The sequence below is a fragment of the Cetorhinus maximus genome, chromosome 10 (assembly GCF_964194155.1).
Source record: "Cetorhinus maximus chromosome 10, sCetMax3.hap1.1, whole genome shotgun sequence".
Classification (NCBI taxonomy): domain Eukaryota; kingdom Metazoa; phylum Chordata; class Chondrichthyes; order Lamniformes; family Cetorhinidae; genus Cetorhinus; species Cetorhinus maximus.
In genome coordinates, this window is record NC_135888.1 from 131,088,318 (window position 1) to 131,190,435 (window position 102,118).

Here is a 102,118-nt window from a genome sequence, read left to right on the forward strand (position 1 = left end):
TCTGGAAATTTGAAGTTATAAGGAGAACGACATGAGTTTCTTCAGTCTTCCCACGTAACTACATGCTTTTAAGTGAAGCAGCACTTCACTTGTACTTCCCTCAATTTAGTCTACTGCATTCGCTGCTCCCAATGCGGTCTCCTCTACATTGGAGAGACCAAACGCAGACTGGGTGACTGCTTTGCGGAACATCTCCAGTCTGTCCGCAAGCATAACCCAGACCTCCCTGTCGCTTGCCATTTCAACACTCCACCCTGCTCTCATTCCCACATGTCCGTCCTTGGCCTGCTGCAATGTTCCAGTGAAGCTCGATGCAAATTGGAGGAACAGCACCTCATCTTCCGACTAGGCACTTTACAGCCTGCTGGACTTAACGTTGAGTTCAACAACTTCAGATCATGAACTCTCCTCCATCCTCACCACCTTTTTGATCCCCTTTTTTCTAATGATTTTTAAAAATATATTCTTTTCCCACCTATTTCTATTTTAAAAATGTATTTCCATCCATTGTTTCACCTCCACCTTTCAGCCTATTTCGATCCCTTCCCCCAACTCTCTTACAACCCCCCACCCCCCAGGGCCATCTGTCACTTCCTCATCCTGCTTTCTACCCTTAATGTCACCATTAGCACATTCTTTAGCCAGTATCGCCACCATCAACACCCCTTCGACCTTTTGTCTATGACATCTTTGGCAATCTCTCCTTTGCCTCCACCTACCACTGGCCCTCTATCCAGCTCCACCTGTCCCAACCCACTTAAACAGCACCACATTTCTATTTCTCTTTGGTTCTGATGAAGAATCATACGGACTTGAAACGTTAACTCTGTCTTCCTCTCCACAGATGCTGTCAGACCTGCTGAGTTTTTCCAGCAAAAATACCTGGAAAAACTCAGCAAGTCTGGCAGCATCTGCGGAGAGGAACACAGTTAACGTTTCGAGACTGAATGACCCTTCAACAGAACTAAGTAAAAATAGAAGAGAGGTGAAATATAAGCTGGTTTAAGGGGGGGGGAGGTGGGACAAGTAGAGCCAGTGATAGGTGGAGATAACCAAAAGATGTCATAGACAACAGGACAAAGAGGTGTTGAAGGTGGTGATTTTATCTAAGGAATGTGCTAATTAAGGGTAGAAAGCAGGACAAGCAAGGTACAGATAGCCCTAGTGGGGGTGGGGTGAAGGAATTGAAAAAGACTAAAAGGTAGAGATAAAACAATGGATGGAAATACATTTAAAAATAATGGAAACAGGTGGGAAAAGAAAAATCTATATAAATTATTGGAAAAAAGGGGGGGATTGGAAAGGGGGTGGGGATGGAGGAGAGAGTTCATGATCTAAACTTGTTGAACTCAATATTCAGTCCGTAAGGCTGTAAAGTGCCTAGTCGGAAGATGAGGTGTTGTTCCTCCACACTGAATATTGAGTTCAACAATTTTAGATCATGAACTCTCTCCTCCATCCCCACCCCCTTTCCGATTCTCCCCGGCTTTTTTCCAATAATTTATATCGATTTTTCTTTTCCCACCTACTTCCATTATTTTTAAATGTATTTCCAGCCATTGTTTTATCTCTACCTTTTAGCCTTTTTCGATTCCTTCACCCCACCCCACCCCCACTAGGGCTATCTGTACCTTGCTTGTCCTGCTTTCTACCCTTAATTAGCACATTCCTTAGATAAAATCACCACCTTCAACACCTCTTTGTCCTTCTTGGTTATCTCAACCTATCACTGGCTCTACTTGTCCCCCCGCCCCCCCCAAACCAGCTTATATTTCACCTCCCCTATTTTTACTTAGTTCTGTTGAAGGGTCATTTGGACTTGAAACGTTAACTGTGTTCCTCTCCGCAGATGCTGCCAGACCTGCTGAGTTTTTCCAGGTATTTTTGTTTTTGTTTTGGATTTCCAGCATCTGCAGTTTTTTGCTTTTAACTGCACATGTGCTGTGGGGGTGGGTGGTGGGGAAATAAACTACACTTCCCAGGATGCAACGGAGGCTGGGGCAACAGCCACAGGGTGTGGTCAGGGGAGCTGTCACTCAACGACGTCAGAGTGACCGCCTAGTTTATTTGTCGAAAATGAAGTCGTCAGCATTTTATTTAGGCGGAGGCAGGTTAAAACTTGATTACAAGCATTGTTTAAAAATTAAGACTGCGTTTGCTCCAGTTATTATAAACAGTAATTTAACCCACGTTCCCGCCCACTGCATATGATTGGATATTTCTAAGGCGAATTCCAATGCTGATTGGGTAAGCATCGATGTCTGTCAAATGACGCCACCGCTACTGCCACCAAAAAATGGTTTAATAGCCAGTTGGAAACGGAAAGTTTTATGTTTCTAATTAATTTTATGACGGATATTTAATATTATTAAATCAAGTAGAGAGGATAAATGATAAAAGATGAACCACGTCGTGCAATCTGTAACTTACAGTCGGAATTGACGTACAAAGCACGCGCCTAGCCGATATGATTGGACACTGATCGATTTGAATTTAAGGAATCTTTCATCTGATTGGTCCGATTGTCCGTCAATCAATGCCGGCCGTAGCTAAGAATGGGTGACGATCACGTAGCCGCCCATCCAGCCCAAGTTGATTGGTCCATACCGCTCCGGTTCTATCTGAGTGGTCAAATATACCGTCAATCGAATTACGTCAGAAGAAGGAACAGGAGCCCGCCCCCTCGCTGTCTCTGATTGGTCGGAACCTGCCGTCTCTCTAATCCGATTGAACAGGCATCATGCGGTCAATCACCGTCGGGAATGCCCGACGATTGGGCCGAGTGGCCGTCAATCAGGAGCGGCGCCGCCTTAATCCCGACCGTGATTGGCCGAGCGGGGCTGTCGATCACCGTCGCGGTCGGTTGTCCGTCCGTCGATGATGGTGTGAGGTAAAACAAAATAGAAAAATGGAGAAAAGTCCGAGTGAAGAGTTTTCCCGCTGACTTGGTGGTTTTCTTTTATACATTTGACGGCGGCCGGTTGATGAGCGACCCGCCTTCCCCTCCTCCTCCCTCCGGCTGCCTGAGGGGGAGAGAGGGGTAAAAGCCGAAATTAAAAGCCCCCCCAACCAACCCCCCACCCCACTAACCAACCAACCCCCACGACCCCGGCCGCTTTCGCCATGGCCGAGTTCGTGCTGCCGCGGCACAGCGCCGTGGTGGAGCGGCTCCGCAAGCGTATCGAGCTGTGCCGCCGGCACCACACGGCCTGCGAGGCGCGCTACCAGCGGGCCTCGGCCGAGCGCCTGGAGATGGAGCGCCAGCACAGCCTGGCCCTGCACCAGCGCTGCCTGCAGGCCAAGAGCAAGCGGGCCGGCAAGCAGCGGCCTCCCCAGCCTCAGCCCCAGCCCCAGCCCCAGCCTCCTGCCCTCCCTCCAGCCGCACAGCAGGACTCGCAGGCCGGCTTCAGGAACAACAACAACAACAACCCCGGGGCCGCAGCCAGCAGCGCCGACTCTCCTCCAAGAGCTGGGAGCGGGGATCAGAGCAGGACAAGCACGCTGCAGGCGGTAAGGATACACCCCGGCACTCCGCTCACTCTCGATAACTTGCCCCCGTCAAACTTAACGTCTTTATATAACTTGTTCAAACTTAACGTGCTGAGAACTGCCTATCGATCCCTAATGTCTTTGTCACCCAAAAGATCAAGTCTTTAGAACTTACTTCAATCCTAATGTGTTTATAACTTCGTTAGTCAAACTTAATTAACTTTGTAACTTGATCAAACTTAATATCTTTGTGATTTGCTCAGATCTAACGTCCGGAAAACTAGTTATGTAAACCAGCCTTTTGTAACTCGTTGGTCATCCTTTGTGCCTTTGTAACTTTGCTCATCCAACTTAAGACTTGTATAACTTGTTATTCAAACTTGATCTGGTCAGACTTATTAACATCCTTAACTTACTATTGAAACCTTTAATAAAGGGGGGAGGCGGTGTTTTATTGTCACTGGACTATTAGTATTCCAGAGACCCAGAGTAATGCCCTGGGTGCCCGGGTTCGAATCTCATCACGGTGGGGGTGGGGTGGTGAAATTTGAATCCAATAAAAATCTGGAATTAAAAATTTTGACGATGACCACGAAACCATCGTCGATTGTCGTTTAAAAAAAACCCCATCTGGTTCACGAATCTGGAAATCTGCTGTCCTTCCCTGATCTGGCCTACATGTGACTCCAGCCCAATGGCAATGTGGTTGACTCTTAAAACGCCCGCTGAATAAGGGCAGTTCGGGATAGGCAATAAATGCTATCACTAGCCAGTGATGCCCACATCCCATGAACGAATAAAATAACTTGTTAGTTAAAGTTCGTGTCTTTAAGTTTGAACAACTTGGTTAAATGCGTATTGTTCAAACTTAATAGACTTTTCAAATACAAACAGACAAATTAGGAGCAGGAGTAGGCCACTTGGCCCCTCGAGCCTGCTCCACCATTCAATAAGATCTGATTGTCACTCAGCCCCACATTCCTACCTACCCCCGATAACCTTTCACCCCCTTGTTAATCAAGAATCTATCCAGCTCTGCCTTTAAAAAATTCAAGGACTCTGCTTGCACTGTGCTTTGAGGAAGAAAGTTCCAAAGACTCTCAACCCTCTGAGAGAAAAAATTTCTCCTCATCTCGGTCTTAACTGAGCAACCTCTTATTTTCAAACAGTGATCCCTAGTTCTAGATTCTCGCACAGAAGGAAACATCCTCTCCACATCCACCCTGTCAAGACCCCTCAGGATCTTAGGTTTCAACCAAATTGCCTCTTACTCTTCAAAATTCCAGTGGATACAAGCCTGAGATGTCCAGCCTTTCCTCATAAGACAACCAGCCCATTCCTGCTATTAGTCTAGTAAACCTTTTATAAATCTCAAACTTAATGTTCCTAACTCATGTAAATCGTTTAACTTATTCAAATTTCATAGACTTTATAACTTGCTGTTTAAACTTATAAACTTCAAACTTAATAGACTTGTTGAAACTGTGTAAATTATTGTATGAACTTTTCTGAGGGGCAATGTGAGCCAAATCCTGTCAGAATCCCCCAGCACAGAAAGGGAGGCCATTCAGCCCATCATGCTTGTGCCAGCTCTTTGAGCTCTCCAGCCTGGCCCTGTTTCCCCACTCCCACTCTTTTCCCAGAGCCCTGCAGATGCTTCCCCTTAAGGGGGAATCCAATTCCCTTTTGAAAGTTACAGGTACTATTGATTTGCTACCACCCTTTCAGGGACTGCACCCCAGATCATAACTTGCTGTGTTTTTACAACAAACACCTAATTTCCCCTCCCCTGCTGTGATTTGATTCTATACCACAATCCTTTGTCATACAGGAACCACTTTGTCCTTATTTAATGATTTGACCATGTTTGACGGAGGCTCGTGTGGAACAGAGACACTGTCAAGGAGTTACTGGGCCACGTGGCTGTTTTCTGTGCTGAAAGTACTTTGTCACTTTGCATCACCACTCATTAAATATTCCCTTAGCCTCTTCTGCTGGAAGGATAAGTGTAGTGTATCGTGATAGGATTTGAGGGATTTTGGTGGCATAGTTAGGGAGGAATTGTTTCTACTGACAGAAGAGTCAGTTAGTTACTAGATGTTAGATGTTTAAGGTAATTAGTAGAAGAACCAGAGGGAGAGATGAGAATTTTATTCAGAGTATTACAATCTGGGATATACACTACCTGAAAGGGTAGTGTTATGGCACAGCTGATGGTAAATGCTGAGTTGTTCAAATCCCAAAGGGAAACTTGAAACAACTGCCATAACTTGTTTTGCAATTTGTATAAATTTTGAGATGCATGGCTTAAATTCAGTAGTAATAAGACCACCAAGTCTTATAGATTTTTACAAAACTAAATTAAACATTAATAAGAGAAATTATTTTCAGCAAACACATATGTCTACAAATTACTACTGTAATAACTTCTAAATCCCCTACTTAGTCTGACTCCTAGTTACACTTTTGTTAAGGCAACAGTAAGACGCACAGATTTTAAAAGACCCAAACAAGGTGACGCACAATGCCCTGAACCAGTCGGATTCAAAGTCAGTTTCCTTAACTTCAGTTCTTGAAGATTGCAACCTGAGGCATAGATGCCGAAGGTACTTCACAGTTGTTAGATCTTAAAATGCCTACCCTTACACACAGCCTTCACTCCTTTATACATATTTTCCCCATTGAATGCAAATTCCCATTGTTTCACTATGTCTTTGGACTTTACCTTTCTAATAATAAAAATTTCTCATAGTATTAAGTTTTACTAGTAATCTTTGGGAAAAATAAACACACTGTTTCTAAACTTCACCTGGCTAGGTGACACATTTCACCCCTCCTTTGAGAACAATCTAGTCTGGCTTATTTTAAAATGCAATGTCCTTTTACACTTTACATTCTAAACTTGCCCCATGTTTACATCAAAGCCTTCAGACCAGCTACCTTTAATCCAATTAAGACACACACACACACCACTATTTTACAATAAATTCCAACAACACTATTATATCTTCCTGTCAGAAGCAGATTCAATTGTAAAAAGTTGGGTGAAAAGAAGAGAAAATGATAGAGCTGTGGGCAAAGGGGAGGGGAGTGGAACTAATTGGATTGTTCTTTCAAAGAAATGGCACAGGCATGATCGATTGAATTATGTGCTTTGATTCTATCATAACCCTGCTTCCACTGATTTCTCCAATCTTACCCCAATTAACTCGATAAAAATCTTCAATAATTTTGAAAAGCTCTTGTTAAATTTCCGTTTTTCCTTCTTGCTGCAATGGCAATAGTCCAAGTATCTAAAGTCTCTCTTTAAAACTATAATTCCCACCCATGACATCATCCTGGTGCATCCACACTGTCCGTCCTCTAATGCTTCAAATTCCTTTCGATTTGAAGTGCCTAAAACTTCCAGCTGTAGCCTAACTAGTCCTTTGTGTAGTATGCTGCAAACAGCAATGAGATAAATTACTACTTTAATCTGTTTTTCTTGATGATTGAGGGATAAATGTTGGGCAGGACAATGGGAAAACTCCTGCATTTTGTTTTTATAGTGCTATGTTATCTTTCACATCCACCTGAGGGGTAGACATGACCTCAATTTTAACATCTCACCCGAAAGGCAGCAGCTCTGGCACTGTGGCACTCTCAGAACTGCCCCTCTGGTGGTCGTAAGAGCAAGAGTAGGTCATTTGGCCTATTTAGCTTGCTCTGTCATTTGATAAGATCATGGCTGATCTGATTGCGGCCATAGCTCCACTTTCCTGCTTGTCCCCATAACCCTTGACTCCCTTTGCCGATCAAGAACCTGTCTAACCCAGCCTTGAATATATTCAGTTACCGTGCCTCCACTGCTCTCTAGAGAGGAGAATTCCACAGACTATCAATCCTCTGAGAGAAGAAATTCCTCCTCATCTCTGTCTCGAATAGGAGACCCCTTATTTTTTAAAAGTGCTCGCCAGTTCTAGATTCCTCTTGAGGTGCTGGGACATGCGCTCAGCGCTGCTCCTCCATTACCCCAGCGCTCCCTCAGTGCTACATCGAGTATGTCAGCCTAGATTTTGTACTCAATTCTTTGGGGTGGGGCTTGAACTTATGACCTTCCGATAGAGAGACAAGACTGTTAACTGCTGAGCCATGGCTGGCAGTTTGTTAATTAATTGTTTTATCATGGTGGAAATCAAGAGAACAAAAATCCTCTTGGCTGAAAAGTTAAGTTTGCTGTTTTAGTTCATTGAGTATATTATTCTGTCCCAAGAATGAGAGTCAGCAGCAGTGTTTTCGTCCTTTTAAATTGCTTGTTGGATAAGGCTGGAGTTTTACTGCATTTCTGTTCGCTCAAAGCAGTGTGAGATGCTTATCGAAAAGAGTAGTTGCTTTTCAAAGTTTTGGTGCACTCGGTGCCTACCAGCTTTGCACTGATGTTTTCACAAAAGCCACAACTGATTTTGAAAGTTGGTACTATAACAAATTTCACCTTTGAAACTCCAGTGTTTGCCAGGTGTTGTTATAGTGATAGAAATCATTGTAGGATTGCCCCGCTCATCCACAAGAAGTAACTGGTTAACTCATGTCTTAAAACCCAAATTTTGAAAAGTGAATTTGCGTCATTGTGGTGATTGGCCTTGCTTGATATGGCCTTGTCCGACAGACCACCCTTGAGCCAGTGGTGCTGCTCAGTATCGTGACTGAGTGACATCATACCAGATTCTCTGTGACCTTGAATCAAAGCTAGATGTGAGTGGGTGATAACTGCATCTACCTAAAGATGCAGATTAGGAAAATGTTTTTAGTTAGACTACATATGTTTCTTTAAAGTGACCCAGTTAGATTTTTCTTCCAGAATGACTGGCTTAGTTGAAGGGATTACCTGAGAGATTACATACATAAACTTTTGGTACCAGGACTAGTTAATAAGATTGTTTATTAAAAAGCAATAGCATCTTTGCTTTATCAATAAAGGCATAGAGTAAAAAATGCAAATAAGTTATGCTAAACCTTTATAAATCACTGGTTAGGCCCTAGTTTGAGTAATGTCTAATTCTGGACATCACACATTAGGAAGGATGACTAGGGTTTGTAGAGGGGGCAGAAGGTATTTACTAGAATGTCATCAGAGGTGAGTTATGTTGCAAGACTGGAAAAACTGGGACTGTTCCAGTCTGGAAATTTTTAATAGAGGTGTTCACCATTGTGAGGGAGTAGATAGGGAAAAACTGTTTCCAATGGCAGAAGAATTGGTAACCAGATTCAGGGTAATTGGTAAAAGAACAAGAGGGGAGATGAGATTTTTTATGAAACAAGTTATGATCTGAAAGGTATTGCTCGAAAGGGATGTTGGAAGCAGATTAAGTGGTGACTTTCAAAAGGGAGATGGATAAATATTTGAAAAGGAAAATTTTGCAGGGCTATGGAGTGGGGCGAATTGAATAGCACTTTCAAAGAGCTGGCCCAGGTACAGTGGGCCAGATTGCTTTCTTCTGGACTGTATGGTCCTGTGATTCATACAAAATATCTTTGCTTTTCAAAAATTAGTTTTGGGGAAAAAAATGCAGATTGAATATGTTATAGTATATGTTATGTAGATTGTTGCAAATATTTTCACAAGAAAGAACTTGATGAACTTGTTTTATTATACTTTCATGCATGGCCACCTGGGTCTTTATTACTGTGTGACAAAGCATTTGCATTGATTTAACTTGTGTAATTAAAGGGCAGGTGCAATATCCTTGTAAATAGGACCCATGTAGTAATTTCCTGATGGCAAACAATTTGATATTTCACCCCATGCACTATTACGATCCCCATAGAGACCAATAACTTTAAAAAAAAATTTGAACTTCCAGTGACTGACTGACTGAAAGTCTCACACAAAGAGTTCAAGTTTTAAGACATTTACTGTAATAAACGAATTAAAAACTATTCAGTAGGCAATTTATAACTACAGAGAAGATCCCCCTTTTAAACTTTTAAAATGACTGAAAATCCCACTCCATGGTTAGACTTTGCATGGTCTCTTAAGTGGACATTTCGCTCTCCAGGAACTAGTCCAGAGTGAGTCTTAGTTCCTGCGGGCTTGCTTTCGTGCTGAGGGACAAATTGGAGGTTCTTCCTTCTGGCAAGCTAGGCGAATCTTCCAGTATCATCTAAATCCTCATGAGCTCAGTCTCATTAACCTGAGCATGTGCTCCCATTTGGGCTTTGAGTGGTGATTGACAGGGTCAGCATTTTCTTATCTTAATGTGCAGGACTGGCCTCTCTCTCTCTCTCTCTCTCTCTCTCTCTCTGGAATGACCCCCTTCATTTCTCCATTTTACCCTAAATTAAAGAGACAGCCCCAAAACATAACGAATCTTACAAACTTCATATTTGTAACAGCTAAATTATCAATGGATTACAAGAGACCTGTGTTAGAAACATTCTATTAAAATCATACTGTGACAGTCATTTATGCTAATTAAGGATGTTTTGCATCTTGTTTAGAACATACCTGCTTGACGCAAGTCTTGTCATAAAATCAGATTCTAATAGAATTGTGCCTTCTCTCAATGTATTTATGTCCACATGCCCATATGCCTGTTTATATTCCTGTCGTTCACACCTAAGTAGTTGATGATTTGGAGTCGTGAGGTAATCCAGGTCATTGGGAATTGACTGCATTGTAAATAGGATAATTACCTGGTAAAGCCAATACACTTGAGTTGAAGTATAGTTTATCTTAATAGAACAAGCTTGGAAGGCCAGTGAAAAGGATATCACCAATAGAATATTCTACTGATTGGATAACTTATTACCAGGCATTTTTAGTTTTTGATTTGGCATGTTTTGCTGGGGTAATTTTGTGTAATGAATGAAAGTGACTACTATATAAAAGGGAACATTCAGCAGCAGTTTATGCTGTGCAGATTCAACATGGAACTTAAAATAAGTATAACGCAGTAGGCTTGTACTGCTAATGTTGAGATGACCAGGAAGGGTTAAAAGGGGCACATGCAAATGTTTTAGCAATCTATTTTCATTTATGAATGTATGCAGTACAAATCATGTTAATGTTTCATAACTTAAAAATGATGATAGTGTTGCCACTAGGATTTCAGTACAGTGTGACAAGGATAATGTGGAACTTCTGTACTGTGGCAACTCCACTTCTGCTGTAAAAATAAAACGCCTAACAAATGTAGATTTCATCCTTCCAAGCTTGTACTGTGTTTGGAGAGAGCATTTTGAGCTGTGTAACTCAGTTGAAGTACTGTATACAGTTACCGAGGATTGCAGTTGGGAAGATTTGAGCAGATGAATTAAGCAAACAATACAAGAAGTTAATGTATTTTAGCTCCAGCTATGATATTATAGATCTTGTCCTTCTATCCTTGGGATTGTATGTAAAGAGGATGTTTAAATAGTTTAACAGGGTGAAACACTGTCGCTGGCAGTTATGTGATCAAATTGAGGTAAATGAATTATGAGCATCATCCAAAAAATGTATTGGCTTAAAGTGTGACTTTTCCATTATGCTAAGTAAGATGACTAGTAGCATTGTGCTTGTGATCCCTTTCAGATTATTTTCTATGATTCTGAAGAAATACATTGTATTTGTAGAATGCTTTATCAATGGACACGGCATGAACCAGGGCTCTTTGAACATAATGAATTACTTCTGAAATGTAGTTAGTGCGGATCAAGGGTGTTGATCAAAATATGTAAATGTTGGTTCATTTAAAAATATATCTGTTGAGAGAGAATCTTCTGTGTTTTTTTTTGTGATTGCAGTTCACGGTTATTCTTCGTATCAGGTCAGAAATACAAGTGCTGCAAAACTGTAAATGGAATGGGTTAATGATAGTATTGAGTGAACAAATCTTTCCACTCTCCAGCTGCGCTTTGCTTTTGGATCAGTTGCTCTGAAGTGGAGGGGGGTTTGTTTCATTGGAGGATGTTCATTTAGAGTCATAGTCATTTACAGCACAGAAGGAGGCAATTTGGCCAATTGAGTCTATGCCAACTCTCAGTGGAGCAATGCAGTCAGTCCCATTCCACCGCTGCATCCCAGTAGCTTTGAGAGTTCATTTCCTTCAAATACACATCCAATTTCCTTTTGAAATCATTGGTCATCTCTGCTTCCGTGACCCTCATGGGCAGGGAGTTCCAGGTCATTGCCACTTGCTGCATTAAAAAAAGCTCTTCCTCATGTTCCCCTGCATCTCTCTCCCAAAATCACCATCAGCTAATAGGAAAAGTTTTTCTTTTGTCCGCCTTATCTAAATCTGTCATAATCTTTTACATCCTGTGAAACCTCCCCTCAATCTCCTTTGTCCAATGAGAACAAACCCAGCTTCTCCAACCCAACTTTGTAGTTAAAACCCCAAATCCCTGGAAATATTCTGGTGAATCTTCTATGCACCCTCTCAAGGACCCTCACATCCTTCCTAAAGTTTGGTGACCAGAACTGCATGCAATACTCTAGTTGTGGCCTAACCAGAACTTCATAGAGGTTCAGCAAAGCCTCCCTGCTTTTGTACTCAGTGCCTCTAATATGAAGCCCAAGATCCCAAAAGCTTGACCAGCCACACTCAATATGCTATCTTCAAAGAACTATGCATATGCACCCTCAGGTCCCTCTGTCCCTCTACATTTTTTAGAACTGTGCTATTGAGTTTGTGTTGTCTCTTCTGCCAAAATGAATCACCTCACACTTCTCTGTATTGAGTTCCATCTGCCTTGTGTCTCTCCATTCTGCAGTCAAATAGTATCATCCTCACTGTTTACCACTCCTCCAAGTTTAGTTTCATTGAAAATTGGAATACAAAGTATTTTATATACCTTTGGGGAAAAAATATAGATCAGTTGAAATGATTTAACACTTGTTTGATCCCTACTAATTTACTGAACTGATATTCTTTTACTGAACTACTGGAGTGAGCCAATAAATTGAATAATTCCTACTTTTTGATTTGAAATTGTGCCAAATGATGGGAAGTCTTGTACAAGCAGTTTAAGAATGTTGGGACAGGAGGGGACCATTCAGCAAACCCCAGCTTGTTCTTCTATTCTATCAGACCTTGTTGATCTGTATCTGAACTCTATTTACCTGCCTTTTGAGCCATATCCCTTGATATTCTTGCCTAATAAATTGGTCAGTCTCAGCCTTGGAGATTTCAATTGGTCCTTGTCTCCCATAGCCTTGTGAAGGGGGTGATTTCCATCTGCCTTTGTGTGGTAAAAGTACTTCATGATTTGATTCCTGAACAGCCTAAGTCTGTACCCCTTGTTTAAGATATTTCCAGCAGTTTCAAGATCTTGGCTTTCATTGCAAACTTTGATACTTTTTGAAACATAATTATCACAAAAATAATTTGTCACCCTTTTTAATTAAATTATAGCTCAATGCTCAGTTTGCTAAGTAATTGAATAGCTCAGTTTTCATGCCAACATAAAATCTGATGGGATATTTTGTTATACCCATTCATAAATGTGGACTAATTTTAGACATTCTAAGAAAGCAGCAGTGCATGGGCCTCAAGATGCTTTTGATGATCACAAAGTCTGTTCATTTATAGAAAAGCAGAGTTCTTAACATGCCAGTTAAATCACTTATTAATGTGACCAACAAAAGATTCAGTGAAGCATGGGGATTGCCAAGTTTGGATACACTACAGGCGTTTCTTATGCATGAGATTTTAATCTGAGTAAGATTATATTCAAATTGATCATACATGTGTACTACTGCAACTGCCTGAGTGTGGTGAAGGCTTTTTCTCTTAAATATACATGCCTTCTGTCAAAAAGCTGTACCGGCAGAAAATGTTTCAACACTTGCATAATTTTTAACAGCATTTGTGTTTCCCTGTAAATCAGTATCTTGCCATTGTTATGGTAGTTCACCATTTTAACTTTTTTTGTATTCAGTCATGGGATGTGGGCATCGCTGGCTGCACCAGCATTTATTGCCCATCCCTAATTGCCCTTGAGAGATGGTGTTGAGCTGCCTTTTTGAACCACCGCAGTTCATGTGTTGTTAGGCAGGGAGTTCCAGGATTTTGACCTGACCCAGCAGCAGTAAACGAACAGCAATATATTTTCAAGTCAGGATGGTGAGTGATTTGGAGAGGGATCCCAGGAGGTGGTGTTCCCATTTGTCTGCTGCCCTTGTCCTTCTAGATGGTAGAGGTTGTGGATTTGGAAGGTACTGTCTAAGGAGCCTTGCTGAGTTCCTGTAGTGCATCTTGGAGATGGTAGACACAGTTGCCACTGTGCGTCAGTGGTGGAGCGAGTGAGTATTTGTGAATGGGGTGCTAATCAAGTGGGCTGTTTTGTCCTGGATGGTATTAAGCTTCTTGAGTGTTGTTGGAGCTGTACTCCTGGCAAGTGGAGAGTATTTCATCACATGCCTTATAGATGGTGGACAGGCTTTGGGGCGTCAGGAGGTGAGTTACTCATCGCAGGATTTCTAGCCTCTGGCCTGCTCTTGTAGCCACAGTATTTATATGGCTAGTCCAGTTCAGTTTCTGGTCAGTGTAACCCCCCAGGGTGTTGATAGGGGATTCAGTGATGGTAATGCCATTGAATGTCAAGGGCAATGGTTAGATTCTCTCTTGTTGGAGATGGCCATTGCCTGGCGCTTGTTCGGCCTGAATGTAACTTGCCACTTTTCAGCCCAAGTCTGGATATTGTCCAGGTCTTGCTGCATTTGAACATGGACTGCTTCAATATCGGAGGAGTCATGAATGGTGCTGAACGTTGTGCAATCATCAGCGAACATCCCCACTTCTGACCTCATAATGGAAAGAAGATCGTTGATGAAACAGCTGAAGATGTTTGGGCCTAGGACACTATCTTGAGGAACTCCTGCAGTGATGTCCTGGAGCTGAGATGATTGACTTCCAACAACCACAACCATCTTCCTTTGTGCTAAGTATGACTCCAACCAGTGGAGAGTTTACCCCCTGATTCCCATTGACTCCAGTTTTGCTAGGGCTCCTTGATGCCACACTCAGTGAAATGTGGCCTTGATGTCAAGAGCAGTCACTCGCCTCCCCTCTGGGGTTCAGCTTTATTGTCCATGTTTGAACCAAGGCTGTATTGAGGCCAGGAGCTGAGTGACCCTGGCAAAGTCCAAACTGAGCGTCAGTGAGCAGGCTATTTCTAAGCAAGTGCTGCTTGATAGCATTGTTGATGATCCCTTCCATCACTTTACTGAAGATTGAGTGTAGACTGATGGGATGGTAATTGGCCGGATTGGATTTGTCCTGCTTTTGTGTACAGGACATACATGGGCAATTTTCCACATTGCCGGGTAGATGCCAGTGTTGTAGCTGTACTGGAACAGCTTGGCTAGGGGTGTGGCAAGTCTTCAGTACTATTGCTGGAATATTGTCAGGGCCCGTAGCCTTTGCAGTATCCAGTGCCTTCAGCTTTTTCTTGATATCATGCGGACTGAATCAAATTGGTTGAAGACTGGCATCTATGATGCTGGAACCTCCAGAGGAATCTGCGATGAATCATCTGCTCGGCACTTCTGGCTGAAGATTGTTACACGTGCTTCAGCCTTATCTTTTGTGCTGCTGTGCTGGGATCCCCCATCATTGAAGATGGGATATTTGTGGAGCCGCCTCCTCCAGTGAGTTGTCTAATTGTCCACCACCTTTCACAACTGGATGTGGCAGGACTGCAGTGCTTAGATCTGATCTGTTGGTTGTGTAATCGCTTAGCTCTGTCCATCACTTGTTGCTTAGCTGTTTGGCACGCAAGTGGTTCTGTGTTGTAGGTTGGCACCTCATTTTTCAGTTTGCCTAGTACTGCTCCTGGCATGCACTCTAGCACTCTTCATTGAACCAGAGTTGATCCCCTGGCTTTGTGGTAATGGTAGATTGGGGGATATGCCAGGCCATGAGGTTACAGATTGTGCTGGAGTATAGTTCTGCTGCTGCTGTTGGCCCACTGTGCCTCATGGCTGCCCAGCCTTGAGTTGTTAGATCTGTTCAAAATCTATGCTGTTTAGCATCTGGCAGTGCCACACAACATGATGGAGGGTGTCCTCAATGTGAAGGCGGGGCTTCACCTCCACGACAACTGTGCGGTGGTCACTTCTACCAATACTGTCATAGACAGATGTATCAGCGGCAGGTTGGTGAGGATGAGGTCAAGTATGTTTTTCCCTCTTGTTGGTTCCCTCACCACCTGCCCAGTCCAGCAGCTATGTCTTTTAGGATCCAGCCAGCTCAGTCTGTAATGGTGCTACCAAGCCACTCTTGGTGATGGACATTGAAATTCCCCCATCCAGAGTACATTCTGAGTTGTTGCCACCCTCAGTACTTTCTCCAAGTGGTGTCCAACTTGGAGTACTGACTCATCAGCAGAGGCGGAGCAGAACATGGTAATCTTTGGCCATGTTCATGCGGCCTGGAGATGATGTTGAGGACTCCCAGGACAACTGCCTCTTGACTGTATACCACTGTGCCGTCACCTCTGCTGGGTCTGCCCTGCTGGTGGGACAGGCCATACCCAGGGATGGTGGTGTGTGAGACATTATCTGTAAGGTACGATTCCATGAACATGACTACCGTTGCTTGACTGTCTGTGAGACAGCATTCCCAATTTTGGATGTTAGTAAGTAAGACTTTGCAGGGTCGATGGGGCTGAGTTTGCCGTTGTCATTTCTGGTGCCTGGGTCGATGCTGGGTGGTCTGTCCAGTTTCATTCGTTTTACACTTAGTAGCAGTTCAGTGCAACTGAGTGGCTTGCTGAGCCTTTTCAGAGGGCATTTAAGAGTCAGCCACATCTGGAGTCACATGTAGGCCAGACCAGGTAAGGTCAGCAGATTTCCTTCCCAGAAGTGAACCAGATGGGTTTTTTGACAATCGACAATGGTTTCATGGTCATCATTTTCCAGCACTAGGCCCATAGCCTTGTATGCCATGGCATCGCAAGTGCACATCCAAACACTTCTTAAATGTGAGGATTTCTGCCTCTACCACCCTTTCAGGCAGTGAGTTCCAGATTCCCACTGCCCTCTGGGTGAAAAAATTCTTCCTCACATCCCCTCTAAACCTCCTGCCCCTTACCTTTTAATTCCAGATTTTTATTGGATTCAAATTTTACCACCTGCCTAGGTGGGATTCGAACCCTGGCTCCCAGATCAGGGTTTCTATATTACTAAAACAAAACAAAAACAGAATTACCTGGAAAAACTCAGCAAGTCTGGCAGCATCGGCGGAGAAGAAATCAGTTAACGTTTCGAGCCTCCATGGCCCTTCGGCAGAACTGCAGCATAGTTTCAACAAGGGAGAAATATAAATTGGTTTAAGGTGGGGCGGGGGGGGTGAAGAGACACATTGAGGGTGTGGTGTGAGCAGATAATCCAAAGATGTCACAGACAAAAGGGTCAAAGAGGTGTTGAAGGTGGTGGTCTTTGTCTGAGAAAAGTGCTAATTAAGAATGGAAAACAGGATATTCAAAGTACAGCTCTAGTGGGTGTGGGGTGGATCATGTCCCCCCTCAATCTCCTCTGCTCCAGGAAAAATAACCCCAGTCTATCCAATCTCTCCTCATAACTAAAACTTTCCAGCCCAGGCAGCATCCTGGTAAATCTCCTCTGCACTCTCTCCAGTGCAATCACATCCTTCCTAAATTGTGGATTCCAGAACTGCACACAATACCCTAGCTGTGACCTAACCAGCGTTTTATACAGTTCCAGCATAACCTCCATGCTCTTATATTCTATGCCTTGGCTAATAAAGGCAAGTATCCCATATGCCTTCTTAACCACTTTAGCTATCTGTCCTGCTACCTTAAGGGACCGATGGACAAGCACATCAAGGTCCCTCTGATTCTCGGTACTTCCCAGGTCCTACCATTCATCATGTATTCCCTTGACTTGTTTGTCCTGCCCAAGTGCATCATCTCACACTTATCCGGATTAAATTCTATTTGCCACTGATCAGCCCATCTGACCAGCCTGTCTATATCCTCCTGTAATCTAAGGCTATCCTCCTCACTATTTACCACCCCACCAATTTTCGTGTCATCCGCGAACTTACTGATCAACCCTCCTACATTCAAGTCTAAATTGTTTATATATACCACAAACAGCAAGGGACCCAACACCGATCCCTGTGGAACCCCACTGGACACAGGCATCCAGTCACAAAAACACCCCTCAACCGTCACCCTCTGCTTCCTGTCACTCAGCCACTTCTGGATCTAATTTGCCAAATTGCCTTGGATCCCATGGGCTCTTACCTTCGTTACCAGTCTCCCATGCGGGACCCTATCAAAAGCCTTGCTGAAGTCCAAGTAGACTACGTCATATGCTTGCCTTCATCTACACACCTGGTCACCTTTTCAAAAAATTCAGTCAAATTGGTCAGACATGACCATGCTGACTGTCCTTGATTAATCCCTGCCTCTCCAGTGTAGATTAATTCTGTCCCTCGGAATTGCTTCCAATAGTTTCCCCACCACTGAGGTTAGACTGACTGGTTTATCCCTTCCTCCCTTCTTGATAACAGAGATAATAGAAAATACTGTCTTTTCAACTGCATTGTTTTGCTAGGGTTTTGAATGTTATCCTTAGTATCAAATTTTCATGTTTCCTATAACCAACATATTGTCAATGCTGGTGCATACGATCAATTGATTTTTATAAAAAATATAAATGGTGCAGAAGGACTTCAGAAACTCTTTGCAGAATGATCTAGTGGTCAGCACTTGCAACTACACAATGGAAATGTTGATATAACAATTTACAGTGATAAATGTTGACAGAATGTGTCCAATAAAATCTTGTAAACAGAAAGTGAGGTATGTAGACAGGAAGTCTGCGCCCTACACAAAATCTTGAATATGGATTGCTTGAATAAGTATTTTGCTGGGATAAGGAGGGAATGATATCTGTGAGGCAGTGATGAAGATGGATAAATATTCTGGAGAATTTATTAACTTTGTGGATCTTGCATTTTCTTTGAACGACTAGAGTAAATAGCTGAAGCATGGTCAATGATGGGGTAAGTTTTAAATGTTCTGTAGATGGAGTAAAGGTGATGGGCCCTGCTTGCACATATTTGCTGATGACATCTGAGCTCTACCTCTCTTGATGCCGTTGCTGACCCCGCTCACCCGACACGCAGCCTTTGTCCCACAAAAGCTTCAGATACTGGAAATCTGAAATACAAGCAGAAAACACTGGAAACACTCAGCGGCTCTGGCAGCATCTTTGGAGAGAAAAACAACATTTCAGGTTATTGATCTATCGTCAGAACTGGCATTTCAGAACTCCAGTTCAGACAAAAGGTCATTTGTCTTAAATGTTAACTTTGTTTCACTCGCCACAGATGCCTGAACTGTTGAGTTTCACCGCATTTACTGTTTTATCTGGAATTGCCTTTGGTCTTTAAGACATTTAACCAAAATCATAATCTTGGATCCCTGCAGTAAAGTGTGTTTCCTCACCACCAAATTCATCCCCTTTGCCAGTTGCTGTCTCTGACTGAACCAGATTGTCCATGACTTTGGTGACCCAAATTACCCCGAGGGGAACTTCTGAACCTATATTCTCTCCCATCACAAAGGCCACCTCTATACTACCTCTTGCTACCACCACCATGTCAGCCCATCTTCTGCTGAAATCTTTGTCCATGTCTTTGTCAACTCCAGACTTGACTCTTCCAATGCTCTCCTGGCTGAACTCCAGCCTCTACAAACTTCAGCTGAAGCAAAACTCTGCTGACCCCATTCTGTCCTGCTCACCCATCACCTTTGTAGTGCTTTGAAAATCTTTTCTTTAAATGTAGTGTGTTCTGTAGAACAGACATGGCTAATTTGCACGTGGCAAGATTGCACAAAAAGCCAAGTGAAGAGTCATCAATTAATCTCTGTGGTCATATAAATATAATTCCTTTCTTACTGATTCTCAGTTCAGTTCTTTGAGCAGTATTTTGATTTTTCCACTTTTCTAGGTTTGTTTAGCAATGCTGAAACTTAAAATAGGATCATGGATTGACATCTCATCTGAAGGACCGTATGTTTAACAATGCAGCACACCCTCAGTATTGCAGGAGCTAGGTTATTTCATCAAATTTGAATTCTCTCTCCCCACTTCCCCCCCCCCCCCCCCCCCGACCCCGCCCCCAAACACAATCTACCAACTGATGCAAGCAGGCAGTCTTGTGATAGTTGCCTGAAAGGGAGCTAAATTGTTTTGCCCAGTATTGTGAACATCAGTTCAGTTTTAAATTTTAGAAATGTTGGGCAGAGAGAAGATCTCTTGAGTTGCGGTTGAGACCACAACGAAGGGCTATAAATATGAGAGTTGCAATAAATCCAATATGTAATTAAGGAGAAACCTCTTTACCCAGAGTGTGGTGAGAATGTGGAACTCACTGCCCTTAAGTAGTATTTGAGGTGAATCGTATGGGTGAATTGCCTACTTTGTCTGGCTGAGGAAATCCTGCAGGAGGAACTTCTGACAGGTCTTTATTGCCAGACAAATGCAAGAAGTGTTGAAAGCAACACCAGGAACTTTTCATTGCATTCATCAACCTGACAAAAGCATTTGACTCAGTAAATCGCAAAAAGTGTTCTAAAGATTTGGATGTTCAAGAAACTTCATGACACCCCTGCAATTGCTTCATGATGACATGACTGCGACTGTCTTGAGTGAGAGATCTGAAATAGACATCTTCAATATCCAGACTGTTGTTGAGCAAGGCTGTGTGATAGACCCCATACTATTTACCTGACAATAGCTATTCACCTCAAAGATAAACTATCCTCTGGTGTGAGTATTAAATACTGCCTAGATAGAAAACTCTAACCTCAGTTACCTCCATGCCAAAACTAAACTGACCACCATAGACATACATGATCTATAGTTCCAAACCTATGTTCTCTCCGTCACAAAGGCTGCCTACTCAGTTGCCCACTCTGCATCAGATTTACAATCCAGCCTCGACCTCTTCAATTCTGCGTATAAGAAACTCGTTTTTGAATATTGCTGAAACAAAACTATCGACCTACATCTGGTCAGCCAAATATTCCACCTCCCATATATGTTGAAGGAGAGACTCTGGAATATGTTGAGCACTCCCCATGCTTTGACAACCAGCTCTCTCAAAAGGCCACTATTGACAAGGAGATCCAACAATGGATCAGCTGCACAGCTTAGCCTTCTACAAATTACAGCGACGAGTGTTTAACGACAAAGATCTCCGCAAGTCAAAGAAGTCCTAGTGTATGTAGCAGTTTTCGTCAACACATGGACTGGACAGTGATGGTCGAAAAGCATCTCCCCCTGCCAGGCCCTGTTTTCTCAACTTTCAAATGGCCAACATGCCAGGAGGGGGAAAAGAAAACGCTTAAACGATACTCTGAAGCTCTCTCTGAAGCATGGCAGCATTGACATTAATAGCTGGAAGGAACTTGCTACCAATCATTCAAAATGGCAACTAATTGTTCCATCCAGCTGCATCATGCTTTGAATCAGAATCTCTTAATAATGAGACAGAGAAGGAAAGAAAAAGAAGCAAATCCTGCACTCTGGATTCCACCACCTCATGGGGCATCCTGCCCCGTGTTCCCAAAGATCTGTGGATTGAGAATCGGCCTGTTCAGTCACATGAAGACCCATGGGCAGAAACACTCAATCCTGAGTAGACAGCATCCTCAAATCAACGGACAGCCGACAACGATAGATGCATTTAAGGGAAAGTTAGGTAAGCTCATAAGGGAGAAAGGAATACAAGGATGTGCTGATAGAGTTAATTGAAGAGGGGTGGGAGGAGGCTTGTGTGGAGCATATACACTGGCATGGATTAGTTCAACCAAGTGGCCTGCTGTTGTGCTGTAATAGATTAATAGCTTGTAATAGATCCCATTTAATATTACAATTAAAAGTTAAACCTTGTGTATAAATTTGCATTTATTATCCTTGATTGACAATTTTCTTTCTTGGAGAATAGTATAGAACTAAACATTGGACAAAGGAAAGCTGGTATACATTTTGCATAGTACATTCCTTCCTTTCCTTCACAATGTGTCATGGCTTGACCATTTTTACAGGTGGTCAGGAAAGCAGACACCAGCTGCACATTCCTGACACGCTTACCCAGGCAGCACCTGGTATAGTATCACTCCAACTGATGAGACCAGCTTTGGAATTCATTCGTTATTGTAAAATTTAAATGGATGGTAATGTTTTATTAAAGCAATTCTGGTCAGAAGCAATTCATAAGCTAAAGTTTGATTCTGGGTTAATTCATTTTTTTTTTGTTACTTGACCCGTCAGTATGTATGTTCTGCATGTTGTAGTTTGATGGTTGCTTCCACTTGTATTACGCTGCTAGTGTGTAACTGAAAGATGGTTACCAGTGGAGCAGAGAACTGCCTTGGGGAATAAGTATCTGATGATCCTCCAGAGGCAACAGTACAGTTTTTAAAATCCTAGGATGTGGACCATCAATTCCAGGATTTATTGGCTGCTTTTATTCTTTCATGGGATATGGGTGTTGCTGGCAAGGCTGGCATTTGTTACCCATCCTTAATTGCCCTTGAACTGAGTGGCTTGCTAGGCCATTTAAAGAGCATTCAGAAGAAATCAGTTTGATCCAAATATGAGCTATAAGGAAAGCTTACAGAAGCTTTACCATTGCAATGTAGAAAGGAAGAGGTTAAGGATGGTCGTCATCAAAGTACCTGAACTATAAATGTTAAAGATAAAGTAAACCCAGATTATCACTTCAAAGTGTGCCAAGAAAGTAGGATCAGAGGCTAAATTTAAATTAGTAGAAAGCAGATTTAGGATAGAGGCTGGGTTGGGTTGTTGCCTTTGCTTGATGAGAAATATTTGGAATTGTCTGAGCAATTCATGCAAAAATATTGATAGCTATTCAAAATCATCAGATTAGAGACTTCAAGAACTGCATGGGTGAGCTTTTGTGTCAGCTGCTGTTTTCTCACCCCTTCGGTATAAGGAATTATAAGTCTAGCGAATTTATCCTTTTGGATTGTGCATGCGGATTTAATGTAATTCTGTCCTGTTACACACAAATCTTTCTATCTGGCTCATTCTGTTATATCCAGTGCAGTGAATTAATCTTGTTGCTCCCCATGCTGTCTTTTATTTGCTTTTTTTCTTTTATTCTTTCATGGAATGTGAGCATCGCTGGCAAGGCCAGCATTTGTTTCCCATCCCTAATTGCCTTTGAACTGAGTGGCCTGCTAAACCATTTCACAGGACAGGGTCTTAGGAGTCGCATGTAGGCCAGACCAGGTGAAGATGGCAGATTTCCTTCCCTAAAGGACATTAGTGAACCAGATGGGTTTTTACGATGATCAATAATAGTTTCATGGTCACCATTTCTGAAGCTAGCTTTCAATTCTAGATTTTATTAATTGAATTTAAATTCCACCAGTTGCTGTGGTGGAATTTGAGCCCATGTCCCCGGAGCATTAACCTGGGCCTCTGGATTACTAGTGTAGTGACATTACCATTACAGAAGTGCAGAGCTTTCCCAGCTGTCTACATTTTCTAATTCCTTACCCCTGCCCCATTCTTCTCATGTAATTTGTACATGTTACCTGTTGCATCAAGAACTGCTCCAGCTTTCTGCCTTCCATTCCTGAAGTTACAGACCTATGGTGGGCCTTGGCCCCAGAGGCGTCTACAGCAACAGTGGGTTAAAAGAGGGAAGGAATTGGCCATGATTCTTGCGCAGGATTAGAGGTGTTCACGATAACCATAGAACACACCTGAGATGATTGGCAGGAGAAGATTTTTAAAGCAGTGAGGTATGATCCTGATGGCACTGCCTGAATCTGTTTCTACCAGCCTTTCAATTGTAATTTGCCAAAAGGAATTGGATAAATCTTGAAAAAGCAAACTCTGCAGGGTTGTAGGGAAAGAGAAGGCGAGTGGGATTAATTGGTTAGCTCTTTCAAAGTGCCAACACAGGAATCATGGCCTGAGCAGAGTCCTTCTGGGATACAATGGCCTTTGACTTGGGTGTGGTACTGGAGAGATGCTGATGTATTTGAAGCCTTGCCTCAGCATGAGTTGGTGCTTTGGAGATGGCTGGTTGGAGATTATGTTGCTGCTGGGATTTTCCATTTCACATGTTTTTAAAAAATTCTTTCATGGTACGTGGGCATCACTGGCACGGTCAACATTTGTTGCCCATCCCCAATAACCCTTGAGTTGAGTGGCTTGTGCGGCCATTTCAGAGGGCAATTAAGAGTCAACCACATTCAGTGTGTCTGGATGCGTGTAGGCCAATCCAGGTAAGATGGCAGATTTCAGTCCCTAAAAGACATTAGTGAACCCTATGGGTTTTCAGGATGATGATAGTTTGATGGTCACCATCACTGAGATGACCTTTATATTCCAGACTTTCCAAAAAATTAATTAAATTTAAATTACACCAGCTCCTGTGGTGGGATTTAAACTCCTGTCCCCAGAGCATTAGTCTGGATTACAAGTTCAGTAACATTACCACTTTACCACCATCTACCCTTATGGAAAGGATAAGACTTTCAAACATGAAACCAATTATGTGCAGGTAATCTTCAGTTAGAGTGCTGTTGAAAGCTTTGGAGTGCATGGTTTGAGAAGAAATCTTAAGTTTTCTGTATGGTGTCAGTTTTGTGTATCCTTTTCCAAGTATGCTGTCAATATGTTTTCAGCAAGTGGCATGGAAGAGGGTTTAACCAACAGCTCAAGGATAAATACATCACCTCACATACTTCTAATACACAGGAAGATCCCAGAGTTAAGATCTGGCCTAATACGAAATTAGCTAATCTCTCAGTTTGAGTATGATGGGAGCTCCACAGATGATCTAAGTGCCCCTGAGGTAAAGGGAAATGAATATTAGTCAATGTTCCTGATCCTAATAGGTGGCCATTGGCTGTCAGTGCCACCTTTTCCATCCCCCTGACAAACACATGTACAGCTGCAAGCCTGTTGCCATTTGTTATCTTGGCTCTCAAGTGGTGATGATTAACTGGGCAAGGTAACCAAAGGATGCTTGACTCCCTGAAACCGTGCTGCAGCTTGAATATGGGAGATGGAGTTGATGAGAGGGGGAATATGGTAGATACCACGTTTTTATAATGGAGTGAAGTTGATTGAACTGAACAGGCCAAGGTTTTAGGAAAGCTTAATGTATTTCTTCAAAGCATTAATAAATAATTATTGGAGGGTTGCCTTAAAAAGCTTAGGTAATGGCAACTTTGTGCCTTGGGTTAAAAATTGAAAACTTCCATTTTTGTTTTTGGGACTTCATGCACTCGTATATTATCAGGATCATTGTGTCCATATTTCTGCGTTCATTTACACAATCCCTGGAACTCCCAAGAATGGAGGATGGTTTGCTGAATTTCAATTTCCCTAACTTTTGTTCTTGAACTGAGTGCAGAAATAAAGCAAGACAGCATGTTACCTCCTTGTGCTTTCTACCTCTCTCATGTTAAGTTTAGTGTACCTTTTAGTCGGTGCATTGCACATAGCAATTCCTTGCGGATGATTTTGCTCAAATTTTGTATTCATAAATAGCGACAATTCACAACTGAAGAGTTAAGGAAAGTGGAAATGAAATTTGAAAGTGAGCAGAGAGCTACTAGAAATGTGCAAAAACAATGAGACTGTCTGCAAATACACCTGCAGCAGATGCCTCCATCTCTAATCTCTCCAGCTCAGTCATAGAGCCAGAGCATGAGTTGGTGACACTCTAATGCATAATGGAGAGGGAGAAATATCCAGCAGCTTGCTCCAGATTTCAGTCAAGCCTAGGAAACGGATGCAGGTTCATAACACTGTTCCTGTAACCTAGTGTGCAGACCCAGGAACCCAGATGAAATGGTGAATGAGAGGGGTCTGCAGAAACTCATTCTATCCAGTAGGTACGATGAAATGTACAGTAAACTTTGTGCTATCTGGTACTCTACCAACCGGAATTGTAGATGTTCCCCTAATATGAATTGTCACTTTACCAACCAGAAGCAACTATGAAGTTACCCAGAACCAGAGGATTTCCCAGATCAAAGTGGTATAGCTAGGCAGGTTTCCAGTAGAGGTGTTTGTAGGCTTTCTTGTTCATAGCTGCCGTTGCAACTTTTACTTTTGCTATTGTGTGAATTATAAACCCCATCCTATCAACATCAGGGGGTGGTGGGGGTTACAATTGGGCAGAAACTGAACTGGACTAGCCATATGTAAATACGGTGGCTACAAGAGCAGGTCAGAGGCTAGGAATCCCTGTGGTGAGTAACCCACCAACTGACTCCCCAAAGCCTGTCCACCAAGGCACAAGTTAGGAGTGTGGTGGAATACTCTCCACTTGCCTGAATGAGTACAGCTTGAACAACATTCAGTAAGCTTGACACAATCCAGGACAAAGCAACCCACTTGATTGCCACCTCATCCGCAAACATTCGCTCCCTCCACCACTGACACATAGTGGCAGCAATGTGTACCATCTACAAGATGAATTGTAGAAACCCACCAAGCCTCCTTAGACAGCACCTTCCAAACCCATGACCACTACCATCTAGAAGGACAAGGGCAACAGACATATGGGAACACCACCAGCTGCAAGTTCCCCTCCAAGTCACTCACCATCCTGAGTTTGAAATATGTTGCCGTTCCGTCACTTGTCGCTGGGTTAAAATCCTGGAACTCCGCCCTGTCCAGCCTCAACAGCACTGTGGGTGTACCTACACCACAGGGACTGCAGTGGTTCGAGAAGGCATCTCACCATCACCTTCTCAAGGCCAATTAGAGATGGGCAATAAATGCTGGCCCAGCCAGTGGCACACACATCCCATCAGTGAATTTTTAAAAAAATAATGGTATCCGATAAACCACGGAAATGCTGAGGTGAGAGGTGTAAAATAGTTGTGACACTGAAGCAGATATCTGTAGAAATATTGTAAAAGGTGAAAAATGGAAGGTTTTGATTAAAGAATCATGTTGGCTCAACCACAATATACAGTATCAGGGATCGAAAGAACAATTGCTGAAATTTTCCGCTAGTTTAGAATCAAATAAAGCTGTTGAAGGACATTGTACTCTATAATGGAGAGTGTTGTGAATCCTCAAAAGCTGAAGGAGACTCTGAAGAAGATGATTTCAGTGAAGAGGAGAAATTAACTTGGGCTAATGCTGCTTCAGCTTTTGATACATTGATTAAATTTGCTGAAAGGCAGGCTTGTTACTCTGCACGAAGAGTTTATGCACATTCTTCACTACTTTCATGAAGAAAAGGCAAATAGACAAGCTGACATCAGGGACTTATTCAATAAAGCAACCAGGGCTTGTACTAGGATCCAATCTCGTTTATCTTGCTCTTTAAGGACAGTTGTAAGAGATGCTGAGGATTAGTTCTCTTGTGTACCTGTGTACTGTATTATTTTATACTTAATGTTTTTAACGTGCTATTGAAGATTAGAAGTAAAAAGAATACTGTCCTTTACTTTTGAGTATTTGCATATTATTTTATAATTTATTCTTTGAAAGTCAGTGCTACAGGAATTGTGTTGTATTTCACCGGTAAATGGAACTCTCCATTAACTGGCATTTTTGATAACAGTACCACCCATTCCCCATGCATACTGAATAAAGATTTTACTGTACTTGCTACTTTGTGAAGATAAAGATTGTAGAAAGGAATGCCAGAATACCATCCCAGGAGGCTGTCCAGAGCAGAAGGCAACGAGGCAAGGATGCATAATATGGTCATTGAAGGAGATTCAATAATTAGGTGGAAGAATAGTATCTTTGGCAGGCAGGATTGAGAGTCCCAAATGTTGTTGTGTTTACCTGGTGCCAGAATGAGGAACATCTTGAAACAGTTTGAAAGTAAATTGGAGAAGGAGGGAGAGGATCCACTCATTGTGATCCATGCTGGAATCAGCAACATAGGGGAAAATAGGCAAGAGGTCCTGGATGGAGAGTACCACAAACTGGCAGCTGAATTAAAGAGGGTTATAATGCCTGGATTATTACTCAAGCCACATGCAAATTGGTATAGGGATAAGCAGGTTAGGGTGGTGAATACATGGTTGAAGGAGTGGTGTGAGAAAGAGGGGTTCCATTTCTTGGGCAACTGGCACCAGTACTGGGACAAGACGGAACTTAGGACAGGCTCCACTTGACCTGAACTAGGAGCAGGAGAAAGGATAAACAGAGTGGTCACAAGGACATCAAACTAGAAAATTAAGTGGGGGTGCAGGTGAAAAGGTAGTATAGATAATTGTTGGAAAACAAGCAAATGGAAGAAGTAGAATTACAGTCAGAAATTCTGCTTTGAGCATCACAGTTAAAAAGAAATCTAAAGGGTGTAAAATAGTTAAACCAGGTGAGAGACATAAAAACAGTAAAACATTAGAGCAGGGGGACAGTTTAGGGTGTGTGGCCCAAATAAGTGCTCTTTATATAAATGCATGGAGTATAAGGAACAAATTGAATGAATTGAAGGCGCAAATTCAACTTGGAGGGAAATACATAAAACCTTGTTTCAGTAATGGCTACCAAGATGGTCAGGATAGGGAACGAAATATAGCAGACCATAGTATAAGGTCTACTGCATAGATGGGGAAAATGGCAGAGGGGAAGGAGTAGCATTAGTGATTAAAGATAAAATCACTTCAGTGATGAGGGAATATAATGAGAGGATACAACAAGAGCCAAGCAGACTGGAGTCCTAATGGATAGAATTAAGAAATGGGAAAGGATTTAAGACTATTGTGGGAGGCTCCTGTGATGTGGCAGAATGTATAAATACAGAGATCAATGGCAGAGTAGTTCAAAATAGGGGATTTTAACACTCATAGATTGGGATCAGCAGACTTGCAGTTCAGAAAGGTAGTGAATTTCTTGTGTGTTGGGGATAGTTTTCTGCAACAATGTCCTAGAACCAACAAGGAAACATGCCATAGCAGATTTAGTAAGCAATGCGTGAATGTTTATCCAAAAGTGATCATAATATGAATGCATTAAGCATAGTGTTTGAAAGGGATAAACATGAAATAGCGACTGAGATTGCAGATTTAAGTAAAATTGATTTCAATGCAAAGACAGTACAAGCTAAACTCAGAAAATATTTTAATGGATAAACAACAGTCAGTGACAAGTGTTCTAAAATATAATAACATGATACGTGATATACTCCTAGAGGGCGAGAAATCTATTTTCCAAAAAAATGTAGTCTAGTTATTTTAAATAATTATGCTGAATCTAGCTGAATTATGATCACTCATCACCACAAAGGCCTCCCACTGATGCTTCTTCAACCTATCCAGCTTCGTTCCTGAAAACAAGTCCAGAACTGCACCTTGTGTTGGGTTTGCTATGTACTGGCTAAAATACTGTGCTGAATACATTTTAAGAATTCTAGCCTTCTATATATTTTACACTGATTTTTATCCCAGTTAATATTACGGTAGTTGAAGTCCCCCAATATTACTGTCCCTTTGTTTCTGCACTTCTCAGCAGTTTGCCTATATATTTACTCTGCTATCTCTGTCTTACTGGGGGTTTATAGTGTACTAACAGCAATGTGATTGCCCACTTTTTTTGTCCTCCTGTTCACCCATTTGGCTTCATTTGATGATCCTTCTAGCATATCAACTCCCCTCCTCGCAGTTGTAATTGCTTTTTTAAAAAATAAATCAATCCCCACCCCCAAACCTCTTTCGTTATACCCCACCCTCTCTTGTCTGAAAACCCTGTTAGCAGAGATGTTGATCTGCCATTCCTGTGTTCTTTTAAGCCATGTTCAGTAACAGCTATGATATACTTGCAAGTGTCTATCTGCCTCAGGTCATCTGACTTATTCTCCAGACTACTTACATTGAAGAATATAACATTAAACATTACAACAGCTGCATTGTAGTCTATTTTCTAGCCTTTGTTCTCTGTGCCTCCCACACACACTTACTAATTTTATATCTTTAATTTTCAGTTATGCTTCTTCCCCTTCTGAATTTATACTCGGCTTCATATCCCCTTACCAAGCTAGTTTAAATACTCCTCAACAGCACTAGCAAATCTCACACCTTTGTTGAGGCACAACCCATCTGGCTTGTACATGTCGCACCTCCCTTAGAGACAGTCCCAGTATCCTAGGAATTTAAAGCCCTCCCTCTTGCACTATCTCCAGCCATGCAGTCATCTGCACTATCCTCCTATTTTTGTACTCTCCACCATGCAGTCCTGGGAGCATAATCCTGAGTTTTGCTACCTTTTGAGGTCCAGCTTTTTAACATCTTTCCTAGCTTCTTAAAATCTGCCTGCAGGACCAAGTACCTCTCTCTGCCTATGTCATTGGTACCGATATGAACCACAACTTCTAGCTGTTCAACAACCACCTCCACCCACAGAATTCTGCAGCTGCTCAGTGACATCCTTGACCCTGGCATCGGGGAGGCAGCATACCATTCTGGAGTCACGTGTTTCTGCAGCCACAGGTCTGATGTCTGTTCCTCTGACTATGTAACCCCCTATCACTATTGCTTTCCTAGCCTCCCTTCTCTATTTTCTAGCATTTGTTTTCTGTGCCTTCCACACTCGCTTACTAATTTTATGCCTTTTGTTTTCTGTTTTCAGTTTTGCCGCACATGCCTCCCAGCTCAGCTACTCATGGTGCTGTGGTTTTGATTCTGCTGCACTCTGCAGAGGAACCAGTGCCTTAGAAAGCAAGACGCGCTCTGGGGAAACCCTGCACTACCTGCCAGGCGACTCGTCGCCTGTCTGGTAGTCGCTGATTCCCTGTCTGCCACACATTCTTAAGGTACATGGGGTGACATGGAACATCATATCTACATGGCTCTAAGCCTCACAGATGCATTGTAATGATGCCTGATGCTGGCCAGGTCCTGAATGTCACACTACTCCAGCTGACGACACTTATTGGACTCACCAGATATGAGAAGCCTCCTGGAGTTCCCACATGGTGTAGGATATGCATTCGATGGCACTGGAGTGCCCTGCTATGCCTCTATTTATTAGGTTACTAATTAAGTTCCTTATTTGAATCCACTGCCCTAACTTAAGAGAAAAAAAAGAGAACATTATTACTTACCAACCTAATATAAAAGCAAAATACTGCAGATGCTGGAAATGGACTGCAGCAGTTCAAGAAGGCAGCTTACCACCACTTTTTCGAGGGGAATTGGGGATGGGCAATAAATGCTGGCCTAGCCAGAGATGCCCTCATCCCATGAATGAATAAATACAAATCTGAAATAAAAACAGAAAATGCTGGGAAAACTCAGCAGGTCTGGCAGCACTTGTGAAGAGAGAAACAGAATTAACATTTCAATTCCGTAGGACTCTACTTCAGAGCTCCGAATGCAGTAGACTAAATTGAAAGACGTGCAAGTAAATCACTCTTTTACCTGGAAAGGAGTGTTTAGGGCCTTGAACAGTGAAGAGGGAGGAGGTAGTGGGGCAGACGTTACATTTCCTGTGATGCATGGGAAGGTACCGTGGGAAGGGGATGAGGAGTTGGGGATGATAGAGGAATGGACCAGGGTGTCACTGAGGGAACGGTCCCTACAGAATGCTGGGTTGTGTGTGTGTGTGTGTGTGTGTGTGCGTGTGCGTGTGCGTGTGCGTGTGCGTGTGCGTGTGTGTGTGTGTGCGTGTGCGTGTGCGTGTGCGTGTGCGTGTGCGTGTGCGTGTGCGTGTGCGTGTGCGTGTGCGTACACGAACCGTCCTTGGTGGCGGTTGATCCTTTGAATAGGGGGGCTGGTGGGAGGGGAGGCAGACGTGGAGGGGATGGGGTGGGGGCAGAAGTGGAGGGGATGGGGTGGGGGCAGACGTGGAGGAGATGGGGTGGGGGCAGAAGTGCAAGAAATGGGTTGGACATGGTTGATGGTCCTGTCAACTACAGTGTGGGGAGTTAGTGGGGGGGAACCTCGGCTCAGCAAAAAGGAAGACGTCAGAAGCGCAGTTGTGAAAGATGGCATCATCGGAACAGATGCGATGGAGATGGCAAAACTGGGAGAATGGGATGGAATCCTTACAGGAGACAGGGTGTGAGGAGGCATAGCCGAGGTAACTGTGGGAGTCAATGGGCTTGTAATGAATATTGGTATACTATCGTCAGAAATGGAGACAAAAGTCAAGGAAGAGAAGTGTTGGAGATGCACCATGAGAAGGTGAGAGATGGGTGGAAATTGGAAGAAAAATGTATTAATTTTTTCCAGTTCTGGAGGAGAGCAAGAAGCGGCACCGATACAGCCATTGATGTACCAGAACAAGAGTTGTGGAAGGGGTCCAGCTCTGAAGAACAGTCATACAGACTCAACTGTTTCTCTCTCCACAGATGCTATCAGACTTGCTGAGTTTTTCCAGCATTTTCTGTTTTTATTATTTACCAACCTGCTGTGCTGCAATGTCACTCCTTGATATTTTACATTCACCAAATGTATACTTCCATCACTGCTCTGTTTATGCTCATCTTATAGTTTCTAGTATTTTTTTTAAACTGACTTCTTGATAAAGTTTATAGGTAAATATTTACACGCAACACAAACCACCACGTGACTTGGAGGGGAAAAAGTAGCACCCCCTTCCTCCTTTAGACTGAATTTCCACCAAATTTCCAGCTGTTAGACTGTTTGCGATGCACTCTTTACAACCACTCTACACATCAGATCTTGTCTACTTTTGTATTTTTTTGAATTACACCCAAGTTAAACTGCTGACTCAGCTTCCTGCTCATAGTAATTAACACCTATCCAGGCAATCACTTGCAACAGAGACAGTTAATTGCCAGTTCCTGTTAAATGTTGGCTAAATGCATTTTCTTTTATAGTTTTTAAAGTTCTAAGTTACATTTGATAAGAGACGTTGCTGAAGCTTTTTTTCATGCATTCATCAGGGCAAATGCAAAAATGCCAAATTTTAAATGATCGCAACAATTTATACTGCAGGAGAAAAGGATGCTGATTGGTTGGCAAGTCGACTCTGATTATTTGAGCCATTGGCGTGGAGAAAGCAATGGGGGGAAATTATAAGCTCCCCAAACTCCTGGGTAATTCAAAAAGGTGCAAGGCTTGAATGTATTCCTTTTGTTTGCAGAGATCAGGCCCCTATGTATGAATGTATGTTGCTTCTAGCAAGTGTAAATGAGCCATGTCACGAACTGAACTGATTGTCTTACATTGGTTGTTAGCGTAGCTTTTAGCGCACCCAGGATTGTGCAGCACTTGCTGCACAATCACAGAATCACATCTAACAATAGGCATTTGTTTTGGGTTTTGCAAGTGTGGGCTGGATGAGTAGGGTCCGTACTCTGCCTACTTTGACCGACAGGTTAAGCAAGCCGATGCATTGTGCAGTGGCTACGTGAGTGGTGTTTTCCACTAACAGGATGCTGTCATGTGTCCAAAAGATGTTCTGCCTACTATTCAATTAAGCAGCACCATGTATGAATTTCAGTGCTGGTGCGATGTTAAGATACATAGGCCGTATGTCTCAACAATTGGTTGTTCCTTCGGTTGTTTGTAATTGGCAGAGTACAGACCACACACAACCAGCCCTTGTACTACATGTAGAGACTTGTGTAACTGATGTTTATCTATCTGCAGTGTAGAGTGTTAAACTGCTTCTGGGGAGATGTCTTACATATTTCTTTCTAGATTATTTCAGTTTCCTTCACCTAATTATTTCATGACACTTTTTTACCTTACCCAAATTTCATGGCCTGTAGTTCAGTATGATGTCATCACAGATCTATTAAAGTTTCAAAACTATATTGCTGGTTTATTGTAGTTGAGCAGTGAATTGATGGGCATGTTGACAGGGACTTTGGTATCAATCAAGAGCCATATCACTTTCATTCCCATGAGAAGACTTAGTGATACACAGTACTTCAGATAAATGTGCTAACAGCTGAGGAAACTTAAAATAATATGAAAGTAGAAACTCACTTCACTTTTTGTATAAAGGCCTGGCAGTTCACAATGCACATTTGGGGCCGACCATGATATAACACAGAGCCTTTAACATGGAAATTATGTAATGGCTGTATGCAAGGGTTCGAATCTGGTATTGCTGAAAAAAAACACAAAATTATGCAACTTGCCCTCAATTATAGTAAAACAGTGAATGAAATGTATTGCTAAAATTATTAGTCCTTTAAATTAGCAGTCTTATTTTCCTGTCTGAAATTTTGATTCGCCAGTTTGGATGATCTGAAGACCTTAAATTGTTAGCCAGGGTTTTGAATCCAGGATCTTTTTTTACATTTGGGTGGCCACGACTTGATGTTTTACAGAATGTACTTTGTGCAGTCACACGCAGAAATTATACTACAGGGTCAGCTGGCAAAAAGGTTAGAAAAAGGTCCAACAGATATGAAAATACTGGAAACTCAGGTCAGGCAGCAGCTGTGGAGAGAACCGACAAATTAACGTTTTGGTCATAGACTTTTCATCAGAGCTGACCCCCAGCTCCGATAAGAGGTCCACACCTTTAATAGTTAACTTGTCAGCTACTGCCTGACTTAACTGTTTCTGTATTTCCTTACCTTCTTTCAGATTTCCAGCATTTGCAATGCCTTACATTGAACCATAGAAAAGCTATGGCACAGAAAGAGGCCGTTCAGCTCATCGTGTCTGCGCCTGCAGAAAAAGAAAAAATTAAACCTAGTCGCCCTTTCCAATCCCACTTTCCAGCACCTGGTTCGTAGTCTTGCAGGTTACACCACTTTAGGTGCTGATCCGGGTACCTTTTAAATGAATTGAGGGTTTCTGCCTCCACGACCAAACCAGGCAGTGAATTCTAGGCACCCACCACCCTCTGGGTGAGGAAGTTTTTCCTCATGTCCATTCTAATCCTTCTGTTGATAACCTTAAATCTGTGCCCCCCTGGTAATTGACCTCTTTGCTACAGGAAGCAGGTCTTTCCTGTCTACTCTTTCTAGGCCCCTCATTATCTTGTACACCTCAATTAAGTCACCTCTTGGCCTCCTCTGTTCCAAGGAAAACAACCCTAGCCTTTCCAATCTTTCCTCATAGCTGCAATTTTCAAGCCCTGGCAACACTCTTGCAAATCTCCTCTGCACTCTTTCCAGTGTTATGACATGGCAGATAATGTGTGTAGGCGGACCAAATCCACAAAGGAAACTTGGTATCGCTATCACAGCGGTTTTGCCATTTGTACTTATTACGAGATGTCTGCACTGAATTTGGAAGTAATAAGTCCACCAAGAGATTTTTAAAAATCAAATTAAAATATTTATTAACAAAATAAGATGTCAAGCATATACATAGACTATAATTACTACTATAATAACTCCTAAAATTCCTAATTAACCTGATTCCCAGTTACACTCCCTTTTAAGGAGATTTTAGATTTAAAACAGACTCAGCAAGTTAACACAATATCCTGGACAGTGGAATTTCAAATGGCTTTTTTCCAGCTTCAGTTCTGTTAGACAGCAGACTTATGCACAAATGCTGGAGGCTTCATTAAGGCTTTTTACACGCTCTTGTTAGATCTTACATGGCCTTCTCCTGACACACAGCCTTTCATTCTCTTTTATATATGTTTATCTCTTTTTAATATGTAAATTCTGTTGTCCCATATGCCTTTGAAGCTGTATCTTTCTCACAATATAAAAACTTTCATCGTGCCAATATTGCCAGTAACCTTTGGGGGAAAAAATAAACACACTCCTTAGACTTGCTTATCTGGCTAGTTGTAAACAGACTAAAATCCCTTTGAAATCCAAATATCCCTTCATTTATCTAAAAATGCTAATTCCCTTCATACCTTACATGCTAAGGTAGCATCCATGATTACTCATTAGCACGTCAAGCACCTAGCTTCTTTTGATGATTTAAACTTGCAGGTTACTTGACTCCAAATGTAATTAAATCACAGACAGACCCAACTATACTTACCCCATAAACCTACTTCAGAATAAAACAGAAAATTATTATACTTTCATGACAGCAGAGCAATTATGCCCTCCCTGTAATGTGGCGACCAGAACTGTGTACACAATTCCAGCTGTGGCCTAACCAGCACTTTATACAGGTCCAGCATTGCATCCCTGCTTTTGTATTCTATACCTTGGCCAATAAAAGAAAATATTCAATATGCTTTCTTGACCACCTTATGCAGCTTCAGGGACCTGTGGACATGTGCTTCAAGGTGTCTCATTCCTCTAATTAATCATTGTTAATTAAAGCTTCCATTGTTCTCAGCGAGTGATCAGTGACCACTTTAACATTCTTTAGAATGCAACTTGGGAAAAGAAGTGTCAGCACTTTGCTCCAATTGCTTTTTCCCCCTCCTACATATGTTCAGTATGTGACATCTTTGCGATCTTGCTCAGTGCTATGTCTCTTGAGAGTTTGACCATTTATCTTGGGCTGAAATTCAGGAAAGAACTTGCATTTATATAGCACCTTTCATGACCTCAATGTCTCAAAGTGCTTCCCTGCCAATTAAGTACTTTTGAAATGTAATTACTGTTGTAATTCAGTGAAGCACAGTAGCTAATTTATCAACTGCATGCATTGCGACAATGAGAAATATCATAGAATATAGAATGGTTACAGTACAGGAGGAGGCCATTTGGCCTATTGGTCTGGTTCTCTGCAAAGGTCAACTGGCCTAGTCCACTTCCCCCTCCTTTTCCCTGTAGCCCTGCAAATTCTTTCTCTTTAGATAATTATCCAATTCCCTAAGCCATGATCTGCCTCCACCACCCTCTCATGCCATGCATTCCAGATCCTAACCATTTAACTGTGGGAAAAGAGTTTTCTCATGTTGCCTTTGTTTCTTTTGCCAATCATCTTAAATTGGTGTTTTCTGGTTCTTGACACTTCTTCCTGTCTACTCTGAGCAGATGCACACCGCCGCCTTCGATTATTCTTTTTTTAATTCATTCATGGGGTGTGGGCTTCGCTGGCTGGGTCAGCATTTATTGCCCATCCCTAGTTGCCCTTGAGAAGGTGGTGGTAAACCACCTTCTTGAACTGCTGCAGTCCATGTGGTGTAGGTACACCCGCAGTGTTGTTAGGAAACTCCTGAAGGGAGTTTCCTGATTTTGACCCAGCAACAGTGAAGGAACGGCGATATATTTCCAAGTCAGGATAGTGAGTGGCTTGGAGGGGAATTTGCAGGTGGCGGTGTTCTCATCTATCTGCTGCCCTTGCCCTTCTAGATGGTAGTGGTCATGGGTTTGGAAGGTGCTGTCAAAGGAGCCTTGGTGAGTTCCTGCAGTGCATCTTGTAGATGGTACACACTGCTGTTAACTGCTGTCGGTGGTGGAGGGAGTGAATGTTTGTGGATGTGGTGCCAATGAAGCGGGCTGCTTTGTCCTGGACGGTGTCGAGATTCTTGAGTGTTGTGGGAGCTGCTCATCCAGGCAAGTGGGGAATATTCCATCACACTCCTGACTTGCGCCTTGTAGATTGGGGACAGGTTTTGGGGACTCGAGGTGAGTTACTCATCGCGCTATTCCTAGCCTCTGACCTGCTCTTGTAACCACAGTATTTATATGGCTAGTCCAGTTCGGTTTCCAGTCACCCCCAGGATTTTGTTAGTTTTTTTATTCGTTCATGGGATGTGGACGTCGTGGGCTAGACCAACATTTATTGCCCACCCCTAATTGCCCTTGCTCAGAGGACATTTAAGAGTCAACAACTGTGGGTCACCACTGTGAGTCACATGTAGGTCGGTCCAGGTAAGAACGGCAGATTTCCTTCCCCAAAGGGCATTAGTCAACCACATGGGTTTTTACAACAATCGGCAGTGATTTCATGGCTATCATCAGACTTTTAATTCCAGATTTTTATTGAATTCAAATTTCACCATCTGCCGTGGTGGAATTCAAACACTCGTCCCCTCGTACCCTGAATCTCTGGAATACAAGTCAATGACAATACCATTATGCCACTGCCACTGATGGTGGCATATTCAGTGATGGTAATGCCATTGAACATAAAGGGGTGATGGTTGGATTCTCTCTTGTTGGAGATGGTCATTGCCTGGCACTTGTGTGGTGTGAATGTCACTTGACGTGTCAGCCCAAGCCTGGATATTGTCCAGATCTTGCTGTATTTGGACATGGGCTGCTTCAGTATCTGAGGATTCGTGAATGGTGCTGATCATTGTGCAATCATCAGTGAACATCCCACTTCTGACCTTATGATGGAAGGAAGGTCATTGATGAAGCAGCTGAAGATGGTTGGGCCTAAGACACTACCCTGAGGAACTCCTGCAGTGATGTCCTGGAGCTGAGATGACTGACCTCAAACAACCACAACCATCTTCCTTTGTGTTAGTTATGACTCAAACCAGCGGAGAGTTTTCCCCCTGATTCCCATTGACTCCAGTTTTGCTAAGGCTCTTAGATGCCACACTCGGCCAAATGTGGCCTTAATGTCAAGGACAGTCACTCTCACCTCACCTCTGGAGTTCAGCTCTTTTGTCCATGTTTGAACCAAGGCTGTAATGAGATCAGAAGCTGAATGACCCTGGCGGAACCCAAACTGGACATCAGCGAGCAGGTTATTGCTAAGCAAGTGCCGCTTGATAGTACTGCTGATGACCCCTTCCATTACTTCGCTGATGATCGAGAGTAGACTGATGGGGCAGTAATTGGCTGGATTGGATTTGTCCTGATTTTTGTGTATAGGACATACCTGGGCAATTTTCCACATAGCCGGGTAGATGCCAGTGTTGTAACTGCACTGGAACAGGTTGGCTAGGGACGTGGCAAGTTCTGGAGCACAAATCTTCAGTACTATTGCTGGAATATAGTCAGGGCCCATAGCCTTTGCAGTATTCAGTTCCTTCAGCTGTTTCTTGATACGTGGAGTGAATCAGATTGGCTGAAGATTGGCATCTGTGATGCTGGGGACCTCCAGAGGAGGCTGCGATGGATCATCCACTTGGCACTTCTGGCTGAAGATGGTAGCAAATACTTCAGCATTATCTTTTGCACTGATGTGCTAGGCTCCCCCACCATTGAAGCTGGGGATATTTGTGGAGCCTCCTCCTCCAGTTGTGTTGTTTAATTGTCCACCACCATTCACGACTGGATGTGGCAGTACTGCAGAACTTAGATCTGATCTGTTGGGTGTGGGATCGCTTAGCTCTGTTTATCACTTGCTGCTTATGCTGTTTGGCAAGCAAATAGTCCAGTGTTATAGCTTCACCAGGTTGACTCCTGATTTTTAGGTATGCCTGGTGCTGCTCCTGGCATGCCCTCCAGCACTCTTCATTGAACCAGGGTTGATCCCCTGGCTTGATCGTAATGGGAGAGTGGGGGATATGCTGGGCCATGAGGTTATGGATTGTGTTTGAGTACAATTCTGCTGCTGCTGATGGCCCACTGCGCCTCGTGGATGCCAGTCTTGAGTTGCTAGATCTGTTCGAAATCTATTCCTTTTAGTACGGCAGTAGTGCCACACAACACGATGGAGATTATCCTCAATGTGAAGTTGGGATTTTGTCTCCACAACGACTGTGCGGTGGTCACTCCTACTGATACAGTCCTGGACAGATGCATCTGTGGCAAGCAGGTTGGTGAGGATGAGGTCAAGTATGTTTTTCCCTCTTGTTGGTTCCCTCTTCACTTGCAGCAAACCCAGTATAGCAGCTATGTCATTTGGGACTCAGCCAGCTCAGTCAGTAGTGGTGCCACCGAGCCACTCTTGGTGATGGGCATTGAAGTCCCCCACCCAGAGTACATTCTGTGCACTTGCCACTCTGTGCTTCCTTCAAGTGGTGTTCAACATGATATATCAGCTGAGGGAGGGCTGCACATGGTTATCTGCAGGAGGTTTTCTTGCCCATGTTTGACCTGATGCCATGAGACTTCATGGGGTATGGAGTTGATGTTGAGGACTCCCAGGGCAACTCCCTCCCGACTGTATACCACTGTGCTGCCACCTCTGCTGGGTCTGTCCTGCTGGTGGGACATTATATACCCAGGGATGGTGATGGCAGCGTCTGGGACATTGTCTGTAAGGTATGATTCTGTGAGGACGACTGTGTCAGGCTGTTACTTGACTATTCTGTGAGACAGCTCTCCCAATTTTGGCACTAGCCTCCAGATGTTGGTAAGGAGGACTTTGCAGGGTCGACGGGGCTGAGATTGCCATTGTCGTTTCCGGTGCCTAGGTCGATGCTGGGTAGTCCCTCCGGTTTCATTCCTTTTTTGTGACTTTGTAGCAGTTTGATACAACTGAGTGGCTTGCTAGGCCATTCCAGATCAGATAAAGACGACAGGTTTCCTTCCCTAAAGGATATTCTTTTTTTTTAAATGATCTTTAGAATTGTCTACCTAAATGGAGTTGGTGTATTTGGTGACCGCTTTGGTGCCTTCGGAGATGGTGTGTTTGGCCAATTCCCCTGGCAGCATGAGGCGGACGGCGCTCTGGATCTCCCGGGCCGAGATGGTGCAGAGCTTGTTGTAGTGAATGAGGTGCGAAGCCTCAGAGGCGATGCGCTCGAAAATGGCGACAACGAAGGAATTCATAACACTCGTGGCCTTGGACGAGATCCTGGTGGAAGGGTGGACCTGGGTCCGCACCCTATACACGTAAATGGAATAGCTCTGCTTGCGAGATTTTCTCCGCTTCTTAGGTGGCTTCTTGGTGACTTTAATCAGCGACTGTTTCGACGCCTTGCGGGACGCACCGCCCTTTGTCGCAGCCGCCACCTCAGGCATTGCACTCAACTCGGACCAACACAAGTCACATCCCCTATAGGATATTAGTGAACTAGATGGGCTTTTACAACAGTTGACAATGGTTTCAGGTCATCATTCGACTTTAAGTCTAGATTTTTATTGAAAGGGATTTGAACCTGGATCCCCAGAGCATTACCTTGGGTTTCTGGATTACTAGTCCAGCGACAATATCACTATGCCATTGCCTCCCCTACTTCTATTAAATCCTTCAATCTTCTCTTCTCTAAGGAGAGTAGCCTCAGCTTTGTCAATCTATCCACGTGACTGAAGTCCCTCATCCTGGAATCATTCTCATAAATCTTTTCTGCATCCTCTCAATGCCTTCACATCCTTCACCAGATGAACTGCTTTAGATTTTGGTTGATGGATAAATTTTAGCCAGGACACCAGGGAAAGCTTCATTGCTCTTAGAATAATGCAATATTTTATGTCCTCCTGAGAAAGCAGACCTGTATCTGAAAGATGGTGTGCGGTTGAACACTCAACCTTCTGACTCTGAAGCACAGGTGCTGTTACTGAGCCCCGACTAACTCAGGCCTCCAACTGGGGACTGGGAAATGTTATTCTGAATCCTAGTTCTCCTACAGAATTTATATCTTGTAGGTTTAATTTTTTTAAATTTAGTGTCAACCTGTCCTTTTAATTTTGAGTGTATGAATATGTAGTGAGGTGCTTTTCATTCTCAGTTTGAAAATGTTGCAGAATGTGTTTCTGTATGATTCGATGCTAGTAATACAAGGGTGAAATCATATATTTCACTTTCTTCCTGTGAAAATATTTGAAATCCAAAGTCCTTTTTCTAAACAAACCACTTTGCATCATCCCGCTTTGAACAGTGTGAAACCTGTAATGCATTTAACCGGTTACCAAATCGCTTGCAATGGAACATTATATCCTTAGTCCCATGATTTTGAAAAGATTACATCACTGCATGTGATCAATCATTGATGTACTCTAAGAATGCTGATACATTTTAGTGACCCTGTAAATGTTTCAAATCTGAAAGTTTTTGTCACTCTGCTATAAATGAAAAGCTTATTTTAAAAAGTCAGTTCTTTTCAGTCCCTGATCGAATGTTTTCACTAGCTTTGTGCTCAAGTCTGAAATTATATAACATCTAGAGTTTTAACAACTCCCAATATTTGAGCTTTGAGATTTTTCTTTTAAACTGGAGATAGGATGCTTTAAGTTGAAAGCTGATCCATCAGGATCAAATCCTGGAACTCCCTCCCTAACAGCACTGTGGGTGTACCTGCACCACTTGGACTGCAGCAGTTCAAGAAGGCAGCTCAATACCATCTTCTCAAGGGCAACTAGGGATGGGCAATAAATGCTGGCCTAGCCAGTGATGCTCACCATCCCATGAATAAATAAAAAAATAAGTCATTGGTTAATGGAAATGTTTTTTTAAAAATATACAACTTTCGCTATTCCTTTTGCTGTACTGGTCAAGCATTTACAAGACTTGAGAGGTTATACCGATCAGAGCAGATTGGGCTGGCTTTCTTTAGGAGAAGACAGTGGGTTAACCTGAATGAGATCTTTACAATTATAAAAGGTTTTAATAGGGCAGACATGGAAATATTTCCACTTGTGGGGAGACCAAAACATGGGGCCGTAAATATGATTAAGCTATTAATAAATGCAGTAGAGAATTCAGGAGAAACTTCTTTATGCAAAGAGTAGTTAGAGTGTGAAACTTGCAAGGAATGGTTTGGGCAAATACTATAGATGCAGTTAAGGGGAGGCTAGTTAAACAAATGAAAGGAATAGATGGTTATTCTGGTAGGATTGGATGAAGTATGGTGGGAAGAGGCTTGTGTGGAGAATAACTACTGGCATGAGCAAGTATTGTCAAATGGTCTACATCCACAAAGCTGAGGATTACATGGATAGCACGTTTAGAGAGGTGGACACGCCACAGCTAAGATGTACACAGGCAGAGAGGGATGGGTGACTGCCAGTATACCTAAAAGAAACCGGCAGGTAGTGCAGGAATCTCCTGATGCTATCTCCCTCTCTAACCGTTTTTCCATTTTCAATATTGGTGAGTGAGAGGACTGTAGCAAGAGCCAAATTCGTGGCACCACGGGGTGGCTCAGCAGCACAGGAGGGAAGGAGGAAGAGTGGAAGTGCTATAGTAGTACTAGGGGATTCCATAGTTAGGGGAGCAGACACAGGCGCTTCTGCAGCTGTAGATGTGACTGCCGGATTGTATTTTGCTTCCCTGGTGCCAGGGTCAAGGATGTTACAGAGTGGCTGTAGGGCATTCTTTCTGGGGTGCCAAAGGTCGTGGTCCGCACTGGGACCCATGACACAGGTAGGAAAAGAAATGAGGTCCTGAAAGCAGATTTTGGGGAGTTAGGAAGGGAATTAAAAAGCAGAACCTCGAAAGCAATAACCTCAGGATTACTCCCGGTGCCACGTGCTAGTGAGCATAAGAATAGGCAGATTGAGTAGTTCAACATGTGGCTGGGAGGGGAGGGGGCTTTAGATTTCTGAGGCATTGGGACCGGTTCTGGGGCAGGTGGTACCTGTATAAGAAGGATGGGGTTACACCTTAACAGGACAAAGACTAGTGTCCTCATGGGGAGGTTTGATAGTGCTTTTGGGGAGGGTTTAAACTAGATTGGCAGGGAGATGGGAACCTGAGGGGAAATTCAGAGGAAAGGAGAAAAACTGGCAAGTATTAACTGACAAGGAGGATATATCAGAGAGTGGTATCAAGGTAAATAGAAAACATGGAGAGTTTGATAGAATTAGAGTAGGCAATAGTAAATCATTAGATGGGGTCAGAATAAGGGGAAAGTACAAATGCCTAAATCAGGGTTATTGTGCATATATATGAATGCATGGATTGTGGTTAATAAGATTGGCTGATAAATGGAATTTTTATACTATTGCTATAACAGACCTGGCTCAAAGAACAGCAGGACTGAGCATTGAATATTGGTGGGTGCAAGGTGTTTAGGAGAGACAGAAAGGAAGAAAAGGTTTGGGGAAGCGGGTGGGGAAGTGGCAGTATTGATGAAAGATGACCTAACAGTACTGGAGAGAGAGGATGTTCCAGAGAGGTCAAGGATGGAATCTCTCTGGCTAGAGGTAAGGAATGAAAAAGGTGGAATAACATTGATCGGTGTAGTTTATTGGCCACCAACTAGTGGAAGGGACGTAGAGAAACAAATTTGCAAAGAAATTACAGAGAGGTGCAAGAATTATAATTATAATGGGGGACTTCAATTATCCAAATATCGACTGAGATAGGAATAGTGCAGAGGGGCAAGAGTTCCTGCATTGTGTTTGCAGTGGTATGTTTCTGGTCCAATGAGAGGTCAGGCACTGTTGGACCTGGTTCTGAGGAATCAATTGGCCCAAGTGGATCAAATATCAATGGGAGAGCATTTAGGGGACAGTGACCATTGTATCATAAGGTTTAGGTTGGCCTTGGAAAAGGACAAAGAAAAATCCAGAGCAGAGATAATTAATAGGGGGAAGCCAACTTTGAAGGGATGAGAATACATGAGTCGAGTGAGTTGGAATAAAATGTTGAACAGAAAAAACGGTGGCTGAACAATGGGCCACCTTCAAAGGTAAAGTATTACTGGCGATGTCAAGGTTTATTCTCTTGAAAGGGAAAGGTAGGACAAATAAATCCAGAGCACCCTGGATGACGGGAGAGATAAGAGGTGAAAATGAAAAGGAAGAAGTGCGCTTTTGACAGATGTTAGCTAGAAAATACAATGGAAAATCAGGCTGAATATAGAAGGACCAGAAGGGAAGTGAAGAAACTAATAAGAAAAGCAAGGCGCGAGCATGAAGAGACTGGCAACTAACATAAAAGGCCTTCTATAAGACCTTCCTATAAGGTCTTCTATATGTCTTTTAAGGTCTTCTATAAGCATATAAATAAAAGGATTGTAAAAGAGTAGGGCTGATTAGGGATAAAAAGGGGGACTTGCACATGGAGGCAGGAAAAATAGCAGAGGTATTAAATGGGTGCTTTGCATCTGTCTTTACAAAGGAAGAAGATGCCATGCAGGCTGAGGTGAGAGAGATAGCAACTGGTACATTAGAAGAATTTACAATTGAGAAGGAAGTGGTGTTAGGCTATCTTTACTTAAAATAGATAAGGTACCAGGACTGGATGAAATGCGTCCAAGGGCACTGAGGGAAGTGAGTGGAAATTGCAGAGGCACTAGTGATGATCTTCCAGTCTTTCTTAGGCACAAGGGTGGTGCCAAAGGACTGGAGAATTATGAATGTTACACCCTTGTTCAAAAAGAGGTGCAAGGATAAAGCTGGCAATTACAGACCAGTCAGTTTGACTTCAATGGTAGAGAAACTTCTGAAAATTATAGTTCGGGACAAAATCAAGTCACTAAGACAAGTGCAATATATTTAAGGAAAGCCAGTGTGGATTCATTAAGGGAAAATCATGTTTAACTAACTTGTTGAAGGTTTTTGAGGAGGTAACAGAGAAGGTTGATAAGGGCAGCATTGTTGACGTGGTGTATATGGATTTTCAAAAGGCCTTTGATACAGTGCCCCACAACAGACTTGAGTAAAATTCTAGTTTGTGTAATAAAAGGGAAAGTAGGCACTTGGGTAAGAAATTAGCTGAGTGACAGGAAACAGTAGTTATAAATGGTTGTTTTCAGATTGGAGAAAGGTTTGTAGTGGAGTTCCCCAGGGGTCAGTGTTGGCGCCCTTGCTCTTCCTGATATGTTAATGACCTAAACTGTGGTGTTCATGGCATGAACAAAATTTTTAGATGATACGAAGATTGGGAATGCTGTCAACTGTGATGAGGATAGTCTTGAACTTCAAAAGGACATAGATATGTTGGTGGATTGGGCAGACAAGTGGCAGATGAAGCTCAATGCAGAGAAGTGTCAGGTGATTCATTTTGGCAGGAAGAATATGACAGTATAAAATAAAGGGAGAAACTCCAAAAGAAGGTACAGGAACAGAAGGACCTAGACATATATGTACATGGGTCATTGAAGATGGCAGGGCATGTTGAGAGAGTAGTTAATAAAGCACATAATATCTTAGGCTTTATGAAGAGGAGCATTGAGTGCAAGAGCAAGAAGGTCATGTTGAACTTGTATAAGACACTAGTTAGACCTCAGTCTGGAGTACTGCATCCAGTTCTGGGTGCCATACTTGAGGAAGGATGCAAAGGCATTGGAGAGAGTGCAGAGGAGATTCACAAGAATGATTCCAGGGATAAAGAACTGTAGCTATGAGGATAGATTGGAGAAGTTGGGGATCCTTCTGCACTGTAAAGATTCTGTGAGCTGTCTGGACTCGTGTTATTTTCAGAAGGAGAAAGGATGGACTGTTGCAGAATCTCCCTTAACTGACTGTGATGAAGTATCAAGTGACAAGCAGAGATGGCATCCCAGTTTCCTACCGTCATGCCCTCGCATCTGCCGGCACATTAATGTGTGGTGCAATTCAGGACAGAAATTGAGTGAGCTGTGTCAGAAGCTTCGCTTCTTATTACAATAGTTCTGTATTCATGTGGTTACATTTTTGTATTTAACCCTTTGGCAGCTCTTCACAGATGTGCATTTGTATTCAAAAAGTTCCTGGGTTTTTTGCGGGCTAAAGGTCAATTGCAGGAATTTTTTCTGGCATTTTGTCTTGCCATCTGATCTTTGGGACAAAATACTGGACCTTGAGGTGCTCACCTGCGCTGGCATGCTAACCACATTGAGACAGTCACCACTGAGTTGGGCTGCTCGTGTAGTCACAATGCCTGACACTTGCTTACCAAAATGAATCTTCTGTGGCAAGCTTGAGCCTTCGCTGCTCTCTTGTGACAGTCAAAGGAAGCGCTTCAAGGGAATTTTGAAGGCTTCACTTAGGAGCTTTGATATTGACTTCATGTCCTGGAAGAAGCTTGCCTAGGATCACTGCATCTGGCACAACCAAATAAAAAAAACCGTGTGACCTCCTTTGAAAGCACGCGCGTATCAGAGGCAGAGAAAAAGCACAAGGAGTGGAAATCCCGAGCCAGTAACCCATCCAAAACTCAAGTCACCTGCAGTATTCTGTCCTATTTGGAGTAGAGCCTTCCAGGCACAGATCGGCTTAACAGTCACCTACATACTTACCAGAACCCCACCAAACACCACAGATGATGAACGTGGTCACCTTGGCTTTGAGGGACAAACAAGATGAGAAGAGGAAAATAATGACAGTGGTGTGAGACCGGGTCATATAATGTAGAACATAGTCAAATGTAGTTCCACGCATTGCACTATAGTGAGCTGGAAAACTTATCTACTGTCTAATCTGCAATAGACATATTTTGGAAGTACATAGTTTCATCTTCTCATTCAAATGAGTTCCAGCGTATTTTGATGTCACCCTTGCAACCTACTGCTTCACATTACTTTATAGCTGGGGAATAAAGCTATAGTGGAAGTTTCTACAAGTTATCTATCTTCAGCTTTTATTAGTGTTTGTGTTAGAACAGCGTCTGCCAGCTTGATGTCTGTAGGGACTTCCTGGGAATTTGCAAAATAGTTGTGCAGTTTGCGGGTGAGAGGCGGGCTTGGTGCATGCTGGGAATTGGGAGCAGAGTGCGGCCACCACATGCAGCACAGAATGAGCTGGCTGTCTCACCTTGAAAGAGATTGCGCGTGAGGGAGCGCTCAGAGGACCAGGAAGATCGCCAGGTAGATCTGCAGTTACCAAGGCTGGTGGTGGCTGCCAGGTGAGTTCAGCCTTGTTTGATAGGTGAGTTTCTTGAATTTAAGCAGTATACTTAAATATTTAGAGAGAGGGTGAGAAAATAAATCTGCCCAGGTATTTTATAATTTCGACAAGTGAGGCCCATGATCACTATTCCATTTGAAAAGGGCCTTTCAATCAAAACAATTAGAGAACCATTGTGCTAGAAAAAGGGGAATTGCATTTAGAAAGCATCTCTTTTCAGCATGTCGCAAAGCATTTTGCTCTCCAGAGAATTATTTCTTGAAGTGCAGCCACTGTTGCTCTAGGTTTACTTAACTTTGTGAAAGTGTATATTCTTTTAAGTTATTATAATTTCTTACAAAAGTGAAATTAGCCAATTAGATTTGAATAGAATGTTTCTCAGATTTTGTCTTAAAGTGTACAAATTAAAATGCCTTGATTGTTTAATCTTGTGACCTAGCATACAGTGCCATCTAGTGTTTTGCTGCTTCATCTAAAAGTAGGAAGCATATTTTAATTTTATTCACAGCTAAGTTGGTCTTCCAACTAAGCTTTAATATATTGTTCTTCTGCATGTATGCGGTTTAATATTCTTTACCCCCATAAGAAAGGGAGGAGAGAACCTTGGAGTCATCTTGTTTGCATCATTCTCTTTCTTTTTTGGAGACCTCATTATAATTTAGAATTTTTTTTTCTATTTTGCCCTCAAGTAGCTATCTTTACACCTGAGGTAGCTCTACAGTTTTGAGGTACTGGAAATGAATGGAAGTAGAATGGCATAGGCAATTTAGAAGTAGGGTTTGCATCATAATTGTGTCTGGTTAACTAGATTTACTATAACCTGACCATGTCAGAATGGATGCAGTTGTGTTATGTTACTGGACTTAATACAGAGAGGACCTGTTGAAATCCCATCAAAGGAGTTTGAAATTGAGTTCTGTTTGTTTAAATAAAACCTGAAGAGAAAAAAACTGATCTCAGTGAAAATGACATGAAGCAGTCAGATTGTCATAAAACCCAATTGGCTGGTTCACTAAATTCCTTTATAGGGAAGGAAACCTGTTGCTCTTACTTAGTCAGGCCTACATGTAACTTCAGTCCCACGTCAGTATGGTTGACTCCTAATTGCCCTCATTTGCATCAAGCCACTCACCTTCGCCATATCCTCAAGATGAAGGCCCACCACCACGGCTGGGCATGGGCAGTAAATTCTTCCTTTGCTGGCTATGCCAGAGTTCCATGGATTTTTTTTTTAGTTAATTGGTTTGGCAAGTGGAATGACAATACACAAAAACACAAGAAGTAGGAGCAGGTGTAGATCATATGGCCTGTTGAGCCTGCTTTGTCATTCAACATGACCTTGGGCTTGGAGGAATTCGTACGATAAAACCAGAGTTAATAGTACCAAAGAAAATCATGAATGTATGAAGTATAATTATATGTTAATGTTTCCTATGTTACAAGTGACTACATTTCAAATGTACTTTATTGGCTGCAAAGGACCATGGCAAGTCCTGAGGTTGTGAAAGGCATAGAAATGTAAACTTTTTTTCTCGAAGGAATGAGAAAGAGAGGGTTAGACTGTTGAAACATGAAAAGGGAATTCTAAACAAAAACACCTGGAAAAACTCAGCAGGCCTGGCAGCATCTGCGGAGAGGAACACAGTTAACGTTTCTAGTTCGGACTCGAAACGTTAACTGTGTTCTTCTCCGCAGATGCTGCCAGACCTGCTGAGTATTTCCAGGTATTTTTGTTTTTGTTTTGGATTTCCAGCATCCGCAGTTTTTTGCTTTTATCAAAGGGAATTCTAGTTGGCTTAGGTGAAAGTACATTGGAAGTATTAAATATTTTATAGCCCCTTTTTAAAAATAACGGCAGATGCATTAGATAATGTAGAACGATTGTAAGAGAGAACTGCAAAAGAATTGTTTCTAAAATAAAAATCAGAATTCAAATTGCTCAAGCCACTAGGTCTTGATAGTTTGCACCCTGAACTGTTGAATGGGAGAGGAGATGCCTCTAACAACAAATTTCCATCTTCAAGTATGCAAATTGCTTACCCTGTAGTTCTGAGACAATGTTTAACCACTATTTAATTAGGGATAGATGGATAACCTAGATGGCAATGTCCATTGCTGCCCATTGTGGTTCCTGTTGAGTTGGATGATAGTGGGCTGCCACCTTGAATCGCTGCCGTCTGTCTGGTAAAGGTGCTCCAACAGTGCTGTTAAGAAGGCTGTTGCAGGATTTTGGTAGTGGTGTTTCCATGCACCTTGATGCCCTCATCCACTAGGTGATTGTAGTAGTGTATTTGGGAGGTGTTGTCGAGAGAGCCTTGATGAATTGCTATAGTGCATCCGATAGATGATACACACGTCAGCCCTGGTGTGCCAGAGAAGCATGGAGATTAAATTAGTGAACTTTGAGAGATACTTCCTTAAGATTTGCTGTGGTCCATTAGGCAAGCCCTTGTCCCTTAATTCTGGCTCCATCTGTTGGCTGTACTGATATTTCAGCTACCTGATCCATTCCATGTGCTCCCTTCAGTGGATTGGCCTAATTCATGTCTATTTAGATATGTCTTCAGAAAATCCCACTTGATCTGGTAGCCTCCTTTGCAGTCTTTTGGGCAAGACATTAAACTGAGGTGATGTCTGGCCTTTCAGGTGCATGTAAAAAGATCCTACAACTCTCCTTGAAAAAGAGGAGGGTATTCTCCTGCTGTTCTGGCCCACATTTATCCCCCGATGAGTGTTCAGGCTGCTGATTCACAGAATACGTAGTCATTGGAAGAGTTTGTGACAGAAAGAGGCAAAATAAATTAGCCATAAAATTGGATGTACATATGGTTTGCACCAAATCCTTAAACATTACAGATTTAATAAAAGCTCTAGGACTTGTCAATGAATTTTGAGAAAGCATTAGTCTTCCTTCACTCTGCCATTGGTGGCTGAGCCTCCAGCTATCTGAGCCTTAAGGTCTGGAACTCCCTTCCTGGACCACTGCGTCTTCCTTACTCCCTTTCTCTCTCTTTAAGGTGCTTTAATGAAGATTTTAGTCACCTGCTTTAATAGCCTCTCCTTTGGCTTCCATGTCACTTTTCCCCGTAGATGACTTTTCCAATCCAAATGTACTTTATAACAAGAAGCCAGTCAAACCAGGTTTTCTTGAGTCACAGAGCAAGTTTATTAGCTACTAAACCTGAGGAAAAATAATAAAATATGCGATAACACCAGCCCCATACCCATCAGAGGAAGAAAAGTTAGAGCCCAAATAAAAGTTAAAAGAATATATGGTTAAGTCCATTGCTTGCCCTTGAGGTGTAGATTGTTGAATGTTGCAGCTGGTTGGAGTTAGCTGGTTACCTTTAAAATCCTGAAGTTGAATTGAAGTCCAGGTAACTGCAGTTTGCTGCAGACAATTTCCTTCCTTTTAGTTCCGTGATCTGTCTCCCAGAAATTGATGGGTTTTCTCCTGAGGTTCTTTCCGATGGATGGTCACTATCTCTTGGGTTGGGTTTTTATACCATAGACATAAGGTTTTTCTTAATTTGAGAGAGAGAGTTTCTCTACTGCTCCCTTCAGCAGTTTTTCCAGATGATTTTGATGACTTCTCTCTGAGTCTGGCTTGGCAAAACAAGTTCTTAACCTCTTGTCTGTATATTCCCAGAAAGGAATTTGGTTAACATGTCTTGCAGTCATTGTTATAGAACAAGTAATTACATTTTGATTTTTCATCTTCGAAACCTTTGACACATTTCAAGAAAATAAAAGCCAACAGGAAATGGGGTTATTTCGTCCTCCACAGCAGGGTTTGACTATCTGTGGGATGTATCTGGCTGGCTAGCAGTTTCCATTCTCTTTATGTTGTATTAAAATTCAGAACTTTGCATTTTATTCTCTTCCTTAGTTAGTGTTGGGTTTTGATGTCTCGTAAGTTTCCTTGGAAATGTCTCTCCACATTTCCTTTCTGAGGGGATTTTTGTTTGCTTTCCTCAGCTTCATCTTTGAAGGTGGCCTCACATTTTAAAGCAATTTGCTATCTCATTTTTTAAAGTACTGAGTTTCCAGTCAGTTGAAAGTTTAAAAAATTTTTTTTCAAAAGTGAAGAGAGATTTTTGTGATAGTTCTTTTGTTCTATGATTCGATGATTGAAAAGCAGTGGCATGCCTTAGCGATAGGTGGCACCAGACACCTTCAGTACACCATTTAGCCAACTACAAATACTTTATAAGGAGACAGTAGACTGGTATCTCTGTTTGCATTTGTACAATGCAGCTTCATACAAATATTATTTGCATTTTGCTAGCACTGATCTGAAGCACTGTGCACATGCATGCTAAAAACTGCTAACATTTTCTTGTTCTTAATTCTACTTAAAAACAAGATTGGACTGAAACATGACTTATAAAGTGCTTTCAGTTCAGCTTGTGCATACTAATTTAACCTGACAGAATTTACTGTTTAACCATTCAACAGCAACGTTTTTCTTATTTGCCCTATTTAAGTGCTTCACAAAAGTACCACAAAATTTGTTGTATAGTACAGGCATGGCTTTTCTTCCTGACCCCATACCCCACTTGTTGTAAGGCATTCATGGAACAATTTTTTAAAAATTGTCCTGTGCCTGATGGCGTTTTATATATGGAGGTATAACCTGATATTGTTCAGTATATGATGGAGCTATATCCTTCTATTTGTCTCTTGCACACTGAATGACCTGAGTCAAGATTATACGGCATCTGTGCTGGTTTCAAAAATTTTATAGACCAAGTTTGTGCTAACTACCGCCTAATTATTTTGTGATTCTCATTACGTGGCTTGGTATTGGAAACACTATTGTACTCGTGTAATTTATTATGACTACTTTATATGTCTTGCTCATACTTATAGAATCATATCCTCAAAATAAATGTGGTGGGAGGGGATAAAGCAACGATTACCTGATGTGGTCCATAATTGAAGTGTCAATCAATGATGACCTGGACTCCAAAGGTTAAATTACAATGGGAGATCATACAAACAAGGGTTGAATCACTGGAATTTGGAAGGTTAAGGAATGATTTGATTAAAGTTTTTTCAGGATATTAGGGGAAGCAGAAAGGTTAGATAGAGAGAAACAGTTTTCACTGGCAGGAACGTGTAGGACTAGGGCATGGTATAAACTTAGAGCTGGACCTCTCGAGTAAAATTAGGAAACCTTTCTACAAGCAAAGGGCAGTAGAAGTTTGAAACTCCCTTGCACAAATGACAATTGATGCTAGATCAATTAATTTTAGATCCTGAGATTGATTTTTTTTTTTAAGAACATAAATAGGATCAGGGGTACCATATGGCCTTTTGATGGTGCTCCGCCATTCAGTATGATCATAGCTGATCTTGGCTTCAACTCCACTTTCCCTCCTACTCCTCATATTCATTGATTCCCTGAGGCACCAAAGATCTGTCCATCTCAGCCATTGATGCAGATCCGTAACACTCGGGTGGAGAATTCCAAAGATTCACAACTCTTTGAGTGAAGAAATTTCTCCTCATCTCTGTCATAAATGATCAATCCGTTATCCTGAAACTCTGTCCCCTTGTTCTTGATTCCACATCCAGTGGAAACAACATCTCAACATCTACCCTTTCAAGCCCCTTCATAATCTTGAATGTTTCAATGAGATCACCTCTCATTCTTCTAAACTCCAGAGAATATAGACCCAGTCTCTCATCATAGAACAACTGTCTCATTCCAGGCACCAACCTTTGTGAACCTCCGCTTTACCACTCCCAATGCAAGTATGTCCTTCCTTAAATATGAAGGCCAAAATTTGTCCACTCTATTCCAGGTATGAACTCACCAAAGCCCTGCGCAATTGAGGCAAGACTACTTTATTCTTGTACTCCAAGCCCCTTGCAATAAAAGCCAACATACTATTTGCTTTTCTATTTGCTTGCTGCACCTGCATGTTAACTTTTTGTGCTCCTTGTAGGAGTATACCCAAGTCCCTCGGAAAATCGACATTTACAAGTTTCATGCCTTTTAAAAATATTCTGCTTTTCTATTCTTGCAACCAAAGTGAATAACCTCACACTTCCCACATTATACTCCATCTGCCACTTTTTTGCCTGCTCACTTAATGTATCTAAATCTCTTTGTAGCCTCTATATCCTCCACACAGCTTGCATTTGTTCCTAGCTTTATATTATTAGCAAAATTGGATACATTACTCTGTCTCTTCATCTAAGTCATTAATATAGATTGTAAATAGGTGTTAAGCGATATGAGGCAAAGGCACTTGTGTAGAGTTAGACTGAAGATCGGTCATAATATCATCAAATGACCACACGTTTGAGGGGCTAAATGGCTCCCTCTTGTTCCTATGTTCTTCTTGAGTCTGGATTGTTCAAAAAAGCTCCAATATGAGCAGGAAGAATCAACCTAATTTAAATTTAGCTAGTTGGTTATAGAATATTTGTGAGATATTAAATGCTCCTTTGGCTTACTATCCTAATTTTAATTTTCTTGTTTAAATGCAGATTCAGGAGAAGGTGAAGAAGAAACTAATTGTTGATGGCTCGTCTTTGAATGGAGATCAACAAAATGGATTTGGAGATGGGAGCTATTCAGGGACCAAGAAGCTCCGATTGAATGGGGAAGATGCATCAGGACTGCTTGCAATTAATGCATCCTCTAATGGCATGCCACAAATGTCCCCACTGCACCAACGAGACAAAAGAACTGTCATCAGGGACAATGCGCAAAGCAATGGGAACCATTCCATTGGCTTAGACAACATCAAGAAGGAAGGTCTTCCTGATTCCAATGTGCAGATAAATGGGAGTTGTGATGGTGGTGATGGATTTACTCTTATTAAAGAACTTAAGCAGGAGTCTCTGTTGGATTTGGCTGGTATGATCCCAGCAGGCACCTCTCTCTCCCAGAACAACATGTTCCCAGATATCAATTTGAACGAACAAGAATGGCAGGAATTGTTTGATGAGCTGAACCGATCTGTGCCGGACCAAGATATACAGGATCTTTTCAATGAGGACTTTGAAGAAAAGAAGGATATTGAACCTGCTGGTTCTTCTGATCAAACAACCTTACCGGACAACGTCATTATAAAGACTGAGATTTCACCATCCCACTTTGAACATGAACAAATGGGATCTCCGCAAACGAGACCATCTCCATCAGGACCTTCATTTTCAAGTGTATCTGTGGCTCCTGTTAATACTGCCTCTTCAGTGACTGGTATGTCCCAGGCTATGGCACAAGCTTCAGGCCCAACTCCAGTTTCCACAAGGCCTGTGTCTAGTGTTCTGTTGCCTGGGAAGGCAGGGCCATCCGTGGAACGGTCTCATTCACAGCAACTTCAGCAGATGGCAGCTAAACAGAAACAGAGAGCACAACTGATGCAGAAGCAGCAAGTGCAGCACCCCTCACCCAATCAGGCACCAAACTGGTCAGCAGCACCTACCCAAAGTTCTCTTGGTGGACCCTACAGCCTCGATAAGCCCAGCAGTCCTTCACTGTATGCACAAGACTTCAACCAGAAGCTTCCAATGGCCAGCATGCCGCCAAAGAGCTCTCCAAAAGCTGGTGGTAACTACCTCCAGCCAAATCACATTGCCATGCTGAGCCACCAGCCTAATGCTTTGGGTCAAAGTTCCACAAACAGCCAGGCTCCTTTGCTAAGTTATGCCAACACTAAACGGTTGACTCATTTTGAAATGGATAACAGTCAAAGGGTTATGGCACCAAACCACAACAAAGCTGCAATGTTTGCCTATGTGCGGCAGCAGCAGACACTTTCCCATCTCAGTGATGAGCAGAAACGAATGCTGATGAAACAGAAGGAGCTTCCCCAGGCTGCTGTTACATACCGGCCCCTTCTGCAACACAATCAGGTAAGAGTTTTGTGTTCTTTTTTGCTACAAGCCCTGACATAACATTCCTGGAGGTTTTCAATTATGTTAAAGACCCTGGAGAGTAGTAGTTTGAGAGCATCATATTTTTTCCTCCTTTTCTGCTTCTTTTTGCCCTCTCTTGTTGAAGTCATTGACCATGTTGGGTTTGGTTTCATGTGTTCTAACAGGCATCCCTGCTTGCATCCCAATTAGTCATTCCACATTTCTGAGCCTAGACTGTGAGCATCAACAAGCTGTGCAATTGTGAGGGACCATTACAGCAGAATGTCACTATCCTCTGCTGCTGTCTCTATAAGCATGTCTTTATTGGGTTGGGATCAGGACAGGGAACCTGGCTGGGAACTGGAATACTCCATTCAGCCTTTCAAGCCTGCTGAACCATGGCTGCTGTTACCTCAACTTTTTTTTACCCACTGTAGCTCCATATCCCTCAATCCTCATACCCAACAAAAATTTTACCATTCTCTCTTTCAATACTCTCAACCTTTTGGAGGAGATAATTCCAGATTTCAACTATCCCTTATGAAAAAGTGCTTCCTGATTTCCCTCCTCAAAGGCCTAGCTCTAAAGTTAAGATTGCCCCCCTCTTTCCTAGCTTCCTCAGCCGAGGAATTAGTTATCCTCTTTGCCCTGTCTAACCTTTTTAATATCTCAAATACCTTGTTCAGATCAGATTATTGTTTTCTTTCCTCCCTCCATTTAGGAACCAAAGGATAAACCAATTATAGCACCCTGTTATTCAGCTGGGATTAGCTAATTTGGCACAGGCAGAGGATGGAATCTAGGACCTTTCTAGCCCTGATTGGCTTTGTGTATCTCTACCTGCCACATTCACCTATTGATCATTGAGCAAAGAATTCTTTTTAAAGCATTCAATTTCAGGCTTGCAATAGGGCAATTGCAAATATATTATCAGTGGACCATGTTAAGCCACCAGTTTGCTGGTGTTCATTTTCTCTGTCCTTTGTGCTGTTCTCACTTTTCTATTCATAGTAGCTCAGCTCCTCCATGGCAACATTGCTATCAGTAAAAGGAACTAGGTGTAGCCAGTGGGAGAAGTTGAACAGTCCTCAAATGCAAAGTTACTGACATTCTCGGAAGCATTTCTGATGACATACAAAATTTTCCTTGATTTAGTTGTGCCAATAGATTTGAGTCCGTGCATTAGTTAGGTTGCTGTAGCCATGGTTCCTGCACTTGTTCACTGCCCACTGACCTAAAGCTAGAAATTACTTTTCGGGTGTGGCCAGAGTTGAGCTGACCTTTGATACTATCTGTGGTTGAATAGTCTTCAGTTGCTTAGGCTCATGCGTAAAGAGTGAGCGCAAGGATTCCAGAGCACAGGTAACGTCCATGGAGCTTGCCTCAAGTACGAGTTGGTGACTTTAGAAAGGGTGAATCAAATTGCCTTGAGTAAAGTGGGATCAGTGGCATTACAGCTGCTGAACATAGCTCTTCAACTTCAACTCTTCACTCCAGACATGGTCTCATGGATTTGACATTCTCTAACTAATCAGTTTTAGCATTGTAGCTCCACATCCCCCACTTTCAGTTTGCATTGTTAAGCTTATAAACAGATTCTCATTCCACCATATTTCTACAAAGCTGATGTTGTCACTGTCTTGGGGAAGTAGCTTTGTCTAAAACCTATTGTCTTTTGAATAAAGAAATATTGGAAATCTGGTAAGGCTATTTGGCTCTCTAGTTTTCCCTTCCTCTCCCTTCAACTCTCCCCACTTCATGCTAGCCTGTTTAAACCCATCGCTTAGTTGAATTTCGTAACTTTTTTGTCACCCCAATTAGTTTCATTTGTACGTCAGTGTGATTTCTCTAATGAACCAATCACTCTCCCTGCCCAAGGACATCGAGGTGTTCTGATTTGCTCTAGAAAAGAGAAACTGTGGGATGACCACAATTTAAAAATAACCAGCAGCAAAGCTTTGTCTTAAGCAAGGTAACAGTTCATTTATTACAAAACTACTGCTGTAAGTTACTTAAGTAAAAGTGATGAAGTTACTAACTGAATACATACGGAGATTAAATACAGATAAGCATAAAACTTACATATAAAGCTGAAATTCATTTCAGTCCTTTAAGATGTCGTTGAAGGCCTGTAGATTGCAGTTGAGGTGTTGGCTGTGTGGAATGAAGGGTTGAAGTTGAAGAGTTGTGTTCAGCAGCTGTAATGCCACTGATTAATTGGAGTTTGCCTTTTTGGGTGGATTCAGCAGGTTTTGGGAGAGAGAGGTTTCTTGTTCCTCACTAGTTCTACAGTTATGGCATATGAAGATTGCTTACATTCTTTTCTGTAAAACTACAGTTGATTTCTGGATATCTTTCTCTTTGTTCTCCTTTGGCTGAGAACCCCACCTGATGATGTCTAAATTCTTCCTGGGGGTTCTGAACAAAATGGCTTTGCAGTCTGTTTTTATCACAACCAAAACAAAATGGCTGCTATACTAATTTGAAATGAACCAATGTTCCACCAGGCAAAGAAGTTAACTACGTTGAGGTCCTTTGAAGTCCCTTCCTGTCTCCCGCCCTCTCAGAAGCTAAGGAAGATTTAGTGGACAGCCCTGGAGGAGCCTTGCATTTTAATTACTCTATGATCAGCTCTGGAGATAACAAAGTCTGATGTGGTCTAAACCAACACAGAAAGGTGTCAAGGTGTCTATCCATACCTCCATTTTGAAAAGGGCTTTTAAACTCAATGTAAAGGTTTGAAAGAAAAAAATGTGCCTTTAAAACACTTGTCTTTAAAATCTATAATATTATAACTACACATTTGTGACATATAATTGTATTTATTTTCTCTACGTCTATCCTACGAAGAATTTAGAAGAGACTCCTTTCCCCAGAGAGTAGTTAGAATGTGGAACTTGCCATCATGTGGCGTATTGAGGCAAATGGTATAGATGCGTTTAAGGGGAAGCTAGAGAAGTACATGAGAAGGAAAGGAATAGGAAGATATGTTGAGAGGATGAAAAGAGGTTTGTGGAAAATAAACACCAGCTATGACCAGTTGGGTTGAATGACCTGCTTCTTTGCTGTCAGTTTGATATAATTCTGTGTAATGATTGTGCACATTTTTACTTTTAATAGGATCAAAACCCAGGAACTGTCACCAGAGCATCAAACTCTGTTCAGGGATCAGGTCCAGGGACTCAACTTCCGCCTGTTTCTATCGCTGGTAACCATGGAAATGCTGCATACCTTGGTAACCAGCAGCAAGCAGCTGCCATGAAACAGCAGCAACTTCTGATGGATCAGCAGAAGCAACGAGAACAGCAGTTACAATTGATGGAGCAGCAGAAGCAGCAATACTTGCAGAGACAACTTCTGGCAGAGCGGGTGGGTAATGTGGGGCGGCATGTGTGTCCTATATTGCATAAGCATTGCTAGGAGAACTCCAAGTGTTTCAAACTAAATTGCAGAATGAGGGAACTGAATCTACTTCTCATCAGTGCTAACTGAAATGCGATTAGTGTGTGAAATCACCCAATGAACACTGGGCAAGTGGTGTGAGGAAAAAGTCTCTTGCTACTTTGGCTTCACGTTTGCTGCAACATAACTGGAGTTGGCACAGAGTTGAGTATAAAATATCAAGGAGTGGAAACAGAAAATACTGGAAATACTCAGGACAGACAGCGTCTTTGGAGACAGAAATAGAGGTCAAATTTCAGGTCAATGGTATTTCGTCAAAATAGTTGCAGCCGCTGTCAGTGAGTTCGTAATGTGAATGGAGGAGTTGGTGGGGGGTGCAAGCTGCAGGTGCATTGCAAGTGGTTTAGGAGTTCTCTTGAAAGGTCATCAACCTGAAACATTAACTCTGTTTCTCTCTACATAGACACTGCCTGACCTGCTGGGTATTTCTAGCATTTTCTGTTTTCATTTCAGTTTTCACGATCCACAGTATTTTGCTTTTATAAAATGTTAAGGGTTTCCTGGGAACTTTTTTTTAATTTTAAATATTGAAGAGATTAAATTGCTCTTTCCTGACAGGAAAATTTAACTGGCACTTTGAGTGCATAGCACCGCTCCAATGTCGTTGGGCAGGAAACAGTGATCGTTTTATTCGAGAAACTAGATCAGAAAGAGCTGATTTTGGGCAGGGGCAAAATTCAAACTGATGAACTTAAGCAGATTGGCCTAAACTGAGGAGAGCAGGAGGGGCAAAACCCAGAAGAGAGACAAAGACTTACTGGCTTATGAAAAATTATATAAATTCTATGCATGTTTATTGTGGAAGACAGTACATGAAAAAATGTTTGCAGTGATGTAGTGGATTTGACGGGAAGATTGGTTCCAATGTTGAAATAGATGTATAACTGCCAAGTCATCAGTGGAATTTATTGTATAGCAGTAACCGCAAACCAAAAACACACACTCGTCGTAGACATACTTCGACCAGCACTTCAGGAATTCCAGTCAATTGCTACTCGGCAAGCATGCACAGTTTGTATTACCTGTGGGAAAGCATGGGTGAAATCATAATCTGAGCTATATGCTATAGTTCTGTTCAACTTGAAAAATTGTGCCTAAGTTACGTTATAGCTTAAATTCTTTCAAAACTGCTTTTAAATGCAACTTTTTTTGGTATGAATGTGAACAGGATAGAAAGAGAAGGATGAAATATAGTGGATCATCTGAATGTACCACTAATTTGGACCTTTATCCCAAGTCTGAATCTTAGGCCATTTCCTATTGTCAATATCAATGTCCGAGCATATCGGAAATTAGTAAGTTTGGTAGCTGTTGCGTTTAGGACAGTGATTTAGGAAACTTGACTAGCCTGCAATATGGAAAATGCAATGCATTAGACTCTGCAAAGAAGTGTTTGTGTTGTTGCCAACTCTATTCAATGAAATGCTATTGAATTTAAAAAATAAATTCTAATCTTTGTGTTGTTGCACCTGACCTCAGAGTATCTGATACAATTTTGACCAACCTGATAAACTCGTGTCACAAGCTGGATATAAATTGATATTTCATGTTGTGGCAGATTTTATAATGTTGGCAAGAAATATTTTAGTAGATTGGTTGTAAGTATTAATTTGAAATATTATCAAATCTCACAGCAGAGGAGGAGGCCATTCAGCCCACCTTGACTATATTGGCTTTCTGAAAGATCTGCCAAGTGCTCCATTCTCCTGCTTTTTCCCCCATAGCCAAACGCAATGTTCCTTTTCAAGTTCTTATCCAATTCCCTTTTGAAAGTTACTAGAGAATGCTGCTTTTAGACAGTGCGTACCAGATTATGATGCACCTCATAAAAAAATCTCCATTGATTTTGCCAATTATCTTAAATCTGTGTCCTCTAGTTCCTAACCCACCTGCCATAAGAGACAGTCTCTTCTATCTACTATATCAAAATCCTTCATGATTTTGAACATCTCACTAAATCTCTCTTTAACCTCTCTGCCCTAAGGAGAACAATTCCAACTCCTGTAGTCTTTCTACATAACTAAAGTCCTTCCTTTCCTGTTACCATTCTAGTAAATCTCCTTCACAGGGTCTCCATAGCTTTACCATCCTTTCTGAAGTGTGATGCCCAGAACTGGATCTAATATTCAGCTCGGAGTTCTGTTTTTATAAAGGTTTACCATAGCTTCCTTGCTTTTGTACTCTATATAAATTGAAGACGAGGATCCCATATGCTTTCATAATACAACATAATTCCCTGTTTTATTACCAGTTTACCTGGGTTTTTGATGTGGAGGAAAGGAAAGAGATGAAATAGGGTCGCTGAATTTAGTTAGTGACTTCCGGGATCATATCTATTACTGGATTAGAAATTGAAATAATTACATTTCTAAACTAAATCACAAGTTCACATTACTTTCCATGCATCATTAGAGCATCCAAACATGTGGCAGTGTGCAAGTCTTTCAAGTTTTCAGCCAACACTTTTAAGATCTATGAAAGGAACATCATGTGGGAAAGTGTTTTTTTTCCTACGGTTATCTGTCCCTTTAAAGTACCAACCTGTCTTTGGAGAGCTTTGTTTTATGTTGCCTGTTGATTATAGATGGTATTGTGAGGTGGGTCTATTTGAAGCCAGCGACTTCCATGCTGAAACTGACAAACGTGAGCCTTCGTCATGTTGCTATTTGAGTCCTACGCATCCCATTGACTGGGCAGTGATAAATGCACAGCAAAAAACTCCACACTTGCTCAACTCGTAGATTGGAATTAATTGCAGCAGTCCTAAATGGATTATTTCTCATGTTTCAGGAGAAGCAGAGGAAACAGCAGGAACAACAGTTGCAGAGGCACCTCACCAGGCCTCCACCTCAATATCAAGATCAGCAGCAAATCCCGTATCGTGTTGAGCAGGTCAGCCAGTTTCAGGGTAAGTGTGGTATCATCACTTCGGCTAATGTTCTTTCTAGAGGCAGTGGTCAATGCTGGTGAAATTCGTGATGTAATCTGAAAACTTATTGAAAGATCATTATTTTCACTCTGGCCTTGGCTGATCAAATATCACAACATAAAGGAAGATAGTTATGGTTGTTGGTCTTCTCAGCTGCAGGACTTCCTCAGGGTAGTGTCCTAGGCCTAACTATCTTCAGCTACTTCATTAATAACCTTCGCACCAGAAGTGGGGAATTGCACGGCCTACAATACCATTCACAACTTCTCAGATGCTGAAGCAGTGCGTGACCATGTGCAGGAAGACCTGCGAACATTGAGACGGGCTGATAAGTGACAAGTAACATTTGTGACCCCTGGTTCTGGACTCCCCCACCATCAGGAACATCCTTCCTGCATCTACCCTGTCTAGTCCTGTTAGAATTTTATAGGTTTCTATGAGATCTCCCCTCATTCTTCTGAACTCCAGCGAATATAATCCTAACCGACTCAAACTCTCCTCATATGTCAGCCCCGCAATCCCAGGAATCAGTCTGGTAAACCTTTGCTGAACTCCCTCTATAGCAAGAACATCCTTCCTCAAATAAGGAGACCAAAACTGCGCACAATATTCCAGGTGTGGTCTCACCAAGGCCCTGTATAATTGCAGCAGGGCCTTGAAAAAAGACACATTCTGTTGAAGCTTTTCGTCTTGCATTCATCAGAACAATTTGCAAGAATACCAAATGTAAAGGGAACAACAATTTATACTTCATGCGAAGAGTGCTGATTGGTTGGTAAGTGGACTCTGATAGTGCATTCTCCATGACAACACCTCTACCAGAGTCCACTTGCCAATCAATCAACACTCTCTTCTCAATTTGAGTTCAATAAAAATCTGATGATGACCGCGAAACCATTGTCGATTGTTGTAAAAACCCATCTGGTTCACTAATGTCCTTTAGGGAAAGAAATCTGAGTCAGTTAGGATTATATTCGCTGGAGTTCAGAAGAATGAGGGGAGATCTCATAGAAACCTATAAAATTCTAACGGGACTAGACAGGGTAAATGCAGGAAGGATGTTCCTGATGGTGGGGGAGTCCAGAGCCAGGGGTCACAGTCTGAGGATATGGGGTAGACCATTTAGGACTGAGATGAGGAGGAATTTCTTCACCCAGAGAGTGGTGAACCTGTGGAATTCGCTGCCACAGAAAGTAGTTGAGGCCAAAACATTGTATGTTTTCAAAAAGGAGTTAGATATAGCTCTTGGGACGAAAGGGATCAAAGGATATGGGGAGAAAGCGGGAGCAGGCTATTGAACTGGATGATCAGCCATGATCATAATGAATGGCGGAGCAGGCTCGAAGGGCCGAATGGCCTACTCCTATTTTCTAAGCTTCTAGGTTTCAGCAGAACTTGGGTTGAATATTCTTGTGTGATTATAATTTGAATTTAGAGGACTATACTGTACTTGAAAATCTCTAAAAGTGCAAGTTAAATCCTGGTGCTATATTGGCATTTAAGATCTCATTTTTCTTTGTTTTTTTAAAAGAGCAATGAGTTCTGTGTTTGCTTTCCTCCCTGAGTAGTTAAATTTGCTTTGTGCTTAGTGCGCCACTAGGTGTAGTTTTTATTCATTCATGGGATGTGGGTGTCGATGTCTAGGCCATCATTTATTGCCCGTCCCTAATTGCCCTTGGGAAGGTGGTGGTGAGCTGATTTTTTGAACCGTTGCAGTCCATGTGGTATAGGTACACGCACAGTGCTGTTCCGAAGGTAGTTCCAGGATTTGACCCAGTGACAGTGAAGGGCCGGCGATATTCTTCCAGGTCAGGATGGTGAGTTGCTTGGAAGTGAACCCCCAGGTCGTGGTGTTCCCATGTGTCTGTTGCCCTTGTCCTTCTAGATGGTAGAAGTCGTGGGTTTGGGAGGTGCTGTTTAAGAAGTCTTGGTGAGTTCTTGCAGTGCATCTTGTAATGGTACGTACTGCTGCTATTTGTGCATTGGTGGTGGAGGGAGTGAACATTTGAGGATGGGGTGCCAATCAAATGGGCATCTAGGTAAGTGGAGCGTATTCCATCGCGCTCCTGACTTGTGCCTTGTAGATGGTGGACAGGCTTTAGGGAGTCAGGAAGTGAGTTACTCGCTGCAGGATTCCTAGCCCTGGCCTGCTCTTGTAGCTGCAGTACTTATATGGCTAGTCCAGTTCAGCTTCTGGTCAATGATAACCCCCAGGATGTTGATAGTGGGGGATTCCGTAATGGGTAATGCCATTGTCTGTCAAGGGGCGATGGTTAGATCCTCTCTTGTTGGAGATGGTCATTGTCTGGCACATGTGTGGCCTGAATGTTGCTTGCCAATTGTCAGCTCAAGACTGGATCTTGTCCAGGTCTTGCTGCATTTGGACATGGACTGCTTCAGTATCTGAAATGTCACGAATGGCGCTGAACATTGCGCAACCATCAGCAAACATCTCCAGTGTTTTGAACATGTACTGTTCTGCTATTAAATTGTTAGGATCATCCTCAAGGATGTGTGCTTTGAAAGATTATATGGTTATGAAAGGAGGATATAGTAACTGAGAAGTAACCAATTACAGTTTGTTCATTAGGAAAGGAAGCTGGATGGTCAGCAATTTAGTGGGTATAAGGTCGAGAGCATGAGGTGCGTCGCATGGACAAAATAAGCTTGGAGAGGGGCATAAAGAGAGGTAAAGAAAATAAAGAATGATATGGATTTAGGGCTAGAGGTCAAGCAGAAAGTGCTCAATGAGATGAAGCTTTTTAATGCAAAATACTTCATTTGTTTAGCAAATTATAATCTGTTATAAGCAAATCATTTCCTTTGCATACTGATTCATGGTATAAAGAATATTGTTTACTCCATGTATTGCGGAATTTTAATTTTTTAAAAGTGAACAGTGCATGGAAGTTCAGTTGATGCATTGAATTCACTCTGTTCACCAGCTTGCTCTGTTCACTAACTGTCACTTTCCATCTTCATTTTTTCAAAAGAAGTTAACAAAAAGACTTTCATTTCTTCAGTGCCTTTCAGAGCCTCAGGGCATCCCAAAGAACTTTACAGCCAGTGTTTTTGCAAGATAATCATTCTTGTAATGTAGGAAATGCAGCAACCCAACAAGGTCCCACAAACGGTAATGTGATATTAACCAAGTAATTGGATTTGGTGATCTTGTTTGAGGGATTAGTATCCGCAGGAATAAATATTCCCGGGCTATTAGAAAGAACTCCCCTGCTCTCCTTCAAAATAGTGCAGTGTGATCTTTTATACCACCCAAAGAGAACAGAAGGGCCCTGTACTTAACGTCTTATCTGACAGGCCATGCCTCCCAACAGTGCAGCACTCACTCAGTATAGAAAGTATCAGCCTGCATTACATTCTTCAATCCTGGAATGTAGCTTTAACCCATGACATTACTGGGGTGAGAGTGCTGCCCACTGAGCAATGGCTGCCACAGTAGCCCAGAGTAAAAGTTTTTATTAATGGAGGGGGACAGAGAGAATCGGGCTATTTGTAGCTGAGGCAGAAACACCTTTGCTTGCTAATGGTGTTTTGGTCTGGAGCAGTGAAGGTTATTTTAATGGGAGCTATCTTAATTAAGTTTGGCTGTTCTGTTACTGGGAGTTAATTTTGTCAATGTGCTCCATTTCACAGGTTCCCCTCAAGTTCTTCCAGCAGTTGGAAATCTGGCTACTACGAATGCTAGCAGCTCACGATTGTTCACTCAGAATCAAAACATGATCCAGATCGGGCAAAGCCAGAGTTCTGTCTCCTCCAGTAGCTCTGCTGCTGGCCAGTCAGAGCTAGGAGTGGCTCAGTACGGTAATATGCACAATGTCCAACAGGGAATATACAATGTGGGGTCAAATATGAACCAAATGCTTCCACATTCTGCCCAGGGCACAATTGGAAATGGGCAGCATTCAAATCAGTTGCAGAGACAGCCTAGTATGGCACAAGGAGCTTCCATGGTAACGGGCTACAGTCAGAATCACCTCAGCAGCTCGACCCTTGCACAACAGCAACACAACAAAGGAACTGTGAGCCAGGCTGTATCAAAGACCCACTTGCAGAGGTTACCAGGTGCTGTGGCAAACCAAAATCCAACATGGCAGCATCGACCCTTGCAAAGCATGAATAACCAAAACCAAACAAACAGCAATCTAGTAGCATTCAGCAGTACCTCAACTTTCCATGTACGGCCATCTCGCCCCAAATTTTCCAGCCAGCAGTTTGTGCAGGGGATTCCCCGGGCGGGTCTCACTGCAATCAGACCAGTGGGATCCATCAACTCAACTGTTGGTGGCCAAGTGATGCCTACATTAGGTGGTCCTCTGACACGGACAAACCAGCCCTCGCAGCAGACTGTCCCTAGTTTAAACCAGCCCATTCCAGACATGACAAGCTTTGCTTCCAGCCAGCAAATGGCTACAAGGAACAGCCTCCAATGCAACCAGGTTTACCAGGTAAGAAGCACCAGCCAGGAACTACCTTTTAGCTACGGTAACCAGCCTGGTGGTAACATGATTCAGGGGTTACCTGGAGATACAGACCTGATGGACTCTCTATTGAAAAACAGGACTACAGAGGAATGGATAATCGATTTGGACGAGCTTCTGGGATCACACCACTGAAGGACAGCTCACTAAACTTGTGTGGAATCAGTGGGAATAAGTGTAATTTTTGAACTTTTTATATAAACAAAATGGGACCAAAAATAAAACTGTAACAAAACCCCTGTGGGACATGACAGGTAAAAATGTATGGTTGGGAACATTTTTATGAGCAAGTTTGAAAAAAATTACTATTTTACGGTCAAATCAGATGACAAAACTTTTATATTTTAAAAAAAGTTTTTTAAAAAAGTTCCTTTTATTATACACTGGTTGCCCCATACAGGGAAATCAGATCACTTCTTTGAGCAATCTTCTCTGCACCCTATAGGCTTTTAAACCCAAGCTTGCAGCATCATAAGTAATGAAAATGGAGATTTCTGGAAGTATACAGCAAGGGTGGTCAATGTTTGTAAAAAGAGAAGACTTGTGAATCCAATGAAGAGTACATAACTGAAAGATCAATCTCTCTTCCCTGATGCTGGCTGGCCTCTTGTCCATTTCAAGAGTTTCCATTTTATTTCAGGTTTTCCTCCTTTACCTTTTTGTTACATTTCAGTCCGCACTTTATAATTTGTCATTTCCTTTACTTTTCTTAGTTTTGGAGGTCTCCTGCTCTTGCCATCCAGTTACTTTTCGCAAAAGAAAAGTGATCTATAAAGTCACTGCTGGAGTTAACCACATGTTTAAGAATTGAAAAACTATTCACTTTCTACTGATATCCCTGGCTCGCGTTTTGCTGAGTTTTTTTGTCTTGTCTCTATGATGCTCTTTGAGTTGAATCATAGATATTTACAGCGCGGAAGGAGGCAATCCGGCCTATCACGTCTGTGCCAACTGACAATCCATCCAACCCAGTCCCACTTCCCGACTGTTGATCCATGGCCTTGTAGGCTACTTGCTAACATGTAATCTCTGTGTACGTTGTCTGACTCTGAGCTTATTTAATTTTCTTTCCTCTTCACGTTCTTTATATATGGCTTTCCAGCCAAGTTCAGGAAGAGGAGCATGAGGATTTGTTATGAATTACTCATTACAAAATTATCAATAATAAAAACAGAAAATGCTGGAAAAACTCAGGTCTGGCAACATCTATGGAGAGAGAAACAGTGTTAACATTTCAAGTCCAATATGACTCCCCCAATTTTCTGTTATAATTTCAGATTTCCAGCATCTGTAGTATTTTACTTTTATGTCAAAATTATCATTTGTCTTATTTCACCTTTTATTGCCTATCCCTAGTAGTCCTCTAGTAATATGCTAGGCCACTTTGGAGGGCAGTTAAGAGCCAAACTTGTTGGTGTGGGACTGGAGTCCGTGTAAGAACAAGTTTCCTTCTCTAAAATACGTTATTGAACCAATGTTTCAGACAATCTGACGGTTTCACAGTCGCTTACCAGATTTTGAAATTTATTTCCACCGTCTTTTTTTAAAGAAGTGAATTCAAATTTTCAAGCTGCTCACAAGATTTGAACTCGTGTTTTCTAGATTTATTAGTCTGGTAACAATTTACTACACCACTGTACCCCACAGAAATAATCACTGTTCTCTTTCTCACAATAGGAGACAAGAGATGCTACTGCATTTAGCATGTTATTAAATTACAAATGCAACAGATCTGCATTGCTGTATTGAACAATATTTTGCACTTTACTTTTTTTTGTCTTGTTTCACCCCCCATAGAATCTGGGCAGGAGGGGGCAACATGACAAGTTGTTGTATGTAAAGGCACTTGTGCACGCGGGTCTTATTTGGGCCTATAGTCAATCAATTGAATAAACTCCATTGAAATATTTCAGAATCCTGACAAGACTGGGCTCAGACTTTTACAAGTAGTTTGAAAGCCGGAAAAAGTTAATTGCACTATGCATCCAGCACCTGTTTCATGCTCACTTTATGTTGTCCAGGGCACTGAGAGAGCAGCATTAAAAGGGAGATCTGCCATCTACCAGTGCCCTACACTTGCTGTCTTTTCAAATGTACTGTCTGTCCCTTTGGAGGCTCGCGTCACATCTGCCTCTTAACTCATGAAAATTTATACCCCAGATGCGTTCAAGGGGATAGAATCTGTGTATTTTTCACTTGTCTGGTGCAGATGTAGGCCGTAGGTTATCAGAATAAAACGGCCAGATAAAAAATGAAAATCAGCCATTCACTGTCCCAACCATCCATTTCCTCAGTCCATGGTTGAAGTGTTCTGTGGCAAATTCACTGCCTTCCAATCATGGTGCTTGCAGTATCTTAACATTTAAGTCAGTCAGATTGTGTGTGCGTGTGTGTGTGTGTGTGTGTGTGTATGTATGTGTGTGCACGTGCGTGTGTATATAAATGTTTACATTTTTATAAAAGAAAAATTGATAAAAGTATTTAGTTCCTTGTCTGTAATATATTTTTGCATTTTATAGTTTTAAAAAACTGCATTTCTTGTTATGATTTTTGTAAGTCTTAACTCTGCACTTGATTGTATTGACTTTACTCGCTCTAACCTTCATTTTGTATTCAGCTGTAATGTCAGACTTTAAGTCCACATCATTAGAGCTATTAAAGTGCAGTTCTGGTGGAAAATAACCTATGGCCAAATCTGGTTTTAAAGTCACTCTCACCTTCAAAATTTTTGAATCTTGTGTATTTTTTAATTTAAGATGTTCGTAATGTGTTCCTTAATGAATATTGCATGTGTGTATGTACGGTTAAGAACATCAGATTGGGTAGTTCAAATGGCATTTGTCTATTTCTCTTTTTAAAATTTATTCTTTCACTGGATGTGGGCATTGCTGGCTAGGCCAGCATTTATTGCCTATCCCTAATTACCTTTGAGCAGGTGGTGACGAGCTGCCTTCTTGAACCACTGCAGTCCATGTGGTATAGGTGCGCCCACAGTGCTGTTAGAGAGAGAGTTCCAGGATTTTGACCCAGTGACAGTGAAGGAACAGTGATAAAGCTCCAAATCAGGATGGTATGGATTGGAGGGGAACTTGGAGATGGTAGTGTTCCCATGCATCTGCTGCCCTTGGCCTAGGTGGTAGAGATCGCAGGTTTGGAAGGTTCCATCAAAGGAGCCTTGGTAAGTTGCTGCAGTGCATCTTCCCAATTGTGTACACTGCTGCCACTGTGTGTTGGTGGTGGAGGGAATAAAAGTTTAAGGTTGTCCATGGGATGCCAGTTAAGTGGGTTGCTTTGTTTTGGACGGTGTCGAGCTTCTTGAGTGTTGTTGGAGCTGTACTCGTCCAGGTAGGTGGATTGTATTCCATCACACTCCTGACTTGTGCCTTGTGGATGGTGGACAGGCTTTGGGGAGTCAGGAGGTGAGTTATTCGCTGCAGAATTCCCAGCCTCCGACCTGCTCTTGTAGCTACAGTATTTATATGGCTAATCCAGTTCAGTTTCAGTTCAATGATAACTTGCGTATGCATTTTTGTTTTAATTGATCCCACCTACACCCTCATTCTAGCCATCCATACCCCTCCAAAAATTGATCCAAGTCACTTTCAACCCATTTATGTTAACAGGTTTAGTGACCTCCCTCTCCATGTAATTTGTTTCAGTTCTGCAGTTTTAACCCTCTGCCAGATAGTACAAGCCAGCGGTTACAAAGTTTTGACAACTTCAGCTCCAACCTGCTGAAAGGTTACAAGAATCACATTTTTAAAGCAATCTTGATCTTTTTGTGAACGTAGTTCAGTAAAATCTGTATGTGGCAAGCAGATTGTATATGGTGCCTGTTCTTTGTTCCCCTGTGTACATCTTTTTTTTAAAGTGTTCTTTATAGTGTTAAATTATTGAAAATTGTGGCGAAGGAGGTGGTGTAAATGTTCCTTTTTTAAGTTTACCGCTATAATTGAGAACATGAAGTTGCAACTAATTGTGCAACATTTTGGCACCACATTTGGAATTCAAAAAACTGCTGTAGAATCTGCCATCTTTCAGTAGTTGCCTTGATTTAACTTTAGTTCATGACTTACTTTGCAGGTTAACATTTTGTGAATTGCATTTGCTGTCTGCTTCTCTCCAAACTGTGCCCTGAGAAGGCTTGATTTTTTTTAATACAAGACAATTGTATAAACTGAAAATGTAATAATTACTGAAAAAGATGTGATGCTGATATTTAAGTTACTAAATTGGAAAGCCAGGACCAAAAGAGGCTACTGTTAAATCTGGTGTTGGCGCCTAAAGAGGTTTTTAACCAATTAGAAATTGTCACTGGTATTTAGACTCATAGTAGACTCAGACACTTACAGCACAGAAGGAAGCCATTCGACCCATCATGTCCACCTGGTCAACAAAGATCTGACAACATTAATCCCATTTTCCAGCGCTTGGCCCATAGCCCTGGAGGCTATGACAACAAAAGTGAATATCTAAATACTACTTCAATGTTACCAGAGTTTCTGACTCAACCACCCTTTCAGGCAGTGAGTTCTAGACTCCCACCACCCTCTTGGTGAAAAAGTTACTCTTAACTCCCCTCTTAGCCTTCTACCCCTTACCTTAAATCTATGCCCCCTAGTTATTGACCCCTCTACTAATGGAAGAAGTGCCTTCCTATCCACCCTAGCTATGCCCCTCATAATCTTATATACCTCTACTAGGTCCCCCCTCAACCTTCGTTGCTCCAAGGAAAACAACCCCAGCCTACCAAATCTTTCCTCATAGCTCAGACCCTCCAGCCCAGGCAACATCCTGGTAAACCTCCTCTGCACCCTCTCCAGTGCAATCACATCCTACAATGTGACCAGAACTGCACGCAGTAACCCATTTGTGGTCTAACCAACGTTTTATGCAGTTCCAACATAACCTCCCTGCTCTTGTATTCTATGCCTCGGCTAATAAGTGCAAGTATCCCATATGCCTCCTTAACCACCTTATCTACCTACCCTGCTACCCTCAGGGATCTGTGGATATGCACATCAAGTACTGATCTTCAGTACTTTCCAGGGTCCTACCCTTGCCTTGTTATTACCTTTCTCTTTTCTGGGTTGAATTCAATTTGCCACTGCTCTGTCCACCTGACCAGTCCATTGATATCCCCCTGCATTTACGGCTATCCTCCTCACTATTTACCACCCTACTAATTTTCGTGTCATCCGCAAACTTCTTGGTCATACCCCCTACATTTAATTCCATATCATTTATATACACCACAAACGGCAAGGGTCCCAGCACCGAGCATTGCGGAACCCCACTGGAAACAGACTTTCAACCACAGAAACATCCCTCTACCATTACCCTCTGCTTCCTGCCCCTCAGCCACTTTTGGATCCAACATGCCACTTTGCCTTGGATCACATGGGCTCTTCCTTTTTTTTGGCAGTCTGCCATGAGGGACCTTATCAAAAGCCTTGCTAAAGTCCATGTAGACAACATCAAATGCATTACCCTCATCAACACTCCTGGTTACCTCCTCAAAAAATTCGATCAAATTTGTCAAACACAACCTTCCCTTAACAAATCCATGCTGACTATCCCTGATTAATCCATGTCTCTCCAAGTGCAGATATATTTTGTCCCTCAGAATTCTTTCTAGTAACTTCCCCACCACCAAGATTAGACTGACTGGCCTGTAATTTCCTGATCTATCCCTTCCCTTTTTTAATAATGGGACAACGTTAGCACTCCTCTGGCACCTCACCTGTGGCCAGAAAGTATTTGAAAATTACTGCCAGGGACCCTGATATCTCTTCCCTTGCTTCCCTCAACAGCCTTGGATACATCTCATCCGGGCCTGCGGATTTATCCACTGTTAAGGCCACTAAACCTGCTGGTACCTCCTTTCGCTGATACCCTCAGAGGAACTTACAATAAATAAGTTCTGAATTCACTCTTCTATTGCTTTTGGACAGAGAGCCCCGCTTAACTTGTGTAATGTTTATTTTAATTGGCTATCTCTTTGAATGTGGGAAGGGGCCTTGCACATTTTGAAGACTTTTGGGCAGTCCTGCGCAAAAAAAACCTCAACTTCTAATTTTATTAAAGAATAGAGTTTATGCACAGAAGGTTCACTCTCTAACAGTCTTGCTTTAATGCAACCTGGGCTCAATTGACAACCCATTTGGTGCCCTCAGCAGACTAATGGTGAGCCTCCAAGTACTGCATACGAAATAGGAGCCGCAGTTACCATTCAACCCCTCGAGCCTGCTCTCCCATTCGATAAGATCATGGCTGAACTTCTAACTCAACTTCCACTTTCCTGCTCTATCCCCATATCCCTTGATTCCTTTAGAGATCAATAGATTTTTGTGCACTGTTTTGAATATACTCGATAACTACACATTCACAACACCCTGGGGAGAGAACTTCAAAGATTCACAACACTTTGCGTGAACCTTGCTGCTCCTATTTCCTATGTTATACTTGGGTCACCGTTAGCCTGCTGAGGATCCCAGGTGGAATGGGAGATGGGCTGCCAATTAACCTCAGGCTACTTTTTAACTTGTACTGTTATAGAGTGTGAAACTGTGCACAAGGGAAGGCAAAGAAATAATCACAGCTTATCTCAGTCGTAAATGGTTGACTCCTGGCCCTGAGATGATGACCCCTATTTCGAGACTGTCCAACCAGGGGAAACAACCTTTCAGCATCTACCGTGTCATGCCCCCTTAAAAACCACTTTTGTTTCGATTATATTACCTCATTCTTCTAAACTTCTGCCTGATTGTGGGATCCTCATGACGCTGTAATTTGATTCTTTTCCCTCATGGCAATGGGGTGCTTTTGGAAAGTTAGTTATTCTAACTGCCACATGCAATATGAAAGGACCTATTGAGAAACACCTGTTCTGTGTACAATATTTTTTCCCCGCTTGCTTTAGTGAAATACCCAGCCCCCTACTTGGAAACTTATCCATTTTCACCATGATTAACAATATCTGTGTGTGGCCTTCAGCAAAGCACTGAATGAGGATTGTGGCCCTCAGTAACAACACTGCTTCAGGATCTGTCTACGCTGTTGGCTTCAGAGAGTTAATCATTAGGTTGGCCATCATGAGTTCAATGGATCATTGGCACCGTTGGATATTTAAGGTGAAAACCCTTTCCGGTCTCTCAGACCATACAAGATGTGGCCGAGAGTACAGGTGCCTACAGCCAAGCTCTTGTCAATATTACTGTGATCTCTTGGCTAGGACGTGGCAGAGGTGTAGGAGGCTCTCTGGCCTTCCCACTGCAGTCTGGCTAGCATTGGTGTGCGCATGATCATTCACAGTGGCGTTTGTAATATTACCTTATTTTGGTAAGTTTAACCTTGCACTCTGCAGGCGGGCAGGCTGTAGAATGGAATTGAGTTGAGAACATTATGGGATCCTGCTGGAGTTCATATACAAAATGTTTTCATTTCTGTTCACCTGAAACAAACCCGCTCACATTATGTTTAACCCAAATCAGATTTGGCCATGTGGATTTTTTCTATCATAAACTATTTAATTGTAAATATAACTCCAAATATTGGGAATCATGTGCAAATAAAGACTTCATGATCTGTTTGTAATTGTGCTGTGTTATTTTCTCATCAGTGGTGCTGCCTCAGGATGCCCAACAGCACATAACGGACCTGTCTTTTGTAGAACTGTGCTACTTGAAGCTGCTTTCTTTCATTTTGTTCTGCCCAAAATCACTCAATTTCACCCAATTAGATTGCCATAGAACCTCGGCCCACTTTGTCAATAACGGCTAGGCAATCTTAATCAAGTGTTGTTAAAGTTAAAAATGTGATGTGCAGGGTGGGAAAACTAACTACCAGCGTACCTTATTCCCAACCTCTCAACAGCACCTTATACTGCTGCAGTGTGATGTTTAATTTCTCTCCTCAATCATCCTGTGACCTCTCTGAATGAGACCCAACATTTCAGGCAGCCTTGGGCCATGGCACCAGGACCTCAGTTGGGACTGTTTCTTCCCCTCCCTCCATAACTCCTTTTTAATCTCACACCCTTAACTAACAGACACTCATGTGCCTCCCCTGACCCCCACCAGCCAGAATTGCATTTAAATCCAGGTCTTATAGCTGAAGGCCTTCTGTCCAATGAACCACAAAACTCAGTGCCTCTATCTGTAGTGGTTTCAAGTCACAGCTGGGGTCAGACACTTGTTGGCAGAATGTTACTCTGAGCTATCACACCTAGAATACTGTGAACCATTTTGGTCCCCTTGTCTAAGGAAAGATATACTGGCGTTGGAGGCAGTCCAGAGAAGGTTCACGAGGTTGATGCTGGGTATGGAAGGATTTTCTTATGAGGAGAGGTTGAGTAGGTTGGGCCTGTACTCATTGGAGTTTAGAAGAATGAGAGGCAACCTTATTGAAACATAAGGGGCTGTCAGGATAGATGCTAAGAGGTTGTTTCCCCTTGTGGGAGAGTCTAGGACCGGAGGGCATAATCTCAGAGTAAGGGGTTGCCCGTTTAAGACACAGATGAGGAATTTCTTCACTGAGGGTAGAGAATGTGTGGAATTCTTTACCGCAGAGGGCTGTAGAAGTTGGGTCGTTAAGTATATTCATGGCAGATTTTTAATCAGTAAGGGAGTCAAGGGTTATGGGGAAAAGGCAGGAAAGTGGAGTTGAGGACTAAGATCAGCCATGATCTCATTGATTGGCAGAGCAGACCCGATGGGCCAAATGCTTTACTTCTGCTCTTATGTCTTATGATTACTGACTACAAATACATTGAAATTGATCAATGTCACTAAAGCAGTCATTACCACATTACTGTGAAGACAGTAGGTGCATTGGGAAGCCAGCACTTCCAAGTATCTCAACGTCTGTTTTTTGAAATATGTTGCCATTCCTTCATTGTCGCTGGGTCAAATCCTGAAAATCCCTCCCAAACAGCACTGTGGAAGCACCTTGGCCACATGCCTCATTTGACAGGGCAGCACTCTGTCGGTGCTGTCATTAGGAGACTGTCAACCAGGATTTTGTGCAGATGTCTTGGGCGGGGATTGGACTCATGACCTTACAGCTCTGTGGAGTGTGTGCTGGGGACCAGTCAAATCTAGACCCTTTTGTACTGAAGATCTGTCTAAACCTAAGCAATGTTAATCTCCTGTAGGGAGGCTGTTAAAATTTTTGATTCTTATTGGTGTCGTGGATGTGATGGTGCTTGCCATTCCCCTTTGTTACCTTTCCTCCAGGACAGGACCTAATTAATTAAACTGGCCACTGTCATTTGCACCCTTCCCCCTACTTGTGTGTGCATCTCCAGAAACAATATTTTAAAAATATGCTTTATTCATAAAATATCTGGAAGAACATTACAAAATATTTCTAAATCGCCATCACAAAAAGTGCAATCAGATTCAACTTTTGCACAATCAATGAATATTACAATCATTTCAATGTGGTCATTACAGAAAGTCAGACAACTCCAATACCATTGCACTATCAACATACATCATGTTGCACTCTGAGGTGCTTCAATACAATAATAATACAATTAGTGTTCAATGCATGCATTCATTGTGAGCCGTACAGCCCAAGGGATCTATACCTTCCCAGTGCTTCGGTGTACTATGGCAGAAAGGTCTTGGCGACCTTTCCCCATTGGGCCTTTGCGGTGGGTGCCCCAAGCTTTACTGCATCCCTCAGCATGTAGCCCTGGACCTTGGAATGTGCCAGTCTGCAACACTCGGTCGGGGACAACTCTTTGCACTGGAAGACCAACAAGTTTCGGGCAGACCAAAGAGCGTCTTTCACTGAGTTGATGATCCTCCAGCTGCAGTTGATGTTTGTCTCGGTGTGTGTCCCTGGGAACAGCCCGTAGAGCACAGAGCCCTGTGTCACCGTGCTGCTCGGGATGAACCTCGACAGAAACCACTGCATCTCTCTCCAGACCTTATTTGCAAAAGCACAATCCACAAGGAGGTGAACAACTGCCACCTTGAGGGCAGAGGGGGTGAGACTCCTGGTGTGTTGGCAGGATCTGACGGGGAGGGCCTTTCTTACCACCAGCCAAGCTACATCTTGGTGCTTGTTGGAAAGTTCTGGCGATGAGGCATTTTGCCAAATGACTTTGACAGTCTGCCCGGGGAACCATCCGACAGGATCCACCATCTCCTTTTCCCACAGGGCCTTTAAGATGTTACGTGCCGACCACTGCCTGATGGACTTGTGGTCAAAGGTGTTTGCTGCATAAATTTTTCCACAAGGGACAGGTGGTACCAACTGCTTGGAGCATACCACGGCAGTGCAGCCAGACCCATCCTTCGCAACACCAGGGACAGGTAGAACCTCAGCACGTAGTGACACTTGGTGTTTGCGTACCAAGGGTCTACACACAGCTTGATGCAGCCGCACACAAAGGTGGCCATCAGGATGAGGGCGATGTTGGGCACGTTTTTCTCCCCCCTTATCTAGAGGCTTGTACATCGCGTCCCTGCGGACACGACCCATTTTCGACCTCCAGATAAAGCAAAAGATGGCTCAGGTGATTGTCATCACGCAAGAGTGTGGAATGGGCCAGACCTGCGGCACGTACAGCAATAGTGAGAGTGCCTCACACCTGATGACCAGGTTCTTACCCGCAATGGAGAGGGCGCGTCACTCCCACATGCCCAGTTTTCTTTCCACCATAGCCACTCGCTCCTTCCAGTTTCTAACGCATGCCCCGCTCCCTCCGAACCATATCCCCAGCACCTTCAGGCCATCAGCCCTGACGGTGAAGGGGACAAAGGATAGGAAACAATCTGCTTATTATGAAAGAACGGGGTCAATTTGACACAAGTTGACCTTTTATTTAGTCAGGTTAAAGTGTTATGTGGGTTGCAACATACCACAAACTGGTTCACCTAGCTTTAAAGCACATTTTCTCTTCACCCCTTCTCCCCATGCTTTTGGTCACTGTAGTATTCTTAATCACTTGAGCTGTATTTAACATAGGTGATATAACTCATGCCAAGATCTTTTTCCAAGCAAAAGTGTTCGGACATTACTTGTTAATTTTCTCTACATTGTGAAGAGCCTGTCCTAAAGAGGAAGATGAGCAATGATGAAAGAACAGGCAAGACCACGCATTGGAAAATAAGAAATGAGTCCATTCAAACCTGCCCTAACATTGAATAAAATGGCTGATTTACCTTCCCATACAATCCCCATCCTTTGATTTCCTTAGTATTTAAAAATCTATCACCTGCTGTCTCAAAGATGGAACATAGCAGATCTCCTGGGTAGAGAAGTTCAAAGCTCCACAACCCTTAGAAGAAATTTTTCCTCATCTCAATACTAAATGGCCGATCCCTTATCCTAAAGCTGTGACCCATAGTTCTTGACTCTACGGCAAGGGGAAACAACTCTGTATCAACCCTCTCAAGGCCCTTAAAAATTGCTTCAGTGGGACCATTTTTATTCTTCTAAACCCGAGAGAATATAGGTCTAGTCTACTCAATCTCTTGTCATAGGATAATCCCCTCATCCCAGGAATCAGTCTAGTGAACCTTTGTTGCACTCCCATAGCCCTCCAGTGCATATCAGTTCCCTTTCTGTGCAGAACGTGTTTGCTAAGTTCCTCACATAAGCCATTCTTCAAAATAATTGTATGGGCTATATAAGTGCAAGCAGTTGTGAAGCACGGAGGTGTTTCGGGAATGTGCTTTGTGTACGAAGCAAATCTTTGGAATTTAGCCCTGAAACTCTGCGGTATTCACCCTCTGAAACTTCAATAGACCCAAGTGCTTCTGCACCTGCAGGAGTAATGGCCTTCCAAGTGGTCCTACTTCCCCTCCCCTTTCCCCCACAACCCAGCAAATTGTTTCCCTTCATAGTATTTACCCACGGAGAGGAATGTCCTAGAGATTCTGTGCCTCTCACAGAATATTCCATGGTTCTGGTGGTGTGGTAGGAAGAATATTGTTGTGAAGCTCCAAGCGTTATGACTGGAGCCGGCTTGCTATGCCTGCCTGTCACTTTGGTATGTTTGTAACTGTGTGAATTAGGTATTTCCACCTGAAAACCCAAATTTGCCTGAAAGTTCAAAGATAACTGTTACCAAATGATGTTGGCATTATATTTTCAAACATTTAGATACAAACATATTATTTAGATACAAACCAGTTAATTATCCTGTTTGTCTAATTGTGCATCTCTAATCAGCACCATGTTGATGGAAATCTATACTGCTGTCAGTTAGTAGCAAGTAATTAAGTAGAATTTTATCCTTTATTGGGAGAGGGATTGAATGTAAAAGTAAGGAAGTTATGCATCAGTTATACAGGGCACTGATGAGACCCCACCTTGAATACTGTGCGCAGTTTTGGCCTCTTTATTTAAGGAAGGATGTAAATGCATTGGAGGTGGTCCAAAGGAGGTTTACTAGATTGATACCTAGAATGAGTGGGTTGTCTTATGAGGAAAGGTTGGACAGACTGGGCTTGTTTCCAGTGGAGTTTAGAAGAGTGAGGGGTGATTTGATTGAAGTTTACAAGATCCTGAACGGCCTTGACAAGGTGGACGTCGAATGGTGGATGTTTCCTCTTGTGGGTGAGTCCAGAACTAGGGGACACTATTTTAAAATTAGGGGTCGCCCTTTTAGGACAGAGATGAGGAAAAATCTTTCTCTCAGCATGTTGTGTGACTTTGGAACTCTCTGCCTCAGAAGGTGGTGGAGGCAGAGTCATTGAATATTTTTAAGGCAGAGGTAAATAGATTCTTCTTAGGCAAGGGAATCCAAGCTTATCGGGGTTAGATGGGAATGTGGAAATCAAAACACAAGAAGATCAGCCATGATCTTATTGAATGGCGGAGCAGGCTCGAGGGGCCGAATGGTCGTCTACTGTTCCTATTTCTTATGTTCTTAGTATAGGAAACATCAGGCATGTTATGACATAAAATCAAATTTAAAATTATCCCTCAAACTCCAATTGGTTCCTCCATGGCGTACACTATTTGTTAGCACACTTTCCATGAATACTTCTGCCTAACTTTCTCTAATATGCTTAAATTCATGATTTTTATATTAGTTCTTGAAAATGTCATCAAGTGTGAGTAATTTTAATGGATTAATTTATGAACCTTCAGTGGTTTAATTGGAACCTTCAGCCTGGTAATGAAAAAGCAAACACTAATGCTAGACCCTGGGAAGTATTTCCCTTTGTAGAGAATCAACACAGTGTGCAGCAAGTATGGATACCTTTCAATCCTTCAAGAAGGAGCTGGTCATGTTCCTGAGAAAGGAGGACATTGCTTTAGAGAAGGTAGATGTGGATGGAGGGATAGCGGCTGGCACTCAGCAGTAACTTCAATTGACTAGAGCTTCCTTAATTATCTACAGGACTATCAAGTAGACTTTCCCAAAGTTTTTTTTCTAAATTATCAGATACTTTTTGTTTCTCCCAGGCCATTGTGAGACAGATGGGTGGTTGAGGATTTTTAAAAAAAAAAATTCATTCATGGGAACCCAATGATCAGGAAGGAACAGTCAATATATTTTCAAGTCAGGATGGTGTGTGGCTTGGAGGGTAGCTTGCAGGCAATGGTGTTCCCATGCATCTGCTGTTTTTGTCATTCTATGAGATCATGTAGAGATCCTGGATTTGGAAGGTGCTGCTGAAGGAGCCTTGGTGAGTTGCTGCACTGCATCTTGTAGCTGATGCACACTGTTGCCACATTGTGCACATGGTGGAGGGAGTGGATGGTGGACGGGCTGCTAATCAAACAGATTTCCCTTGAGGTGGTGATGAGCTGCTTTTTTTGAATTACTGCAGTCCTTTGGTGTCGGTACACTCACAATGCTGTTGGGTGAGGGAGTTCCAGGATTTGACTCCACGATGAGTCAGCGAAAGACACATATGTCCACATCTGGATGGTATGTAACATTCACATTCGATTTAAGCATTTGCCTCTGTTTAAGTGCTTTGAGTTACTTTTCTCTTCTTTCTGAAGGTCATCATATACACCTCCAGTCTTCCTGCCCACACATCTGCTATTTGAACCTGACTAACTGCTTTCCACATGTATTCTCAACTGCACACAGCCATCTTGACCCAAAGAGCTTTGTGTATACTTATCACCAGAAGCTTCATCTCCAACCAGTTACATATCCAGGTCCTTATACTTTTGATGGTAAAGATCGAAAAAGCTGAAAATACTCCAGTCTGGCAGCATCTGTGGAGAGAGAAACTGTTAACGTTTCAGGTCTGTAACCTTTCATCAGAATAGTCCTCTAGTTAAACTTTATATTTTCCTCTCTTCCAACACCCCGCCCCACCCGAATCTCTGCACAATTCTGGTCTCCATATTATAAAAAGGATGTAGAATTATGAAAGATTTTGATTGGGTAAATGTAGAGAACTTTTCTTCTTGTGGGGTGGAGGGTGGGGGGGGGGCGGCAATGGGGAGAACAGGAAAAGAGGGACCATAAATATAATAGTCACTAATAAACCCAATAGGAAAATCAGATGAAACTTTTATCCAGCGAGTGGTAAGAATGTGGAACTTTCTACAACCGGGAGTAATTGAGATGAATTGTATTTTCCCCTCTTCTCTTGCAGGCTGACTCACATTGGGATATAGAAATACAGAAACAGTAGGAAACCATTCAGTTCCTCGATTCTACTCTGCTGTTCAACTAGACAGTGGCTGATCTATATCTTGAAGCTATTTACCTATGTTCCAGATCTCCACTACATTTTGTATGAAAAGGTGCTTCCCAATTTCACTCCTGAACATCCTTATTTTAAACAGAATTACCTGGAAAAACTCAGCAGGTCTGGCAGCATCGGTGGAGAAGAAAACAGTTGACGTTTCGAGTCCTCATGACCCTTCAGCAGAACTGAAGCATAGTTAGGAGAGAGGTGAAATATAAGCTGGTCTAAGGTGGGGGGCGGGGGGAGAGAGAAGTTGAGGGTGGGGTGGTTGTAGGGATAAGCAAGCAGTGATAGGAGCAGATAATCAATAGATGTCACAGACAAAAGGATCAAAGAGGTGTTGAAGGTGGTGATATTATCTAAGAAAAGTGCTAATTAAGAATGGATGGCAGGATACTCAAGGTACAGCTCTAGTGGGGGTGGGGTGGAAAGACTAACAAAGTATTAGTTGTAGATTTAAAAATAATGGAAATAGGTGGGAAAAGAAGAATCTATATAAATTATTGAAAAAAAAGGAAGGGGGAAGAAACGGGGTGGGGAAGGGGGGAGGGGGAGTTTAAGATCTAAAGTTGTTGAATTCAATATTCAGCCCGGAAGGCTGTAAAGTGCCTAGTCGGAAGATGAGGTGCTGTTCCTCCAGTTTGCGTTGGGCTTCACTGGAACAATGCAGCAAGCCAAGGACAGACATGTGGGCAAGAGAACAGGGTGGAGTGTTAAAATGGCAAGCGACAGGGAGGTTTGGGTCTTTCTTGCGGACAGACCGCAGGTGTTCTGTAAAGCGGTCGCCCAGTTTGCGTTTGGTCTCTCCAATGTAGAGGAGACCGCATTGGGAGCAACGAATGCAGTAGACTAAGTTAGGGGAAATGCAAGTGAAATGCTGCTTCACTTGAAAGGAGTGTTTGGGAATGTTTTCTTCTCCACCGATGCTGCCAGACCTGCTGAGTTTTTCCAGGTAATTCTGTTTTTGTTTTGGATTTCCAGCATCCACAGTAGCTTTTAGCTTTTTGTTTTTATCCTTATTTTAAAGTTTATGCTCCCCTCTCCCCCAACACCCACCCGCCCACTCCCCACCATTCTGGATTCCCCCCACCAGAGGTAATAGTTTCTCAGTATCTGCCCAAACTCCTCGTTAGTTTAAAATCTTATGTCTTGTGTAAACCTTTTAAACTTAATGTAGGCCACACGTATGTAACCTGCCCTCTGTTTAACCATAACTTCCTTCCTTTGATATAAAGATCAACATTTCATTAACCTACTTGGTTACTTTTTGTACCTGTCTACATTTTCCCAAGTCGGTCTGCTGCATCATTCTTTATAGTCTCTTAATTTTAAGATAATATTCTGATTTGCCTGTTTTAGATTGATTTTGAGATTAACCTTTGGTGCACAATATCATACCAGAGCATAAATATAGTTCTTTCTGGGTTATCTGCACATATCATCTCTCTGTTTGCAATGCAAAAGAAGGTGGCTCTATATTTCTTTGTTTAAAAAGCGGTGTTGGTTGAGTATGCAGTCACAAGATTTTAAAAAATTAATTCAAGGGATGTGAGCATCACTGGCTAGGCCAGCGTTTATTGCTCATCCCTAATTGCCCTTAAGAAGGTGGTGGTGAGCTGCCTTTTTGAATTACTGCAGTCCCTGTGGTGTAGGTACACCCACAGTGCTGTTAGGGAGGGAGTTCCAGGATTTTGACCCAGTGACAGTGAAGGAACGATGATGTATTTCCAACTCAGGATGGTGAGTGACTTGGAGGGGAACTTCCAGGTGGTGTGTTCCCATGTGTCTGTTGCCCTTGTCCTTCTAGATGGTAGTGGTCGTGGGCTTGGAAGGCGCTGTCTAAGGAGCCTTGGTGAATTCCTGCAGTACATCTTGTAGATGGTACACACTGCTGCCATGGTGCAATGGTAGTGCAGGGAGTGAATGTTTGCGGATGGGGTGCCAATCAAGCGGACTACCTTGTCCTGGATGGTGCCAAGCTTCTTGAGTGTTGTGGGAGCTGCACTCATCCAGGCCAGTGGAGCGTATTCCATCACACTTCTAACCTGTGCCTTGTAGATGGTGGATAGTCTTTGGAGAATCAGGAGGTGAGTTACTCGCCACAGGATTCCTAGCCTCTGACTTGCTCTTGTAGCCACAGTGTTTATATGGCTGGTCCAGTTCAGTTTCTGGTCTATGGTAAACCCCAGGATGTTGATAGAGGGGATTCAGAGATGGTAATTCCATTGGATGTCAATGGGGATGGTTAGATTCTCTCTTGTTGGAGATGGTCATTGCTTGGCACTTGCGTGATGCAAATGTTACTTGCCATTTGTCAGCCCAAACCTGAATATAGTCCAGGTCTTGCTGTATTTGGACATGGACTGCTTCAGTATCAGAAGAGTCATGAATGGTGGTGAACATTTCGCAATCATCAGCGAACATATCCCCATTTCGGACCTTATGATGGAAGAAAGGTCATTGATGAAGCAGCTAAAGATGGTTGGGCCTAGGGCACTACCCTGAGGCACCCCTGCAGTGATGTCCTGGAGCTGAGATGATTGACCTCCAACAACCACAACCATCTTCCTTTGTGCTAGGTATGATTCTAACCAGCAGAGGGTTTTTCCCCCTGATTCACATTGATCCCAGGGCTAGAGCTCCTCAGTCAAATGCTGCCTTGATGTCAAGGGCAGTCAAGCTCACCTCACCTCTGGAGTTCAGCTCTCCTGTCCATGTTTGAACCAAGGCTGTAATGAGATCAGGAGCTGAGTGGCCCTGGCGGAACCCAAACTGAATGTCAGTGAGCAGGTTATTGCTAAGCAAGTACTGCTTGATAGACCCCTTCTATCTATAGATTGCTATGGATAGATAATTTTTGAAAAATCACCATGGGCCAGCTGCTGAATTGCAATAATGATACAAATAAGCAAGTCATCATGATTCATAACAGTTATAGACAATCATTAAAATTAAAATAAAGTATAAAAGGATTGCACAATTATCATTTCAGTATACAAATAATTACAAAACATTGCAAAATGCAGGTCTCCTTTACAGAATAAAAATGAAAGGTCTACTGTACTCTGCATTTTGTATTCAAAACCATCGATCATATGTTGTCAGGTTGAATTCATTAAATTCTCAATCATTTATGTTCTATTTGAGTTTTATAAAGTAAGGGATTAGGCTGTCTCATAGTCTATTCGCTCTATATCTTATTTGTAGAATGGTGTCTTTTCTCCTTAATTCCATCGCAAATTTCATGTGGTTGTGGCAATGGGAGGCAGAATTCAAGGGTTTTCCAGCAAAGGCCGGACAGAGCTTTGTCTGCCTTTCAGCAAGGGAACAAATTGGTTGAAAGAGATCCACTTGATCTTAAAGAAAGCACTTTCTGTAGTGCTTTTCGTATCCTCAAGATGTCACAAAACGTTTTGCAGCCAAATGAGGTATAGTCACTGTTATAATGTAGGAATCCCAAACCTAGTGTCTCTCATTATCATGTACTCTTTCATATGTGGTTAAGGCCAGGACCCAACTATCAGGTTATCCTGTTCCATGTACGCAGCAAAATATTTCTTCAACATTGCTTAAATTTGTCCTTCACAACCCTCACCCCTATGGCCTCTTGTCTTGCTGCCCTTGTTAGCTGAACTGTCAGAGCTGCCATTTTTCTGATGAGATATAAATCTCATGCCTGCCTGCCTACCCAGGTGGACGTAAGAGATCCCATGGCCACTCTTTTGTAGCAGAGCAGGGGAGTTCTCCCCAGCACTGGGCCAATATTTATCTCTCGACTAGCATCACTAAAACAGATTATCTGATCATCCTCCTTCAGTTCTCTACCCAAAGGGTGGGACCTTGATGATTATTTGCTGCACCACTGCAAAGTGCTATGTTTTTTCCCTATGGGCAGGGTAAGGAGGCAGACCCCCAAGTCTACCTCAGCTGGAACAGGGATTGAACCCTGTGCTGGTCCACATGCTAGCTGTTGAGCCAACTGAGCTAACTGCTCCTCCCCATCTGATTATTATCACATTGCTTTATGTGGGATTTAAAAACAGAAAATACGGGAAATGCTCAGCATCTGTGGAGAGGAAAATTTTTCAGGTCAATGACCTTTCATCAGAACATTTTTTTGGGAGCTTGCTACGCACAATTTGGTTGCTTTGTTTCCTATATTACAACAGCGACTACACATCAGAAGTGCTTCATTGACTGTAATGTGCTTTGGGACATCCTGAGATTTCGTTTCTTGGCATCACATGGAGTGAATTGGATTGGTTGAAGACTAGTATCTGGGAATTATGAGACTGCTGGGGACCTCTGTGAGGCTGAGGTGGGTCATCCACTAGTCACTTCTGGCTGAAGGTGTTTTAAAAGCTTCAGTCTTGTCATTGGAACTGACGTCCTGGGCTCCACCGAGGGTCAGTGCTACCACTAGGTGCTTGCCGAGGGTGGCAAGATTTGGGGGATGGCAAAAAACTGCCGGCCTTTTAAAAATTTGGAACTGAAACCCGGCATTTTAAACAAATCAATTCCATAATTCATCATCAGCAACCAAGGAGAAAAAAACTTCAACTCCCATCTCATCTAGGGGAGATGATGGCATTGGTATTGTCGCTGGACTAGTAATCCAGAGACCCAGGGTAATGCTCTGGGGACCTGAGTTCTAATCCCACCATGGCAGATGGTGGAATTTCAATTCAGTAAAAATCTGGAATTAAGCAAGCATTAGTCCAACTGCGAGTGGAGGTTTGGAGCACTTCTGATTGGTGATTTGTTTTATTAAGGCTTACGGCAAATGTTCTGGTATTATTTGGCAATTAAATAGCAGAGCTTTAACCCGCAGCCTGCTCCTTGCTTGGATGCGTTCACACAGCTGGGAGTTTGAGTGGAGACAATAAATCCCCGTGTTAACCTGCTACCTAAGCCCACCCCAGGGTTCCTGGGAATTACTTCCCCTTAGACCCCTCCCACTAGGTTCCCATTACATCACTTCTGCTGCGTCTCCCAGAATATGGGGGAGGGGTGGGGGGGATGAAGGTTCACCTAGGGCGGCAAATACCCTTGCGTCAGACCTGGCTCCACCATCATTGTGAAGTCTCCTGTTCCAGTTAGATGTTTAATTGTCCAGCACCATTCATGGCTGGTTGTTGGCAGGACTACAGGGCTTTGATCTAATCCATTGGCTATGGGGTTGTTTAGCTCAGTGTACTGTGAATGTACCTAAACTGTGAATTTAAAGCACTTAATAGTGTTTTAAAATGTTCAAATGGCACGTTGGAATCGCAAGATGCTTTGTCATCATTTAAAAAATTCAGAAGAACCGTTGCAAAGGTCATAGATTTATCTTACTCAAGACACTAACTGCTAGGAGCAAACTTTATCAAAGTACAGAAGTTGCTGCATGCATGATTGAAGATAAAGCATCATTTAAGACTCTTACTAACAAACAATCTTTCTGTCAGATAATAATCCGATGATGTTGATAAAGACTGCAAACAGGCTCTCTTTGCATGGATCTGGTTAACAGCAATAAATGTTGTTTTTGAGGCATGAGCATCTCTATCAAGATCTGCATTTATCATTCATCTCTAATTTCTACTCAAAAATGATGCTTGTGGTCTTTCTCCTCAAACTACTGCAGTCCATGTGGTGTACATGCACCCACAGTGCTGTTAGGGAGGTAGTTCCAAGATTTTGACCCAGCGACAGTGAAGGAATGGTGACATAGTTGCAAGCCAGGATGGTGTGTGGATTGGAGGGGAACTTGGATGTGGTGTTCCTATGCATCTGCTGCCCTTGCCCTTCTAGGTAGGTAGAGGTCACGGGTTTGGAAGGTGCTTGTTAGGGGGAAGAAAGTAAATGAGAATTTATGGTAAGGGAGAATTCATTATAAGGGAATGAATTACTTAAATTAGAATCTATAGGCAGGCCAGTGCAAATCAGTAAATCAACAATTAAATAATTAAACCAGATGAACCTTATACACGCTCAAACTTTGTACACCCTCAGGGTTTGCCATCGCCAGCAAGGTCCTGGGAGTTAGACTGGAGTCAGAGGATGGCAATAACATAGATTAAGTGTGCTCTTCAACAGATAGGGGAAGGACAGATGGTCCCAGCTTAGATAGGAAGGCAGGTCTCTGCCTGGGTGAAGGTGGGGTCAGATGATGCATGTACCTTTGTACCAGAGACTTGTCTGTTTAATGTAAACCTATATGTTGACAAGATCGAAATCTGGAAACTGTTCTTGTACGTGACCAATAATGTATAAATATGATGAACACTTGTAGTTTAGCAGAGTACTGTCTCAAGTTGCATTGAGATGGTGCCCTCCTTGCAATTGCTCGAATAAACGATCGTAACATGTACCTGAGTCTCCTGTGGTCCGTTCATCAAAGACACCACAACAGTGCTTTTGAAGGAGCCTTGGTGAGTTGCTGCAGTGCATCATGTAGATGATACACACTGCTACAACTGTGTGTCAGTGGTGGAGAGAGTGCCAATCAAGCGGGCTGCTTTGGCCTGGAGGGTGTCAAGCTTCTTGAGTGTTGATGGAGCTGCACTCATCCATGCAAAGGAAGAGTATCCCATCACACTCCCGACTTGTGCCTTGTAGATGGTGGACAGGCTTTGGGAAGTCAGGAGGTGAGTTACACGCCACAGGATTCCCAGTTTCTGACCTGCTCTGGTAGCCACAATGTTTATATGGCTAGTACAGTTCAGTTTCTGGTCAATGGTAACCCCCAGGATGTTGATAGCGATATAATTATGAGATGTTGTTTATTCTGCATTGGGCCTTATTGTGACATTCTGGGAATCAAGTATAGGCCAGTTCGTAGCTCCCTTCAATTCAGAGTTATACCTATGGCCTCAAAACCCAAATTTAAGCTTTTGGAGAGAGCATCTCCAAGCAAAACTGAAAATAAGAAGATTGTTTTTTTAAAATAAAAGCAGAAAATGCTGGAAATACTCAGCAAGCCTGACTGCTTCTGTGGAGAGAAAAAACATTTCAGTTCAGTGACCTTTCGTCCAAACTGTGGGTCCTCAATTTGAAACATTAACTTGGCTGCTTTATCCTGGCAGTGAGAAACAAAGAGCTGTTTCTTTATCATATCCATTACCGCACTGTGTTTTGCATAATGACATCTTTTGTTATTCAATCTCTCCTGCTGTCTACCACAGACCTTTCCTTTTTTTCTTCCTGCCCCCTCTTCCCTTCTGCGGGCCTCAAAACTCTTCCATCGGAACTGAAGAAAGATGAAAATGTTTATCTGTTTCTCACCACAGATGCTGCCTGAGTATTTCCAACACTCTTTTTGTTGTTTTCATTTCAGATTTACAGCGGTAGTTTGTTTTTTTTCGCATTTTGCTTTGTGTAATGTCAAAAAAAACTGTGCGTTGCTGAAAAACTAGAAAACCCAATGCGTGATATTAAAGCAGAGCACAGAAGACACGTTGAATAGGGACGGTTTGGTGTTGTGCCATTTTTATGGTGATCTTTGTGACTTCCCATTGAGCCTCTCAAAGTGAATTGAAAGATATTCTTCAGGCCATATTGGTGTTGATCACCTCAGCCCTACATTCTGGAGCTCCCTCTCAAAATCCCACGGTTTCTCAACTACTATGTCCTTCTTCAGAAACTTTGTCAAAATTTTCCTGTCAAGCCTCCCTATCAAAAACTCACCCCACAGATTCCCGTGATTTCTTTGTAAAGGGGGGGGGGGGTCGATCATTTAGGACTGAGATGAGGAGAAATTGCTTCTCTCAAAGGGTTCTGAACCTTTGCATTTCTTTAGCGCAGAGTGTCATGGATGCTTCATCGGTGAGTATATTCGGGGCTAAGACAGACAGGCAGATTTTTGGCGTCTCAGACAATCAGGGGATATGGGGAATGGGTGGGAAAGTGGAGTTGAGACAGTAGAACAGCCATGATCATATCAAATGGTGGAGTAACCTTGAGGGGCTGAATGGTCTAGCCCTGCTCCTATTCCTTATGTTCTTATGCGATGCACCTCAGGTACATCTTTTCATGTTAAAAGTGCTATTTAATTGTGAGTTGTTGCTGAGCTGCCTTTTTTTTAAACACAATAGCTACTGTCACCGCTGAACAGGAAAAATAAATCGGGATAAAAGCAAAATACTGTGGATCCTGGAAACCTGAAACAAAACAGAAAATGCTGGAAAAACTCAGCAGGCCTAACAGCATCTGTGGAGAGAACAGAGTCATGGCTGATCTACTGCCTCAACTCCACTTTCCCACCCATTCCCCATATCCCTTGATTGTCTGAGATGCCAAAAATCTGTCTGTCTGTCTCAGCCCCGAATATACTCACCAATGAAGCATCCACAACACTCTGGGGCAAAGAACTGGAAAGGTTCACAACCCTTTGAGTCATCGAAATGTTAACTATGTTTTTCTCTCCACAAAATAAATCGGGAGGTTGACTTGCACTCTGGCAAGCTGAAGTTTCTCCAACTGCTTGGGCATCTCGAAACCTCAGCTCCTGCCGGCTCCCTCCTGTCCGCTGACCGCTCTCTTTTCCGCATCCCTCCATGGTCCCTTGCGGTTCCCCTCATTGCTTTTCTTCATTTTGTTCGATTTCCATTCCATTTTACTGCAGGCAGATGGACATGACTTCGCTGCCATTGCTGACACTGCATCTGTGCGTGTGCAGGAAGTGCTCACCCTGGCACAAATAAACACAGCCATTTTTAAATTGTGTTTTACACAAACTTGCATTTAAATAGTGCCTGAACTCTAGGTGGTGTTAGGGGGAAATAAAGGAATACAGTAATAGTCAAGGGACTTGACTTAAAACATCCCAGCATGCAAAACCACAATTGCTAAGTAGTTAACATTTAAAGTTCAGGCTGGGACAGAGAGAATGCTGAACCTTGCACATTCTCAGGGCTTGCGAGCATCAGCAAGGCCATATTGGATGAAGGAGAATGTAAATATGATAGATTGGGAGGTTTGGGAGTTAGACTGGAGTCAGAGGATGGCAATAACATAGATTAAGTGTGTTCTTCAACAGATAGGGGAAGGACAGATGGTCCCAGCTTAGATAGGAAGGCAGGTCACTGCCTGGGTGTAGGTAGCGTCAGATGATGCACGTACCTTTGTACCAGAGACTTGTCTGTTTAATGTAAACCTATATGTTGACAAGATCGAAATCTGGAAACTGTTCTTGTACGTGACCAATAATATATAAATATGATGAACACTTGTAGTTTAGCAGAGTACTGTCCCAAGCTGCATTGAGACGGTGCCCTCCTTGCTCGAATAAACGATCGTAACCTGTACCTGAGTCTCCTGTGGTCCGTTCATCAAAGACACCACGACAATTTGGCGCTGTGAGCAGGGCACCTGATCGGATCCTCGGGACGGCTCTGCAAAGTGGGTGAGTATATTTATTTACCACCTGTAGTTAGTGCAGTAAGCCTACCCGAGAACGGTCCGGTCAGGTACCAAAGAATCAGGAGGAGGACTCAGGACAGGAGATAGGAGGCGCCAGGGGTAATAGGCGGAACTGTGCAGACGGGCTAGCAGGGCCAAAGCCGCGCAGGAAGGGCCAGAACCATTACCAGAGATCGGAGGCAGAGCCGTGCTGGTGTGGTTACGGTTTGAAATATAACCTTAGCCGAAGCCGTGCAGGGAGGCCGGACCCCAGTGAAACCGCACATACATACCTCAGATAACTAGGATCGTGCGAACGTATCGCGCAGAGATATACGGAAAATAGGAATAGAATGCCGTCAGGGAAACAAAATAGCGCCATGGAATTCGACTGGGGAACCGTGGACTCCATTACCAGGTTCATAGCGGAGCAACAGTCAAAAATAATCACTAAAATGCAGAAGGAGGGGTGGAACCCACAGGGAACCCCCAGAGAACAAAAGAGGTGGTGGTTAGAGCAAAAAAAGGATAATGAAAAGAAAGGGATGATGGTTATTATCACATTGTACCTACAGTTGTGCAGAAGGGTTAATACAAAATTCCAGTGGATTAGAGAGAGAGAAACAAAGTCAGATCCAGGACCGATCAGAACAGTGGCAGCAGCAGCAGCAGCAGCAGCAGCATCAATCTGCAGTGACACTGATCAAGAGGGGGAAAAGCTCCGAAGGAGAAACCGATGAAAGAGCTGAGGCAGTTCCGTCCTCACATGAACCAACCGCCCCACTGTGCCCATTGAATCCCACGGCCCCTATGGCAATAACCATTTGGAAAAGTAAAGTCAGGAAAGGCGGATTAAAGGGTGAAGAGAGTAAGGGGGCCCAGGGGTGGGGAGGGGATGAAGAGATTGAGAGGGTTACGGAGAAAGTTAAGCACGGACCATTCAGCCCGGGGGAGAAGCAGGTTTTGCTTAAAGAATTGCCGAGACTTAAAACTCAGCATAGCAACCCGGATTTTTGGACCAAACTGCGGGAAATGCAAGATTTCCATGCAATGCACCCCCTTGAAAATCACATACTGGTGAAGGCGAAATGCCCAGGGGATATCTGGGGAAGATTACCCCTGCAGTCTAGGAGGGGAGACTGGGTGAAACCTGGGGACGTCCCAGATCGGGAGAAAGTGACAGCCCTGCACAGGGAGTTTGAGGCAGTTAAGGAAGCCTTGGGGGAGGGAGAAACGAATTGGGGGTGTATAATGTCCCGTGCGGGATGACGAGATTTTCCTGAAAATGTGGAAGGATGATTTGGACCCGAAAGGTCTGCTCCTCAATTTTCTGTAACTTAAAAAAATGAATTGATCTAAGTTACAAGAGCGGCTTGTGCTGGAGAGAGAGAGAAAGAGAGAAAAGGGGCGTAACCCCTAGGGGAGTTAATAAGCACTGACAGGCAGGGGAAATGCGAGCTTTCGTCAGTTTGATTGTCCCACAAGGTGGAGCCTTCAAGATCCCTTTATTTCCCCCACTGCTATTTGAAGTTTCGTTTAGAATATGAGAATTTTAAGGCGTTAAGTTAAGGAATATAAATACCTATCTCTAAATGTATGTTTGTTTGTGTGTGTGCAAGGAAGCATTTGTATGTGAGCTTTAACGTGTTTTCTTCTGTAAATTATTATAAGCCATAAGCCATAAGACATAAGACATAGGAGCAGAAATTAAGCCATTCGGCCCATCGAGTCTGCTCCGCCATTCAATCATGGCTGATAAGTTTCTCAACCCCATTCTCCCGCCTTCTCCCCGTAACCTTTGATCCCCATATCAATCAAGAACCTATCTATCTCTGTCTTAAATACACTCAATGACCTGGCCTCCACAGCCTTCTGTGGCAATGAATTCCATAGATTCACTACTCTCTGGCTAAAGAAGTTTCTCCTCATCTCTGTTCTAAAAGGTCTTCCCTTTACTCTGAGGCTGTGCCCTCGGGTCCTAGTCTCTCCTACTAATGGAAACATCTTCCCCACGTCCACTCTATCCAGGCCTTTCAGTATTCTGTAAGTTTCAATCAGATTCCCTCTCATCCTTCTAAACTCCATCGAGTATAGACCCAGAGTCCTCAAACGTTCCTCATATGTTAAGCCTTTCATTCCTGGGATCGTTCTCGTGAACCTCCTCTGGACCCTCTCCAGGGCCAGCGCATCCTTCCTGTGATACGGGGCCCAAAATTGCTCATAATATTCTAAATGTGGTCTGACCAGAGCCTAATAAAGCCTCAGCAGCACATCCCTGCTTTTATATTCTAGTCCTCTTGAAATAAATGCCAACATTGCATTTGCCTTCCTAACTACCGACTCAACCTGCAAGTTAACCTTAAAAGAATCCTGGACTAGGACGCCCAAGTCCCTTTGCACTCCAGATTTCTGAATTATTTGTGTGTGTAGTTCAGCACTTTAGGGTTGCATGCCCCATGCTAGATTAAAGGAAAAGTATACTAAAACATTCCAAAGTTTTGAGTATAAGGTTTGAGTTGAGATTTCTGGCAAAATGGATCGCAATTTGAAGGTATCATGAAGCTAAACAGGGTTAGATGAACCAACCTTTGTACCACCCCCTTTGCAGACTAGCATCACCAGCTTCCAAGCTGATTGGGATTGATACATACGAGTTACATTAACTCAGACGAGTTAGTATTCTAAAATCCTTAGGGGAAAAATTACCTGAAGTTCAAGGGATTCTAGGAAAACTAAAAGGAATAAACACATGGTATAGGTGGTTCCAATGGATAAAAATCTTTTGATGAGATGAATGAAATATGAAAGGAAATCTGCATCCCAACAGCAGTGTAATTGGAATTTGGGACAACATTGAGGTGTAAAGCGCAGTGTAGTTTAGAAGTTTACTTTTGAATCACTAGGATGCTATCTAAGATAAAGAATGTGTCGATAAACATACGGGAATTACAACTTGGATACAAATCAATACACATAAGAAAGAGGTAGTTTTAATTTCGATAGCGTAAATTACAGTTCTTACAAAGTTTAAAATCTGAGGTTTGGTTCCTGATAATTTCTCAAAAGGGAATTTTCATTTTAAAAGGTTTGACAACAATTGGCACTAATTCAAATGCTGCCAGCTTTTGTATTTGTAAAATCTGTTCCCAAAATATGAAGCTTAGCTCAAGACCTTGACAAAGTTTGGCAGAAATCCAATTTTTGGCCGAGTTAATGAATCTGGGTTAATTCTAAAAGAAACGGGTCAGACACAATTTAATGGGTTACTTTTGAGACAATAAAATGTTTGAGAAGAAGATAAGGAAGCAAAATATGTCAATGCCTGATTTCTGTTTTTAAAACTGTTATGAGAATATTTTATTTATTTTAAAGTCTCTCCAGGCAACCTGAACAAGATAAGATGGTAGCTGTTGCAAGTGTAAAATGGTATGAGGAAAGTAGGAGAAAGAGTTAGGGAAAGAGGACATAATGTAGTACAAACTGTTTTAAGGGAAGTGAATTTGATAATCTGGCCATTGACTGAGACACTGGAAACGCACAGGGGGAGATAGCAAAGATCTAGAGACAGAGATCCTCGTTAACATGGTTTAGTTAATATGGCCTAAAGAGCAAGGAAACATTATAAACGACCAAGACAATAGAGACACTAAAATCAAGAGAATCTTAGGATGATCAAGGTGAGGAAAAAAAACTTAGAGGTAAAACTATGTGGAATCTGTAGTTCAGGAATTGAAATGTAAGGAGAAATAATACTTAACAACAATTTACCACAAGATGTATATAGGTAAAGGGAAAGCTGGGAAAAGGCTAAATAGATGTATTACTGATTATATTAATGTGCCTGCGAGCTACAAAGAGTAAAACCACAGGATTAACACGTTGATGACAGACAGTTAAGCAGCTCCCAGAGAGAACCGTCACTGGAAGTGAAGATACTGAGCCATTGAAAGATAGGATAAGAAGGTGCATTGTAGAGCTGTTTAAGGAATTGAGGTCTGACATAAGACAGCAGCAGGAGAGAGCAAACTGGAAGGAGTGGGGGTGCCTATCCAGATGGATTCAGATCAGGGAACTCATTTCACAGGAAGAGTCATTAAAGAAATGTATACATTTAAATATAAACAGAAATTCCACATTCCCTACCAGCCACAGAACTCGGGGATGGTGGAAAGGATGAACTGAACTTTAAAAAAAAAACATCAATCACAAAAGCAATTCAAGAGACAGGGAACAGCCCAGTCTTCTGATGCACCTTAGGGGCTACCCCAAGCAGAACCACCAGGTTCACCCCATCTGAAATAATGACAAGGAGAGCAATGCAGTTACCCGAGGGAATCACAGTAATAGTGGGAGATGTAGGACCACTAAAAGGAAGGATGCGAGACTATGTGAGGGAAATAAGTAAGCAATTGCATGAGTTAAGGAAGGACCGACAGGTAATTAAGGATATGGAAACAGGCAAATCCAAAGAGCAACAATGGACCATATGAGGTAATTATGACAGGTGATACATGCGCACTTGTAGATATGAGAACGGGAAGTAAATGGAGGCATTACACATAGTTAAAGATACATGACGATTGAGCAAGCTGTAACCTGGAGGACGGGAGCCGATGTTAATGTCTCCACAGATCTACGATCCTGGTTGTGGGCGTATCAATACTGGCAACAAGCTCGGGGATCATCACTGTTCATCCTGCACCGCAGGAGGAACTTTGGTACAGCACGGACAGTGCCGAATGCGACACGCAACAGGGAATGATAAATGTAACAGTAGGAGCACAAATGCTCTTGAATTGTAGTAAGGGTTTGCTTTATGTCGGGCACGATTTGATGAGAAGTCAGTGGTTCATGGATATGAAAGATGGCGCTTATGTTAAATTCCCAAACCAAACTACTGTGTGTCTTAAGTATATGGAGTGGGAAAGGCAGTTCAGCTTTGGCTGTATGGTAGAAAGCCGTATTTATGTAGCATGTGCAACAACACGCAAGATTGTTACTCATTCTCATGTCGGAGATTCTAAATTGAACATCTGTAACCCAAACGATAATATCATACCGACTCGGGGAAACAGCGGTGACAAAAGGTGGATGTGGGAGGTCCGTCCAAGGGAGGATACCGATACTAGTAACACTCCACCCACAGTTACCCCTACGCCAACCGACCCACCTTGTCCGGTCATGTACCCATGGCCAACAAATGGTCTCGTTTTGATCAACCAAAATAAAGTTTTATATGATAATGTACACCAAGAGCTGGTACCCGTAGTCTTGAATGTATCCGGTGTCGCCCTGCCCCAGTGGTGCCCAACCCACACCCAAGCACTTTATACGGCTCTGACCAGCCAGCTGATGGCTGAAGCGGCCCAGTTTAATGGCAGGATGTGATCAGGCCCAGAGGGGGACTGAGCTAAGCACAGCCTGATAAATGACGCTGCCACATTATTCAATGCAGGGACATCAATAGTTAATTCCATCGACCTAGCAACTGTAGATCAGAAGGTCTGTACCCTGAGCTTTAAGCTTAAGGGGATTTTAGGGTGGGGACAGGGGATCCAGGACACACAATTAGATACGGACCAGGACGTGACACGGTTAATCCAAAGCCTGGCTACTGTGCTCAAAAGTCATGCGGGGACTATCAATAAATTAATTGAAATAGGGAAAAATATTTCAGACAAAGCGAGCAGAAATGATGTTTGCAGCACCTATGGATCTTGGGCACTGGAACAAGCCCGAGAGAATTTAAGGCAGATTAATGAAGGGGTAGTTCCTTTATGGGTAACTAATGAGCATTTACTGAATCTCTCACGACACAAGAATCATGACTTGACCGGTTGCCAGCTCAGAGGTTTGACATGTGTATATAGAATGAATGTTGAATGTATAGTGAATAGTAATATGCTAATAGGCATTGACTTAGTGATACCTGTTAAACCTATGTCAACACCCGGCAGGACATTATATAGAGTAGAAAATATTGGGGCTATACGGGGGGAATTACTATATTAGATATCATGACATTCCACCATACGCAATAGACATAGAGGGAAATATAGTTAGCACCACATTAGAAGGGTATACTATAGAGGCCACCGCAGTTGTATGTGCACATATATATGAGACGGAGGAAGCAAAGTGTGGATTTAAAGCAGCCACAAACTGTACAATGGAAACTATATGGGCTGCAAAAGAACCGACCCATGTTGCATATGCAGGGAATGGGAGATATTGTATCACTACATGGCAGGAAAGAATCCAGTATGGGGGTAACCAGATATGCCCCATCCACAATCATTTGGTGTACCTACACCCACAGGTGCCAGCAAGGCGGGGGAAGGTGGAACTGGTTGAAATATACAAGAGAGGAACGACTACTATTCAGGTCAAGGAAAGCCTTAAGGATAACCAGACACAGTATCTGAACCAGTTCTCCTATGAAATTCCCCTATTACCAGAGCACCTAACCACGATTCAGAGACAGGCTCAGCAGATATACAGAATTTACTATACACTGCAGCAACAGGTTAGAGCCTTAAATATGGATATTGAACAAATAGATTCTTCCTCCTGGTGGGAGGACCTGTGGAATTGGGGCTCGAACGTACAGGTACACCCCTGGATTCAGATTATCTCCCATGCCCTAGTTATACTTCAGCTGATATTGATTATGTATCTAACACACTTGATTCATCGCACCCGGAAGTCACAGAAAAGGTTGCGTTGGGGGAGTTTTAGTAGATGAAGTAGGAATCTAGTAAGCCAGAGGTTCGGATTAAAGGACCAGATGATACAGATGGTTTGACCAGTACCCGTACCCTCTACGTGCCAAAGCTGGATGACTGGCCAGCATCAATGGGTGGCGGTGCGTAAAGCGGCGTGGGGGGTAGCGGACACCACTGTAGTTGGCTACCTTGGGCTAAGCCAAGGGCCAAAAGGGGGGACTGTTAGGGGGAAATAAAGGAATACAGTAATGGTCAAGGGACTTGACTTAAAATATCCCAGCATGCAAAAATCACAATTGTTAAGTAGTTAACATTTAAAGTTCAGGCTGTGACAGAGAGAATGCTGAACCTTGCACATTCTCAGGGCTTGCGAGCATCAGCAAGGCCATATTGGACGAAGAAGAATGTAAATATGATAGATTGGGAGGTTTGGTAGTTAGACTGGAGTCAGAGGATGGCAATAACGTAGATTAAGTGTGCTCTTCAACAGATAGGGGGAGGGCAGATGGTCCCAGCTTAGATAGGAAGGCAGGTCTCTGCCTGGGTGTAGGTGGCGTCAGATGATGCATGTACCTTTGTACCAGAGACTTGTCTGTTTAATGTAAACCTATATGTTGACTAGATCAAAATCTGGAAACTATTCTTGTACGTGACCAATAATGTATAAATATGATGAACACTTGTAGTTTAGCAGAGTACTGTCCCAAGCTGCATTGAGACATTTCCCTCCTTGCAATTGCTTGAATAAACAATCGTAACCTGTACCTGAGTCTCCTGTGGTCTGTTCATCAAAGACATCACAACAGTGGAAAGCATCAATATCTACCACTAAGTGTGGCTTGGTAGCACCACTACTGACCGAACTGGTCAAGTCAAGTCCTGAAGGACATATCTGCCAGACTAGTTGACCTCATCCTCACCAACCTACCCGTTGCAGATACATCTATCCCCATTATATTATTGGTAAAAGTGACACAAAACAGTCCTTGTGTAGACTGAGTTCTGTCTCCATTAAGGATGGCCTCCATCATGTCATATGGCACCATCACTGTGCTAAATGGGATAGGTTAAGAACAGATCTACCAACTCAAAACTGGGTATCCATGAGATACTGTGGGCCATCAGCAGCAGCAGAATTGTATTTAACTACAATCTGTAATCTCATGGCCTAGCATATTCTTCACTACCTTTATCATCAAACCGAGGGCTGACAACATCCCAGCACCAGTACTGAGGATTAGTGCGCCAGAATTAGCTGTGCTCATAGTCGAGCTGTTCCAGTACAGCTACAAACTGGTATCTACCCAGCAAAGTGGAAACTTGCCCAGGTACATTCTGTCCTCAAAAAAAAACAGGACAAACCCAGTCTGACCAATTATTTCCCCAAGTGTCTACCCTTAATCATCAACAAAACGGAGGGGTTGCGAACTGTGCTATGAAGCAGCACTTGCTCAAAAGTGCTCAACAATGCACAGTTTGGGTTCCGCCAGGGCAAGTCAGCTCCAGACCTCATTACAGCCTTGGTCCAAACATGGACAAAAGATCTGAATTCCAGAGGTTTGGTGAGCATGACAACCCTTTACATTTAACAGGGTGTGGTATCAAGGAGCAGCAGTAAAACTGAGGTCAATCAGGGGAAAACTCCCCACTGGCAGAAGTCACATCTAGTACAAAGGATGATAGCTGTGGTTGTTCAAGGCCTCCTCCCATACTGCCATGGATAGATGGATTTGCAACAGGTAGTTTGGTGAGGACGAGGTCAGGTCAGTTTTTCCCTCAAGCCTTACCACATGTCTGGGATTAAACCAGGTGGGATATTAAAGGGTATGGGGAGTGAAGAGGAGAATGGCATTAGACTAGGTAGGATAGTAAAGGGCATGGGGAATGAGCAGGAGAGTGGGATCAGCCTGAATGACTCATGGAGAAAAACTTTCTGATCCCTTATCCCTGGACAAGCCTGACCCCAGGGTGGAACCCAGTTTGATAGATCCTAACTTTTATTTTTTGTTTAGATACTTGGAGAGTGGCTACTGAACAGAGTCACAGGAGTCAGCTGATGAACTTTTAACAAAAGAATAAAACATTTATTAAACAAGAAAGGATTAACTATATTACAATACTCCTTCACCCGCAACTATACCTTCATAGGTACATACAGATTTGTAAGGATAACACAGAATCACACAGTGCAGAAGAGGCCCTTCGGCCCATCAAGGCTGCACCAACACGTGAGAAACACTTGACCTATCTACCTAATCCCATTTACTGGCACTTGGCCCATAGCCTTGAATGTTATGACGTGCCAAGTGCTCATCCAGGTACTTTTTAAAGAATGTGAGGCAACCCGCCTCCACCACCCTCCCAGGCAGTGCATTCCAGGCCGTCACCACCCTCTGGGTAAAAAAGTTTTTCCTCACATCCCCCCTAAACCTCCTGCCCCTCACCTTGAACTTATGCCCCCTTGTGACAGACCCTTCAACTAAGGGGAACAGCTGCTCCCTATCCATCCTGACAATGCCCCTCATAATCTTGTACAGCTCGATCAGGTCTCCCCTCAGTCTTCTCTGCTCCAACGAAAACAACCCAAGTCTATCCAACCTCTCTTCATAACTTAAATGTTTCATCCCAGGCAACATCCTGGTGAATCTCCTCTGCAACCCCTCCAGTGCAATCACATCCTTCCTATAATGTGGCGACCAGAACTGCACACAGTACTCCAGCTGTGGCCTCACCAAGGTTCTATACAACTCCAACATGACCTCCCTACTTTTGTAATCTATGCCTCGATTGATAAAGGCAAGTATCCCATATGCCTTTTTCACCACCCCACTAACATGCCCCTCTGCCTTCCAAGATCTATGGACACACACGCCAAGGTCCCTTTGTTCCTCAGAACTTCCTAATGCCATGCCGTTCATTGAATACTTCCTTGTCAAATTACTCCTTCCAAAGTGTATCGCCTCACACTTTTCAGGGTTAAATTCCATCTGCCACTTATCTGCCCATTTGACCATCCCGTCTATATCTTCCCGTAGCCCAAGACACTCCACCTCACTGTTAACCACCCGGCCAATCTTTGTGTCATCCGCAAACTTACTAATCCTATCTCCCACATAGTCATTTATGTCGTTTGTATAAATGACAAATAATAGGGGTCCCAGCACAGATCCCCGTGGTACGCCACTGGACACTGGCTTCCAGTCACCAAAGCATCCTTCCGTCTTCACCCTCTGTCTCCTGCAACTAAGCCAATTTTGAATCCACCTTATCAAATTACCCAGTATCCCATGTGCCTTTGCCTTCTTTAAAAGTCTCCCATGTGGGACCTTGTTAAAGGCTTTGCTGAAATCCATAAAAACTACAACAACTGCACTACCCTCATCTACACACCTGGTCACCTCCTCAAAAAATTCAATCAAATTTGTTAGGCATGACCTCCCTCTGACAAAGCCATGCTGACTATCCCTGATCAAGCCTTGCCTCTCCAAGTGGAGATAGATACTCTCCTTAAGAAATTTCTCCAATAGTTTCCCTACCACTGACGTGAGACTCACTGGCCTGTAGTTCCTGTAGTTCCCTGGCTTATCTCTACAACCCTTCTTAAAAAGTGAAACCACATTAGCTGTTCTCCCATCCTCTGGCACCTCCCCCGTGGCCAGAGAGGAATGAAAAATTCGGGTCAGAGCCCCTGCGATTTCCTCCCTTGCCTCCCTCAGGAGTCTGGGACACAAATCATCCGGACCTGGAGATTTGTCCACTTTTAAGCCTGCCAACACCTCCAATACCTTGTCACTCCCTATATTAATTTGCTTAAGAACCTTGCAGTCTCTCTCCCCGAGTTCGATACCTTCATCCTCATTCTCTTAGGTGAAAATGGACGTGAAGTATTCATTCAACACTCTAGCGATGTCCTCTGGCTCCACCCATAGATTGCCCCCTTGGTCCCTTATGGGCCCTACTCTTTCCTTGGTTATCCTCTTCCCATTGATATACTTATCGAAGGTGCAAAAGCTATCTTATACTCTAAAGTTCACAGTAAGTACACAGGCCATGTACCAAGAGGTGACCTGTGGTCAGACATACCACACTCTGAAACCAAGTGACAGATGCCACCTCAACCAGATGCTATAGATCTCTCATCAACTCCCCCCAGATGCTTGTCACACTGTGAGCCAACCAGATCTCACTGAACTCTGTCTTTCACTCGAGGGTTTCCATTCTCTACCCTCGAAGAACTCACTTCGGAATCTTCTCCCAAACTGACACTTTTTCACAGATGCCTTCCTCAAGGGTTTTGAAATCTCCTTCTGATGTTCCTCTTCCTTGGGTCGCCACATGCATTCAAGCTGTCTTTCATACACTCTCTCTCACCGACTCAGCCGTCAACAGTATACCACTGCTTGACATGTTCATAGCAGGAATTACATATCTTCAGTTGTCTCTTTGGACCTTCTTCCCTCTTGCAAGCTGCTCTCATTTTAAATCTGCTTTCTGTAGCTTTTGTTTCTTTAAATCTGAAGTTTGGAGCCTTTCTCTCTGCCCCTCACTCTTAACTTCATTAACAGGACCCGTCCCAGGTTCTTGTCCTTCCTTTGACTAGAAAGTCTGCTTTCCCCCTGTTCCACTCCCCTGGATTTTGGGGTCTTGGGATCGGCTATCTGTCCCCTTTGCTCCTGGAATCTACTTTCAACCAATTTTAGCTTGGAAGTAGCTACCTGTCCCTTCTAGGTGGCTTTTGTTTGGCAGTTGTCTTCCAAACCAGCTGAACTCCAACAGTTTCCAAAACAAATTGTTATCTTTCTTCTTGTGTGTTTGTGTGAGGGACCTGCCTCTCTGGACCCCTGTTGCTAGGCAACAGCACTGTTTTTTTCTACTCTTGTGTTTGCTTAACTTCTTAAGTTGTGAACTCTCATTAGAAATGCAAGCACCTTTTTCAGGTGAAGCCAAAACTCAATTTGACCTTTCTTAACACACAGATACAGAAATACAAATCAAACTTAAACTTTAAAGCTAAAACTCATTCCTAACACCTACAAAATCTAATATAACTCACTTACCCTATCTCTATTTCCTAACATTTATCACAGTGCTAACAGCCCTGTTTGTGCTGTACTATTGTACGACTCCTCTGTACTTACAATATATTTTTTAATGACAATGCTTTTTTAATATAATTAGAAACATCTCACCCTCTTCTTGCTGGCCAGCTTTCAAAAACAACGATAAGACATATTAATCTTTTAATTTAGTGTTGACATGCTGTTTTAGATTAGATTAAATTGAATATGTTTTTGTACTCTATACGGAGATTGAACTCTATGATATGTAGGCTTTGGTGGGAAAGGAAATCTACATCAGGATGTTCAACAAGTAAGCAATGATTAATTGAACTGAATGCCTTGGTTAGCAACTTTGCTGTAATCTGATTTGAGTGGTCAAACTGCTTCATCACCCAAGAAAGCTTGAAAAAGCAAAAAGCCCATTCAGTCAAACAGGTTTACAACTCCTCCGGTCCATGTACATTCTACCTTCTCGTAAATGCCGCCCCACTCATTTAATTTCTCCCTCAGCCCATGCTTCTCCTACAGGCCTTGTACATGCTGTGACTCAGTGGGAAGTGAAGGAGTGCTACACT

At 42.7% G+C, this 102,118-nt stretch overlaps 1 protein-coding gene across 1 annotated transcript; it reads left to right on the forward strand.

Moving 5' to 3' along the window:
- The first annotated feature begins 3,103 nt into the window (after positions 1–3,103).
- LOC144686025 (mastermind-like protein 1) lies at positions 3,104–73,284 on the forward strand. Its single transcript, XM_078551159.1, has 5 exons — positions 3,104–3,510; positions 53,427–54,800; positions 57,924–58,172; positions 61,056–61,173; positions 64,849–73,284. The coding sequence occupies exons 1-5, from the start codon at positions 3,124–3,126 to the stop codon at positions 65,826–65,828; spliced, it is 3,108 nt and encodes a 1,035-aa protein (XP_078407285.1). The 5' UTR covers positions 3,104–3,123; the 3' UTR covers positions 65,829–73,284.
- The last annotated feature ends 28,834 nt before the right edge of the window (positions 73,285–102,118 follow it).

What these genes read in the sequence shown, in the direction of transcription:
- LOC144686025 (XM_078551159.1), top strand. Translation starts at nt 3,124, where the DNA reads ATGGCCGAGTTCGTGCTGCCGCGGCACAGCGCCGTGGTGGAGCGGCTC. An exon ending in CCCTTCTGCAACACAATCAG is followed by an intron (nt 54,801 to 57,923) that starts GTAAGAGTTTTG and finishes TACTTTTAATAG; the next exon opens with GATCAAAACCCAGGAACTGT. An exon ending in GACAACTTCTGGCAGAGCGG is followed by an intron (nt 58,173 to 61,055) that starts GTGGGTAATGTG and finishes CTCATGTTTCAG; the next exon opens with GAGAAGCAGAGGAAACAGCA.